Genomic DNA, 115,886 nt, shown 5'->3' on the forward strand with positions numbered 1-115,886 from the left:
TTGAGAAAAGTGGCAAGGAACAGGCCTCAACATAGTTAAGATTTTTCTCCTCTCTGTCTGATTTCACAGAAATGTTAGTCAGGGACTGTAATAATACTAATGTTTTCTGTCTGTGTCTTAATTGTAAGTCCTTACTAAAAAGCTTGTATATGTGATATGGACGTTATCCATAATTTGCTTGCTCATCTGTGGCAAATAAGCCTTTTGTAGACTAATGGAAATTAAGACACTGAATGCTACCTGATGAGGAATAATTTCAGAATTAGCTATATGGGTTTATTAGTACTGATAATTCAATAGTATTAGATCTAGTTGCATAAAAAGTCATTAGTACCAAGAATTAATTATTAGAACATGAAAGCCTGAATTAGATTCTCTAGGAGAGAAGCAGGATAATGTATCATTAGTGTAGATGTGGTTCGTACTTGTAGTGCAACTTTGTGCCTTTGCTGGATAAAGAGAGACAGTTTGTCTCTACGGATGGAAAACTCCCTAATAAATTGATTCTCTTACTTAGCACAGTTATGTGCAAGCTTAAAGAAGTTAAAGGATGGAGAATTTTCTTGCTACTCAGATGAAATAAAGCTCTTAATAAAATAAGTTCTTGATATACTACTGGCTGAAAAAATGTCCAGGAAATGTAGAGCTAGCTTCCTGTACATAGCAGAATTCAGTATCTTGTTCCCAAGTATTTTTTCTAATGTATTATTTCTTAAAAATTCTCCTCAAGAAAAAATTCAAATGATATTTGAACTTAAAATTGTATATAGTTTTTTTTATTATTATTATTATTTATTTTTTTTCCTGAAGACATAAGTACTACTTGTCTTAAGGAACTCAATAAATTCTCTAGGAAAATGGAAGTCTCTTTACAAACAAATGCTTAATGGTCTTAGCTAATTGTATATGCTTGAGTTTTGGGGAATACAATGAGTTATATGACATAAAAACAACTGAAAGGAAAATTTGAAATTAAGTAATAGAATTTTTATAGAATAGAATAATTAAGTAATAGAAGTAGGGCATTTCTCTTAAGCTAAGGAAATTTGTGCTTTAATATTTTCAGAAACCTAATTAGTTGACTATGTCCAACTATCGAAAGAACTGCCAGAATAAATGGAAGTAGTGATCTCTGTAAATGGCCTTAGAACTCTGAAGCCATAAAAAGACCATCAGTGACATTTCCAAAATATGACATGAAGATTCATTCTAGTTACATAGCATGCATGAGCTCCCAGAACTGGTTCAAACAGTGATTGTGTAGTTTTAGCCTCTGTGTACCACTTTGCCATGAGAACAGAATGGGAAGTGAGTTCTGTGTTTCTTCTGCTATAATGTCTTGATTAGATACTCATGAGGAATTTACTTCCTCCAGGAAAACACAAAATGTTGACTTAAACAAGTTATTATTTGGACTGCCAAGACTTCATATTTACACATTTCATATTTTCAGATAAAAACTCATAACATCTTTCAGAAGTCCCTGTCGAATTTCCTAAACTGCTGTATGGGAGAAAAATAAAAATGTTACTTCAGAGAACTGATAAAGCACTACTGTTGGGTTAACGTTTGAATCTTTCCATCTAGGAACAATAAAATTTGTTTGGTGAACAAGCAATTGGACTTTGTTCTGATAACAAACTGTACTTGGCAGGAAAATGCTACCATTATCCTAGAAATGTGTGGTACACAAATGCTGTCCCTTCTTACTGCTCTCTGAGGCAGTAAGTAGTAAATTGTTCTCACATCTGATGTTTTTGCTGCTAGGTCTACATAGACTCAGGCCAATGGCTATTTCCATGCCCTCTATATGACTTGCCCTAAAATGAGGAAGACACTGTATTATTTGCAATGGCTTCAGAAAATTTGAGGGACCTTCAACAAAAGATTACAAGGAAGGTAGTGTGTGAGTATCACATGAACAAGAATAGCAGAAAGTAAACAACTGAAACTACCCTTTCATTTGAGATTTGAAATTTGAGAAGGCAGCCTGCTTGAGAGGTATTTCAAGTGCAATCTAAAAATTTTAATGAAACCATATCAATTTTAATTTAGTGAGAATGGATTCTAGAAAGTGGATTTTGATATTTGAGTGAGAACTCCAAAAGAAAGAAATATTTCTTAGCTTTTGACAGAAAATATTTTGATCTCTGGCTAAAGAAAAGATTGTGGGAACTACAGAGAGTGTAATACTGACAACAGATCTGACTCTTTTCTGTCAAATGCATTTCTTCTGTTAGTTACTTGAATTACTGCACATGTTAAAATGATATGCTGGAATGGGAATTAATATTATCAAGGTAATCTTTTAACCTCATGGCAGAAAAATATGCTTCATATTGTTTTTTAGGAGGCTTGGCACTGCACAACTAATACTTGATGATAAAAATCTGATAGTACTTACTGCATCCAGAGATACGGGGAAGTTTCAGTTGCACATTTGATGTGCAGAGAAATTTGGGAAACATCAGTGATTCTGAATCAGTTAAGCTTATTAAAAGACTATAATACAGGTGGCAAATGACATTGTTTTGTAACTGGCATTTTTAGGATTGGCAGTCTTGAATAACGCTTTTGCTAATGAGTGTCAGTGTTGCAGCTTGATTAAGTGTATGCTTGCATTTGAAATGACCATATATACAGTTCATAATCTTAATATAGGTTTGTTTCAGAATTCTTGCTTATTAAAACTTTTTGCAATATATCTGTTGTTATGAAAACCAACAAAAGTGCAGGGATTTGGTGTCTAAATTCTTCAGAAAATATCAAAAGTTCTGGGAAACAAAGTATTGCAACTTATGTCCTTGATTTTCTATGGGAATGGGTACATGTTCCAAAGCAACTTGTTTCTTACATGTATCAAGTTCAACGCTAATACAGTAACTATTTTTCTTTCAAATATATTAACACAATTAATGATTTCTCTGCTCTAGGCATGTAAAATTAAGGACTTATTGGCAACTGTAAGTATGAACTGCCTCAGATCTTAATATAATTGTCATTTTGGATTTCAGGATCCAAAGTCTTGTTTCCTTATCAATACTGGCTGCGATCCCTCCCTTACAGCTTGTGTTGTGTCTATGTATGGAAATGCAATGTGTATCTTCAGAAACAACCCAATGAAGAAATAAGAACATACTTAGATGGCTTAAGTTGTACTCCACACTGTATATAGCTGCAGCAGTATGCTTTTATGCATCTGATTCTGACTCTGATTCCAACATCACCTGGTCTCCCTATATTAATGTGTCAATTCAAGTACTCTTTACTCTTGTCCTACATTTGATTAAAAAAAAAAAAAAAAAAAAAAGAAAGGAAAAAACAACTGGGCTATATAATTTTAGAATAGTCTCCATTAGGAATTATGACCTTGATTGACCTTATTTTTAGTTTGAGAAATGTGTATGCCACAGAATTGAGTAAGCTAGAGACCTATTTTTTAAGTGAATGTAGAAATGAGAACATAATGTTAAGAAAAGAGAGTGAGCATTATCTGAAATCAATTTGTAGCATTCAGTCACAGAAGACAGACACAGGAGAGGTATGTGTAATCTGACTGCCGTACCTAGAGACATGCCATATTCAGAAACATCTCTACAAGTAGAATAGATTATCCTCACTTTCCCATGTGTCCCCTTACCTTGGTATGTATTGCTAGCAGGAAGCAATGTACCCTTCAGCATAATGGTGAGACTGAATAGTGAAGAATTTGGATATGTGAAGTGATGCAGGAGTGTGAAGATAAGGTTTTCGCACTTGTGCACGGTGAAAACTGCATGCGTACAAAGAACCTTCTGCCTCTAAGCAAGGGTCTAGAGAGGATGGTCTCTGGCAGGAGGAAAGGTGATCCAAACCTGCACAACTGTGCTGTTCCATTGTGGGGAAACTTGCACTGCACCAGGCGGTATGCTCTGACTTTTTATAATTCCAAGATCAGATCCTTGAAACACAGAGCTTTCTATTTCAGGATAACAATGATCATGAACGGTATTTGGTAATCAAATACAAGCAATTGCTTTCCCGGTCCTTGGAAGATAATGCTAGATGCAAAAGTGAGAGGCACATCGTCAGAAGCTGTGAAAACATTTCTTCTGTGGATCATAGCATAATATTTGATGCTTTCCATCTTTCCCCCCAACTCCTTTTGAGGGAGGGAGACTTAGAAAATTTAGAAAAATGCAAAGAGAAAATCCCAAGTGAATGCTGAATCCAAACTTTTCTAAATCCTTAACATAGCTGTTGCTGTTCATTGTTGTTATTTGTGGGTGCTTCTAAAGAGTTTTGGTGACCTGCTGTCTTATTTCCTATTGTGTGGGAAGCTATCGTGCACTGAATTTTTTTCCTTTTCTAGGAACTTTAAACTTAGCAAGAAATTAGTTCATTAATAAATGAAAATAAGTGAGTTAATTATGAACTTAAAATTGAAAAAGATTGAGATTCCCTACAAAATATCATTATTGTATGTGCACATGCAAGTGAGAGAGAGGAAAGGTCGTACAGAAATAATGGTGGAAGGAAAGTATGGACTATGTGAGGGAAAAACTCGAAGCAGCAGAGCCCAAGACAAATGCCACCAAGGTTTCCTGTTGTGCAGTTTGAGGTGAAACAAATAACCAAATTCATGCATTTTGGGCTACGCCTCCTGTTGAACTCTCCTTTCTCTCTGTCCTTCACACCGGTATTTCTTGCAGCCTGCTGTGGGATGTTATGCCCCAAACCCACGGCCTCTCTGTGGCATATGAGTGTCAAAACATGGCAAAGGAAGTAGCTCTGCAGCCCAGATAAGATGCTGCAGGCCTGTCACTTGGCCAAAAATGAAAGAAAATGCATTTAGCTCAACTGTTTTGCATGCTGGTGATGAAAAGGAAGGGTGGGGAAAAGAAGTCATAGGAATTTCTTGTACTGAACTACTTCTATAAGTAGAATAGTAAGGAAAAATGCCTCTCTAAGGATAAAAAAAGGCTCCAAGCAAGAAGTATCATGATTTTTAGAGAAGTTATTTCTCAGCAGGGATTTTCCTATTGTTCTTTTATATTGCATGTGCAATAGGAAATCAGTAGCTGTAAAAACTGCTGCAAATGACATGTCTTAAGATTTCACTTCAGAGGTTTATCTCATCCTATAGATTCAGGTGCTCAAATTAATTCACATGTATTCAACAAAAGTAGTATGTATCAACTTTTCAAAAAAAAAAAAAGGGGGGGGTAGCAGAGAAGGAGTCTGACAAGACTATCACATTTTAAAATAACAATATGTCAAATGAGGTAGGAGAACATCTCATGATTTGTCAATGGAAAAGATAAGTGTATCCATGAATTTCAAGAAGATAATGCGACTGATAGATAAAATTTTGATTTAGAGTCAGAAGAGTAAGAAAAAATCCCACGAGGAAAGATTAAAATGAGTGAAATAATTCTGTGATTGCTTTAGACATGATGAAGTATAACTTACCCCTGTCAAGATTATTTCTGCAAGGGAATAAGTGCATAAGGGAATATTGCACAGAAGAAAACATGTCCAACAGTGAGTTTCTCTCTGTGCAATTTTGCCCTTAGGGAATGTGTTATTTATTATGCTAATTCCACAGGATTTAGAGGGCTTTTTCCTAGAAATTGAATGTTTTGGCAAAATGTCTGTAGGGGAAACTGAATTTCTCCTCCTCTGAACTATCTCGCCTACATTTTCATCATGGAATCTGTCCTTATGTGGTTACAGATGAATCAGGCTTTACTGGAGAGTGAACTAGGAGATACGTAATCAGCTTGCAGGTGAAGAAAAGCAACAGAAATAGAAGAAATGACATATGGAAAAAGATAAAATGGCATTAAAAATGCATATCTTGGCTTAAGAAATAACTTAGGATGTGACAGGCTTTGGTAGCTTGCAGCTATTGAAAAAGTGTGAAAGACAAAGGAGGAAAAGAAATTTTGTGATACTTGGAGTATTTTTGTTTACACCAAGTTTGAATTCAGCCATATGTTTTCAGTTGGGATGGCTGTATATTTTTTTCAGCCTATATCCATGACACTTTAAACCAGAGAACTTGCACTGTGGAAGTAAGGATATATTACAAATATTTTACTAGTTCTCTGGCATTATATCTTTCTTCTGTTCCCAGCTTTATAGCATAGAGAAGATCCTAATCTTCATTTCATAGATTGGAATGCTTTTATTGTGAGTGTATGAATGCACATGCATTGCGGAGGCTTGTGCATCACTGACAGAGCCCAGTGGAAATCCACTCCATGGTTCTCCAAAATATTGTCTTCCTGGGAGGAGTAGATTTGGTTAGTGTCTTACAAAAAACGGTTACTGCAGAAGCATGTGGCAATGCTGGGAACTGAACTTGGCTTCTCATACTAGAGAGATGCAGTTTTATCAGGGTGTAATGGGAAATGGTGCCAAGTGTGTGAATGGGACCCTGACCTATGAGCGGAAATATTTATTTCTGGATCTTTCCTTCAGAATTTCTCTCTTGCTTCTTTTTGCACTTTAATAATTCTGGTAGCTTAATTGGCATGAGCAACTGGCTGTTTTTTTTCCCCCACTGATATCAAGTGGTCATCTTTTCTTTTTGGTAATTTTATTCAATGCAATTGGCTTCCTGATATGTAGATATCTTTTCCACTTGTTGGCTGCCACTTGTTTACACAGCTCTCAGCTTGTTTCAGATGACGTATCAGTAGAGTCCCTGACATCAAGCCTCTACTTTGGTTACCTCTTCTCTCTTCCACTTCTGCTTTTTGCTGTGCTTGTTATTCTGCTCCTTGTTCAACAACGCTGCTATTTGTGATAAAGAATCAGCATTCCCTTGGTTTTATTTCTGAATGTTTACTGATTTTGTGTTTCTCATTGTATAGTTATCTCAAACTCTATTTAGAATTCTTATATTGCATATTTATTGTACCCACTGAGGCATCAGATAATTCTGAACAGGCTATGGTAGTTACCTTCTCTTCTGAAAGTACATTGTGCATTTGTACACTTTGTGCATATTTATAGTTCCTGTTTCTAACTATCTGTTAAACATAAGGTTTGTGGTGTTGACAAAGATTTAAATTTGAGATGAGGTTTTATCACTTACTCTAGAAATTAATATAGGTAACATAATTATGCTACTTGTTATGGAAACAAGATCTCCTTTTAATTGAAAGATATAGGTTAATTAGTGTAGAATGTGGATCAGGCAAACTGAACAGCAAGACTTGTTTTTCAAACTCTGGTCTTCAGAAGTCAGTAGATTTTTTTTTAACTATGTAGAAGGATGGATGGATGGGATATTTTACACAAGCAGACTTTAAAAAAGCTTGTTAATAATAACACTAAGTGCTGGACAATAAGAAACAATGTTGAGCCCAGAGTATTGATGTTAGTGTAGAGGATTGCTTATACATTAATGTACTTAAACATTTTGTGTCTGTGTCATGTGGTTACATTTTTGTTGAAAAGGGCTGAGACTGAGATACTGCCTACTGACTGCCTACTCTGCTTGTGAGAAAGATGTCACTAAATTGTGCCTGCTTTATCTTTGCTTATAAATATTTCTATTTAAAGAGGGATTTGATGAATGTTCTTAAGCCACTAAACAGCTTTTACCTTTATGTTTTGATCATGCTTGTGAAATACTAAATATTTTACCTTGTGCTTCTGTTCATAAATATTCTGGGATATAATGTAAGTAAAAATTAAAACAAACAAAAAAAGAATTTCACAAATATCATATACATACTTCCTTATATTGCCATTATTTATTGCAATGATATGCCAGCAATGGTTTATACTAAAAAATTACAAAACCCAGATCTGTGATGTGATCAGTGGTAGCAAATTGACATGGAAGACAGCTCATTCTCCATTGCCTTCCAGATCACCATGTATGTCACTAAAAGGATTAAGGGCATAAATCATGTGACATGAAATATTCATAACCAGTGCAGCTGGTCAGACCCAGATGACAGTCATCTTTGAACAGCTGAGCCTCAATTTTGAATTATCTGCAAAGCCAGGAAGAGTGTTAAAGCTTAGCTAGTAGCAATGTTTTCTAACTGGAGTCAGTGGGAACTGGATGGTTGTGTTCCTCTCGTACTTTTCCATCCCCTCTCACATTCCAGACAGCTTAGCTCTTCCAGTCCTATGAAAAATAAATTTTCAGATATCCTTCTGTATTGTTTCAGAGCTTTACCAGAATGCCGGAGCTGACAGAGCTGTCTGCAGTCATTCGTGTGGGAGGTGTGTGAGGGGATGTATGCATTCACTGTGCTGAGATAATTACTGCATTTGATTTGACTAATAATCAAGTAGTATTTGTTGAAAAAAAAAAAAAAATCCGGACAGAGGATAGAGGAATATTTTATTCATTAAGCTCTGTACTCAGTAATGCCACAAAGATGAAAATATAAAATGCTTTGTAAAGACGCAATTACTTTTAAAAGGTGTAGGAAGCACTGTTTATGAACTAGATACCATTTGTTATGATTTTTTTTGTTCAGGTTTAAACTTGGAATATCAAAATCACTGGGGAATAAAATGTTAAGTAATTCTGTGATCTTAATTTTTTTTTAGATGCTGCAGTTTCCCTTTGTTGTCATGGCAACACACTTCCTGTATAATTGCCAGGCTGCCTTACAGTGATGAAAATAAGTAAAGTTGTCATACACCATGACCCAGCCTTATACTCCGAGTGGAGATTTATTGCCCACTGTGCTGGCATACCACTAAGGATACCTGTCATCTGCACAGTAAGAATTGTATGTCACTGAGGTGCTGCAGGAACACACGGCAACGAATGCTGGACCTGGATGTTGTGCTGTTGGACAAAAAGACCTCCCCCAGGCCCAGAGAATCAGTGTTTCTCCAGTTACCATCAGCCCCAAGTGAATTATTTAGGAATTTCATTTGTCTTGGAGATGAAAGAAATGTAGAGCAAGAGATGGCTGTCTGTATGGCCATCAACCTCCTCTCTGCAAAGTATATTTGTGAACAGAGTTATAACCAACACAAGGAAAATTTGTCCTCTTCTCCAGAGGTATTACTACTGGGAGTGGGAGAAATCTATTAAAAAACAACAACAACAACAACAACAACAAAACAACAAAAACAGTATTAAAGTTTTCCATTATTTCTTGTTTGAAGAAGGCAGCTCTTATACCTTGCATGCTTCTTGAAGATATTTTTTTGTGTGAACTTAAGAAAACACGTTACAAAAATCCTGTCTACCATGTTTTGTCCCCCATATTCACTGTAGAGGTAGAGAAGAATGTGCCTTGGGTAATTTCCTCATGACAATTTCTGGGCACCTTCTGTGTAACATCTGGACACCTGAGAGTGCTCATCAGGCTGAAAAGGATAGAAATTCCCTGAATTATAAAGTTAAAAGCATAGAAACTAGACAAGTGGGGGGTGGGGGGGGAGGGGGAAATCAAGAGTTTCTGCCTCAGTCCTGTCACTGCAAGGATTATCCTTAGTTGTTCCAAATAACACAGTCTGGGGACACGACAGACAGCTCAGCTGTCATGTATACAACTTCCTCTTCTATATGTCATCTTTATTCTTTTATTAAAGATGGATCCTGCTAAAGCTCCGTCTACTACTGTTCCAGCATCTCAGATGGCATGGGTGTTCGGAGGTGACTATTTTTTCTCATAACACTTTCTTATTCTTTCTAGCAGTTTCTTCTATAAGATCTTTTTCTCTTGGTTAAAATGAGTGTCCCTGTTTCTCTCTTTGCTCTCAGTAGACTTTGCTTCATTGCTTTCTTAAGCATGGCTGTGAAGTTATTTCCTCTCTTCTGAGGATGCTTGGACACATGTAGTAACCAGGATGATGTTTCATCTATTCTTACATGGGGTTATTTCCCCCCTCTTTTTTTTCCTTCCTCTTCCTCTACAAATTCACTACAAATTAATTAGAATTAAAACAACCTGTCAGATTTACAAAAAAGGTTACTTGTTATCACTGAATTAAAATGAACTATATCCGTATTAATTCTTTACTACTCTTGCTTTAAAGGTCCTGTTGTTCTTCCTGCTATTTTAGGATTAGAACAAAAAGATTGTTTTTTAATGGTGACATATACAGTACTTTCAACTGCAAAAACCACTGCTGTTCAGAGTGGTTCTCATTATAAAATTTTATATATCCCATTAAAAAAAATGTGTACATTGTTTCCAGGAGCAGTGATTTTTGCTGTTGTCTGTATAATGGCATTTTGGTCTATTACTCCTACGCAATGCTAGTAATAAAAATAATAGACTATAATTGGGGTGTATAATAAAGTGCTTTTAAATTGGAGCACATGAAATTATTCTGTGAAGACAATAACCTTGATAAGGTAGATGAATGAGTCTTATGCGAGTCTGCTGGGATGAAAAGGGAAGGATGTAGGATATATGTGATACAGGAATGTTAAATTACAAAGCAATTTATTTTCCTTCTCTTTCTGATTATATTTTTCTCTGTTCTTTTTTACATTCCCTCCATCTTGTTTTCCATCCTCTGTTGCTCAAATGAACCACTGATACTTTAATAAAAAAATTTAAGAAGGAGAATCGGGCAGTTTCATCTCACGTCAACTCTTGTCTCACACTGAAAACATAAGGAAATATTCTTTTCTCCTCACTATTTCTGAAAACAAAAGAATTTGTTACTCTTTTTATTTTGTTAAATCAAGCTACATTTCAATAATAGCACTGAAAATCGTGCAGGAAAACTATGCACTATGAGCAGAACAGTTGAAAAATATATACCCTTTTAGATATAGTTTTATGGAACTAGTAGATCCACCTTACTAGGCTATAGAAGTCCTGCACAAAAGAACTATTTTGTGCTTATCTCTCACATAACTCTGGCTATGCCAATTTTGTTGATATGGATGCAGGTCAGAAATCCAGAACTTCAGGAGTCCTTGCCCTACTGCTGATTCCAGTTTTGGTTCGGGCACGTTACAAGTGTAGCCTGTTTGTGTTCCTATTATGCTTTCCGTAAACTGACTAGAAAACTATTTCTTATCAAGTTGTCTCCCTGGTGTGTCTTAAGGATTAAATTCTGTAAACACAGTTCCTGGAACGCATAAAGTTCCCAGTAAGTATCCATTATTAAGTGTTATAATCCCCTCAAGTACTTATTCACATTAGTTTTCTTTACTCAAGTAGCCCCAGTGACATCTGCTTCTATTGTTACTTTTACTATTTGCCAGTCTTCTTAAACACTAGCTGAATGGTTTGGCTATAGGAAAGCAAATTCACCGGACATCTGTCTTCTTCTGTATTTAATGTATACATCATACGACAGACATAGAATTTGTTTGTTCTGGAGCCCTTTAGAAGAGGGCTCAATTTCTTTCATTTTCCTCATTACTTAATAGCATCTCTGGTGGATATACAAAGCTTTCTAAACGTAATTAATAAAAATAGAGTTGACAAAAACAAGTCATCCTCTCTTCTCTACCACTTTTCCAGTGTACAGATGTAATAAGTCCTTCCATCAAGTAAATAGAATTTAAGCCACTCATTCAGTCTAATCTACAAGAACAAATATGTAGGGAGAACTAATGTGATGACCTAAATGATTTCTACACCAACTAGTAAGCTTTTTCCATGGTGCTACCTTAGATTTAACTTACTGACATGAATAACAAATGCTTTATAGGTGATCTTATTTACATGAGATATGTGTAAGGCAGAAGCGGTCTTTAATGCAGACAATCTTCAGTGTGCTTTCACCTTTAGAGAAACTGTCTAAGCAGAGCTTCTACTGTCTGTATCTCTAGTGTACAATGCATATCATAGAATCACAAGGTTGGAAGGGACCTATAGGACCATCTAGTCCAACCATCCTCCCATTACTACCATTGCTACCAGAAGCCACTAAACCATATCTCATAGCTCCTCATCCAGACATCTCTTGAACACTGCCAGGGATAGCGACTCCACCACCACCCTGGCACGCAGGCCATTCCAGTGCCAGACAACTGTCTGAGAGAAAAACTTTTCCTTATGTCTAATCTAAATCTCCTCTGGCAGGAGGACCTGTTTGTTGCCTGGGAGAAGAGGCCAAACTCCTCCTCATCACAACCTCCCTTCAAGAAGTTGTAGATTGCAATGAGGTCTCCCCTGAGCCTTCTCCAGACTAAACAATCCCAGCTCCCTCAGCTGATCCTCATAAGACTTGTGCTCCTGATCCCTCACCAGTTTTGTTGCCCTTCTCTAGACATGTTCCAGGGCCTCAATGTCTTTCTTGTAGTGCGGGGCCCCAAACTGAACACAATACTTGAGGTGCAGCCTCACCTGTGCTGAGTACAGGGGGATGATGACCTCCCTGCTCCTGCTGGCCACACTATTTCTAATGCAGGCCAGGATGCCGTTGGCCCTCTTAGGCACCTGGGCACACTGTCGGCTCATGTTCATCTGAGCATCAACCAATGCCTCCAGGTCCCTTCCCCCTTCACAGTTATCCAGCCACTCAGCCCCATGCCTGTAGCGCTGCATGGGGTTATTTTGGCCAAAGCGCAAGACTTATTGTACATGCAGCCCCTTCTCTGGAGAGCTCATCTGAGATGCTAGTATGTGGAATAAGGGAATGTTTGTACTTAATTCTTTTCTTTACAGGTTAAATGTGGATATGTGTTGGATCAATGCTGTTATCAATGATGTGTAGGCACAAAACCCAGAATTTTTGCCTAACAGAAAGCATGCTATGTCTGTATCACAGGTGCCTAATTAAAACATTCAAGCATTAAACTGTGGCTACACTTTTTCTTGCATCTATAACTGATCTCTGTGCCTATCCATTTTGCCTTCCTTCTATGCAGCCTTGAGGATCAGGTAAATACCTTGTAAATCATATACACTTTGAATGTATTTGAATATTCGCTTCTGCCAGAATTATTTCTGTAGCACGAAACCTGTGTAAGACTAGTAAATATGGCCTCTAAGGTTTATATTTTTTTCCTTGCTGGTAATCTCCTGACAGCCCCTTCTTTGTTGTCTCATCTTCAAGGATTTCAGATCACTTAACTCTTTCTCTGCCTCCCATTACTCTCAGCCCAACGATTACACTGATCTGGAAGCTGTCTCAGTGCATTTATTTTTCTTGGCTCTTTCACACATTTCTTGGCTTTGTTTTTCCTTACATGTAATGTTATAGTATTAATGGTATCTGGGACCCTCTAAAATAAGGAGTTGCATCTCCCTCCTCACTTAAAGTAGATATTTAACATCATGAACTTTCATCACGCTCAAACATGTTTTGTATTTGGGGAGCATACGTGGTACTACTGACTCAGTGCAGTTATTAGTGTGCTTGAACGTGATTACCTTGCTTAACTGGAACTTATTACAAAGATACTAAAAGTGGGGAAGAAAAAAAAAGAAAAAAAAAAAGGTTTATTTTCTCCAAATGAAAAAATATTAGAATATTTTAATTTAAGAAAAAATATGCAGTCCTCTCCCACTCTGCTGAAAAAAGCCCCTACATATTACACTTGCCATGTACCAAAGTAATATTAAGGTCTTCATACTTTCAAATTCAAATTCTACTTTTGATTTGTCTTAGTTCATAGCCCTGGAGCTGTAATAAATTTTTGAATGCTCTTATCTGGTCTCTAATATGACAATGATAAGGACAAGCGAAGTTCAAATCTCGGATTCTTTTAAGAAGCGCTCTTTTCTGTTGGAGATTCTCTTTTTGGAGAATCTTGTATGGACATTTAAACTGTCCTATACTCATCCATCAATCTGTTCATGTGCCAGATCTTACAATACATTTAGTACATGAAGCTGCCTGGGAACTAATAGTCTACGGATGTTTGTTACACTGGAGATCACAACTCACATTTTTTCTGATAAGCTATTAGGTCTAGAATCATATAATAGAATCATAGAATGGCCTGGGTTGAAAAGGACCATAACAATTCAACCCCCCTGCTATGTGCAGGATCGCCAACCACTAGACCAGGCTGCCCAGAGTCACATCCAGCCTGGCCTTGAATGCCTGCAGGGATGGGGCATCCACAACTTCCTTGGGCAACCTGTTTCAGTGTGTCAGCACCCTCTGTGTGAAAAATTTCCTCCTAATATCTAACCTAAACTTCCCCTGTCTCAGTATAAAACCATTCCCCCTTGTCCTATCACTATCCACCCTCGTAAACAGTCATTCCCCTTCCAGTTTATACACTCTCTTCAAGTACTGGAAGGTCGCAGTGAGGTCTCCCCAGAACCTTCTCTTCTCCAAGCTAAACAATCCCAGTTTTCTCAACCTTTCCTCATAGGAGAGGTGCTCCAGCCCTCTGATCATCTTAGTGGTCCTTCTCTGGACCTGCTCTAAGAGCTCCACGTCCTTCCTGTAGTGGGTCCTCCAGGCTTGAATACAGTACTCCGGATGCGGCCTCACAAGAGCTGAGTAGAGTGGGACAGTTGCCTCCCTCTCCCTGCTGGCCTTACTGAACCCCATTGGTTTTTCACGAGTCCACTTCTCCAGCCTGTCCAGGTCACTCTGGATGGCTTCCCTTCCTTCCATTGCATCAACTGCACTGCTGAGCTTGGTGTCATCTGCAAACTTACTGAGGGAGCACTGGATGCCATAGTCTATGTCACTAATGAAGATGCTGAAGAGTACTGGTCCCAAAACCAATCCCTGAGGAACACTGATTCTGACCAGCCTCCACCCTGACCCAGAAACATTAATCACACCCCTTTGGCTGCATCCATCCAGCCAATTCCTAATCCATCAAACAGTTCATCCTTCTAATCCACACTTCTCCAATTTAGAGACAGATGTGGTGAGGGACCATGTCAAAGGCTACACAGTTAGTGCCTGAGGTTCAGTATTCTAAAGCAAAAGTAGAGCCTCCCCACTCAAAATATCTTACAAAATTATCAGATATTTTCAAGAGTTTTCCCCACCCTTCATCTGCTGCATAGCACCATTATGCATAATGCCTGCATTCATTCCCTTTTCTCCATGTCCCATTCTGAGGCAAGGGCAGTCATTATCTGGCTCTCAGCAATAAAAAACACAAAGCAGATAGAAGCCAGCAAGTTATCATCGCCAACAAGCACTGACCTGGTTGAGAATAGGCATGGTGTTTCATTTACTATATGGTAAGACAACTCTGAAAAATGAAGAAAGCATTAATTACAGTTGTATAAGATGAAGAAAATCCTTGATGACAGTTGGAAATCTTGTGCTTTGCTTTGACCTAACCCTTGTCCTCCCCAGCCTAACAGGGACACAAGGCTGATGCAAGACCCTGAATTTTCTCTCTGAAATTCCCTCCTAGTTATTCCATGAAAATTTTAAAACAGCATTGTCCATGAAGTTTTACTGTTTTCAGGGTAACTTGTTTGGATGTAGACGTGATTCTTCTGTGGTAAGCTAGAGCTAAGTCAATTATTTACAAAGTTAAAAAAAAAAAAGTGGATGTCCTGGTACCTTTGGTGTTTATGTTTTTGGTAATGCTGGAAGACATTCTTTCCTGCAGCTTCTCTTGTGGCAATAGATAAAAGAAAGAAACACTGTTTGCCTTTTTTTTTTTTTTCCTTTTAGGTGAGTGAGAATGGGCATGCTGCCTGTATCTTGATGTACAGCTTTCCTCAATCTTGGACAGTATTCACAAATGCATTCTCTGATCCCAATAAATTCAACATAAGATAAACAAAGCCAGCAATGCACTCATTCAGATTATGAATGAATGCTATTCCTGCAAGATATGGAGCCCTTTCTTCAAGCTGTCAGAAGTAAACGTTGCCAGAATCAGTGGAAATATAGGATCTTCCTAGCTAAGACTGTCCTGATCCTAAGTTCATTTTTTTTTATCATTTGCAAGAGAAAGATCATTGCGGCTAACAGTCAGTTAAGAAGTAACACATTCTCCAGACAAAAAAAAGAAAAAAAAATTTGATTTGTATGTACTTGGAATATACTGGGTTGGTATGTTTCTTTTTAGACAAAAGTTTGTGAACACATAATTATACATTTATTCGACTATGGTCTTGATTTATGGTAGACCAACTCAAGGAAATATAATCAAATTGCAGTGTTGCCTGTTTAATTTATTGATAGGAAAGTAACTTGCTGGAATTTAATAAAACTGAAAGCATCAAAGGTTTCCAGCATTTTTAATTATCTTGGGAAACTGATCATAAAATATGCAAGGCCACCCTTAGTACTTGATGGTTCCATAGGTATGAACTGCTTTTTATGCTTTTTAATTTTTTTTTCCACTGCATATCTGAGGGCTTCGTCTTTTTTCATTCAGCACAGAGGTTTAACAGATTCATACCCAAAGTCTTATATATTGTGATAACTCAGGCTGTTTTAGTGTTGTTATTTTTTCAATTCACATTGCCTTCTCATGTTCCTCGAAGAAAATATGTATGTGCCTGCTCTATGTCTGAGAATCTGATTTTGGAGTCCCCCTATTCACTGATCCACATGTCTACCATTCTCAGCAATTTTTTAATCGGAAAAAAAAAAAGGATAAAACTGTTACTGTTCTTTATTTATTAAGACATTTGTAAACTTTAATCCTTTGTGAAAGCATTTGAAAATTTGTGTATGTAAAGTTATGACTAATGAAGTTATTCAGCCAAAAAAAGCCTCAGAATAGAAAGTATAGATCATCTTGTGGCACAAAAGTGAACACAGCACAGTATCATCAGGTCGCTATTGCCAAGTGTTACTGTATGTACAGAAGGAATGTGCATATTGCATCTTGAGAGAACTTCCTCATGGAAAAAGGTATGGAGAAGTAAGTTTTTCATTGTCATTGCCTTCTGAAAGGGACTTGGTGCTATGTTGTGTTCTTAGCTAATGCGTTCCTTAAAACATATTTTTTTGTTAAAAACCATGGTGATAGAGGGCAGTCCTCATGCTGACAGCTTTCTCAGATCAGAAGGATGATGTGCATTGCAGTTTCTGGTGGTGAGATTAGCCTGCAATATGGGCTAGTGCTTGACAGAAAATGATCATCAGTAGCAATTGTGGTGGGAGGCAGTAGAAGCGGGAGGACTTGAGTAGGAAGATTCAACAACCCAATTTCCAGACAAAGTTAAAAGTCTGTTTAGGGAAAGATCCAAACATGGATGACAATAACACCTTCTCCATGACAATAGTGAGGATTAGCATTGCCCAGCAGCTATTTTTTTTATATATTATGGAGATATGGGCATTATAGCTGTGTGGCAAACTGTGCAGAAAACAATTAGTGCTGAATGATAAAAATAACGTAAATCCAAGAAGGGTGGTTGGAATATAATTTTACTTTAAAACTGGTCTTCTTCTAACATGATAAACTAAATCAACTATTAATAACACAGTGACCTGCTGAACTATTCAGCCCATCTAAGGGATTTACTCTCAGAAAGCAATGTTCCAACAGAATAAGCAAACTTTTTGGACTGTGGTTTTTTGGCTGCTTATGAACTCTTCACAGGAGTGAAGCAGGAAAAAGATATATGCTGGGATCTTATTTTGATATGATGTAAGGGTAAGTTTGATTATACATCAGATGCTGGAAAGTAGAAATGACTCCACTTTAGAACTGGTTCATATGCCTGAGTTTATTTATTAATCATAGTCTCCTTATAATTTGTTCATAGAGCTGATCCAACAGAAATTAGTGTGCAGTTGTTTAGTACTCAGCACTCATTCACTGCATGTCAGCTAGCATGAGGACAGTGGTGGGAGTAGTTGGCTGCACATTAGGGCTAGATTTTCTTAGCTGAGCTATGAAACTGCATCTTAATTATTTTATGCACATGTACGCATATACATTGATACAAAACTACTAACAACTTTTAAGCAAACAGCAGTGTTGGTAGAACTGGACATTAGATGGTTATGGCTTCTCTGACTTTACAATCATCCTTGTCATTTCCATTTTGTTTTTTTCTTCCTTTTCTCCCCTGTGTCTGGCATATTTCCTGGTGATGTGGCTGAACCATTAATGTGATATTCCAAGACAAGTGTGGGGACAAAGAGATAGTTTTGTGCCATTGCCAGCAAGTGAAGTTGTTGAAGATAGGCAGGCATTTGAAGGCTGTATCTTTAAGAACAATGCTGTGCAGGTGATGGTACCAGGGAAACCCTAGCATGCCTCTGTATCTCTAAAAAAGAGGATGAGGTACAGAACTCAAACACCAACTAGTTGTATTTCCTAGCAGCTAGCTTGTTAACTGGTCTAATTTGGACCACTCCATCCCATTACTAATGCTATGTTAAAGTGTCCTCAGTTGTGCTGGTACAAGCCAATCCAGCATTTATTTAGCAGTATAAACATAGCTTGTGTGATTTAGAGAAAATCTGGGAAAAAATACTTGACATACCCCAAGGCATCAATTTAATCACCTCTCATGTTCTCCCTGGTGAGCCAGCCACACAGCTCAGCGTGGCATACTCTGGCATACAGACTCCCTTCCCAAAATCTGGGCACTGATGTGAATAAGTCTTGTCCTGCCCTGAGGGCATGAGATCTCAATTCTCCATCTAAGAGGAGGATTGGTTCTTGGTGAGGATCCAAGCACAGCCAGGCCCAATTTATGTATGTAGAGAAAGAGGTTGTTGCTCAGCAATTAGTTAATACTCTTGACATTCAAATGGCATTTGCAATCAAACGAATGAATCTAGCTGAAGTTTGGGATCAGACCATGGAATTTCTTTCAAAGATTTTCTTTCTTCAGTCAAATCAGCTACTGAAAAAAACTGGAATTTTACCAAGTCTGCCCTGAAGGTTGGGAGTCACAGTATGCATCCTTGCATACTAGCTACCTCTGTGCTTAACCAGCAATCCTGTCACACTTAGATCAGTAAGGAGGACATGACCCCAAGAAAACTAAAACATAAGAGTCCTCATTGGTCTTTGGAGACACAGATCTTTAAGATAAAGGCATCTCTAAACAGTGAAAGTGCTAAAAAAGGTTGAAACATTATTAAAGTTTGTCTATTGTTTTTTGTTTCTTTTGTAAACCACTTGTATAGCGTTGCATGAAGAAGCTGACTTTGGTTTAACTGATACATGGCAGAAGGCAATATTCCTCTGATGTTACTTTAATTACAGCAAAAGGAAAAAGAGCAACAGCAGAAAGAACTTGAGCACTAATTTCAGCAGGTGCATCAGTAGTAATACGAAATTTAATTCTTGCTTATCATTGTTAGCAGGGGGGAGATTGTTCCTTCAGTTCTTTGCAGTGAATCACCAGATTATCACAAATCAGTCTCATAAGTGGTAGCATGAATTAGGGAGACCAGCAATTTTCTTACGTGCTCTTTACCTCTTCTCTTAGAAATGGTTCTTTCCAGTGGATAGCTGGTGAAATTATCCTACACTCCCTTTGTCTTACCTAAGACATTATTTATAGGGAGCAATATTTCCCTACATGCACAGTGAGTGATGTTCAACCACTACATGTCATCAGAAAGACTATAATAGTGAAAGGGGAACAAGAAACTTGAGATGAATCTAGAGGTCAGAAATGTTAATTGGTTTTCCATGTTGAAAGGTTGTTCATCTAGAAGGGATAATAATTGTGTCTGATTGATAGATGCAAGAAAGACAGTATATTTTCAAAAGTCATTTGCTTATCCTTTTTCTTTAGAAGTCAAACACTTATCCCTGGTGAGAAAAAGCACAGAATGGTCACTAGAGCTGAGCATTAAATAATGATGGCATCTTACAGGTTGGTACGGGCTTTAATTAGTAATTTAAGGCTTGTAATGTTTTGATGGCTTTTCTGTTTCTTTTAAGATCTGGAATTAAAACTTCAGAAGTTTGAAGTGATTTTATTTTTCAAATTCTAGTAGTAAAAAAAAAAAAAAAAAGAAACACAAATCAAACTAAAATAGACCAACAACTCATCAAAATTCTCATGTGAGAAAAAGAAAAACTTTGCTGTCCTTTAGAGCATTCTGGCAAAACTTACAGGCTAGAAAATACTAAAGCCATAGGCCTATACTCTTGCATAGCATTTCCTATGTTAGAGCTGTCTAAAATCTAAAGTATTTTAGAATAAACAATGTAGGGAGTGTCTTTTTTTTTTTTTTTTTAATCATTTTGAAAACCTCAAGACTCTTGAAGGACCTCTAAGCACTGGGATCCACTAAAATCAAAAGTTTTATCAGAGATTTCTTTCTTTCTGAGATAAAGCAGTTTCTCTCAATGCAAGAAATGATAGCTAATGCCAACAATTCCTATGTTCCTGTCTTTTTTCTGGTGTTGAAGATAACATCATATTTTAGAGAAAAGGAAGTGGCTTCTGAGTAGGCCAAGGACAGTGAATGAGCTATTGAGGAATTTCATAGAACAACGGATATTGCAGAAAAAAGACAATCTCCTGATAATTCAAATGAATTTCCTCTTCTCCCTTCCTTTATTTCAGCACCCCAATATGTAGTGACTCACGTGTACTTACAGTGTCACATCACTCGAAGATATTAACATTAATTTATCGGAAATTTCCTTTTAGATCTCCAGAATATTGGGCAAAATAAACCAGACTATTCCTTAATAACATGATACAGTGTTAAAACTATTTTACCTGTAACTCATCTTTCTCTAACTTGTGTAATTAGTGTGATCTTTTCACCAAAAACAGTGATATATTATTTGGTGATACCTATGGGATGGAAATAAGATACATAAGAGGACTGAAATGTGCAGTCCATAACATATGAACTCACCGGCAAATTTACCGATTGGATGGAGTAACTGTCATCTCTATTGAATTCAAAGATATAAAAGTTTCCAGCTGGGACACAGTAGCTAAAGGACTTCTCACTCTACTTAAATGAATGACCTTTAAATTTTGATGAAACTAACAAAGTTTATCAACATACCTCCTCTGAAATAGAACCCAATATCCTTGTCTTGATGCAATTTAAGACTTGTCTTAATTCTAAGCTTGTTTAAGACTTTATCTGGTTGGAAACTCAAATGTAAAACTTATGAATTATGAAATTCTTATTTCTTTTTCTCCTTCCTTAAAAATTCTGTATAACAGATGCACCATTAAAAAAAAAAAAAAAGTTGATCAGGAAGTTATATATATAAGGCCAGAGCAACAGGAACACAGCATTAGCTTCTCTCATCTCCTCCCATTATGATTTTAAAGACTGGTTATTTAACTGTATGGGAACTGTTGTGACACAGCCTGAACCACTGATTGATCACCTGAGAAAAAGGACAAAGTCAGCCATGGGAACACAAGTGAAGGTGATTCAGCTATGTGACCGGAAGGGGTGGAGCCTGGCTCCTAGATCCCATTTAAAGGCTGACTGCTAGTGGGGAAGGATTTTTTTTTTCTGGAGGTCACTCCTCTGTGGAGTCCTTCCTGTGAATGTAGATCTTCAGATGCAGGTATGCATTCCTTCCATGTTTGTTTCTTTTTCCATTTTCACCATGATAATCTTTCTAGCTGTAACACTCACTGTAACCTTTAACACACCCATTCAACATCATTAGACATATTAAAACTTTGCATAAAATCATAGGTACAGAAGCTTAATTTAATATATTAAATTAACAGGGGATTAGATCTGCTTGAGTTGGCTGGGGAGACATTTGCTTTATGTTCTAAAATTAATGTTTGTGAAAGTCCTACTATGAAATGAGAAGTTGAGTTAATGGCGTTTTTAAGTACTATAGGGAACTAGTTCCAAGAACTAGTTGCTTACTTTGCAATCACCTCTGCATAGTGTAATTTGCTTTTTCAATCTACCATATCATGTTACATAAGACTTTAGATTTTGCAGTATTCTTCCAAAAATGTTTTGTGTGACTTGGGTACTACACTTTTTTTTTTAGTGATAGAGAATAATCTCTCCCCCTAGCATGAGAGATCCAGATATAAATGCCTCAATTTATACTGCATGTTAACTTGAAGTAATGCACTGAAAAGCTTTTGCAGCAAGGGAGAATGAAGTCTGTCATCTGTAGGCAGAAGTTTAGAGGTTAAGTTCAGTTAAGGTTTTTTTTAAGCAATTTTTTCAGGGATGTGAGCGAGATTTAAGGGAAATAAAAGATTTTTTCTTTTTTTTTTTTTTTCTCCAGATTACGTGTTTTGGAGATAACCTGTACAATTTTCTCTGAGCTGACTTACAAACTTGTCCTTATGGCAGTAGTCAGGAACTTTCTTCATCCTCATGTGGACATTCCTTCTATTTCTACGTACCAGGATGGGATTCTATAGCTGGTATGAGGTTTGTCCTCTTGTTATATAGTGACTGACAACTTTCTCTGGCATCAGATGTTAAAAGCATAGCAACTGATGTGACATCATGAAAGGGGTGGATCAGAATATATTTCGCAGATAAATATCTACCCTGTGGGTAGAATTCAAATGTCAAGGTGACAACAATAAATGCAGAGAAAACTGATCTCTTAGGTTTGTCCATAAGTATTTCCTTTCTTGATACGAATATAAGCTAAGACTGCAGATGACTGAAGGAAGAATTTCTGTATAGGCATAACCCTCTAAAATTGATAAAGCTCTGATGATGAAATAAACACTTCTGTGCAATGCATGTAACCTAGTTTCACCAATTTTAGTCTTTTTGAGTGGAAATTATGTCTTTCTGCCTCTGGGCATACCTGTGAAATTAAGCAGTGCAATTAGAGTTACAGGGTACATTCACTGGTGGGTTACAATCAAGATAAAGCTTGGATCCTATGGCAGTTTTCAGATTGTAAAGTCTGTGGATCACTTGCCTAAGGATTTGAGAAATGGAATCATAAGAAGTATTTTTTTTTTTTTAGTAGGTTTAAATTCACCTTGTATCTCCACTGGGAGATTTATAGAGGTCTGTAAATTTAAAAAATGGCTGAAACTAAACTGCACTAACTGCATTAGTTTCCTATATAAAAAGAGGGGAAAAAGGATGATAAAAGGATGTATTTCAAAGCATTAGTTTTAAAATTTGTCCCTTTATTGGAAACCAAAAAGTATGCAGTTTGGAAAGAGAATGGTTGTGTTTTCATGGGTATCAGAAGATTTTGTGGCCCAGCCTCCATTTTTTTTTTTGTTTTAATAAAATGCAGTCTTCAGAGAGAACACAATGCTGCCTGGAGGATAAGGGAAAGAAAGGCTGATCGCTGGCCATTGTAGGCCCAACTGAGGAATAACTGCTGAGATTCAATCTGGTACATGGTAGTTGCAGTATAATTAATTCATTCAAGCCTTGGATAAGTGCCTTTGTTATTTTTAATCTAAATGAATCCCTTCAACCATTAGGTTACAATGTGGTATTTTGGGAGTGTGTTTTTATTTTTTTTAATTTTATTCTTTAATATCTTGAGCACTTTCTTGAACCCCCAGTTGCATGGCTTCACTGCTGTGGTTTAGTGATGAATGAAACCTGTTAACCTGGCAGCAGTACTGCCTTGGAGGTGCCTGAACTAAGGTAGAGTTAAGGCTGCTCCTACCGGGCAGAGCAGGGCTCACTCAGCATCCTGCAGTCCCTCTTCTGGTGAGAGTATGAACAACTATTTCAGGGGCTGAGGTGATATTCCCTTTGTCTTGTCCTGATACTCTTTGCAAGTTGTTCTGTTTTCTGCATTTCGTCTTATTGCTGGGTGCTTTAGCGAATCAGGATTGAAAAGGCTCTTGATTTAATATCTCCTTTTAAGAGAAAAAGAGAAGTGGGAATCCCTGAATATTGGGAATAGCTTTGTCAGCTTATCACAACGTAGGAAATATTTAAATATTAAATGCAGTAGAACAACAGTATCCTACCAAGCTAGTAGACAAACTTTTTAAATGAATTAAATACTTCTGTTCTTCCATATATGTTCAACTGTTTTCTCTGTACTAGAAAACATTGTTCTACGTTTTCTTGTTTCAGTGACATAGAGCTCTATATCTGGGTATCTCTGAACCTCTGTTTTCTACTTTTAGCTTTAGATATCAACATTCCTAATTGAATTTCTGGGAGAATTTTCTAATCATATTATGGTCTTCTGTTAACCTTTCTCATTTCTCTGAGATGCATTATCTATTCTTTGCTTGCCAGTGGATGAAATATTTTTTCCCGCTCACTCTTGAGAGGTCTGAGTACGCAAGGGTATGGATTCCATTAACATTAATACTTCAATCACTTTATTAACTTTTTTCTTTCACTTTTTACTTTTTGATCCTTTTCCAGATGGAGGTAAACAATGCATATCTGCTTAATCAAAATAGGCTTAATCAATCATGGCTTTGTAGTGTCTATATATACACACAAAAAAGTATGTTTCACTTTCTGTGATGGAGAAAGAAAAATCTTATGGAGTAGCGTTTTAAACAGATTGCAGTGATGTAGGAACTGAAATTCATACTATACAGTAAAACTGTAATAAGATGTTGTACTATTAAAATATTGCCTTAAAAATTCTCTGGCACTAACAGTGCATCCTGCTTGGGAGAATATCTTGATCTTGACCCACGAAACTTGAGAATCTCAATTAAATTTGATTTATGTAAGCACTTAATTTATCCTTTCTGAGGCACTCAGAACACAATCATATATATTTAGATGATATAAACTGCAGTGTTACTGAATCCATATTGAATGCTAAGGTAAAAATCCTAAACTTATTTAATAAAGGACTGAGCTGTATTCTGTTCCCTGTGTCCTATGGAAGATAGAATTCATCTCAACCAACTAACAAATTCTGAAAATAAAAAGCCATTGTACATGTAAAAGCTGTAGAGTAGACAAGGTAAATGTTTAGCACAATAGAAATTCTTACCTAAGACATTTAAATATTTCTTAGCCTCAACTTGCCAGCTGGTTATGGTTGTAGGGTTTATATGTGAGTTGAAATCAATACACTGATATACAAATATGATAGTCTACCATGACAGCTGTGCTCAAAAAGTGGACACATGGTATTTAAGTCCTTGTGCAATAGAGGTTGTTATTGTTGGCAAAGACTGGCATCAAAATCGGCATCAAAAGATCTTGCCCTTCTGAGAAGACAAGGAAAGATCTTCCTTTTTCTTTCCTATCACTTTGTACTCCCCTTGCTTTTGATGTTTCATGCATTCAAAAAGAATGTAGTCATTCACAAGGTCTTAGCTATTGAAGGCCATAAACACTGCATTTTAAACTGTTACCCGTCAAGTCTTTGCACTACCTCCAACTCAATATTAATTTTTCTGGGTTACTTGCCTTGAGTTAATTAGTTCTCTCCACTGTCTGCCCACATTTTTTATTTGTTTTAGAGATTTCCTTACTTGTACAGAAAAAGATTTCTTCTTGCTGTATGCAAGAGAAGTGAAATAACGGCCTGCAATGTTCTGCAAGTTTATTAATTCAGGAAGTCGGAAATCATATTGTCATTTTCCACAGGGAAACCTATTATTATTATCACCATTAAGTACTGATTAAATATACATTGTCCTTGTACAAATATATTATGCTAATAATCTTCCATGATCTTATAATACTTCAGGACAATTCTAAAACCAACATATGTAGAAATTCTCGCTTTCTTTCAATTGATGGTGTACTGATTTTCCTCTATATAGGCCATCAGATCACAATTATAGGAAAGAGGTTGTGAAGCCAAGGCCAAGTTTTAGATTTGCAGTATGTTTCTTTAAAACCATATGAACATTAAGCAGTTTTTAGGGGTACTCACATCAATACAGCCGGTATGGTATAATCTGTAGACAAACATGAATTAATAGCACTAAAACTAGGGCTAACTGCTGTGATCTGCTGCCATACTTTCACCCAACCATCTAAAAACTGGCAATTTCATTGATCAATTTTTGTAGCTGATGTTGAAAAAGAATGTATTTTTTTCAAACAGATCCTGAGCTACTTGAAAGCTTTTTCATATTTCTCTGTACCTCCCAAATAACTGCAAGGTAGAGATGCTTTCACTCAGGTGTAATGTATTCAAATATGGTACAGGTATTTGTACTGAATAATGTCCATGTGTAACAAATCCAGAAGATTTGCCTTGAATTCAGTCTCTGGAAAGATAACAGTCTTGGAAAGAGTAATGAGTCTTGTGGGAGTCAAGAACACTAATTTTTAATGTAGTTATTGAGTTTTTAAGGCTACATCTGGATGACTGGAATTCAGTGATAAAAACAACTTGAGGAGGACATATTAACTATGTGCAATTAAGGCTAACATTTAAAATAGAGACAAAAGTGTTGTGCATTTTTATGAAAGTTGAAGTGAAAAACATTCATGAAAAACGCAGGCAAGCAAAGATTATTTAAATAGCATCAGGATCAATTTATATCTGCTCTTTTTCAGCAAAATAAAATGATGTTGTATCATTTGAGGGGAGTTAAACAACTTTGCACATATTATTCACTCCTTCTGAGATGTATGTTTTCAACACTGTTGATGTATTAGTGAAGTGCAAAATTCTTCCTTGCAAGAATATTTTTTCACTTTCTTTTCAGTGATAGAACACTGAAAACTCATTTTCCACTTAAAGTAATGTACACAGGATGTCATGAAAAGCATAGAGTAACATTTAATTTTGAAATATTCATTTTTCTGTAGTATTTCTGCTGTAACGGACAAGCACCTTGAGATCCATGCCGTTATTTTTAAGATGAAACAGATTGATAGAAAGATCAGGAAGCTGAGAATAAAATTGTTTTGAAGAATGAAGGCAGTTGTGTAAAATAAAGAAATAATTCTTTATGGTCCCTTTGTGCAACTTATCCAATTTGATTTTTATTTTTGCTAAGAAGGGATTTGAGGAAACCCTTCGTTTTCACCTGAATTAAGGGCAGACCTGCAGGAAGGCAAAATAAAATAATTAATATCCCATATTTCCTGAATGTGATGATGTGAACCTGTATTATGCAACACAAACCCAGGAAGACAAGTTGTTCTCTGCAATGGAAACTATTCCAGTGAAGCAGTGAGAATGCTACAGGTGTGACAAACTGGGCTGCAGGTATGCCTCTAATGGAGTTGTACAAACAGTGCACAAAGAGTACTATTTATATTTTCTCTTTTGTTGTTTGTTTGTTTTTCCTAATATTTGTTGGTATTTTTAGCAGTTGGAACTTTTGGTCCAATACTTATTATAATGCCATCTTTAGTCTTGGTGCAAATAGAACCCCATGCTAGTCCTTTAAAATTTCAAAAATTTCAAAAAGATTTCAGTGAGCTCTTTTTTTTTTTTTTTTTTCTTGAAGATAAGCTGTGATTGAGAATCATACCAACCTTCTTCACATCTCTATGGAAGAATTTCTGATGGACAAATACCTCATTTAAAAAAAAAAAATCAACAAAAACAAATAGTCAAGGATTTGTTAATTTCAAGTTTCTGTTAAACCACTGCTTGTAAGAAATGGGAAGTAAATGAAAGAAAGGAGGGCAATTCTGTGGAGAGTTAAAAATTGGAGCATGTGGCTTAAATTAAAAAAAATAAAAAGACAACATCAAAAACCAATGACCTCTGTCCCCCTGACATTAGGAGTTGAGCTGAGGCGAGGTCTTCAGCAGCAAGATCCACCAGCTGTGACTGCAGAGCACCCAAGCTCAATCTCAGTTAAGAAGAACACAAGTTCCCTCTTTTCAAATAGTCTTGATGCTTCATAAGATCTTGCCCATGTCACACATCTTATGTGGTGGGTTTGAATAACACTGCCCAGAGCTTTTGGGTAACACAGCACTTGCTCTGTAGGCAGCAGCCCAGGACTTGCTAGAAGCTGCTCAGCTGTTCTCTCCTGTCTGCTACCCAGATGCTCACAAGTACAATGCTGTGTTAACACAACCTAATTATCTGCCATGTGCAACTATTTATACATTCTTGCTGTGTTGGAAAGATATGAGGGCAGCTTCCCTTTCCTTAAAAATCCTTTTGCACTTACTGGCATTTTTGACTCCATGTTGAGGAAATTAATATTAAAATGTAGCCTTTGTTTCTCTGCATTTAGGGCATGGACTTGCATGTATTAAAGAAAGCATGATTTGGATTCCCTTAGTGAGTCATCTCTATTTCACTGGTGATTCATTTCTTGAAAAGAGAGGAACAAAAATCTGGCCTGCTGACACCAAGTACCGTCTATTTATCTTTCTATTTATTTTAGCCCAGGGTACTTTCAAACTGCAGAAATGTGGATGGGCTGAGGGCTGCTGAAGCTGCATTTTTCTGGAATTGTGCCTGTGCAGTATGGAACTGAGACAAAATGGAGAATCCTTATTCACACAAAGCTCTCTTCCACTGAAACGGGGGGGGGGGGGGGGGGGGGGGGGGGGAAAATCCATTCTGCCAGCTCGGGTGCATGCAAGGAGCATTTTGGATTTGTGCATCATTGGGTACTTGAACCTCCTCCCACAGGGATGACTGAGAACCCAACTAATCACCCCCCTCAAACGATGGGGTGAGTGTGAGTCTCAGTGGCCTAGGGAGCTTCCTCGTCCTTTCATCTGTTGGTGCAGTGAGTGGCACTCTAGGAAACTACAGTACCTGAACAGGTATTGAAATCAAGAAGTTTGTGCAGCTGCCTTTACTAACATTTAATTTTCATCCTAAGTAATGTTATCTGCAGCATAAAGAAAAGCTAAATTTTAATTTTATATGTATAAAAATACTATAATGGCAATTAGTGCTGTGCCCCATGTTTATAAATAACTCAATGTTTTTGCAGATTTTGAGCAAGCTGTCACAAGCTAGATCTACATCCATAAGAAATTGTGCTTTATGGCTTTTTTTCTTTAACAAACATGGGGCACAGCACTCTTTCTTCTTTCTGAATCCTATCTAAATCTTAACATCTAAACTCCACTGACTGAGAAACTACGTTTGTGTAGTATGGAACAATATTTTCTGTTGCTGAATCTGGACAATACATTTCATGTTAGAGTTGTCTTTGGATTATTTGTTGTTAGTGATAGAAGAACACCTTCATCAGTGTTTTAGCTAACTTTAGTCACAGACAGGAGGAAACTCTTTGAAGTTCTTGGAGGCAGAATCATTTTTAAAATGCAGATTTTTTTTTTTTTTTTTTTTTTTTTACCACCCAAGAGAAAGTAACCTCAGATCAGTGACAAATGAAAATATTGGGCTGCTGAATGAACTCTGGCCATTCTTTTACGTGCCAGAGAAATTAGGGCAAGGGCTGTATTCTATATCGGGATTCCAAAAAAGCATTTTTTTTTTCTCATTGAAAACTTCAATTCCATCTTAGTAGTTATAAGAAGAATGAGTGGTGTTTCATTTATTTACTGCTTTCACTTTTTCTGCTCAAGATCTTGTTTTATGGTGGGCAAAGAAGCCATGCAGATGAACATCCTCTTAGAGTTTGTCAGAGAACTTGAGATTTAGTCAAATCCATTGATCACTGATGAACTCATGCTCATATGTATTGAGCAGCATTTAGGATGCTCAGTTTTAGTCAGTGAAGAGGGGTTATGACAGCCATGTGATGGACAAATGTAGGGACTGAGTTGTTCAAAAACTAATTCCCCACTTTGATTTTATATTTTGTCATTATTCACATAAATAAAATTAAATAACTTATGTCTGAATTGCTAAGACATAAATTGGTTACATATGTCAAGCACTTGGACTTATACAGGATTGCTTTGCTACTTAAATTTATATAAATACATATTTAAGAAGGCTATAGAAAACAATCTTTCCAGTTATGGTTATCTAATTGATGGATGTGTATTATTCCTTCTTGGGGATTAAAACATTCACAAAAAGCATACTTCATACTAAAAATCAGCTGCTATATAGCACAAAAATTTTTGACGTTTCACTTCAAGTTTCAGATATCTCTGACTTCTATTGTATCTCAAGGATTATTGTTTTATCCTTACAGGTAAGACTGTTGCTGGCCTAGATCTAAAGGTGAAGATTATCCTTGTTCAACCAACACAAAAACACTTATGTGATGATTACCTCAATCTGCCATAAATTTTATCTGGAGCTGGTATACTCCCTAACAGCAGCCTATGTTAAGCTCTGCTTGGCATTACTTGATTTCATCCACATTGGAAGATGTTTACTGCCACCTTCCTAACAGCTACAAATGTGAGGTACTATTTTTTGTGAAATTCATTCTGCCCAAAGGATAAAGTATACACAGACATTCACTACAGGAATGTGAATATCATCAGCCTAAGAAAAAACAAAACAAATACATCTTTCATAGAATCATAGAATCACAGAAAGGCCCGGGTTGGAAGGGACCTCAAGGATCATGAAGCTCCAACCTCCCACCACACGCAGGGCCACCAACCTCCAAATTTAATACCAGCCCAGGCTGCCCAGGGCCCCATCCAACCTGGCCTTGTACACCTCCAGGGATGGACGGGGCATCCACAGCTTCTCTGGGCAGCCATTCCAGCACCTCACCACACTCACGGTTGTCATCTAAATGATTTTTTTCAAGCAAAACATGTGAGGAAATATTCAAGTTAGCATTTTGCAATCTAGAAAATGAAGCCTGGGCTTTGCCTCCTTTCTGCTTCTACTAGCTCCGAGCTGGAAGAAGTGCTTATGAAATGTCACATACCTGCTCGCTATTCAATCTGTCCTCACAGGGGAAGTCTTTGCAACCTTATGGAGGTATTGTGAAACACAATTTATCAGCATATGCAGCTTTGAAATACTTGGTGAGAGTGAATAATGGGATTGTAAGATCCTATTGTAAGATATTTTTGAACATCAAGATAGGGATTAAATTCTAGTTCTATGTTTCAGCAAATAAAGTAGAAAAAGTATTTTAGGTAAAATAATTAGCAGTATACAAATAATTAAAATTTTAAAGTAAACTCTGACAATAAATTTGTAGGCTGCTGGAAGACAGTTCTGATTTAGGTCTATTTAGGCCAGCGGTACTACTCCCAGCCCTGGGTATTTGCATCTTGGCTCAGAGGCATCTCGTCAATGCTGGGGATGTGCTGGTTGCTGCATATGAATCAGGAACTGAAATTCAGTAATGAGTGATAGTATTTAATACCACTCAACAAGTAATAAAGAGAATTCCCCTGTTGACTGTGGACCTGAGGAGGCTCAAGTGTACCATTTCTGACCTGTAAGTCCTAATATATCTGGTGGTTGTGAAACCCAAGCCGGGCATGCATGTAACCCAACAAAGTGCAAAAACTCAGCGGTACCACAATTTTTCTTCTCAAATACTTCCTAGTATTTTGGGTTGTATTGTGGGTTATAAGCATGTTATCACAAAGGTCTTTTTCTCTGGTAATGATTGTGTTGCCATCTGATATTTGCTGCTTCAACTGCCCCGTATTCAACTTCACTGCAATTGGGGATGCCCTGTTGATCTGCCCAAATTGTCTGAGAACAAGAATGAGCAGTTGTTTCAATTTGCTGATTCTTTTAAGATATACAGTTTACCTGGAGTGCAACTTCAATGCATGAAACCATGTTTAAATCTCAAGTAGTATCACTGGTAAATAACTGGTTAGAGACTAAACAATAGCACATGATTCTGAAGAAGGTTTTGAGCACAGCCTTGTTACAAATACATCTTACCCCACGCGGTTTTTGAAGAATGATAATATGCTATTGCAGCTACAAGAAGACGCGGCTTTCTCAATAAAGGTGTTTTTTTTTATTATGCATATCTCATACAAAAATTTCTAATCTAATTTCTGTATTACTGTTAATTAAAGTGATTTTTGAGAAGGAATGCCATGAATGCCTGTGGAAAAACAAATCTGCTGTTACTATGTATTTCAAATTGGAATAGATCAGAAAGTCCCTTCACTTCTAATAATGTTTTTTTATGCATGTTGACATTTGTGAAGCCACTCTATCGGAGGGAAAGTAATTAATGATATTTCTTGTTACAGCAAGGGCTGACACTGCCTTTAGCATCAGCTTCTAATTTTGCAGAAGGATTGCAGTCAGATTTTGCTGTTCTTTTTCCCAATACATGGGGACTTGCAGGCAGACCCAAGGAAATCTTGGGGTTGACTTGATGTTCAGCTGACCAGCTGATGAACATTTGTGAGTAGGGAAGCATTCCTCTACCAGGAAAGTTGAGGCTGTGGTATCTCAGGCACACCCAGGGTGAGATGGCTGCTGAACGAGCATTCTTCAGACTGCAACTTTTGCATTTGTGTCCTTATCATTGTCATTCTCCACAGTCTGGGCTGTCACTTTACTCATTATTTAGTAACAAGTAACCTGGCTTGTTCCCTCTCTTGTCCCAGTGAGGTTATGAAAAAGCTCAGAACTGGAAGAAGCAGATCAGTCTGACAGCCCAAGCATTCTCCTTCCTTCTTTTGCCTCACGTTCTGCTCTGGAGTCCTTAAGCCACGGGAGGAGAAGGAAAGCAGAGGGACCTCCAGCTGCAATCTGCAACAATTAGGAAGCGAGAAATCCAGAGAGAATAGCAGACAGCAAGAAAAGGACTCTCCCGATTGTTGTAGCTGATCAGGTCAGATTCTGAATCAAAATACCCTCAAACTGCAACAGACAGGTAGGCTGGGATGCTGAGGGAAGAACTGAGAGCTGCGTGTTCCGCGATTAACAGTTTGAAGGGAGATAGACATTGGTTTAAAACAAACAAACAAAAAAGGTACAATGTTACTAGTGCTGGTGCTGCTTGCTTTCAAGTTAACAATGCAAAATAAGGGTAGCCTACATAAAACCCTTCTCTGTGTCAGCACTGCCCTGATCCATTTGCACTGGAAAACCCGCAGTAATGGGGACGGATGCTTGCAGTGCGCCCATCGGGCTCAGACGAGGTCGGCGTCATGTGGACGAGAATCCAACAGAAGTGCTGCGATCTGAGCTAGAAAGCAGCTGGGATTGTTTCCTTGGCCGCCCGCACCCCCGGCTCGCTGGAACCGACAGACTTTTCTTCTCTCTGCATTTCAATGATTGTGCCAATGGGCAAGCGGGGAAAGGAATATTAATGGTACGGCCTGGGAGCGGCTCCGTACCTACCGCACACCAAGAGGAGCGCGGCCCCGTCCTCCTCCGGGGGTGCTTTCCGTCCGCAAGCCCCCCCAGCCTTCCCCCTCAGGGCACTGCCCGTCGGTTTTGGGGAGGGGTGCTGCGGGAAGCCCCCAGCACGGTGACTTGCATCTTCCCCGGCCCCGGGGGCAGCGCCCACAGCTCCGCGTCTCCACTCACACCCTCCGCACCCGCGCAGCCACCGCGCGCGCGCGCGTACGGGCACGCGCCCCGCCCGTCGCCCCTCCCGCCCCGCGCAGCGGCACGCGCACTGCCCGCCGCCCCCCGCACCCGCGCGCTCCCGCCGCTCCCGCAGCCGCCGCTCCGTCCCGGCTGCCCGGCGCTCGCCGCCGCCCTCCTTCCGCCTGCCCCCTCCCCTCCCCGCCTGCTCCCAGGTAGGGTCCCCGGGGGTCGCCGCCCGCCGCGGGGAGAGCGGGGCCCAGTGGCTCCCTAGCGGACGCGCCGTGGCCCCCAGCGGCCTGCGGTCCCCCTGGCGTGTCCCCCACTGAGACTAGCGATGGTTAAACCCCGCGCTCTGAGACACGCATCTTTCTCTCTTTCTCTCTCTTTTTTTTTTTTTTTTTTCCCCTCGTCTTGGGGCTTGCAGCTTACGGAAGAGGAAAGCATCTGATGCGTCTGCTCACATGCCACTTCTGATCATCCGTTGCCTCTTTGCACAGAGCACGATCGCCGGGGAAGATGGAGACGCACTAAGTTGCCCGTAGCGCGAAGTGCTGCAGGACCCGCCGCTCCGCGCCGCTCCCCGCGAAGTGACACCGCTCCCGGGTGAAGTTGGAGCGCGGCGGTGGCTGAGCGCGGCTCTCTGTTTCTCTCCGCGGCTGTAGGTCTTGCGGAGCGCGGCGATGAAGAGGCAGCCGGCACCCCGCGGGACGCGCCTGGTGCTCCTCGCCCTGCTGGCGTGGCTGCCCACAAGGTGAGGATGCTCGGCGTGTCTTTCTGTGCAGATATATATGCTGTGGACTCCTAAGGGTAGGCTTGCATAAAAGTAGAGTGCGGAGTAACGTAATAAAAGCCCTCTCTTAGCTGTTTGCATGCGATGTTACATAGTTTCCAGAGCTAATGCTGTGGGAGAAGGTGGCTCTAACGTCTTGTCCTGAAGCAGACTGTGAATGGGTGTTTGATTTCATTGTGCCAAGGAAGAACCGAGTTTTAAGTGCCTCGTTGTAAATTAAGAGCTTAAAGCTTTATTGGAGTTACCCTATCACAGCAATACTGTGCCATACAGAGCAGCTAAGATGGAGAACAGATGATTCTGAAATCAAATAGCAACTCGTAGTCTCTACAATAATGCCGATTCCTCCCAGCCACCCCCCCTCCCCCCCCCCTTTTTATTATTATTATTTTTAGTTCGGGCACGTCTATTTTTTGGTGTCTTTTTTTTGGTCAAAATAATAGAATTTCAGATGACACTTAAGCTTTACACCTCTAGGTGGAGGTAGCATACAACTTCACAATCGCTTACAATAAAACAATGCCTTCATTTAATAATCAACTTTTAAATTTTGTTTTAAGTTCCCATTTCTAGAGTGACAACACAGCAGAAGATAACTTTAATCAAATAATTAGTTTTGTGTTTCCCACGATCCCTAAACATACAGCTGATTGTAGTTTGTAACTTTGGTTTACTTGCTCTGGTTCTCACTGCAGCAGGTCTTGCCCTAGAATGGTACATGTCATAAATAATGCAGTTTCCCTCTGCTTCAAAATGCCTGCATTCGTTTTTTTTTTTTTTTTCCTACTTTCTAGAGAACAAAATTAATTCCTGAAGCTGTATTTCCTATTTCACTTTGTGCCTAACTATGGTGCAATATTAGTTGAGTCACAGTGGGCCAGATCCTGCAAACCCTACTCAAGTGAGTAATCGCACTGACGTCAGAGAGGCTGCATGCGTAATGAAGGAGTTTATGCCAAAGTAAAGTTTGCAGGATCCGACCCTAATTGGATATAATTGAATGAACCGGTTTTATGATGGCATCCTGACTTCAAAAAACAGTTACATCTCAAAAACAAGCTTAAAAATGGCAGATGCATAGAGCACAGAAATACAATTTAGAAACTAAACTATCCAGTAATTAGGAATAAACTCACAGAACAGTCATTTTACTGATATTTTGGTATTTATTTTTTAAGTTATCTGATTGTGGTTGCCTACGTGGTCTGTATAATGGAAAAACAGACTGCAATGATTTACATTTAAATACTTCCTCCATGCTGTTGAATTAGGGACCAGAATAATGCCATGTTTTTAATAATTTTATACTTTACTTGAAAGAAAAGGTCACATATACCCACTTCTTGTTTAGATAGGAAAACGTGCTTGTCTTTATGACATAATTACTCATCCAGAATGCCCTATTCAGTAGCTTGTTTAGAGATAACAAATATTCAAAATTTCAGCATAAACAAGTAGATAGCTGCAAAGAGTACAAATGTGGCATTATGCATGTAGCATATGATCCCCTGCTTCCTTGATATTAATACTCTGGTTTTAAATAGGTGAGACAGATGAGCTCAGCTCACGCATTTCACATCCACGGTACTTAAAATTTGCATGTCTAAGGGTTTCTGCCTGGACGGTTTCCCTAGTACTTAAACCCTCTTGTTTGGGTGCCCAGGTCTGGGAGGACTGCTTGGAACCACGTTGGGCTGAGCAGCAAGTTCCTGCTAGAACGCCTAGTGTTTTCCTTAAATACATGGTCCATAAAGGCTAGAATATCTATTTGCTGGGAAAGTTTGATCCAATTGGTGATCTGTAGAGTCTTCTTAATACTTCATTTCTGCTTTTTTTTCTATCGAAGTTGTATAAGATTTCCCTGCACCCAGTGGAATATCAGGTAGAACTTTCTGTATCAAGACAGCATTTTAAAAACAGGAAGGCTATCTGCAGCTATCCTGCAGCTTGCTAGTCAGCATCGTTGTTCCCACCCACCAAATACTGACATCAGAGGACTCCCTGAGCATGATTGCTGGAGTTTTCCCTCGTTAGTTCCTCTGGTCATGTACTTAACATGACCATAGGGTGGAGGCATATCCACAGGATTCATCCGAAGATAGGGTATGCTTAGGTGAAGACAGATAAGACTGAGCTGGAAGGAGACAGTTTTATGTGTGAGAACTGAGGTTATCAGTTAGTAGTGTGGAAGTGACATGCCGGGGGGACCTGAGGATGTCAGGCCTTTGTACCTGGCCAACCAAAATGTGTCAGTGGAGCTTGTAGTGGTCCTCTTTGCATTGCAGCATTGGCTGAAATTAGAGACTACTGGAAAATGACTAGCTGGAAATTTTAAGTGGTATGCCATGGACTATTATGTTTCTGAATGTGTTATAGCTAAATCGTGCATTTATAGATTTTTAATTACACCCTTCAGAAAGGTAAATATTTAAGGCCAGCCTGTAAAATGCATATTGAGTGTACATTAAAACTTACCTAGCATCTTCTAAATTGTAAAATGTCCATTTAGATCAGTTCTGGCTGACTCCCTGGAAGATGAAGCTAAGAATAACATCACCATCTTTACAAGAATTCTAGACAGACTTCTGGATGGTTATGATAATCGTCTTAGACCTGGATTAGGAGGTAATAAAAACAATTAAAGATTGATTTTGAAAAGTCGGTTTTAATGTTCAGATTTTATGCAGTGATTTTCTTCCTTTAGGATTTCTTTTTCCCCTAACCACTGCTATGTATTTCAATAAATTATTTATAACTCTATATTCACCCATGAATCATTTGAAGTTTGAGGAAGATAACATCTATGAATGGAAAGGAGGCACTTTCACACATATGTGTTAAGTAAAGAGGAAAAAAATCTGGAGATTTAACATAGTGAAATGGAATGAGAACAGAAATAACATCTAAATCTGTTATTCCAGTCAAGGAATTCTGGTTGAAGAAGAAATGCAGGCATGATTCCCTGCAGTGTGATGACTGTATGCTTTTAGAAATCTGAATAAGTGTTTGTTGTTATTTTTTTTAAAACAGTGTGTAAAATTCACATTTTAGATTAACTCCTTGTCCCAGTAAATCCAATGGGAATGATGTGTTTTTCACTTCCTAGAAATTAGGGTATGATAGACAATTTGCTTTTTTCCCCAGATACCTTGCATGCATTTGGTCATTGGAAGAAAAAAAGGGGATGTTTTTGTGTGGGGGGGAAGGAATGCTGGAGGACAAAGTTCGCTGTATTGTGCCATGGCTGTCAGTTTGGTTTTGTTTTTTTTTTTTCTCCTTTTCCAAAATGTCAGTTAAGCTGTATACCAGCTTGCGTAAGTATGCAAACAAGGAATTTAAATAATTTGTTTGGACTGGGAAGTGCTGCTGTGCAGAATGATCTACATGGCACAGGGACGGGCATAATGTTCTGATTTTGATACTATGTTGTCTACTATTATTATTTATATGTCATTTGTACCCAGTAACAGAAATATTTATGTATCAATAACAACACTACTGTTATTATTCATAACAGCTTTGATAATGGAAATTTTCATCCTGGAGACTGTTTCAGCTTGCTAAAACTAATTCTGGTACAAAATTCCTGGGAGCCATTTCTGCTCCCGTTCATTTCAGTAAGATCAGGATCAAAACTAGAGATCTGCTCTGACTTCCACGGAAATTACACAAACAATTCATCTTGGCCAAATTAGAGGTTAGTTAAAGCTCACAGTTTTTAACACACTTCCATCCTGACCCGTGGCTCTGCTGCTGTTCTGGAGAACCTTGGCTTGCATCTGGCACTGCATGAAGTGGCAGATAGCACTGGCTGGCAACTACTTCCTCATTATACATCTATACCTGAAGTATCTTCTCATTTTCATTTCTGGCCTCTGGTACAGTGGAAGCTTGTGAAATAGTCTACATTCAGGACTTTTTAATTTCCATAATCTGTAAAATGAGACATACAACACTAAAGGTATGGGAGTCTGTATAATGATATTTACATGGAGATTCAATTTATTTGCAGAATACTTGATTTTAAGAATTAGATGTAGTATGAACACACAATGCCTTGCAGGTAATTTACAGAAGCATTTAACAAAACAAAGTTTGAGTTTAATTTGTAGGGCTTTTAAAATTATAATTTTATTAAGAAGATATTGAAAAATTCTTTTAATGTTTACAGAAAATGATATGCCATTTTATGAGTGAAGTTGACAATTCGTTTGCATATCATTTATTCTTTTTAATATTAAAAATTAGATTATTGATAGCATGAAATCTAAAAACTACTTTTCTCACATTTTTATTTTATATTTTTTATTACATCAACTTCAAAATACCTCCCTCTTTTTCTTTGTCAGGCCTCCTTGTTAATTAAAATATGCTTTGGGAGCATAAAAATTAAAGAATTAACATCTGTTTGGTATTGGCATACACAGCAATCAACCCATGCAGAACATGTGTGAAATGAAACTGTGTAATGCATATTAAACCGTGATGATTCATGATGCATTAATGTTAATCTACAGGAATGCTTCAGTTGTGGATTGGTGGATTCTGATAGTTTAAAAGAACACTTGTGAAATTCAGTTCTGATAATCCATGATACTAAATATGCCAAACAATGTTGTTGGTAATGCTTACTAATTATGGAGTTACCTATTTCAGGAATTTTGTAGCATTTTATTACCTTTTCTTTATTAATTTGTCCTCCAAAAAGAAAAATGAATATTATTATTCCTTTTTTTTTGTTGTTGTTTTTAAAGACTATGTGCTTACTGAGTCCTAACAGTTTTTGATAAAGGGCTTCTGCATAAACAACAATATTTCGATCATGCTGTATGTCATTAATTTAATACAACTTAGGTTCAGTTCTGTTCCAATTGCATTCATATGAGTCTGGAATAATTTAGTTGAAACAGTAGAACATTTACATTGCCATAGCAGCTTCACTGCTAACACTGAAATCACAATGTAGTAAAACAAAACTGTTCAGGGTCTGAGATGGATTCTTTTAAAATCTTTTTGTGAAAGCAAGTGTTGTTCACCAGCCCACTTTCACTTGTTGTGAAGGACATTTTCAGACCTGTCTTACAGCAAAAATTTGGCTCGTTATAAAGAATTATTCAGCTCACAAATATTTTTAATAATAAGTGCTAGCTAATTATTTTAGCTAATTGTTGACATTAAAATAGAAATGTACAGGCTCTTTGAAAGGCTGTATAAAAACTCAACTCAGTAGTTTTTTGAGAATTTGTTCTTGATTAGGTTTATAGATGTTTACAGAGATAGGTTTATAAATGTTTTTACTGAGAGACTTTGTGTGGGTGTTTACAGTAGGTATCTTATGCTTTACTGATACACAGATACACCTCAGAACTGAATTATTCGGTATGTGCTATAAGGGCAGCTTTAACTTTCACTGTTGTCGCAGCACTCTTGTAAAAGCAAGTTATGTCTATTGGAAACTTCCTAGCAGCTGGGATTCTTAAGTGATGTACGATCACTATAGCGATGCAGTAACCTGCAAAATGGGTGTGGGCTGGGAAAAGTAGGCACTGCACTGTCCCCTAAGTCAGAGACATCTCATATTACTGAAGTAATACCCAGATGTACTGCATGGATGTATATATGTGGGGGTATTCAAGGGGCGATAAGATTTTCTCTGTACTCATATTATGCTAAGCACTGGATTGCATCTGGAGCAGCCTTGACAACCCTGATATTTTTGATACGATCTGTTTTACCTGAATATTCCATGTAATTTCTGTAATTTCTGAGATAGAACTGCATTCAAATCATCTTTCCTTTGTCACTTGAACAGCCATGATTAAAGTAAACAGGGCCATAGAAAAAGACAGTCCCCTCTTTGAATATTTTGATATGTGTATTAAGCATAGTAGCAATAACAGACTTTTTTGTTTAAACTATATTTTCTTGTAAGTATGAAAAGAGGAAGTAAAGGAGAGAGGATGGAAATGTTGATGGGATTTTGATACTGTGTTGGATACTTCAGTAATCTTACCATATCTAGTCAGACTGCTTTCCTTTCTGACATTTGAAGTTGCTCTATTGAAACAGCCATATAATTTTTGTTGACTCCCCCCTCCCAAACTATAAAATATGATTGAATACATGAATTAATTAAAAAATAAAATGTTTTAAAGTCATAAAATAGCATTTGGGTGATGAAAGAACAGAGAATTGAGCTTTGTAGCTTGGATACATGATTTTCAGCAGCTATCCGATCCCATGCATGCCAAACCTGCCCATGACAAGGGAGATGTAACTAAGTAAGGTTTAAGGTCCCTTTCAACCCAAGACATACTATGATAATATTGACATAGAAAGGAGCTACACAAATTTGTACCACTGGAGAATCTTTCCATGAACAAATCAGTTCCATCAACTTCAGGAACAACGTTCTCATTGTAACTAAGATCAATGTTGGTTAAAAAAAAAAAATTGAAGAAAATCAGACACTAGGTAGGTGAAAACTAAATGTCACTGTGATTCCATTTTGGATGATCCATCTTAGCTGTAAGATGACTTTCAGATGTTTGGATTGCTTTATCAAGAATCTCCATTACATTTCACTTATAAGCATACTGAAATCTTTTTCCACAACATTTTATAAATAAATTGAACAGGAAAAACAAAGAGAACTGAGAAGAACAAAGTGAACACATAAGGATATGATCATCCATTTTTGCAATACTAGATAGCTATTATTGCAGTGAAGTGTTGTAGTAGTGTAAGGAATGAAACTCATTGATTAAAAGTTGTGTAGTGTGCTCACTAAATGAACTAAAAGGGGATCTTTCTTTTTTTCCCCAAAGCAAGAAAGCTGTGTATATACATGTGTGTATAAAAGAGTTGTATGTCTTCAGTTGCCAGGAAACAAGGCCCTCATCATATGCTGATAATGTGGAACATGCTAAGTTTAGGTCAGTATATTTATATGTTGCTATGATTCAGAGTGCTTTGAATCAGTTTCAGAAACTTTTGTAGCTGCTTTAGCAGTCCTCCAGCTGGAGATTAAAATTTTAGAGATGTTTGACAAACTCATTGTGCTTCATACACATTCAGAGCTGTTTAAAAGAAGCCCTTGGACTCTTGGACTATTTTTACTGCAGAACACTACAGGAAAGCTTTCACTACTGGTTTTAAAGGAAAGCTTTTGCTACTGTTTGTAAAAGAAAAAGAGTACTGTTCACTTGCACAGTCTGGCTGCTACCTTAGACCCTCTGTGTATGCTTTTCTTTAAGGATTACATGGAATCTGACCATAATGCTTTCAGAGGAGTCCAAGAGAGACTCAGATTTATTTATGTTAGAGTTGCAGGTAATGTATATCAACAAAAAAAGATTCCTTTGTAAACAGATGGAAAAGCAATAAGGAGGAAGATAAGAAAATTGCGTTTAACTGGTTATCTAGGGCATGCAAGCAGTGCTAAAATCCAGAAACAGAACTAACTCAGTAGATGTAAGCATTCTAGGGAATGAATCATTATGGAAGTGGAATGACTGACACCCCCCCCCCCAAAAAAAAAAAAAAACAACCCTCAGCCTTACTAAAAAACAAATCAGTGAAAACATAGAATAGAGTACTGGCTGAGGAACTTTTCTTTAAGGTGAAGGTCGCTGGATAAATCAGCAGTGAAGATGTGAAAAATAAATTTATTACAACTGTGCAAAATATTGTGACTGTAGAAAGTGCTGCAGAGTGCAACATGGCAACTTTGTTATGCTTCGCAATGCTTAACAAAAATCTACGTATTTTACTGTGAAGTCTTTATGCCTAAACAAGGGATACAAGGGATCTTGTTTAGAGGATCTCCCAGTTCACTAACCATGTGTATTCTGTAATTTTTTTTCTTGGCAGAGTATCAGCATTTGCTTCTAATACTAGAAATTATGCTGATGATACCAAGACTGTATAAATGGTATTAAGAAGACATGAAAGAATGTGCTATGGTATTTGCAAACTCCTGCGGAGATCATTGTAACTCATTATAAATCAAATTGACAGGATTGTTTAGTTGTTCAGCCAGATTTTATAGGCTAAGACAAACAATAGTTTTCTTCAATGATACATTCATTTCAGGTTACTAAGAAACTTGTACAGTCCAGTGGCCTTGCAGATCTTCAAGGTGTTTACTGCTTGCCAGTAAGACTTCTTACCATATTGTAGAAATATTACAGACAGTTTGCTATCCATAATAAAGATTCATTTTTCACTCAGGTTGACTAGTGTTGGTAGACAAGGAGCAAATAACTGCAGTACTAGAGTTCCAAAATGTTTGTAATACTTCTGAAAATTACACCGTGTTTGGAAAGGCACCTGAATTAGAATCATCAGTATTGTCTCAATAATTGAACTCTGACATATTTTCAGGAATATTTAAGTATATTAGAAATTCATCCAGGATATGTTTGGTGGATATTAATGGATTTTTTGTATTTTTTAGTAGTGGATTTGATCTAAACGTAAAGTGAATTTAAAATGTATAAGTATGTTGCTTACAGTGGAAAAAAGTTGCTCTATAGCAACAAATAATAAATTTCGTAATAAAAAAGTAGTACTATGGTTTGCACTAAAACTGTACTTATAAAAAATATCAGGAAATTCTTTAGTGTTTATTGTTGAGATGAGCAGTCTTGGAGTATTCTGTTTTGTTTATTCTTCATATAGGACACATACAGAAGGTTCTATTTCAAATCTTATATTTTACACCAAAATAGAGTGCTAACTGAAGAAGAAGAATGTCCTTCCTGTCCTTCAGGAAGTTGGTAAGATGGACCTTACAACTCTGTTAAATTTCAGGAAAAATGATAGTTAAATTTTACTTTATATCAGTCAACATCATTGTTTTAGTTGTGTTAATTTATGCTCATGCAACAGTGACCAATCTTTAAGCAAGCAGTTGGCCATAACAATTTCTTTCAAGACATTTTTTTGGCAAAAGCATTGACATTTTATTTTCAATGAAAACAAAGTACATGGGATTAAATAGATATCAGAAGACCTTCAACTTCCTGCATGGAATGAATTTAGGTGTTTTTTGTTTTTGTTTTTGTTTTTTAAACCTAGTTCTTACAGCCTCTAATGGCAAATATCTATTTAATTCTATTTGCTGCATTTTAGCACCTCAGGAGTAAAAGGAGCCATGAAACGTACCTCTTACTGTGTGTTTGTATTCTGCATAATATAACAATCTTACTCCATACTAAGCCTGATCGTGATTTAAAATAATGTAAAAATACTATACTTTTGAGTCACAATATAAAATGTTATAAAAAAGAGAAGAAATATGACTTCTTTTCACCTTAGCTTTAATAAGTAAGCTCATAACTACTAGGCCAAAGATGGTAATTTTCATCACAGTCCCAGAAATGATGGTTGATGAGAGAAGTCTTAAAATCTCCCATCTTCAGAAACGCAGAAAAAAATAAATAGATAAAATATGACCTGGTCAACCTGACATATCCCCAGAGTTGGCTCTGCCTTGGATCTTCATATGTCCTTTTTGAACTGAGTTGTTCTAAGTTTCTGTAACTTATAGCCATCAAGACATTGAAAGAACGGCTGAAGCTTTTCATCTTAATTGGCAAGTGTGAAAAAACAAATTTTAGAACATGAGTTCTGGAAGACACAGTTGAATAAAAGTATATGCTTTGATGAGAGACTGAAAATATCCGTGTACAGATGAACGCACACTGTTGTACAACAGTTTATAATTCATAAACCATCTACTGTGATGGGCAGTTTTGGAGCAAACAGGAAGGCTCAGGAGAAATGCAGAGTACTTACATGTTTTGATTTCCCAAAATTCAGCAGAAACTGGGACTTGGCTAACAGTCTTAAAATGACTGTCCACCTGTTTTCCCACCATCACCATAATCTGGAGTTCTGAGGAGGTTTCAGTATGGGAAAGCATATCTCAAAGGAGAGACGCTGCATTTCATTGGATAATTTCGTACCTATTAAAGCCTGACGGAAAGGTTGATAATGGTAACTTTCTGGCTAAATAAGAAAAAGAAAGGTCCTTCTCTACCCACAAATTGTATGGCCTTCTTTTTGTGCCAGTACAATTTTGTTGACCTTGTCTAGTGATCTGTTATAGGTCTATTGCTCCTGGTAGTATTCCTGATTACATATTACTACTTCTGTTTTCCTGGAGAGCCACCATTTCATGACAACTTACAACAATAATCTTGGAATGCACAAACTAGTTCATCCAATTTCTAGAATTAGTAGCATGTAGAGAGAGAGGTATTTCATCAACAAGGATTATGCAGTAGAGTACTCAGATTGCCTATACATTAAGGCTGCAGCTACTTTGTTTTTTTTTTTGCAGTATCTCTTCATTAATTGTTGGTATCTCATGGTAGCTCATGTTAGTGGCTACTGTTAGGTTTTAATAGTAGCTTCAAAGTCTCTAGGAACAAACAGATATGAGACAGAACATAACACTGCTTTTTAACAAGCTAGTATTAGTTTAGTACATGACAAGATGAAAAAACACTGTGTGCAAGGAAGAGGGAAAAGGGCAGGATGTCAGGCCAAAAGAGATGGAGAGCGGAAGACAGAGAAAACAGTGACATTACATATTGGCCACTTCTAAACAACTGGCAGATTAAGATAGCTGAATGATATCTTTTTCAAATACCCATTGGAAAATTGGAAGTGGAATAAAATATTCAATTTCACCATTAAAGTGTATTCATGTATTTAAATTTCTGACATAAATATTTTTCAGTTATGAGTCATCTGTATCAAAAACAACTGTACAAGGTATTTCAGATACAGTTTTGGGCTGCTGTACAATTCAACAGCCTACTAAATTAAAGCATCAACAGCAGATTTTGAATTAATATTATCAAAAGTCTAATATATTTTAATGATAAGAATCAAAGCACTTTAATATGTCAAGATTAATCTTTAAGCACATTTTTATGTCTGTCCTTTCAGGTTAATGCATGAATTAAATTAATTACAGGCCGAAGCAAGTTTTGTTCATCACAATCATCCTAGTAATAATTTGCTTTATAATGCAGGACATGTTAGCACTAGTTTTCTGAAATGGTCTGTACATTAGGAAAGTATGATTCTGCTAATCTTCTGAAAGTGGTTTTGCTATTTGAGAACCATTTGTATGATTACTTTGTAGCATATAACTCTTGATTTAAATTCCATAATTCCTTGCCATATGTTGAGAGCTATTTAATAATTAGAGCACTTAACTCTGTGCAAGTAGCATAAATCAATTTCCCTCTTACCTGAGATTATTGTACACATCAAAGGACATAAAACATTTTAGTAAAGTTGAGGAGCTACAGTCAGAGATAGGATTTATTTTCATCTGACATTGATTTGTCTGTCTGTACGTACATGTATTGTCCTGGGCATGCATTTCTTATTGAATTATTAGAGATCCTGCACCAAAAGTCGTAATCTGCAATTCACTCAGGAAAAGCATGAATAAGCTGTCTGCTTACTCTGTTTTTTGTAGAAACTTTGTCTCACAATCTTATGATGTTATGATAATAGAATTGATTACAATTCAAATTCAGCGCTATCATTTTGTTCAAATATATAGTTCAGTAAGAATCAGTCAAAAACTGATGTATGCTATAAAATGTACATGTTCTTTATACATATAGTGGCTTTTCTCACAATGATGACACTGCAAATGCATTGGAAAACTCAGATTATTTTGTAGAATGTGTAAGCTTTATGGGATGAAGTAACTAGGAAGTATGAACTACCACTTAATGATGGAAAAAGTACATGTCTCTAAGCCCATGTAGCATACTGAGTACTTTGATGGGTCCCATAATTTCTAACACTGATTTGACTTGAAAGAATCATTGACCAATTGATTGATCAAATCTAGAATCAATTTGGTCACTTTGGATGGAGAGATTTATATGGAAAATATGTTCCAACAGGAAAGTTGACTTCTACATGCACTGCTTTTTGTTAGTGTATGGGAAATGCTGAATCACAGTCTGAACCTCTGATTGACCACCTGAGGTGAGCAATGAGTCAGCCCTGGGAGCACAGGTGAAGACTGTGCTTCCGGAAGGGGGGGAGCTTGGCTCCATCTCTCCTAGACCCCATTTAAGAGCTGACTACCAGTAGGCAAGGATCTCTTTTGGTGATTGCTCCTCTTGGACTCTTAGCAAGCCTAGGACAAGGGTAAGCTTTCCATCCATTCTTATTTGGTGTGATAACATGTTTAATCTAACTTTCCTGTATATTTCTTAACTATAACATCTATATATTCATTGATTATGCAGTCAGACAATTTTTCCTTGAAGTGTACTGAGTTGCTTGCATTTGGTATCTTTCCTGTGAACGTAGTTTCCTTGATTTTACCCACTTGTATTTTTCATGTCTTTCATTTTAATTTTGAAAATTATACCTTTTTGATCCCTTAAATACCTGACTGGCAGAAAAACAATATGTGTTGTGACTGAAAGATTGCACTGTAGTTAGGAGTACTTCATCTCCTTGTTAGTCTCCCGGTCTCCATTGCTTGGCCCTAATTCTCTCATCTAAGGGGATAATTGTCTACCAGCCCATTCCCCATTTTTTCTTTTTTGCATCCATTTTCAATTGTTCTGAGATGACAGAAGATATCTGAAGAATCTGTTAGGAGATTAGGCCCGTTTTAGTTAACCCTTTAGTCTGAGTCATTCAGCACATCAGAGAGCAAAAAGAGAGAGTCTATGTTTATCTTTGAGAATTTAGAGGTAGGCTGAATAGAAAATTCCTGCCCTGAATACATCAGCTTAATTGTCTAGATATTTCTTTCTGACTGACAATATAACATTTACTGTAGATGCCTTTTTATTCTTACTATTTGAAGTCACTGATATTTTTCCACAGTTTATAGGCTCACTGAATGAGCAATAAAATTCCTCTGGATGAGAAGAGGGTGAGGAACATAGTTTGGAATATATAATTAAGAGAAAACAGAAGTTTCAGCCTTACATTCAGTGCTGTGTGTTTGTAAAAACCCTTCTGTCATCCTGAAGGCATGCTGTGGCATTTCACTGAAGGTCCTTATCAGTGTCCACGATGTTAACTGAGTAAAAAAAACAATGAACTACTAGCTCTTTAAACATGAACTTGTTTACATATTGCTGCCATCAGTTTCTGAACAGCAGTTTTCCTCCAGGAAAAAAAAAATAAATAAAGATGAGAGGGAGAAATATAAATACCTGTTGTTTGAGATAAGGCAATGAATTCATTCTGAATAATACCTTTCAGTCTGTGGGGTGTTGCAAGCTATCATAGAATTCTGTGCCCTTTTTACCAGGTATTTTGTCTTTAGTTGATCAGAAGAGAAATGAATAGATAATCTCTTTTGCTACTGCATAACTAAACTTAAATTAACCTACTGTTTTAAGATAAAATAATTAAAAACAGGTCCATGCGTGTAAGCCTGAACAGGTTCTGAAAGTTTCATGGCCAGCCAGAGGGGGATTCTTTTGTCACGGCAACCATAAAAGACAAATTTGAGGCTGCTTAATACATACCCTGGGAGTATTGTGGGAGTATGTTTTAGAGGAGATTCTGGGAAATGCTGACATCTGTAAAGCAGCTTGGAGACATTCAAGTGATTCAGCTCTGGTAGTTTTGAGGCCTACAATACACTTCTTGTAGGCGTGCATTACACGATCTCCTAGTAAGAACATTTTTTGTTATTAACTAGGTACCAAAAGAGAAACTAACAATTCTGTAACATGTTGAAGTAGGATTTAAAAAAGATTGCCCTCATAACTGTGTTATTTTTAGTTCACTTATGGATTATTTGTTTAATTTAACTACTGATATGAATCTCTGTTGGATCAAAGCATGAACTTGTTGCTTCTCCTCTTTAGAAAAAGGCTTAATATCCATGGTCATTCCATGAATTTTCTTGCTAAACCAGATATGTTAAGAGTTTAAAAAAAAAAAAAAAAAAAAAAGACATCTTGCATCAGCAGCCAGTCTGATTAATGCTGTCTCTCAAAGACTGTATCTCTCTTCTTCCATTCCCTATATATCAGCAATTGCAGGGATCAAGAAAGTGTAAAGAATGTTTCTCTGTTCTCATGAAACCTGTGTGCTTTGAGGTGTTAACATACAAATTACATTCAGCTGACTTGAGAAAGTCCACACTAATTTTTTTGAGAATGTTAGAGTAGACTAGGTAAATATTAATCTCCTGTATTTTATTGTTATCTTCAGATAAGATAAAACAAGATCCCTTAAAAATAGGATCTGCTGACTAGATGATAGATGGGTTAGAGTGGTGTCCAGTATTTTTGACTGCATGCCACAGTCTTCTGAAATGGTATTATAACGTAGAGTCCTTTCTTCTCTTGCTCTCTGATGTCGTGCAGAAAGTTTCATACACTAGAGAGAATGGAAAGAGAAGGCCGTAATGGCTTCCAGTCTCCTGGCAGAAGTGGTCTGAAGAATGCTATTTCAAGACAGCTAAGAATGGATAAGAAAGAAAGAGCAATATTATCTATTAAAAATATGTTCAAAGCTCCTGCTGCACAGAAATGCACTGAGAGTACCTACTAATATACAGCTGCATTAAATAAAGGCAGTACCATTTTTTATCATTGATTCTTGTCATGCTTGAATGCAAAGCACAAATCTAGCAAATGAAAAAAGAACTGTAGATCTATTTTTAATGACTGTACATTTAAGTAACCATGTACTACTATACATGGATCTGAAAGGATCTTCCTTTTCAATGCTTTCTTAAGTCTGTTGATCCCCATAGGAGCACGTGAATTTCGTACCTTGTTCTGATAGCAGCAAGCCTTGGGAAGATGCTGATTACTGGTGACAATGAGTGCTTGCCACCAGAACAGATGACTTTTCTTAGATTTTTATCCCAATTTCTTTTATTTCCATGGTTCCAGCTCTTTTTGTTGTGGCTGACTATAGAAGTAGTTATCTCCCAGAGGCTTCGCCTATGGAGAATGCAATAATCATAGGAAGATTTTTTTTTAACTGACTTTGGTGAGCTGTGACATGCTACTCACATATTAATTATACAACTAAAAGCATGATAAACACTTGAATCAGTGTCTGCTTCAGCTTAGAAAAAATGGTGTGGTCCAAAGGGTGCAACCTTGTATGTAGTGTGTGTAATCCCAGTTTCTTGGTGACTCTCTCTTGTGTGTTGCTATGAGTTCTGCAGCCGTCTCACAACTTCTGCTACAGATGAGATTTGACCTCTTTCAGGGAATTATGAAAATTTACTTTTGCTGCAAGATAAGGGAGACCTGCCTCTTATAATTAATGCTTTTACTGTGAAGTTGACAAGTTAACAGCATAAACCAAAGCGATTCCTGAAATCTAACCTGCAGAAAATCTATATTGAGTGACCTTGTTTAGAAAAACAATTGGGCCTGTATATAATATGCTTTAATGTTTGATGTTTTATGTCTCATTTGAATTCTGCATAGCTTTGATTTGCAATTAACTAGCAACTAAAATCAAGCGAGTCAGGTCAGGAGTTGCTGTACAGTAAAGGCGTATTTTAAAAAGTCCACTCAGCCACTTCATAAGAGAGAGAAATTTGAGAGATGCTGCTGTTTTAAAATAATACTAGTTTTATGAGTAGATGTGATTTGGAGTACAGAAGAGGCTGGCAGTGTGAGTATGTCAAATGTGGTGATTTGGAAATGCTGTGACTTGGAATATAGCAGAGATTAAACCTGAAATCATCCTGAAAGGATTTGATAGGATGTCCACAACTTTAACTATCAAGGTCATCAAATTCAAGCATTTTAAGAAGAGAAAAAAATCTGAATATAAATTTCTAAAATCTGAAATAATTAACAAATTTGTTCTGCCTTACCTATGTGTTACAGTATCCTTTCCAATAAGACAGACTTCTATAAAAACATATTTCTATAGAAATAATAACTTTGCAATCCCTGCTTCTGAGACAACATAGATTCAACCTGGTCCAAATCGTTACTGCTTCAGTTTGTCAAAGTGTGTTCCTTTCCATTTCCATACTTGATCTTTTTGTCTTTCTTTCTCTATCTCATTCTTCACATAGCGTTGAGGTTTCATTTTCTTTGTCATGTTCATCCAGTTGATCTAAACAATGCAGTTGCCTCATTTATTACTCAACTTGGTTATTATATGCGATCTCTTTGCAGCGTAGTGGAAGCTGTACTGTCTAAAGGGATACAGCTTAATGCTGATATTTCTTCTTTCATATGAGTGCTGTGTACTTTTGATTTCCTGCCAAATGTCTTGTCTGTTAACTAAGTCCTTTTTACTTTTGTACTTCAGCCTTTCACTAACCTATCTCAGTAAGACCACATCTACTCCAGCCAGACTTCACTATATTTTCACTTTCATGTTTCTATTGAACTTTATTACTCAAACTAAAAATACCTCGTATTTCTTTTCTCTTAGAGCACGTTTCTTTTTTCTTTCGGATGTAATTAAAATGGAACAAATGAAAATTTAATGGATTTTGAGGAAGTCTGGATTTATGAGAACAGATTTCCTATTACCCATATGTTTAGACTGACCTTCCTTCATTCTTATCCATATTTTTAGCATATTGTTTCTCCCTTTGTAGTCAAGACTACAGTTTATAATTACCCAATTGTCTCATATTTTTATACGTAAAAATCATTCAAGTTATAATAATGTCTTTACAATGAACCTGTAGATTGTAGGAATACTCTGTTTAAAAGATGGGGGGGAAAGAATCCAGAAATATGTTGAGGCAATTAATTGCTATCTTAATCACTTGGCAATTCATACCTCTAGGACTGGAAAAATATTGATTGAGATGCCAAAAGTCTGTGAAATTCAGCAATAATGGCATTTGTTTTTGCACTTCTGAATTGCTTTGAACTGTCTCTTGTGTTTAAGTACCAGCAGAATTCAAGCTAGAGATTAATTGTCCCGATGTGATATGAGTTGCACCAGCCACAGTGGCCTTCTTGTCAGAAATGCATTGCATTCATGCTTAAACATTATTTATTCTCTACTTGGTTTGGGAAATTTATCTGAATCTATGCCTCCTGCTTTCCAACTAGACTCAGGACTGTTAGTCATTCTGGGACAGCTGCCTTTTCCATTGGGGATGTTTTAGTTTGTATTAAGCATCTACGTATGTATCAGAGTGTGGACTAAGACCTATATTTTGTACTACTGGACTGTAGAGCCATTCACAGTCTTTGCCAACTCATCCCATACGGACTTATATTTGGTAGTGTCTAGTTTTTATGGATGTCATGTCTCCTTTGTAGACCGTGGGGAAAAATAGGTGTGTTGATAAACCTTGGAAATTGTTTGGACGTCTCCTTAACTATTTGCATAAAGAGATCATAAAGCTAGTAAAGTAAGTGGGTTCTATCCAGCTAATTTAATATCGCTCAACAGAGGCATGAACAGAAGCTACTTCTTGCTCACACAGACAAAACATCCAGGTCTGGGTTGGAAAATATTACTAGTCTCCATGCTTTCTTTTCACAGTGGCTTTTCCCCTCCTCTTGCTATTCCTGGTCTCCCGAAACACGAGCGATAAGATGAGCTGATAGCCTGAGATGATGAAAACCTGTGAGAGAGATAGCACGATTTAAATTAGATGCATGAACTCGGGTTACTGTATATCTGGGTCTGGTGTGACCACAAAGGTGAACTTTCTAAGATAGGACATGTTCCCTCAGCCTTTGGGAGGAATTGTTCTGCCTTGTATAAATAATTAGATATTGAGCAGAGACTTCGATTTATGTCTGCCACATCCCATGAGTACTGCTAGGCTGTGGAATCAGTCTCTTGTTTTCTAGCTTTATCTCTCTGTGTCTTTTTGGCCTAGTAAATCTGTAATTTCATATAGTTTAAGGAACTCACTGGGACTTGGTTGAAAGCCAGTTCTTTAAGCTGCTTAGCATTATCAGGATATTTCTTCCTTAAGGTGGAAATACAAGCAGCCAGGGAATTTTAGGTACTGACAGTGCTAGACTGGACTTTGGGACTAAGGGAAATTCAAACAAATTTAAATGCAGAATTTAGTCATGATTTGGAACACAGGGACATTCAGATGAACTTTTATTGATTTCAGTGGAAACTGGTAGCTTAAATAACTTTGAAAAGCTTGTCCAATATGCTTAAAAAGATAAACAGGTGCCTAAGTTATGTCTTCAGCCCTATCCACAAGTGATTTTTTTTTTTTTTTTGTAAAACTTGAGTAGGAAGCCTATAATGTTAAAAGTTAATACTGTAGAGGAAGTTAAAACTTTGCCTCAAATGTTTTAGATCTAAGTTTTTTATTCATAGGAGAAGTTTTTATTTTGGTAGGTAGAAAGAGTGCTGATGTAATTTACACTGGTATTTTACAGAAAGGACAAATCTGACAAGTTACCTAACTGTGGAGATAATAGCTCATTATGTGAGTTGCAGATATGCCTTTTCATTCCATGCGCATTTTGTGAGTAACTTATATGTAACTGTTATAACAGTAGCTTTTAGAGGTATTATTTGGTCTTGCTGGTAAGCACTGTTAACGATGAGATTTGAAAGAGAAGTTTATTTCAGGTTAAGAAATTGTCTTTCCAGTAAATCAAGGATAGAGTGAGGCTCTTGGAAGTGAAGTGGTCATATCAAAGAGAGAAGTGAAGTTGCTTCTTTTACAAAATCTACTTCAGTTTTCAAACTGCAGCTGTATTTATGTATGTCTGTGCAGCTTTGAAACAGTAATTTAACATTGGATAATGAATGGAGATGCTGAGTAGTGGGATAGAAAAAACTGCCATAGAAAGCACCCCCCCCCAAAAAAAAAAAAAAACAAACCCAAAAACCACCCACAAAAGCAAGAACTGGCAGAACAGTGTTTTAAAATATCTACTTCTCAGAGGAATTTGCTGCTGCTCTCATGGCTCCATGTTGTATGACCTTCTCTGACCCCCCCTTATTCTCTACCAGCCAGAGAGTGACTTCAGCTGTCAACAGACACACTAAAGAGCTTGTCAGATAACGACAATTCATTGAGTTCAAGCAGAGTTTGATGAATTAAGACTCTAGCTGTTTCACCTGTACAATTCCTGATTTGTATTATGAATGACAATTTCAAAGCCTTTGGGCAACACTGCCAACCATGTCCTTGGAGACCATATTACAATGTCAGAATAATGTCAATTCTAGTTTAATTATTTTGCTATTAAAAATATTTAAGTAATATCAACCTTTTGACAGCATTTCCACTAAAACTCAGAAATCCTCAGTTAAGGTTCCCACAGCACTCCAACTTGACCTTTTTTTTTTTTTTTGTTGACGTAGTTAAAGAACAGTGCTGCTCTTCTTTACGTGCTGTCGCAGCCCTTCAATTACTGTCTTGCAGTGTTCTCCTGGGTACTACTTATTCTAAATTTAAAATCTTTTAAAGAGAAAGAGAAATGGTTTCATGCTACGCATTAGAACTGCATATGCATATTATAAAAGATGAGTCCACCAAGAAGAACTTTGGATAATTTTTGATTACCATGAGCAGTTTGGCTTTTATCTGTCCAAACCTTGGACTTAAGGTTTTAGTTCTACTGACTAAAAGTTTGAATACATAAAAAAATTCCAGCTGAATCTACTAGCCTGGTTTCCTGTGAAGATAACCTCTACATATTAATAGATAGTGCAGTTTCTTGCAAAGGAACACTGGGACCTTGCTGATGATTCAGTCTGAAGGCTTCAAGATGAACACACTCTTATTTTAAACATACCTAGAGCCAGCCAAACGTATTTTAATCTTACTCTCTGTGAAGATTATTTTGGTGTCTAAGAGAAGATAAATGAGAAAAGCACAGATTATTCTCAAATGTGAGAAATATTTAGAAAATTTGTTTCAAGAAAAGTAATTCTATCTTTAGAGTTTTTCAGGAATGGGAGAGCTCTGAGGTCTATCTAATTCTAAATATCTAACTACCCCACATCACACTGTTTATCTCTTCAGTGATGAAAGCAAGCTGAGAGGGAATGTTGGAAAGAAAGCAGAAAAGTTTTGAGAATTGCCTGGTAAGTGGTTCTCCAAAGGAACTAATTCAAAACAGATTTGCCTCTGTGGAAATTTCTAATTTTTAGAAATCAGTAAATGCTGGTAAGGAATCTTTTCATATGACTTTTCTGACCATCTCCATTACTCAACCTGTGGTTGGTTTACACTTCAACCATGGCAAATTTGGTGCCAGGTGGTCTACCTCAGTTGATCTAGCTCAGACTGCTGAGTAAAAAAATCATTACATGGGAAAGGTATCCCAACAGATGGAGAGCTGACAAAGTGGAGTGGACAAAGGCACTGATACCAACTCCAGCTAAGCTCTGAACTCCTCTTATAATTTTTGACAAGTCAATGATGCTAGTTTTTTCCAGGGTGGATATTTAATGTGGAACAACTGACTTCAGATTTGGCAAAATCCTCTATGTTGTATTATTTATGCATTTCTTAATTTTTCTGCTTCAATTTCCAAAGCATAAAGAAAATGCAGAGAATAGAATTACCATCTTCAGAAAGAGGTTATGATAATTAAATATTTATAAAATACTAAATGTCATTCAAACACACAATAAACCTACTAGCTAAATAGAGACAAGGATCTATAAATCTGTAGTCTGGTGCATTTAAGACTTCTCTTATTCTTTCTTTCTTTTTTTTTTTTTTTTTCTCCAATATTGGTAGCAAACCAGATCAAGTAAGTAAAGAGAATCAGTCAAAATCAGTTATTGAGAACCATCTGAAACAGCTTGCTTATTTTTGGCTTTTATCTTCTGAGAAACTGGCCTAAACTAAGCTATATTTATTTCTCTTTCAACAGTTACAACTGCTAAAGATAAAATAATGATAATAATAATAATAATAAATAAAAATCAGTATATAGCCAAGCTATATTTTCTGAATTTCAGAGCACTCCATGTGACAAAAGTATGTATATGTCTTATTCTGTGCTTGATAGTTTTTTCCTTAATGGAAAAATCAGATGTGAAAACTGTTCTTACCCATTCCTGTTCCTTGTTCTTTGTTTAGTCTTCAAAGGAAACAATTCAGAATAACTTAAGAGATCACAAATATAAATGAGTTATCCACCCCTTCTTCCAAAAACAACAACAACAACAACAACAACAAACCTTTGTCTTCAAAAACTGGACTGTTTTTCAAAAACACTAAGATTCCATTGATTTACAAGCTCTTGAAAATCAAGATTTTACTGAGGTGTTAACATATCGATTAAAGAAAAAAAAAAAATTATTGTGAATGACCTTGTCCTTAATTTTTTCTCACAAAAATAGACTTGTTCACAAATGCATGTTGCACTGAACAATTGTTAGTTTACTAATTCCTTTGACTTTTGCAGGAATAATCTTGATCCAGAACTGTTTGATCTCTAGGGACTGTGATGACTTTAATTGTTAACAGAATATGAGTTATAAAAAGCCTGTAGCTGTGTTGCCTGCTGGATGAATTCTGAACCAAAAGTCCTTCTGAAACTGTGCTTTGTTTCTGGGAATTATTTTCAGTAAGTTACTGATGGGACAGAATGGTATTTTTTAGTACAGACTTCATTTCTTTTCAAAGTGAAAACTAGATTATCAGTTGCAAAAAAGATTCACTTTTTTTTCTTCATAGATAATGATTATGAAACACTGAGTTTGTGTTTATAATTCAAATGAATCTTTATTATAATAGTAAAGAAATGAACAATGAAGAAACAAGGCTCAGACTGATAATATTAACAAATTGTAAATGGAGTTATTCATTAACTGTTATACTTCTGTTTATTCCGTCTTTAAGAAACAATTTCCTTGTATGTGGAAGATATGAATAGAAACATGAAATATGCAGAATCTGAAGAGAGAAAAAAGGAAGAAGAAATAAAAATCAGCCAGTTCCTCTTTTCTGTTCTTCAATCTCAATCTTTTTTTTTTTCTTTTTTTTTTCTTGTGCCTTCCTTTGTTCTGTTTCCTTATATCCTTTGTTTCCCATCTTCCCACCTGTTCTAATTTTTCAGCTTCTCTTGCCCCTGACAAAAGGTGGCATGGTGGAGTACCTGCAGTTAGGATAAATATTCACTTCAGGGGAGAACAGTTGGTTGCACTAGAACTTAGTGCTGTCACCACTACCCGGAACTATGCTGACTTAAGGCAGTTACTGGGGACAGGGAAAAAAAGGCTATGATTAATTTGCATTAATTCTAATTTCTGAGGCTATCGTGGATGAATTTGCCCCAGTTCTTTTTATATGCATTGAAGTGCTTATCTTAATTATGATAACCCAAAATGAAGTTCTTATAGCTAAGAATCTCTGGATAATGTCTCCTCTTTCCCCCATCCATTTCTCTTCCACTCCCCCAGTCGTATATGTCCTCAAATCCAAGGATAATTAGAATCTCTGATTTGAAGTGGTTAATGCATACCAACAAGAGGAATCTACAGACTGTTGTAATAGTAATTCAACAACTGCAGTCAATTTGTTTGTCCTTAACTCTGTCATCTTTGCTCATTTCTGATGGGAGGATTGATCCGGAAGTGTTTAGAAGTAATGTGTGTAATGTGTGAGAATATGGAATGCTGATGTTCTGCTGTTGTTTTTTTTTTTTTTTTTAATTAAAACTTAAAATGTAGGGCCAACATGAAGATTCTATGTCCTTTAATTTGCTGTATGCCAATTGTAAAGACAAATAATATGCCAGATGCAAACAACAGCATCTTGCATTAGAGCAGAATTGCAAGTGGACCATGCTTCTAGCCATAACTCTTTTTTTGGGATGGAAGGAGAGGCAGATTCAGATTTGCCAAGTGCATTTAAAGCCTTTGGTAAAGTTCCTTACTATTTTATCAGTATAATTGAAATTAGTCTAGGTTATTTACTGCTGGGATACTTGTTCATTGGTGATATATTTATAACATAAGTGGTTTTTGTGGAACTGTAATTAGGATTCTGTTGTCATTACAGTACAGGCCAAATTTCGCAGCAGTGTCTACAGCACTGGTTTACCACCTGAAGAGTAGTTTATCTTGTCACTTTTCCATTTTGTGTCAGCCTGTGCCAAGTAACCATTTGGAGAGAATGATCCTTTTTCTGGAGAGTGTCCCACAGGCATCATATGGTCACTTGTGTTTTGAACTATACCTGTGGTTTTGGTGTTATATTTCAGATGTTTTCCTTGTTGAACATTAAAAACAATGCAGTCCCAGCACTTTCTGTTATCCATTGACTTAAAATTAGCTTTTAAGTTTTTTGGAATAGAAATCAACTCAACTTGTGTATGAATGCCACGTATGGGATTACTGAGGTCTCTGTCACACAAATAAACATCTTGCAGGTGTGCAAGAGAACTGCACATTTTGAACTTTCAGAGTATGTGAATTACACATAGTAAGAGTCAGCATTTACTTAGGTGCTTAAAAAGCAGAAGGGATCCTGCAAAATAGGTTATTTTGGGAAGGAAAGGATTCATTAAGTTCTGTATTCTAATAAGTGTGTTTCTAGCGTTGGGTTGATGAAGTTTCTCTAAAAGTGAGAAAGTAGGAATATTTCTTCTCTATGCTCCAGAAGCTAGCTGAAAGCACTGCATCACGCCCATCTCTGCACTGGCAGTGACTACATTCCTTTGACTATACACTGCTGTTTATGCACACACACAGCAGTTTTGCCTTTGCCTTCGGGGCTGGTAGAACCTCTCCAGTGTTGGGTGAGTACTGCTGACTTCTTCCCTTCTTCCAATAGAGGGCACCGATTATTGACCTCAGTACAACTACATATAAAGTCTCTCTATGCCACATTTGTCAGAAGGTAGTATTTTACAATGTAGGAACTATTAACTATCCATATTTAATGGTGCTTAAGTAAAGAAATAATATAATAGCAAGATCACTCAGATAGCGTGCAGCTACACTGTTTTTAGGAATGGGAAATTCTCATTTGAGTCTAAGTGCAGACTAATTCAAATATTCGTTATCCAACTAGTAACTGGCTTTAAGGCAGAGAATTTCTTGTGTTGACCCTCTTGAATACAGACAGTAGCTGGCAATGGCTGTGAGAAATTTCCTGCAAGTGTGTGCTGTCCCTCTTAGTGAATACCATTCAGTTTTGAGTCTAATTGAAAACTGAAGACAGAAAGCTCAGCAATTATTTTTTCCCTGCAGTACAATATTTAATATTCTGATTTCATGGCTGTCTGGCTCCAATGATTGGGAAGCACTTTTATTTATTTATTTATAGTATGTAGAGTATCATAACAATGTCTCAGGAGCATAATGTATTAAGGGAAATAATTACTATGTTAAAACATACCAGTTAAACATGGACCCAATTAAAATGTAGGACGCTGCTGAGTTTTACACTTCAGGATGAAGAAAACAACTCTGAATCAGAAAGATTTTAATATGAATGATATGCAACAAGAGAGATAATACTTCTGCAACAAAGGAGTTTTCTGTTTAGAACTGTACTACCTTGTTAAGTCCAAGACAGTGCAGTTTCTTTTTCTGCTAGAAAAATGGGAAATGTGTGTGGTTTCTGATAGTTATATAGTTTATATTTCAATTTAATTGAAATATACTGCTCAGGTGGATGAACTCTTTTCTGATAACCTCTTTGTAACTGCAGTATAATTTCATGGGGTAGAGACCCCCAGTGTTTGCCACAAGATACTGGCTAAAAGAAGAAAATAAGGACAGAAACTTTCTCAATGTCTGAAAACTTTGTATAGAGAGTTTGAATTACTATAGATTAAAAGCGATTGAATTGTTTTTTCTTTTTATATCAGATAGTATTACTGAAGTCTTCACCAACATATATGTCACCAGTTTTGGACCTGTTTCAGACACAGACATGGTGAGTTTCTGAATCTTTTGTGTCCGTGGTAAAAGTAAATATACTATAAAATTACTTTCAAACTTACATTTGACTTTCACTAATTGTGGGCAAATTGGGAATATTTTTTTCTGAAGCCAGGAAGTGCCAGATTCCAGAAGATCCAAAGTTGAAACTTGGTTTATAGACCTTATATGATACATTATTATTAACTGTTTAGTTTTGGATCAATGAATTTTCCAATTGGCTGTACTTTGGTTCATGTTCTGGAACAGTTTTGATGCAGTTGAAATAAATTCCTCTTGGATGAAACTAAATTGCACGCTTACTGCATGACCTGACTGAAGTTAGTCTATAATAAGTTTTCTCGAAATATAGCTTGAAAGGTGGCTCATCAACTCCAGTTTTACAGATCTGATCTGCAACATTATTGTTATTTAGTAACCTAGCAATATGAAAAAAAAAATCAACCAAAACAGTGGAATTCATATAAATTTAGTTATCAGTGTTTCACCTTGTGAATCCAGAATCTAAGCAGAAATTTTTGTGATGACAATACATGAGAAGATATTTCAGGAAAGCAAGTTTATCTGGCCTGGTATTCTCAAGAGCCTCTAACCAAGTGTGTAGTATTTTTTGTTGAGAATTTAGGCTTTTCATAGTCACTTAAGTCTACTAGTGTCAGCAGGGCCAATGAAATGAAGTTTGTGACATTATAAAGGAATAAACTGTCAAAATATTTTTCTGGATCAAAATTTCTCAAGAAAACAGCAATAGAGAAAAAGCTCTGAGGCAAGGGGTCTGTTGTAACTCACTGCAAATCATACATAGATTAGGGAAAATGTGTTGCGCTAGTGAGGAAGATCTTCATGGATATAACACATCTCATAGAAAAGAAGGGAGGGATAGCATAATCAGAAAGTTCACTTATCTGCTCTCGCCTTTCTTCTTGATAGGTAAGAGCAGTTTAATATCTACTACTAAAAGTTTCAGAGTTAGTTTAACTTTTTAAGTAGATAATTATTAAACCATTTTGAAATGTATGGGCAGTCAAGTTTTGAAATAACTTCCAAACTAATACATACTCTGTCAGATGTGAAGGTAATGTTGGTACAATGATTGCTCTTTAAGTTAGATATTGTTTTACTGAATTGATAATGTTAACTACTATAGAGAATGTTTATAGATATTTGCTTCTGTAAATGTTGGAAGGCTATTTTAATTTAAGGGTTCCTCCTAAATTGTTTCCTAAATTGGAAAAATAAGTAGGATTTCATTCAAATTATCTGTATTTTTCCAGTCCATTAAGTAGTTAAGTCTAGACAAATTTGACCTCTGACTTTTTTTAGATTAGCTGATGTTGTGGTTGATAAATTCAGGAGGTAAAATCTGAAACTGAGATTATTCCGCAAATGCGTTTAGAGGTTTTTTTTTTAAAAAAAATGTTTCTTTTTTTTTAAAAAAAAAAAAAAAAAGGGAAAAAAAGATCCTCATCTTGGATTAACATGTTGTCTAAAGGGAAAAAAATATGCTACGTTCTGTTCTTCCCAAGCTACTCAGCCACCAAATCTGTTGAGTCTTGGCCAGGACTCTTTTGCAAACTGTACTTCAAATGAGCTGCTACAACTAAAATATGGCTGTACCCACACTGTATTAGAGAAATGCTATCGTCTATTAATTACAGTATGTGATGTGAAGGAAATACCAATATACATCAGGAGTTTTCAACTTCATTTTGAGGAGTAAAGGGAATTAAGGAAGGCAAAGAAATTAAGCATGATGAAGCAAGTTTAATTTTCACTGTTCTGTCTCTTTGAGTTGTTATTTCTCTGAAATGTTTCAGTACTATGATGCTATGTCTTATAGGCTTCCAACCAGATCAGTGATACAAATTTACTTTGACATTAGCCTGAGAGAAGGAAAGCTGTGTTATTTAAAAACGCAAACAAAAAAATGAACATATAAAAAAGAAGCTTCTCTGAATTTTCTAAGAAGAGTTATAAGGTTAAATTATGATTGAAGTGGCTAATTAAAACATCTGCAATTCCATTAAAATCTTTAATTTTTGAAAATTCTGAACTGAAGGATAATTTTGGTTGGAATATGGTTTTCAGGATGACAATATGTTAATGATTTAATTTAAGACATTAAAATTATTAGTTTCTCTGTTTTTTCCCCAAAATTAGTAAATAATTTTAGATGCCAATCTGGTAGGTTGGCATAGCTTTATAGTTAGGATTTTAGCACTGCAATCATGTTACTTCTACAGCTTTTTCTTAGAATTACTTTCCTTGCAGACTCCTCAAATTTTAGCTTCTAAAATTTCCAATATAGCTGTACAAGTGCTGATCTCTTAGAGAGAGCAAAATATAAATAATAAATGAAAAATATTTTTACTCCTCAAACCATACTTGCTGTAAGACAGCATACAGCCACTGAGAGCCTTTACATGAGATCTGCAGAATGCTGTGTAAGCTTTTGTAAAGTACTGTCACATGGCAGCCTTTCTAATTGTCATTGGGAAATGTCTTTCCTACTTCCATATGATACACAGTTAGTAGATGACAGGACCTAAGTCAGTTTTGTCTGACTATTAAAATTAACAGGCTTTCTTACAGTACTATGTTTCAATTCTTAACCTCAGCTTTTTGATGTATTAGGAAAGCTTTGTTTATTGTGGTTACGTCTGTATTTTTTCCTTTTTCATAGAATCATAGAATATCCTAAGTTGGAAGGGGACCCATAAGGATCATTAATTGTATTTCTACACAGTATTTTTTCCTAAATGTCTTGCTAATAGAAATCTAATTTTTCATTTTAGAATTTTTGTTCAGTTTTCACTCCACTCGTAGAGATGGTTCTATTCGGTACACAATTGTCTGCTTGCAATTAAACTTTCAGTGAATGTTTTTTGCTTTTCAAATATAGTCAGCACATCAATTTTAATGAAGGCTGAAGATCAAAGCCATAAATGATCAGGTTTGTTATAGTATCTCTCACTACTATTGAGGACAGTACTTCAGAGAAGCAGTTGAACTCCAGACCACATTTTCCTGTTTTTTAGATTTCCTTATTTTGTTTTGTTTTTTTAGATCTGTTTTTCTATAGAACTTGAAGTTTTAGCTGTTTCTAAGTGAAATATTTTCCCAAAGGTTAAAAAATAAAATAAAATACAGCAATCATTTTTACTGTAGCTATTATGTTAGTTCAGTATCAGAAGAAAAAAAAAAACAAGACTAAACAAAAAGCCACAACAGGAAATACCTTTGGTTTTCTGTGCTATGAAGAGCCTTTAAGTTGTCTTTTAATTAGTCAATAAATGGATTGCTCTATTCCTTTTTATTATAGACTAAGACTGTGGCTTTTGCAAGTTAAAGACATAGGTAATTTTGAGGAGCATATCTCATATGATGGCTTACATAATTTCTATCCCTTCTTTTTTTCTGTTGGGAAAGACAGTTTTTTTTTCTGCAGTATTCTGTCAAGTAGATTGGTATTGGAGATTTATTTGTCTGAGACTGTGCCCAACCAGTGATATTAGTTCCTAGAGTAACTCCAGTTTGAATTCCTGCCCCTTGCACCAGGCATCCATTGTGTTTCAGGGTTGCCCTTTCTCCGTTGTCTGAACAACAAAAATAGTGTAATACGAGATCTTTGTATTTTCAGTACTGTGAATAGTAAGTTACAGACTTTAAGTTATCTCAATTTGTATCTTTCCTATTAATCTCTTATCCCTCCACAGTGCTTATTTTATACTCAGAGTTCTGTATCGGGTCAATGGAAACTGAGAGCAAGCCGTTCAGAGAAGCACGTTTTCATAAATGGATTTGAATAGGAAGACATTATCTTCCCTCAACGTTATGATTTAAACTGGTTAAAAGTGTTTTTTTTACAGAATTTCTAATACTTCATTTATTCTAAATGCTTAGACATAAATGACTGAAGTTGGCAGAAAGAGCAGAAATAAAAGGCATGAAATAAGTTCTTCAAGTTGAGGAAGATCATGCTACAATTCCCTAGAAATATGGCACTTTTTATTTATAGTATTAAAGGTTGTATATATCTGGCAGATATATTTATATATTTAAAAATGAATACTGATATCTTTGAAATGCAGTGTCAGTTAGGACATCAATTATGTTTTAACAGGGCTGTTATGGGTTAAAAAGGAAAAAAAAAAAAAACTACCAAAAAACTCATCTAGTTTTAAATGCTGCATAATGCAGTATTTACCACAAAGAGATACATAGGTGGAAAAGGAGAGGGTTACAAAACCTTTATCTTCTGGTAAATGTTGATATTTATATTGGTTAGATTAAAAATATTCTGAAAGAGTTTTTTTTCTTTCTTTCTTTTTTTTTTTTTTCATCGTAATCATCATAGGGTTATTTAAGAGCATAAGTAGAACAGAATAGGAATCAGTCAATATAGCACCAGGATGCAAAATGTATGGGTTGTATTTTGTTTTTTGTAATCGTAGTGTAAATGGACAGGGACAAGTTAACTTCATTTCATTGCCTTGATTTCTCTTCCTATTTGCAACTTTCTTGTCAAAATGCTTTGAGATCTAAAAATGAGCCTTTATTGCTGTTGTGATGAATGGAAGGAGATGATGTTTGTGATGATTCGCAGCAAACATTGGATAACGCTCTTTTTCCATCATCTCAAAACAACATGTGTTCTGTCAAATAATGTTTTCCAGCATGAATAAGAACGAAATTTCCCAGTAGAGAGAGCAGAATTACCTGTAGATGAGCTAGGATTTATAATTGGGACCTTCCAAGGCCACAGAACATGTTTTCTCCCGTTTGTTCTGCTTTTTAAGCTTGGCTATACATCAGATGTGCTTTCTTGAAATGTTGCTGTTTTGATTTAGTGGCGTTTCAGGTCTGCTTTTTTCTCTTTTATATCTTGAGTGATTCTTTTTATATATGATGGAAGATAGTGAAGAAGTGTAACCTTTGAAATTCTTTATTGGAGACATTATAAAAACTTAAGATTTATATTCTAAACATTTATGTGCAGGGGCTATTTTTCAAAGGATCTTGTAGGACTTATCACTCAATTCTCTTGAATTTTAGTGGAATTTCAAAGCTTTGCTCCCTCAGGCTCTTCTTTCCTCTTTTGTATACCTCCAACGTCAATCTTCTCATGCATAGCAATGATTTATTGGTAAGGCCTCTCAGACAGATGATAAAGAAGGTTTTAGGGAATTTTTTTTAATTAAATTAACTGTTATTTCTAGCCAGATTCCATATATTCTGTCTGTTGCTTCAAGTTTGCAGTTTCTGCTGCTCCCTATCCTCCAAGATTTCAGATGATTAGTAACATTCCTTGATTTGTAACTGAACTGTTAGATTACTTGGAATCTGTAAATGGGATTTTATGTCACAGGATAGTTAGTAAATAACACAACAAATTAGCAAATAGTACAGGACAATTAAATATTACAGTGGAGAAGTAGGGAGATTATTTGTCATGAAATAATGCCTGTTTACATATGTTTACTAGAATACTACTGTAGATAACAACTGTCATTTATGTTAATCCAAAGAAATTAATTTTTGGTGTATTGTAGTGTTAGATTAGTTCAATATCTGAGTAACAATAATTTAAATAAGAAAAATGCAAAATTGTATTACAGTAATGTATGGCCTCTTGATATAGATATAAATTGTGTGTGAATTTTGTCAGGTGACTTTATAAGCATCCCATTATATTGTTCTAAAAGGATCTTTCCATGAACCTAATACAGTTTTTAACTACAACTACTTTCTCTCCTTCCTTTGCTATGCTCTTTCAGATAGCTGAATTTTCTTTCCTTTATTCCACATGCTCTTCTTAGCTTCTGTCTCTGTCTTGGAAAAGGTCCTTGTACTTCCTGGGCTCACAGAGGAAAAGAAAATGAGAAAAGCTTTTGCTTCTTGCTCTCTGCTTAGCATTTGTTTCCAAAACAATATGATTGATTGAGGAAAAAATTTAAGCTTTGTTAATCAGCACACAAGGGAGACAGAAAAAGGTGGTAGGAACTTGATAAGTTCATAGAAAACATTTCTGCATTGAAGTAACTTGAATATCTGATATTGATGGAAATTTGTCAGAACTTGACTCATTGCAGTGGTACAGTGGTTTTGAAAACGTGTCCATTTTGCACTTGTCCAATAAAATTGAAATTGTTCCAAAGTGACATTTGCCAGAACCCAGAATACAGTTTAATTTCAACAAAACTTATGATCTTTGAATTCCAATTTATATGCTGTGCAGACATTAACAAACAAATAAAGCCATTTACAGTTCCAATTTAAAGTTTGTGAACCTATATCATCAGTGTGATGTCTCTTTTTTTTTTTTTTTTTTTTTTTTTTTTTTTAGAAGAGCAAGAAAAAACAGCAAATGGAATATCTAAGTGCAATCATTTGATCCAGGTCATCAGTCTGTTTTGCTTGCATCCTTTTCTCTTTCCTTCTCAAGATTAGGCACTAGAGTTCAGCAGACAGAGTGTAGGCCACCTGTAACTCATTTGCTCCTTATCTGTGTACTTTTGCTAATAAAAGGTATACATTTACAGACCTTGCTCTTCTTTTTGGAACGCTCCTTCTTTATATCAATCTACCAGCGTATATTGTGCCATATATTAATAACCTTGTTTTTCTTCCTTTTAGTTTTGGGTATTTTCCATGCTCTTAAAATGCTCAATCACCTTCCTGCACGTGCATCTGCTGCATGAACATCATATCCTCCTATTTTTTCTTATTTCTTACTTTAAATTAACTTCATTGAAATTACCTTTGTGTGTGCAATATGTTTCAAGTACAGAAATCTAAGTACTGAAAAGGTTTGACACAGACATACAATTTTGTGTGATAGTTATTCTGCCCTGACAAAATTTTGCCAAAGGAATTTTACAACCAGTGTTTCTCTGACTTTTTCCTCAAATGCAGATTAATTTTTCATAGTAAAAAAAAAAAAAGCATATCTTTATTCCATTATAGGAATACACAATAGATGTCTTCTTCCGTCAGAGATGGAAGGATGAGCGGTTAAAGTTTAAGGGCCCAATGAATATTCTTCGATTGAACAACTTAATGGCCAGCAAAATCTGGACCCCAGATACATTTTTTCACAACGGGAAGAAGTCAGTTGCTCACAACATGACAATGCCTAACAAACTTCTACGAATCCAAGATGATGGAACTCTTTTGTACACCATGAGGTATGTATTTTTATTTTTTCTCTGCTAATGCTATTTCTTGACACAATTTTTCCAGTTATCAATTATGTAAGGTTCCAGGAAGACTCTTATTTTTTTTCATTTGTAACCCAACAGAAAAAAAACACCAAGAAAACTTCCGATTCTGTGACAAATCTATTCAAATAGATCAGTTTTTCTGTGTTTGTCAGTTCTCATAAACACGTAACATTAAAAGATATAGACAGTCTGCATTACACACTTTGAAGTCCATGGATGGAAATTGTTTTAGAACTACTAAGGATACTCAAGAGTTTACGCTCTGTCTCAGAACAATTAAAGTTGCAGACCACTAGAATCATTAGGCAGATTTATTACTGAGATCACTGGAAACAAGAAAATAAATCATAGAATCACAGAATGTCTTAGGTTGGAAGGAACCTCAAAGGTCACCTTGTTCCATCCCTCCTGCCATGGTTTGGGTTACCAAAATCAGACTGCCCCAGACCTCCATCCAACCTGGCCTCGAAAACTTCCAGGGAGGGGACATTTAACATCTCTGAGCAGCCTGTGCAGGTACCTCGTCACTCTGAGTAAAGAATTTCTTCCTAGCCTACATCCTAAATCTCCCCACTTTAAACTAAAAGCTCCTTCTTGTTCTTCTAAAGTTCTTCCTTGTCCTATCACTACCAGATCACAGAAAAAGTTGATACTTTTCCTTCTAATAAACTCTCTTCAGGTACTGGAAGACCACAGTGAGGTCAAGCTGAAGCAAGGCTTCGTAAAACAGGCTAAATGGAACAGGCAGTCTTTAGGAGAGTCTGACCACCAGATGTCCTTAATTGGTCTTGTCCTGAATATTAACCCACAAACTCTCAACCTAGTCATGGCTCTCTTTCAGAGACATATCTCTGGAATCTATCCACTCCTTAACACAAAAGACAACTCCTCAACCCCAGCTGCCCTGCCTAGATCTTCTAAAATATTGCAGCCCATTTTTTTAATTATTTTTTAATTGTAACTTGATACATTGCAACTGATTTTTATCAATTCTATTGTATCTTTTACTGTATTTTAAAACTCATAATTAAAGTCCATAATTATAGTATTCCAGTTGTGTGATTTGTCCTGCCAGGTTTCTGGTATCAGTTAAGTCATAGTTTTCTAACTGCTCCATGATTTCCAATTCTTTCTTCTTATTTCCCATGCTTGTGCATTGGTGCAGTGGTATTCCAGCTGGATTATTGGCCTCATTATCTTTATGAATGAACCCTACCAAATTCCTGTGGGAAAAATTTGAGGATTTCTAGTCACTTCCTAAAGTGACATTAAAAAAAAAAAAGTGAATTTTTCTCTTCCCTATCACTCAGCACTATGTCCTTAAATTCTTCCTAACAAGAACTATGCAGAAAATGTACCTTACGCTTTAATAACTATTTTTTTAAATATATCTAATGACAGGATTTTATTTAAAGTTTTCATTTTTGCTTCTGGAAATGGCCAGCACTCATGACTAGTAAAGTATATTAAATTTGGTCAGAAAAATAATTTTTAAGTGTTATAAATGGCACGTATGTATAGGCGTAACCAACAAGCCCTTCTTGTACTGAATGCTGAAGGGTAGGCTGCTAATCATAACATATGATATTCAGAATAGTGTACTGGAAATAAACTGAGACCTCCATTTGTACAACTGATCTCAAATATTTCTAATTGTTTCTCTAAGAAATGACTAAAATTCTCTTCCTTCCGAATATACTCTAGTTACATTCTATAAAAATAAACAACAGTGTTTGAAACTGTTCTTCTCTTCAATAACAAGAAAGTAGATCAAATAAAATCACTGAACATTTTCTGTTTGTTTTAAGTTCATGATTTCTAATTATGTTTCTTCTGTGATGGTGAGTTACATGTGTAAGCTGCTTCTGTAACAGAGATTTTTAGCAGCCATTTTAATCTGTCTGCTTAAAATGACTGTGATTTAAAGTAATGAACTCATGAAGCACTCTCCTGTGTCTTTTGCTGACTCTTTTCTATTTCTTCCTCCTGACTTCAGAAGCTTTTTCCTGAGGAGTGAGGAAATAGAATATTTTGGGATGAAAAACTGGAAAATCTGATTGGGAATACAATGACTGTGAACCACTAGGAGTGCAGGAAAATGTAGTTGATATTTGAGGCTGGATGAAGAGCAACATAAAGCGCAGGAAAAATTTCAACCCAAAGGAAACCTACAAGATAGGAAGGAGAAGCAGAGCTTTAATTCTTTAATTCACCGAGTTAAAGATAGTGGGAAATAAAAATATGTCAAAACTTGTTCAAATTGTTTGAAATCATGTTTTACTGTATTAATCTGCATATTTAATACTGCAATATTACTGGGAATTTTTCACCAGATAAGCGAAGGTAACATCTCGTAACACCAGATGAATATTGTTAACATGTTGTCATGCCTATAAACAAACACAAATGCTAATTACAAGAGGATGAATAGCAGCAGTTTTTTAAAACAATGTACTTTTTCCCCTACAATTTCACATTCAGACTCTTAAAAAGAATTAAAAAAAAAAAAAAAAAACCATGGAACATAGTCTTTTGCTAAGTCAACTGCATTTTATGTGCTTTTGTAATGAGATTTTCAGAGCCATATAATCAGAATATTATGAGAAGAAAATGACAGTTCTTAAAAATCTTACATAATTTATATTTTCATTTAAATGGCCAGTCCTCATAGTTTTGAGGTTGGCTGTTTTAATTTTTTGATGTAGTATGTCAGTGCTTTCCAAAGGAACACATAAAAGGGAGGAAGCAAGAGCTGATCTAAATCTTAATTAGTTTAATATAACATTTCATTTTCATCTCCTAAATACATATGAACTGCTCATTTTTGTGGAATTGATTTTCTTGTCCTGCTAACTGACTTAAATGCATAGTGGTCTTCTTGCCTTTTAGGCTTACAGTGCAAGCCGAATGTCCAATGCACTTGGAAGATTTTCCTATGGATGCTCATTCATGCCCACTGAAATTTGGCAGCTGTAAGTGTATAACTAGAAATATGGTCTTTGGTTAGTGAAAACCTAACGTTGCTCAACCTTCATTTTATTTCAAAAAAGTTGTTACAAGTGAGGTTTAAAACACAAGATTGTACTTTTTTTTTTAAATAAAATTGTAATTTGACATATTGCAATTGATTTAATCTATTCTATCGTATCTTTTAGTGTATTTTAAAACTTTCTTGACACAGTTTAACAGTAAATACAGTACACCTAATTCAGCACTGCACTGATCTGTTTTTATTCCACAATACTAATCATACTGATGAATACAAACCTAGGTGCCCATAGACTGTGTAGAATGTACATATTTTATTAATGAAGAGCAAGTAAAGACTTTGAAGAATGTCGTCTTCTATTGAAACCTTTTCTTCCTCTTTATTTTTAATCATGTTTTCTTTTCTTTAGTTAAGGCAAAAACATATGGCTTCTTGTGATTAAAAAAAAAAATAATAATAATTCGTTATCATATTGGCTAGTTAGGTGGACTTTGATATCAATATTATTATTTTAACAGCAGTATAAATTCATTCACCTGTATACCAGTCCTTCTTCTCTGTGAATTAGGACTGTGCTATATGTATTTCATGTTTTTGTTTTGTTTTGTTTTCACTGCAATTATTATTTTTTTTTCTGCAGTCTATATTCTGTTTCAGGCCCAGGAAGTGGCATCCTTTTTTCAAGGAAACTATATGATACCAATAAATTCTGGCTATTTTAATTTTTACTGTAGCCACCACAGTTTGCAAAACAGGTGATAGGTCACCGCTAAGAAGATATTGACAAGCTGAATGCTGTCAGAGAACTATGCACGCTCTTTCCATAACACTGATGTGTACCATTTCCCTGGAGTTTGTTGGGGGGGGAAAAAAAGAGCAAATTTAATCAAGTCTATGTTTCTGATTATGCTGCCACACCAAAGGGAGGCTTACCTGTTGACATAAGAGATGGCTAATAATAGTTTTGCCATGGAGCCTTTTTTCCACTAAATACTTTATTACATTTATAGTGCATAACACAACTTAACTAAATAACATAAGAAACTTTGGCCAAAACCAGCTACTGATGAATAATATTTATATACATATGCACAGTAAGATACATGTATGAGGGAAAGAGTCTCAATGTAGCCTCAAAACAATTGATATAAAACAAAAATACCTATAATAATGAAACTGATATTCAGGGTATGCAGTTACTTCATAGTATGACTTGATATGCATTGCTAAGGTGAAAACCCTTCTGAGTAGGTATATTGGAACTTTGTGTGAGATTTGCTGTTTGTTTTTCTATTTGTAAGAGTGGGATTTGGTGTTTGTTTTTCTTTTTTATTTGTTTTCACTACTAATATGTTCTTTGTTCTCTTCCTGTGGTTTCTGCATTTCCAGTAAAAAAACAGGATTAAAACTGTAACTGTGAGAAAATGATTTTAGGAAAGCTGTCTGTCTTTTCTCCTTGTAGTCACCTGTGCTCCAGCCAGTTGGCACGCACTGAAGGCTTATTTCTGTTCATTTTGAAAGGCTTCCCACTCATTTCTTTAACTAGAACTCATTTCTATGCTTTCATTTTTCATCTTTCATTCTGGGACTGAATTTAAATGATAAATAGTGGTGAAAATAAGCCAAAATCCTGAGGATTTGGTTTAGCTGAAGCAAGTCTGCCAATGGTATATGTTTGTCGTATCTCCTCATATATGCTGCTAATCTTACATTGCTAAGAGGATCATCAGCCTGCAAGATTGTCTCAGTTTCTTTGTTGTGCTCAAGAGAAAAGCCAAGCTGGATGTACTGAAGAAGCTGTAGCTTAATAAATTGCCATTCTTCATCTTTATCAAAAAGTCTAACCAACAGTGGAGAGTGTAGGGGCAAATCAGAAATTGGCAAGGTTACCATTTGAATTAAAGCAGACGGCTTCTTGTGGGAATATGGGTAGTTCAGAGGGAAGTGTTAAACATCTCTGCATGCTGCCTGCCTGCTATGTTAGTCCTACAGTTTATGACAAGCTGAATGAATAAGCATCTTTCAAGGCCTGCAGAGATTTCTCAAGTGAAAATGTTTACAGTCCAGCAAAAATGTTGCTTTTTTTCATTTTCTCCTCACTGCAGATATGGATAAGATTTCAAATGTACTTGTCTCAGTCAATCAAAGTGAGCACACTATTTCTTCCATTAGTGTTTTACCCTTTTTCTTTCATACTCCATTTGCTTATGAGGGTATTAGATTGATAAAACTTGAGGGATATATTCTTTTTTTTTTTTTTTTTTTTTACTCATTGGAGAGACATTAATGCTACTAAAATACAGTGTTGATTTGCTTCCTTTTTAGTTTATTTTATCTGACTAGGATAAATATACGTTTTCTGATGAATGCAATGAGAAAACAGATTGCTTAATGATACTATGCTCCAAAGATAGATCTAATATTTAGGACTGAGATTTAAGAGGCTAAGGCAATGAGCTTCTGCAAGTATTTTAAGAGCATTGTCACAGAACCTGTTTCCCCATACTCAGGTATGAATAACAAAATGTTTGTGATACACTACCAAATGGAGTGTAGGGAAATAGAAGGTGAGAACAGTATAGAAATGAATTTTGAAAAATTTTGCGTACTCTAAATGTTACAAATCACTGTTCTTTTCATCTGAATTTTTATGAGTTTTAGGATTCATACATAGCAGATCTGTGACAAATTCTTTTAACAGTATGGAAGAATTATTTTTTGCAGTTTATACCAATAAATCGTGATTAATAAAAACACAAATGCATGCCCTGATCCCATGCAGCCATAAGCATTTACCCTACAGTAAAGTTGCTTAAAATATACAAGTGTTTTTGCTAATCATTTTAGTTTTCTGAGGTTTCCTTTTGAAAGGTAATTAAGTAGCTCTTAATTAGATAATTTTGGATGTAACTTGTTTGGTTAAAATTACTGATAAAATATCATATCTTATTTCCACAGATGCATACACAACATCAGAAGTGACATATATTTGGACTTATAATGCTTCAGATTCTGTACAGGTGGCACCAGATGGTTCAAGATTGAATCAGTATGATCTTTTGGGCCAAACAATTGGAAAAGAGACAGTTAAATCAAGTACAGGTTAGTAAAAAACATGTTTTAAGAAAAAGCGCTCACTTTGCTATAATGAGCGTAGGCTTACAGTAGTGGTAAGCTACTGAAAAAAGTTATATGTAACATAAAATATGGCTAATAACTCATAGCAGCCAGTTCTTTCAAGTCAATAAGTAGCAAATAATAGTAGAAGTGAACTTCTCCTCAGTGACTTTTTTTTTATACTCAATCTTGAATACTAACAATTGTAATACAAGGCTTGGATGGTTGTTTAATTTCATATGGTAAATAATGCCTTTTGTCTACTGAATGGTAAAGTAGGCTGCTTTTAACCATTTTTACCTGTCAGCATATTTTTTTATTAAAAACATAATAATATAATATTTAACAAGATATATATATAATATTTAATAACAATTGGATTATTCTACTTGGCTCTAAACTAACCTTTTTTTTTTTTCTGTGGCACATTAGGTGAATATACAGTAATGACAGCTCATTTTCACTTGAAGAGAAAAATTGGTTATTTTGTCATTCAGACTTATCTCCCATGTATCATGACTGTCATTCTCTCTCAAGTCTCATTCTGGCTGAACAGAGAATCTGTACCGGCTAGGACAGTTTTTGGTGAGTACATTGAGTGGCATGTGTTATTTGCAATAGCTGAAGCTGTTAGGAAGTGTTTTTGAAGTGTTCTTGGTAAAGCCCCTTTTTTGTTTAATTTACTTTGTAGAACATGGCATTATTTTTAGTTGAAACAACTTTCAGCAGCATCTTACACAACTCCAGAGAATACCAAATCTTTCAGAAATCAGCACAAGCGAGAACTGTTTCTATATTCTTGCCTCTTTTCTGTGAAAACGTTTTCCATTAAATAGAAGATAATTTAAAATTCCCATTTAAAATTTAATTTACGTTGTTTTCTGAAACATATTTCTTCCACTGATGTTACTCAATCATTTTGATGCGTAGTAGATATGTACATTTCTAAATATGCTTGTAAATTAAGCAAATTAAGGACCCGAATTATCTGAATACGTTAAAACCTGCAAACTGCAGTTCTTTAAAAGAAATCTTTTTCTGGGAGCCTAGCGAATCTTTCTCGCTAATTTAAACTGGAATGTACTTTAAGACAGTGAACAGCTTTAGTAGTGAAATATGGTAGTGTTTTTCTTAAGATTTTTTTCTCTTCTTTAGTAAAACAAAGCAACAAATGTCTTTTTAAATACATATAACTTAGAATTCTTCTAATCTGTTTGATTTTAAAGAATAAGATAAAAGTGCAACAAAAATAATGTCTATTTGGAATCAACTATCCAACATACTGTATAAAATCTTATGGTTAGTCATTAGTAAACACCACACAGTCTTCAAAAAAATATGCCAAACGCAAATATTAAGTCATGCACAATGAAACACTTACAGTCTTTCTTGGTAGAGGAAATGCCACAAAACATATCATGAAAATTGCAGGTTTGAATATGAGCCTTATTGAAGTCAGATGAAATGGGTCAGCAGTTTTAGAGGCACTGGAATTCTACCATGTTTTCCTAGTCATTTAACAGAAAGTTACAATATTTTTTCCTTCTTCAAATTCTTCTGTCCATTTGTACATTTCTGTTTATCAAAATACATTTTTAATGAATTTTTTCCAACGCTTTCCTTGCCAGCCTTGCAAGCGTCAAATATAGTGTCAAATACTATACCTCCATCCTTGTCCTTTTCTGTGCCACTTCCTATACCTTTAGGACACTGTAGCTGGTTTGTCTATAAACAACTTCGATCTCCTTTCCCTAAAATGTAGTGTTATAGTATCACCAGCAACAAGTCACTAGGATAATTTTCCTGCAGTTTTACTTCCCTTCCTGCATATATCTTTCTTGTTCTTTCTTTATTTTTTATTTAATTTTTATTTTGGGGAAAGAAATATCTGCATAACAGCCTACAACTTTAATAGGATGAGACTTAAGTGTATTCTGGATAATGAACAATATGTACTAATAAACAGTGTGATGTGATCATATTGCCTGTATCAGGATGTCTTGAAGAAACTAAGTGGAGTGTCCACAAGAGCAGAACCATGCCACCCAGTAACATAAAATCCAAAATATATTGACTAGCACAATGGGAGTGGATAGCAATTTCTATTCTAGTATTTTATTTGTTAAACATGCATACATCTGAACACCAGTTATGGCCTCACCCCTCCAGACCAGCCTGGACTGGCACCATGAACCCTGGACATTTGCACTGAGCATCTGAAGAGTCTAGTCTCTGCCTAATGGAGCAGCAGTTGTATCACATGCTTAGCCTTCTGCACAGGGTTGGATGTCGCTGCAGGAGCTATTTTTTAGTTTTTTTAAAATGAGATTATCAGCATAAGCTGCCAATGGTTGCTCTAATTATGTAGCCCCAGGCGAATCTCCCAGTCTTTCTCCATACCTACTGGCAGCAGTTGTCACGGGGATTTCTATTACCCTCTTGTCTCCAGCCTAAATATGTTACAAAAATGTGAAGTTATCCACACTTGTATAACAAAGTTCCTCTATTGCTTCTTAAAGCTTTCTGGTTCATTGAATTAATCCTGACAGAGCTGCACAGATTCCTTCAGGGTGTTTGTTTGGGTGTTGCTTTCAGGTAGACGCTACCCAGGGATACAGAAATCCTGCTAAGATAGTAAAAATCAGGTGCTTCCTGCGTGAAGTGTAAACTTGCAAGAGAGCTTACTGTATATTTGTACTGATCATATTTAATATTTTTATATGATGTGGTTCCTTGCAAGATACTCATCTTTGTATTGTATAGTGACTATGACTATGAAGATAATAAAAATATGATTAAGAAGAAAGTATTAGTTTTGATAAAGCATTTATAAGAATGGATAAGATTTTTTTTCAAGTGTCTTCTTAAGAGTTGAGTATTTTCTTTCAAAGAAACATAACCTCTAGTTATTCAAACCACCACATATCATTTGGTATTTTATGTTTGAGAGAAGATACTATTCTTTCTCTTCTATGATGTACTTTCAAGCTGTAGGTTAACATTGTGAACTTGATATAATGAGTATTCTTTTATAGTTGAGCTCCTTAATCACAGAATCACAGAATCGTAGGAGTTGGAAGGGACCTCCAGAGATCGAGTCCAACCCCCCTGCCAAAGCAGATTCCCTACACCAGGTCACACAAATAGGTGCCCAGGTGGGTCTTGAATATCTCCAGAGAAGGAGACTCCACAACCTCCCTGGGCAGCCTGTTCCAGTGCTCTGTCACCCTTACTGTAAAGAAGTTCTTGCATGTATTTGTGCAGAACTTCCTATGCTGCAGTTTCTGGCCATTTCCCCTTGTCCTGTCTCCACACACTGCTGAAAACAGTCTGCCCCCCACACTTCAGATATTTATAGACCTAGATCAGGTCCCCTCTCAGTCTTCTTTTCTCAAGGCTAAGCAGAACCCAGTTCACTTAGCCTTTCTTCACAGGAGAAATGCTTCAGGCCCTTCACCATCTTTGTGGCCCTCCACTGGACAAAAATCAGTTTTACAGTGGAGGAACAAGTGCACATCATGCTCTGAATATTCATAAGAAGATGCTTTTTGGGAATGGTGTCTGTGGTGCTTTAACATTATAAATATCACAATCCTGCTAACTAGACCAAAGTAAATCAATTCTGGCTTCCACTAAAATGCTGATAGCTATTTTTAAAAGCGAGGGGCAGTATCGTAATCTAATTTCTAAGTGGAGTTTTCAAAGACCAGAGAACAGTCCTGAGGTGGTTATTGTTTTACTTTAAGCAGTAAGCTTCTGTGTATGCCATAGGTTTATATGGTCTTTTTTATAGAATTGTGGTGTTACTTCTTGATCTGTAGAATTTAAAGTACTTTTATTGGACGCAGTTTAGTGGAGCTGTGTGGCTGAGGCAATGAATTCTGAAGTGCATGTATGGAAAGGGCTGCTGAGTTTGCTGGTTACTTTCTTTTACTTAGCTGCATGTAACTGCAGAAGTTTTTGCACAAACTAAAAAGCATTTGTACTCTGAAGTATTCATAATGTTTTGATGTGTATCAGAGCTAAGGTTCTCTCAGAGCTAACCAGTACACAAGCATTTGATGCCCTCAGCACTCATTAATTTCAGAAGAAAGCATGAGAAGATTATTATCATGTGTTCTCTGTCTCCTGTAAAATGTACAAATAATAGCAACAGCAGTGGGTGAAGGAGAGAGATGAGATCACTTTAAATTATAATAGGGACTGGACAGATTTGCAGACAAGACACTACTGATATGGAAATCTCTCAAGGCAAGTTAAAATGTGATCAGTTTTTCTTTTTTTTTCTTTCTTTCTTTTTTTTTTTTTTAAAAGGTTTCTTCTTCTGTAAGCCTACTTCCTGAAAAATCAGCTCATTGAAACACAATCTTAGGTCCCACTTTGTATAACTGCTGGTATTCATGCACACCAAAGAGCTGGGGAATTGCCATTTGCTCCTTAGAGTCAACTTTGCCTAAATCAGGCATGTAAGTAGGACGCACGTATGAGGCAGTACACAAATCTTTCTTGTTTGGATGGTGGCTGACACATGCTTAGGATAGTCTTTTATCTGAAGTTTCTAAACGCTGGCTTCTATTGTAGGAGCTGGACACAGAACATGGGAAGCTATTAACATTGTATGTTCATGTCCCTTTTTTCAAAACCTTTGGATTTTTGCACAATCTGTGGATTCCAAGAGCACAAAGCCCCCTAGGCCTTAATTCATATGGCACTGCAGGGTTCTTGGAACCTTGCTGTAAGAGGCAGTAGTGCCTTTCTGCTGAGCAGTCATCTCCACCAAGTTTGAGATGGAGTAAAATCAGCAGCAAGAAATAAAATGAGGCCAGTGTGTTTAGGCAGAAATAACTGGTTTATTTCAAACTGGGAACTCATGTTTAGAAAAATAAACAACCGTATGTCTAAGTACTGCTAAATGATCTTTCTTTAGAATACCTTCTTAAAAATCATTTATTATTATTTTTTATTCAAGATACTTTATTGTTCATCTTCATGAACACAGCCCCTCAGCCAGACTAAGGTGTGTTTTGAGGCTGCTTAGTCACCCCTCTTAATTTCAAAGAAAGTCAACAATGAACTGAATGCAGCATGTTCATTCTCTCTATTCTCTCCTTTTCAAAAAAGTCCCCAAAATAAAGCCAATATCCTGTGCACATCACAAACATTTCAGTGTTGCTCAATCCACAGTTCCCCTTGGTGCCCTTTCCTTTATGGCATCTATTTAATATTGTTGACCTAATCTATCCAAAAAGATCTGTGGCTTAATGCTCTATTGTTTCAACTTTGCTTTAAATCATTGGAAGAAGAAAATTTTATCACTGTTAAGTAAATAAGTATTGAATGTGTTTTCTCTAACAGACAAATTTGAAAAGTATATGTGTTTTTAAGGAAAGTGAATAAGCCTGGTTTATAATGTCTTCATTTAGTGCAAGATTACGATCTGTTTCATTTAGCAATGTTTTTATTGTTCTGCATTTAGTGTCAAGTATATTAGCAAAGCTAATCTTGTGCAGGTTATTGAATTTTCACTTCATTTTTAATGGATCATAACATTTAAAAACATGATGTGTATTTGAATAGCACAATTCAAGGCAAGCCACAGAAAAATTGGAAATCATCTTTCTTAGAACTGTAGTTAGTGTTTTAACTCCTTCAGGATAGAAATGAGGATATTAGAATAGATATAGTAAGATGTGTATTCTGTGATTCCCAAAGCGAGCAAGGCAAGAACTGAAATAACAGCTGTGTTATTTTGTTAGTACATTTCCAATATACAGAATTTTAAACTTAGAACTCTATTCTCATTTCATTCTTAAGCTACGTCCCTTTCCCTGTACTTTGTTTGTTCTTGGTTTCACTTTTCTGAATCTGTATTAATTAATATACATTTTAAAACAAAAAGCTATTTAGACCTTAAATAGACAGGCTTTTTAATTCTGCAAATACAGAAATAGGATCTTAGACAAGTTCAGATTTTTTTATGTGGTTATTTTTACAAGAGAATTGAATGAGGTAGCTTTTGAACAGTGCTGTATATACGTGTATCTTTGTCCTATTTTGTTAAAAAAAAAAAAAAGAAACCTCAACTATCTTTATTTCTTTCAGAGGCAGCAGTTTATCTTCTGTGCCCTTAGAGATAACCTTCCACTCAGAATTTTCACTCTATAGAGTCTTAATAGGGGAGTTCTGTTAACATAGACATAACACTCAAGTGATATTCAATGGGCAAGCACATATGATAAACAGTAGCACTTGGTTAGAGACAGAGCTGCCAACAAAATAATGCCTTTCCAACTCCAACTATCCCAAGACTGTAGCTTGTGCGTCAATGGAAGCATAACCATATGAGATTTGTGTGGGAGCTGGAGTAGATTGCACTTGCCATTCAGCTTTGGGAATTAGCTTGTAGGTTGTCGGTGGTTTTGTATTGTATTCTCATGCAATGTATATGCACAAAACCAGCATGGTGTGTAGTCAAATGACATACACCATTACTCTAATATCATGCTATTTCCAGAGCTTATCTGCATTTGTTTAGTGCTCCAACTTTTTTAACTGAAGTAGTAAAATTTAGTAGCAGTAGGTGTTTTCATAAAAGAGAGATCAGACATTACTTTCTTCTGTATTTATTAACTTATTCACTATTTTTTACTAGGTTAAGTGATCTAATTAACCTTAAAAAAAAATCAATTTTTTTTGGTGATATGTTGTGTATAACTTCGCCAAGTGTTGTGATAAAAGATGAAGTTGTGAAAAGAGCGGCATGTTCTAAGATCTGAAACACAATTTAAGGATTTTGTGCGGATTATTTGAAAATATGAAGTACTTATTTTGTTACAGAATGTCTTTTTTGTGATTTGTTGGATTCATTTTCAAAGGAGATGTTTACGTTCCAACACAATACAGATAGGATATAATTTAGACAACTAAGCCTGTACAATTTAGAAAATGAATTTGTTACACAAGAAGTAGAATTAGGATCTGAAAGAACTTGTCCTTGCTAGGGAATAGGCTGAATTTGTGCACACCACATTGGCATGAGCCTAGTCATCATCACTGAATTTAACTTCAATATGTATGTGCCAGCTCCTTCAATTTCACTGTATGTTTTCAGTTAGATATTTTAGGTTTCCTTTTTTAGTCATTGTCTGGCTGTTACCTATACTGTCTAGCAACAGATATTGTTTGCTGAAAGGAAGCTGCCTACTTTTAAACAGTTCTTGAATAATATCCGTGCATTCAGAATATGTCAACGCCAGTATTTTTCACAGATGCAAATTTTATGTCAGTGAAAGACGTTCAATTTTACAGTCCTGTAGATGTATATCTTGTATTCAGTGCGCAGATGCAGTTTCAAAAGCTCCACTGTAAATCCTAGGCAATCAGATAGCTCCATTCTTAGCTTGAATGGATAAATCTGAAGTGCTAAAAGACTTTTAGCATTCATAGGCATATACTGTTGAGAAGGGAAGTTTTAGCAATATGAAGGTATATTTACCATCAAGTACAGAACGATTGATCTTAAGAGAAGGGAAATGTTATCAAAATGATCTATTAAAAGTTTCATTTCTTGATCTCTTTTAAAAACAAACTGATGAGTATTTGTTGCATCTTATAAGATAATGCTTGCCCCTGTTTTTCTGACACAGTGCCATCATATGATGGCCGTGTGGCTTCATCATATGATGGCAGAGTGGATGATGAGCTATAGAAGATAGTTCTCGACCTGTACATAAACTGTAGTCTTTCTTCACCATAGTGAGGTAAGATTCTGTCACTACATAGCCTTTGAAATTATTTAGACTGTTCAGAGTAATATATGATTTAGTGTAGGAGATTGTTTCCCTCTAATATTTTGACTGCCTCTTATTGTAGAGAGAATGCTTTGTATTAAAACTTTAGTTCATAAATGTTATTGGCTAAGCAGTGATAGGGAAGAAGGTTATTTTCATTTATTCCTTTTTCTTAGCGATGGCTTGAAAGTACGTTTTTTCAAGTTACCTAGTATGCAAAATCATCTGTTGCTTGAAGAATAGAAAACAAAAATTGCTGGAGTTTCCTAAGATCAGAGTATCACAGACTAAACTTTCCATATTTTTTTTCCCACTCAATTCAGGTTAAATGAATGTGATAGCTTGGATTTATAGAATGAAGGAATAAATCAAAATGCACTGGCAACTGTCTGACAATATACTGTGTGATTAGCATTTGAGTCACAAAGTTGCATGATTTGTTGAACTTTGCAGTGAAATTGTCAATTGGTAGCAAGATGCAAATGTAAATTCACGTTGTTTTAACTGAGACTAGAAAAGGTCAATAGTTAATCTTAAATAAGATTTCTGAAGAAGACAATGGATCTTCAAGAAGCTTAGTTTATTCTAAAATGTAGGTATTAAACAGGACACTACCTTAACAACTGCATATATTTGCATATGGATAAGGTCATTGTATCTCTGAGAAACAATCACTTCACTGATACTTCTGTGTAATTAAAATTATTTCCCTCTAGCTCAAGACCTGTGTTAAAATTTGCATGTGATAATTTTGAATATAAGATAGACTACATTTTCCCTGAGGTGCGGAAAATAATTAAGCCATATGTTGTGTGTCAAAGGAGAAAATTCTTCACAAAATACATTGTCTACCCATTTTCATACAACAAAATGTGCTTCCTTGTCATTGTACAGGCTTTAGATCACACCACCACAACTGACTCCAGATTAAATCCCCTTCTTTAATATGTGCAGGCCAAAAAATAGTAATTAGTGAATTATGTCTGCTTAGATTTGTGGATACTGAGTGAATCAGCAGATGTTTCTGTGTCTTGTCTTCCTTTTGGAATCATGACCTCTGGAAGCACTTCATGAGAGAGCAGCACAGGCTGAGTCCACTTAGCTTTGCTCTGTCATCCTCTGTAACAACCACAGAGGTGAAAATTCTTCACAGAAGATATAGAAATTGCAAAGCCTGAAAAGGTCTGAGTAGGTGTAGCTGCTGCTTCTCTTCCTTTTTCCATGGAGGTTAAAAATGTTTCTCTTCTAGCAGAAGAAAAGTCTCATCTAGGTTGATCCTGCAGAACCTAGGTGAAAGATTGCTAACAGTATAGGATCTGACTTAGGGAGTATAAATTTTCTCTAGGGATTCCTGTGACAACAATTTTATGAGTTTGCAGTTGTTGAAGCTGTTACTAATTTCACTGCTGTGGAAGCTCCTTAGCCTGTCAATATAGTGTAGGTTTGCTAAGTATTTCACTTGGTATTACTTTTTCTTCTGGAAAATATGTGATGGTGTGCCACAAAGGGAATAGTTTAGTTTGTTTAAGCGTGATTCAGCCTTGGATGTAAGAACTGACTTGCTTAAGGAATGGAGATTTCATTTCTGGTTGTGAGTTTCTTTTTGCTAAAATATTCAGAATAATGATCTAATCTTTCCTTCTGAAGTATCCTTTTTCCTGAATTTTTTGTAGAATTTCTGGCTTCCTACTGGGTTTTCATTAAGCATTGCAAAGTGTTTTTAACAACTGTCACAGTGAAGAACAGCACTCGTGGATCAAGTCTTATTTTCTCACATATATACAGTTGTAATAAACAAAATTTTAAAATAATTTTAAAAACTGACATTTAAATAATGATCTTGGACTTAAATTCTTCAAAAGAACTCCAGATGCAGCCTTTAATACGACATGACCTTAGATAAGCAAATTTCCACTTTGTTTTTTGTTTGGTATTTTAACATTCAAAATATAAGTAAAATTGTTGGTGTTTGTTTTTTTTATCCCCCTACAGGAGTTACTACTGTGTTGACAATGACTACACTGAGCATCAGTGCTCGAAATTCACTCCCCAAAGTAGCATATGCAACAGCTATGGATTGGTTTATCGCTGTTTGTTATGCATTTGTATTCTCTGCATTAATTGAATTTGCAACTGTAAATTATTTCACAAAACGAGGATGGGCCTGGGATGGAAAAAGTGTAGTGAATGATAAGGTAAGTCCTAAGGAAATAGCCCTATTTCCAATCAAGAGTAGTAAGCAACTATAATACTTTAAGTTGGCTATTACTAGAAAACACATGATCTTTAAATCATAAGAAAGGACACTGATTAGTGAGGGAAAATAAAGGGTGAATAAAGTAGGACTGAGAATACTATTTAGAACTTCTAGAAGTAATTTTCTTCGTCTTATTAGAGCTTAACTAGCACCTTTAACTTTGAATCACTTTGAAACGTAAATCATGTATAAATTCTTAGAAGTTACTAATCAAAAATATCCAGCCATACTGTGCAGTCAGATCATTCACTAATCGTTGCGTTTGAGGTGAGTAGTGTCATTTGGTGAAAAAAAGCTTTATGTGGGCTTCCTGAATATATGCAATATATACACACTCATGTATGTATCTGCATCACTTTCATGTCATAGTTATCAAGTGGCCGTTTCTTTAATCCATATTATTTAATATGTGAGGAAAAGCTATATAAGAATTTTTATTTCTTAAAATGAGGCTGCTTCAATTTTTAGCAGTGTTTAATGTATTATTTTCTTCCCCATTTTCAGCTTATAATAGCTGATTCTTGTGACAGTAACCTTTTGATAACGTTTCTGAGGAAAGTGGAGGATGTTCACAGCAGTTAACAAGAAAGCCTGGTGAGGTGACAGGATTATTATCCTGTAGCTTGTGACCACACTGTGTCACAAGGTCCTAGCCATCTAGCTGTACACAATACAAATACAGAATGAATTTCATTAAATGACTGGCCCTTGTCTGGGTTGCCTGCTAATTTCTTTCAGGGCAAGTCTTAAATGCATGCTTTAAACCAGAGTAAAGGAAATCATTACAAACAAAACAAACAAAGAAAACCCAAACAAACAACAAAACAAAACAAAAATCAACCCTATGAACTCTATATTCCTTGCTTATATTTATTTAATTTTATAAATATTTTGTAATATCTGATGGTGTTATGAAGCATCTGGGCTAAAGCTTGTTCAGTTGTGTTTTCACTTTGAGACAAACTTCCCTGCGCTGTACCAAGCATTGTCTGCTAAGAATCTAAATTTAACATACAAGGCTTGCTCTGAAATAGTGCCTCCTATTTTATTATTTTGGCCCATGACATCATGTTGGCAGAATGGCAGTAGAAGTTCAACCTTCCCATCAATATCCTGTTAAATTTTTTTGCCATGTGAAAATGGCAGCAGAGGGGCAGCCTGACAAAATGGCGTCTGACATGGAAGTATGCATGAAGCAAAGGTATGTCACTGAATTCCTCCATATGGAAAAAAAATGACACCCACTGGCATTCATGGACGCTTGCTAAATGTTTACACAGATCAAACAAGGTGAGTTCAGTGAGGTGGTGAGTGGTGCAATTCAGCAGTGGCAACAGCAACAGTGAATCATCTCCACTGGTCCAGATTCGTATGAGTGCAGCACAAAAGTTTTTGTTCAGTGCAGGTGAAAATGCATAGTTAATGGTGGTTGCTATGTTGAAAAATAGTGTTTTGTAGCTGAGAATTTGCTCTATCAAACAGTGCTATTATGCTCTTTGTATCTGTTGTAGTTTCCATAGGTATAAATAGGAACATTACTTTCAGAGCAACCTATTTATTTTGTATTCCTTATTTTTTCAGGAAATAAGTTATGGGAGTATAATTTTATTTCACAGAAAATGAAGAGTGTTATTGATCTCTATTAATTGTGGCTACTATCTCAACTACTATCTCTGCTTTTAGAGATATTTGTGTTCAACATTTTCTGGAGATGCAAGTTTCAGCAATATATGAACCTTAGTATATTAAAGTCCAGAAGAACTCCTTGGAAGCAACATTTTATGATTAAGAAATAGTCTATTCCTATTTTATGTAGTAAGAGCAAGTGTTTGGACAAGCCAGTGAAAAGGTATATACTTGGATGTGCAAGCCAGGGATCTCAAACTACATTTGAGCTGCAAGATAAATTATAACTGTTGTGGGTTGTTGTTTGTTTGTTTGTTTGTTTTGTGAAAACTTAAGCCTCAATTTTTCCTTTTATACCTTGGAACAACTTTCAAGAATTGGCTTTGAAGGTGCATGCAGAAAATCAAAGTATGGCTAGCCCCCTATGCGTAGAAGGAAAAAGACATGCTTTGTGTGCCTACCTGCTTTGCGTACTCACTGTTGGAAAAATTAATCTTATGCTCCTGTATCTCCGCTATGCTGAAATGTGCTGCAGATCTTTTAACCTTCAACAGTGAAAACCAGTTTGGAGACTCTAGCTGACTTTGAGATGCATACTTTATTGTTACGCTTCACAAAGAAATTGACTAGAGCATTTTATTATTACTATTATCAACAAAGTAAATCTGCAAAAATAAAAGATATTTAGCAAAAATAAAAGATATTTATACTACATCAAGAACATAAAGTTGAAACTGAGAACCATTAAACCATAAAAGTACTTTCTTGGGAGACAGTTAAACTCTATCATCTTTTATTTAAGAGATATATACATGATCATTTTTGTCTTTGAACTATGACTTTATATCACATTAAGCCTGAAAAATCTTTACTAGTGAGCAAAACTCCTGTTGAAAGCAACAGGATTTTTTTGTCCTCTTACAAATTTAAGACTTAGCCCATACCTGCACTAAGTAGAGCTAATGTTGTTTGGTGTCAATAATCCAAATTTAGTTATCTAATACATATTTTTTTTTATATTGAGAACTGTCTAATTTATTTAATGACTCCTCAGATAAAACTCTTTTTTCAGTCATTTAGAAAATTTAATCCAGATCATATTAGTTGACAACTTTATTATTATTTAATCCAGTTGATTTCAAAAAGAGAAGAATATTAGAGGAAGACTTTATATATATTAATTTTCCTTGTCAGTATGGATCAGAAAAACAGCTGAATATACCTACACAAAAACTAATAACATCTAATTTATCTAGAAGATTGGAAGTTTTTCAGAATTCTGAAATTTATCCCTAATGTTATATAAACATTAGCTTCTAATTTAAACAGCTGTTCTACAAAATTTTGAGCACTTCTTCACTACGAAGAGTGCACGGAAGCACAGATATGCCTTAATTTTCTGGTATTGATAGTAATGTAGATGTGACAACATGAAGAAATTTTAAACAAACAGAACTTCTTACTTGCTGAATAAAATTAACTGGTAATATTCCTAAATTTGTGTCAAAATTTATAGTTTATCACTTTAATGTCACAGAAAAAAGAAAAGTTAAAGCAGATTGTTCTGATTGATTAAATAATTTTGTTCTATCCCAATCCCTAATCCTACTAAAGGAAAAGCAATTCTTTTGACAAAGAGTACTCATGTGGTTCTCCTAAAATTAGGATATTCTAATTTTTTCTTCCCAGATGATAGTAGAAGATGTGAAGTTTAATTTACTGATGGTTTCTCATTATTTTGAATGCATGAAGAACAATACATAATAGCTTAAAAATGTAGACTGTCACTGAAATTTTTTGGGGTGATATATGCCTTCTTTTTGGGTAGGATATGTTTTTCTATAAATTTGAATTTGCCACTTTTATTCCTGACGCTTATTTTAATATTCTTATTGTTTGTTTTGCATTTGCATTTTTATTATGCTAAGTCTGATATGACAAATACACATTAACTATTTGACTTCATGCTGTCTCTAATAGAAAAAAGAAAAAGCATCTGTCATTAAGAAAAACAATGCCTATGCAGTGGCTGTTGCCAACTATGCTCCAAATATTACCAAGGACTCAGTTCTACCAACCATCTCCAAGAGCGCTACAACTGCAGAACCCAACAAGGCAAAACCAGAAGCGAAGCCGCAGGAAGCAAAGAAGACATTCAACAGTGTTAGTAAAATTGACAGAATGTCTAGAATAGTGTTTCCAGTCCTATTTGGTACTTTCAATTTAGTGTATTGGGCTACATATTTAAACAGGGAGCCTGTCTTACTTGGCTTTGCACCATCAACCTAAAACCTGAATTTCACTAAGGACTTAAAACATCATTCTAATCAGATAGGCTGTCTGCTATGTACAGTACGACTAATAACTGCTAATATGTGAACCATTATGTACAGAGTGTATATAGATGTCTAATCTGTGTATCTCCAAAGGAGGGACACAGTGTTAATTCATGGGTTTGTAAACAGCACCCATGGCAAACATAGCCAACTCTCTAAAAGTTATACCCAGGGGAGCTCTGTTAAACTAGGATTCAAATATACAGAATTATATTCTCTCCGTACAAAGAAATAAAGATATGATCCTACATAATTATTTAGGAACAGTATTTTTTTAATTTAAAGTTAAAATATTTTTCTATAAAGTAACTAATTCTACTTTAATGAAAGGAATTGTCATTTAAAAATGATTTTTTTAAAAGAGTGTAATTGTTTCATATAATAGCAGTACCCATGTACATAAGAGTACGGAGGTCATACAGTTCTGTTCACAATAATTCTGGATACTAGTTAGGCTGAGGAGGTAGTAAAGGCTACTATATTGCAAAAGCCACAAGTTTCTTACTTCTGTCCTGTTTGAAGTTGTTAATAAACTACTACAGTTAATTTCGGAGAAAAGTGTTGACTAGATTTCTAATATTTAATTAACTTTCACTCTTCACTGTTTTCTTAATTTGATGTTGCTAAGCCAGGTTGTCTGGCTCAACAAAGTTGGATTTTTGTTTCTTGATTTTTTTTCTGCTTTTTGATTTTATTCTTAATCAGATTATTGTCAGGTTCATAAAAGCACTCAAATTTTTCAAGGTTAAGTATATCAGTAACAATACATTCTTTTTCCTTGCTCAGTGTTATTATAAAATCTGCCGTTAAAGGATTTGCCTGCATTTTTCCCAGAAAGCAATGTTTTCACAGGAAACAAGAATTCATGATTTAAGTTCAGGAAATTGTCCATATGAATAAAATTTACTGCTGCTTTTGTAAATTGCAAATTTACATTTCGCTGACATAAATTTACAACAACTTTGTATACTAGAAATGGTTTTGCTAAGATTTGAATGTTATTTTTCTAATAAAAGGTCATGCATCATCAGTAGGTATCAACTGTATTTCATATATACGAATATAACAGAATTGGATCTGCCATTTGCAATTTTATATGAACATTTAATACTGATCAGTAAATTGTTTTTCATCTGAGCCTTTGCAAAGATTCTTTATGCCCCTAAAGGCCTGGTAAATCATGACGTAAGTAGTAATTGTGTACTCCATTTAGAATTTAGTATATGTAGCCAATCAAAAATATTTTGATTCACACATACATTAGCAGTTATTAGTTGACCGTTAGAAAAAGATACACCTTTATGATGATGTCTTCTAGTAGACATATGTAGTCGTATAGTGTCATTTATTGCAGTTTTGTACAGTACTTGAGTATAGTGCATTAAATAGGTATGTTCAGAGTTTAATAAAGTTGTAAAAAAAAATATTTCTAAAATCAAATAAAAGAGTATCTTAAGATATGGAAATGTGCTAAAAAACAACAAAAGGAAACACTGCTCTTATTTGTTGTTTTATTTTCTTGCATTTTCTTTGCTTTTAATGTGATTCTGTTTTGTACTTTGTGTGACTGTATAGATGCCAAGGTCACAAATGCATTTTATGAATAGAATGAATAGTTAAGACAGAGTTAACATCAGCAAAATAAAGGGAGAAGTATGGACAAGGTGTGTATCCCTTTAACTCCCTCTGATTAAACTTTCAGATTAAGCCTTTCTCATCAACAGTAGTTAAAAAAGAGCACTTTACTCATAAAATTAAAATAAAAATATCCTTATTTTCATATATATCTATATATATAAATGTAGATCTCCCAAGTAATATGGAGATGTGTGCAATAGTGTGATTATGAGCATAAGGCTGGAAGGCAAGCAATAAAAGAGACTTGTTCATGGTATAGTTATACATTTTTAAAATGTTTTATTTATAATTCTTAATTATTCCTTTATTGTCACATTGTCCAGGTATGAATAAATATATAAGTATGTATATATGTACAAATAATTGTAAATAATAGAACTGTAGAAAATCCCCTTCACTTTTAACTCTGTTTTTGGCAAAGGGCTCTGACTATATAGTTTAATGGAGGCCCATGCTTAACTGCTCTTGGACTTGAGTAGCTTGATTATGTTTTCTGTAGCTGAGGTCTTTCTGTGACCTAGTGAGAGTTCTTACCTTCAGTTCATGCCAGCAAGATGTAGGGACTCTCTGAACCTCACTGACTGGGCTTTGAGAAAGAGAAGTTTGTGTTTCACCCTTGGCCATATCCCAGGTACTCCAAACTCTTCACAGTGTTCAAATAATGTGCATTTTTCTACGGGTGATACTGTGCATTCAAAACTCTCCCTACTGCAAACATGCCTGTACTCAGACACGTGTTGGATTACCTAATAAGGAAGGATTATGGAAGGATTTTACATTCTTATACCAGAACGGATACCCTCAGGTAAATGCTTTTACCTGTACAAGTCCTCTTTTTTTTTTTTTCTAGTAGATATCATCTGTGTAATTTTCAGCTGCATGCAAAAAGCATTTCTTCAGTTTGCACAAGAAGCCTGGTGCTGTCTCATATTAGCCAGCTCTGTTGCTACTGCTTCTACTGGGTGCAATTGTTTTTTCATTCACTGACTGTTTTCTCTCTGTCTTATATCTAGAGACAATCAAGTAAAAGGAGAGGCATATATCATATGCTGAAAATACTTTTATCACATACGAATATAGAAAAATAGGCTGACTATATAAATTAACTCTGTTAACCATGTTAAATAGCCACATGTAGTTCCTGTGGGCTTCAGCATGGTTTTCGAGTTTGTACACTATATAAAAGGTTCACTTTTACATTTAGTTTGGGTGGTTTGCATTCAAGCAATGTCATGTGGGAGAAGAGTCTGCTTTGTTATTTCACTACTGAAATACTGAAAATAAATTGATTACACATAAATTTCAGTCTTGTAGCACTAACAGCCGGATAAGTGAACGCAGGCATCATGCAGGGAACAGTGAAATAGGCCTTCTTTCCATTTAATGGTATAACTTCTGTGTATGTGAGTTTAAAGCTTGTTTCAGAAATGCATGTGCCAAACACATGAAATCTTCTTTTATTTCAAGTAAGACTTACTGATATTAAATACTTAGAGGGCATGAGTAAATGCAGGTCACCACTACCCGAGACTTGCACATGGAATCTACCTATGAAATTCTGATTAACATGCTAGTTTAAATTATTTTTCCTGTTGTTCTTGGATCAGGGTGTCATATCATTATTTTTTTTAATGTAACTTAAGGAACAAATAGAAAAAACACAAGGATACAAAACTGCAGTAAACATGGATTGGAATTATCTTAAGTCTGGACAAGGTTAATAGAATAAGTTTCCAGTGTAGTACTGGAACATGTAATTCTGGATGCATGCGGTCAGTAATTTAACAGTAATTTATATATCAGCATGAAGAATATAGAGATCAGCGGGGTTTATCACCCAGGGTTGTCTGCTGGAGGCTTCCTAAAAGATTGCTTTTGAAACAGGAGTTCCCAGAATTTTTGATCATGTTGTAGCCAATGAAATTAACTTTACTTTCTATATCTGGGCAAATCAACTCATACCTGCTGCATTACTGAACATGTTAAAAAAAAAAAAAAAAAAAAGTTACAGTAGGTGCTGTGAGATAGCTTTAACTTGGGAGACTACTCATACTGCTGAATATTATACTAAATTAAGGAGCTGGTCTGCCTTTATAGTCATGGGAGAGAGAACAAAAGATCTTCAATAGTCACCAGATAGGAACATTATCAAATCACCTTCTCTTCCCTGTGGTTATAGATAACATGGGGTGGTAAGACTTTAAAGTGGGCTGACTTTTACCTGTGTGAAAGCAACCAGCAACAGCTGGAGGAAGGTATGGATATGTTGACGAGGAAAGAAAATGGCAGTGTTACTGTGTCTCTGGATTGTAAGGTATTTGAAGAAATTATTGAAGAAGGTAATGTATATTTCTATTCTGGTTCAGTTCTCAGGTTTCGTTGCTATATGTGAGTTGAGGGAAAGTAACTTTTAGAGCATAAAATTGAAACACTTCATGTATAATTCTGCTGAACTTGAGGGAAATCATTTGTGCCTTTGAAATGGAGAGGTTTCTACGGACTACTTAAAAAAACATGCAACACAACTTGTGTGTTTCCTGCAGTTTGTGAGAACTAAGGCAGAAGGAGGAAAGAAGCTTCTGGAGTAAAGTAGAAATTTGTTAATACCAGGCTTTATTTGCTTGAGCGGAGTGACTCTCACTTATGCACAGATAGGCAGTATTTATTCTCCATGCTTCTCATTCCTATTCTGAAAAGTCAGTAAAGCACAAGTTCTTGTTTTGGCTTTTTATAAAACAAGTAAAGTTTATACTTCTGTCTATTCCTAGTAGATTTAACTGAAAGAGAACTTCGGTATGGACATGAAGAGGTCAGCTCGTTAAGTGCAGACACAGAATGCTAAAGTAGGGAGGTAATACAGTGAGTTTTGAAACAGAGTAAGATAACATTCAAAAAAATGAACCACGAAAATTACATGACTTCATTAAAACAAAAATCAAAACAAAACAGAAGCAGAGTATGATAAAAATGCAATTGTCTGAACAAATCTAAATAGAATCTCTGAATGTGGTAAAAATTTATCTTGAAACATTAAAATAAGGAAAAAAAAAAAAAGGCATGTCACGCTATGGCCTCCAATAAAATGGGTAGTTTTTTAGAAAGTAGATTTTCGAAATTCCTACCACCCCTTCAAAATGACAATATATCTTTAGCTAGAATGCTGTCAATTTGCAGTTTAATGTTTCCTTCTGTTATAATTTTTTCTAGTCCTGGGGATCCTTCCTTACTTCATTTCTGTAGGTAACCCAAACTCCCTACCAACCAGAACTATTAATTCTGCTATTATAAATTCTAATATTATTTCCAGCCTTCTGAAAATCCATGTAGTCTTCACTTAAATAACTTCAGTAGTTAAATTCTAGTTGAAGTCTCAAAAGGTTGTTTCAGTGAATGGCATACATTAAATATAGAAGAGGTTGTTTTCCTCTATTTCATTTAATTTTCCTTCTTCTAGATTTAGATCTCTCTAGGTGAATCTAAGACCTAATCAGGTCTTACTGGGATAGGCTAAGCTTTGAGGGCTTGATCTCTTTGGATGAGATCAGGGTAAAACTTGGGCTGAATTTAAAGGAAACTGATTAGGATCCTAAGCATATTCCTTTATATCACTGCAGTTGCTAAGTTGTTTTTCCAGAAGGGCGATATGCCTTGGAGTACACTTGGGCCCTTCTTTGGATAGAAAGTTTTTTAACCCAAGAAAAATTTTAAAGAGGAACCAACCATACTAAAATATGAGCATTGATGTCAGTTTAAACTGGCACATTTTAATGCCTTTTAAGAGTATTTTGAAAGTGCTGTGAGTTAGGAGTGGGTGCTAACACTCTCAAAAATGAATTTGGAGAATGTTTTAAAATATGCAAGATTATGTACACACTTCGTCTAGTGTTGGTGTCTACATAAATATATATGAATATATTTATATTGTTGTATGATTTAAAAGTCATATTCTGTTTTCAAATTTATAATCCTTATATATGAATTCTTCACTTGATCAAGTTGCCTGGAGCACGTGTTTATGCATTCAAGATGTTTAATGATTGCACTGACTATTTTCATTCATCTGATGCACAAAGAGGTAAGATTCAACAAGTTGAAGTGTATTTATTTTCCAGTATTTCATCCATCTATTTATTCTGTTGGGGATGGAGAGTATGGAACAAGGGAAAGCTTTGATCAACTGCTTTTGATATTCTTTAATAGATATTCATTTTTGCTGAATTTATCAGTTTATAGGCTAATATAGCTTAGCATTAGCATGGAATGCAATGTAGTATTTTACATCTATTAGAATACACACATACAATATTCACCATATCTATAAACTGTTAAAAAATGAGTTCATAAGCATTCCTTCACCCTCTATCTTCCAGCATAGTCACTTTATTAGGAAAATTTTAAAGGCACTTTAATTTTAATGGAAGTGATTAGAACAAATCTTGATTAAAGAAAAATAATAAAAATATTGTGGAGTCTGATTCAGATGTTCTCAATTTCTCAGCTGGACTGCGGTCAGAAAACACTTATATATTGAATAACAAATTTATTTTAGTGAGTCACTTAGATGTGAAAACGTATGGGAGTATGAAAATACATGTTTCTAGTGTATTAACAAGAAATACTGAAAAAGGAAGAATGGAACAAATAATTCTAAAGAAAACTGAACACCAAATACACACAGTAAGAAACTGCACGATAAATGTAAGTATTCTTAACCTTGAACATCAATGTCATATAAAAACTTCTGGGTGAAAGTTCACTTACTTAGTAGGTTTCATAGTTACAAATAATTAAAGAGGATGATAATATTCTGTAATTTGTGACCTTGTTTTAACTGGAAAAACTTGTTACTTTTCTAAAATGTAAAAGAAATAACTGGATTTATGTTTGAATGTGTCACTTTGCTTGCTATTGAAGAATATTTATTAATCACATGCAAAATATTGCTTAACATTATCTTTTTGTACTTCTTATTAAAGTTAATTTAAATATAGCACACTTTGTATTTTTGTTTTTAATGCCTTGATGGCACAAACATTTAATTCTTCTTGTGGCTTTTCTCTCAGGATTTGTGTGGGGGGTTTTCTTGTTTGCTTGTTTTTCTTGTTTTTAAACAACCCATTACAGCCTCCGCAAAGGTGCTTTTTTATTACAGATAAAATTTCCCAGGGGAAGAAAACAGTAATTTGGAAATAAAATGCTCCTTGGCTTCATTAGCATTTAATAGGCTTCTCTATTTATAAAATGAGAATGTCCTCATGTATTCGCATTACACGTAACAATGTTTCATGATTTCAAAATGTTATAAAACTTAATGCTGTAGTGTATGCACTTCCTTACACAGAACTTAGTTCATCAATGGGACTAGATAGGGGGTAATCAAGCCTACCTGGAGACAGCTCAGTTTGCCTGCTACCACAGGCTATTAGCCTGTTGCTCTGCTCTAATGTGAGATTGCCGTATATATTTCACTCAAAATCTATACCTTCCTTTTTATTCTTTTTAATAAGCAATATACACGTAGCTCAATATAGACTATATATATATGTTCATGAATATAAATAGTATATATGTAGAAAATTAAAAAAATACAACAAAATATGTGCTCCACGCAGTTATCTGGTTGCATATTGTAAGATCATCTGTGATAGCCTCGAGTGCAGCAGGGTGTTCTGTTGTGTTTTTAAATCTTCTGCATTCTAAGTCTTTCAGTAGAATGGGTAAGTATTTCAGGATAGCCTGAATACTTTTCCTGAACGGCTGCAGTATCAGATGACAGGCGCATAAATGGTCTTCATGGAAGATGGAGTGCCTTGGCTGATAAGCAGGGATGGGGGACTCTCTTGTATCAGGGCTGGACTTATGCAGTGCTCTCATGGAATACCTGGGAATGCCAGATCAGTGTGTGAGCAATCTACACTGAAAATACATAAATGTAGTAGTTTTAGTACCTTACACTGGAAAGAATCTCTTCAGGTTATCCTGTAAAATTTCCTGCTGGAAATCCAGATAGTCTGTGTCAAATTTTATGGGACCTCATTCATTCATGCGTTGAGTATCTCCAAGGATGGAGATCCTACAACATCTCTGGTCTATGTTCCTCTGTCACCACCCTCATATCAACAAAACAAACAAACAAACCAATAAACCAAATTTATTCTTTTTATATTTATTGCAATTTCCCAGGTTGCAATTTGTATGAGTTGCCACTCACTCTATCACTTTGGACTTCTGAGACAAGTGTCTATATGTATATAGTCAAAGTTATAGCCATTACATTGCATTGCAACTTAGTACAATACCCTCTGTGTGTATCTGATGGATGATCAATCAAAGTGATTGAGTGGAAGAGACTTCCTACCACATATTCCTGGATAGTCATACTAGGTGATTTTGCACTTGCTTTATAACAGTCACTTTTTATGTACTTAGGTGCTAAGAAATACACATTATATCAGGTGAGGAAAAATCTCCCTTTTTTGTGCTGACTTCCATTCATGAGGTAGAGGTTATAACTATTTTTTTAATTTCAAATGCATGTAGGTACTTGACAATGGAAAGCTGCGTTCCCAATACAGCCCATGGAAGACAAAAAGATACCACTACATGGTGGCTGGTGAGTGGGAAATTTACCAACAAATACATGCAATTGTAGGTGTCTGTCAGAGAATACAGTCTACTTCTAACTGTCTTCTCAGTCTGCCAGATTTGTAAGGAGAAACAAAATGTGAAGAGTAAACAAATGTCGGTGAAAGTAACTAGTCTTTCAGATCAAAATATTATTTGCAGCACATCTTTAACTGTATTTTGCACTGAAATGTATGCTCCATCTGTTGATAGGTGCATGCTGAGTGAGGGCGTTGCCTTTTTGTTAATAGAATAGCCTTCTGCTAGATTGCTTTGGGATTGCTCAAAAGTGATTTTGTTTGTTTATTTGTTTCTGGAATGTGTTCCTTTTGACATGTTGGTTGGTTGGTTGGTTTGGTAGTGCACTTTGCATAGGTTGCAAAGAACATGTTTTTAGAAACTGAAGTAGAAGTACAGGATTGTGGAGAGACGATATGTGATTCTCCATCATTTCTCAGCCACGTGACAGCCATTCACAGGGGTTACTTCTCCAAATAGAGTAGCACTCAGTCATGGGCATGGCCAATAAAATCACCAAATGCTTGTGGTAGGGCAGGCATTTCTCTGCTGGGTCAGCTAGTGACTCCAGTATGTTTTCACTCCTAAATGGTACATTAGTTAACTTTATTCTTATGCTTATTCAATTTTGCTGATAAACTGAGTTTGTTATTCCTTGCTTCCTTCCATCCATGTGTACTGGTGTTTGGATAACCTGGTGTCCTGAGAATAGCCTTTATGATCTCAGTGAGTTTCAGTCCTTGCGCAACACTGCCAAAACAAATTTCATGGAAAAGTCTGTGAGTAGAACGTATATTAGGCAATACACAGGGCAATGTGTGAGGTTCATACTTGATCACTTCTTAGACTGGCATTTCTTCCAGTGCTCCAAAACTGGAATCGTGCTGAGAGTTTTGCTGACCCCAGGAAACATCAGATTCACAATAGGGTGAAGCCAAAAAAAGGCTGATAAAACACACTGGTAGATGGGTATCTCTGCCATTTCTGCACTGTTCCCTGTTTTTCCATAGATCTGTAAAGCCCTTTGTGTCTGCACAGACAGGGACCAATCTGAGTTGCACGACTAGTGCATTTCTTACGTATCTATTCATGACATTTTCTTATTAAGAGATTTACTGATTTATTAGGACACTACAGATAACACCTCCTGGACCCACAGGATGAATCTGACTTCCTCTTCATTTCTTCCCCTGCAGAGACAATACCATAACATAAAGCAAGGCAACATCCTAATGCCGAGATAAAAATAAGGATGAAGTTATTGGTGAAGATATGTTTGGTTCTGCTTGTCTATTCATACATTTACTTATTTGTGGTTGCAAAAATGTATGCAGACAAAATATGCTTGGAGGGCAAAATATACTTGTAATACTTTCTTATTAGCAGCTGCCCAAAATAGCTGTTGTTCCATTGGAAAGTGTTTTTCTTTAGTTAGATTTTTTTATTCCCTGAACATTTTATAGAAATGAAAGAGTATTTTAATGTTCTTATTAAATGCTGAGAGATAAATAAGAAAGCTTTCTATTACACAGGCTGTTGTTTTTTCAGAAAATTTTTATATCAAAAATCAGATTCTGATTAGTAAGGATTTTTTAAACAGTATGGCTTATGTACTTATGTACTTACGGCTTATATAAAAAGTAAACAGTAGGCCTGAGTAAGATTTGCAGATTTTGCAAATCATGTGGGAAAAGTGATTAACTAGATATAGTATTTAAAATATTTTGAAGAGTTGTCCTTTTTATTTGTAGCAGATAGGAGCAATAGTGAAAGTGATAGATGAATATCCATAGCATTCTAAATACTGAAAGCAAATCTGCCTTTTTCTTGCAGATCTTTTGAGACTATATAAATCACTAAGAGGAAGGAATTTGATGTCTTTTCTACTTTCCAATGACTAGCATAATTTATTTTTTTTTTTATAATATAGTACCTATGTGGCAAATGAAAATATATGGCTGAGTTTGAAGATAACTGGTTTGTGCTGAACAACTTGTTTAAGTGCTACTCTCCAATATTCATTGTTAATATTTCAAGACAGTCAGAACTGGCAATGAAAATTCTCCTCAGTTTGTCCTTACATGTTGCTGTTCAATGTTTTTAATGAAACACACTTTCCTTCAAGATCCTTTTCTCCTCTTCCTTTCTATTACAGCCACCTCGCACCAGTCTATCGTTTGCAGTAATGACAGTGATTTTAAACAAGAGTTTAAAGTAAAACAATGCTTCATACTGGATTACAGTTAGAGTTTAACTGATTGTGGGCTGTGCACAGCAGTCAATGTTTCTGTTTTTTAAAAACAAGTTCTGACAGAATTAAACAAGTGACTAGGGATGAGCCAGTAGTCAGGTGGTATTTACCAAAGATGAGCATATTTCACACTTCTCACCAAGAGACACCTTAAAACAAAACTGCAAAAAACCAAAGCAATGCAGGAGAATTCTGTAATGCCTTGATGAGAACTTCCTCAAACAGGTGATGGAGTGGCCAGAGAGGGAAGATGTACTGCTGGACTTATTTCTTTTGGCTTCATTAAGGCCTTTGACACTGTCTCCCAAAGCATCATTGTAGACAAACTGGTGAAATACAGGCCAGGTGGACTGAAATCTGACTGAACTGCTGGGCTCAGAGGACTGTGATCAGTAGCTCTATGTCCAGTTGGAGGCAAATAACTAGGGGTTGATACTGGGGCCAATACTGTATACAATCTTGAAAAATGACTTGTTTGAAGGGACAGAGTGTGCCCTCAATTAATTCTTAGACAATACAGAACCAGAGGGAGTGGCTGATACACTTGAGGGCTGTGTTGCTGTTTAAGGGGAATCTCAACGTGTTGGAGACCTAGGAATTTTGAAATCTGAGAGGTCAGTAGAACTGGAACAGATAAGCATGCAAGAGGCGCAGGGGGCACCTTATCAAGGTAGATAGGCATCTGATGGGAGGAAATAAAGTAGATCAAGCTGGATTGTTCTCAGTGATATCCAGTGAAAGGGCTAGTGGAAGTAATTGAAATACAGAATATTCTGCTTATACATAGAAAATCCCTGTTTTACTGAATGAGTGACTAAGCACCGACTGGCACGTTGCTTATTCCAGAGAGGTTATGAATATCTCCTCAGAAACACTGGAAACTTGATGGGGCATGACTGTGAGCAGCCTGTGCTGGCTGTCCCTGTACGGAGAAGGAGAGTTGAAACGGGTCAATTTCAGAAGTTCTGTTCACCTTCAGTCTGTGCAGAAACTGTCAAAGATAATGCTGGTAAGAAAGCTGAATTTGTAAGCCTTAATTATCTTTTGGAAGAGCCAAGTAAATCACTTTGTCTCTTATGGCACAAAATTAAACAAGCCCTAGGTTCAATCTTATTTCCTCTTCTGAGTGCATTTTTAACTTTCCCAGCTTTCTGCCTTGGAATTCACCAACTCCAAATTCTGTTAAATCTGAGCAGTACAAGTCCATGAGATGAGTGATTTCCAGCTCTGCAGATCTTTTCTCTTGGCCAGAAGAAATAACTTCAGTCTCTCAGATCATGCATCTCCACTGAAGGCTGTTTGCTGGGGTGAATATTGGGACCAACAATGGCATTCCCCATAACTCATGGCTGCAAATTTATGTGTTCTTCCCTTCTTCACTTTCAAAATCTGTAGGAATTGCAAGCAGGTTTTCTTCAGATCCGACTACAAACACAAATTATATAATGAAAGAGTGAATAAGCAGGAAGACACAGTGATAACTCACGAAGTAGATTGACTTGAATATAAATCTATTGCAAAAAGAAAGGAATACCTGCCTTTTTAAAAGCCACACCAAGAGCTTAATTCACTATATTTCTGGAGATATATCAAGACTTACAACTAAGCCTGAGGCAGCATATGATTCATCTTGCTTTCTGTCACCCTCCAAGTGACCTAGCCAATCTGAAACAATCAGGATTTTCTTGTTGGGAATTTTATCATCATAAATAAGTGAATAAATATATTTATATATTGTCACATATACATAGTAAGCTAAAAATAGCATTGATTAAAATAAACAAAACAAATGAACAAAATTAAAACTAAATTAAAAAAGAAAAAGCAACACAGTTAAAAGTAGGAAGGTGTACTGATTATATATAAATGCATATATTCCCATCTTTGAATTCTAAAGCACTGAATAAAATTATTGTACACATCAGTGGAAATACATTCATGTATGGGAATAAACACAGATTGTTATAGTCCAGAGAGTGATTTACTTTCTCCTTTAGGTCATGAGGAGCCTGACATGAAGGGAGTGCTGAGTGTGAATGAAGGGAAAGGATACAGCACATCTTGAGCTAACATGCACATTTCCATTTTGCTCAACCTGATCAAATTACAAGCCTTTCCACATCCTTTTGGTTAGTGCCTGCTTTCAGATCACACATCCCACTGAAAGCAAATGTATGTAATGTCAACTGGCACAAAACCAAGAATTTAATATACTTTGCCACACTGTAATTCAGTATTGATCCACGTGTGTTTTATCAGAAGCAATACTCATATTTTATAAATATGATACAGCTTAAATTTTGTTACTCAAGTTTATGCTTTTATGCAAGTCATGAGTATAATCATGGCAAAATGAACTGCAACAACAAAAAACCTGGTGCACCCCAAAAATTACAAGTTATACTTGATTTTAATGCACCATGCATTATTAGAGAAATATTCTGCATAAGCAACAGACCAAAGACATTGCTTAATGGAAAGTATATTTGTATTATAAGTTGAGAATGTCTAAACCTGTTTCTTGGTTCACATTTACGAAAACCAGGAGTAGAACAATTAATGCCAACTGAACCAAACAGTTATATCAGTAAGGAAGTTTCCTAATCTGGCTTGATATAACATTTCATAAAGTTAAAATATTAGTACAATTACAAATCTATGCTGACATGCATCCCTCTCAGGCTGTGGTTTCATGTTATGTACAAGATGATACCAAACCAAGAAAACGGCAGAAACTTTGCCTTTGCTTCACCTATAAGCTATGCATTATAATGCCTGGTGACAGACTGGTGGTGAGTCGGGAACTGATTTGGCCTAAAATCAGTCTGTGAAAATAAATGCTGATTTTATTTATATATTTATTTAGGCTGGATTAGCTCCTTGATTTGGTCAGTTGAACTACAATAGAGGGCAAGCGTTGGCCAAAATGAAGCAGGGGAAATGAGCAACCAAAGTTGAGGTAAGGGCTTAGTACCCATATCTTCCAGCTTTCCTTGCTCTATTGCAGTTGAAATTCTTGAATCAAATCCTTGCTTGATTCCTGTATGTTGTGAAGTTCCCTTTGTCTCCAGTGTTGACCCCCACTATATTACTAGCATATTCTTTTGTCTGTAGTTTAGCCTTTTGACAAGTATTTTAGACTCGTATAATAGTTTCCACAGAAGGCACCTCTTCTGTCTGTCAGCAGCTTCTTTATTGACCCGAGTTTTCTTTGTATTCACCAGTACGCTTCCAGAGTCTGGGTCATTAGGTAGCCAGAAAAGCAGAGTCTGCTCTCTATTACCTTAATCCATACAGAGATGAGAAAATTCTCTCTCTTGGATTTGCCCAGCTCCTAGAACAATGTAGGTGGGACGTTACTCATTCAAGAGCTGCATCAAGGACCGCAACTTTTTCAGGGTTAGGGGCATGCAGCAGAACAATATCATTGGGGTTGCTAGGATTTTTTTTACTAATTCTGTAGAAAACTTCTCCTCCATTAAAGGAATTTAGGAAATATTAGCTGGATGCCTTGCACTCACATGGCAGTCAACACAGTAAGTGACCCACTGCCGCTGCCTATTTCTTCTTACCTAATGTGCTGATGTTCAAATTTTCCTTAGAACAATAGTTGGAATTCCTAATAGTTGTAAAGAAAGTCTCTGAGCTGTAAGTACAGCTTGAAAGTGACAACAGCCAGTACCTGCAGACAGTCTGACTCAATGGATCACTTCTGAGAAGTATCCTTCTAGTGTGCTGTGGACTAATCAATTAATCATTTAATTGGTGCTCCAATTAGGATAATTTAAGTAATTTGGGTAAGGAAGAGTTTTGTTTCCTCTGTTAGGCTATAAATTCATACTTTTCACTCTCTATGGTGCTTAGGAGATGGAAAGGAGGAAATTATAAAAGAAGAAAGAAAAGAAATTATGCATTGCAACAATATAATGAATCAAACAACTAAAAAGTGCAGATTGTAAGGTAAAAGAAGAACTTATTTAAAAGTTACTACAAAAGCAATAGATCTTACCAACAATGCAAACACTCTAATAAGGACTATTTCCCATGGTGGGACACGTACTAAAACTGCATCTCCACTGTGTTTTTGTGGTGGTGTAGAGCATTCTTTTGTCCAGTGCAGAAAAGTCAGTGTGTGAGGAAGTTTTTCATGACATGTTTCAGGTTGTCAGCAGTTTCTTTTTCATTATGTGGCTAGATCTCTTACCCCACTTGTAACTTGGAATAGATTTTTATGTTACAGTCTTATAGCTGACTCCAGGTTGTGATCTCATTCTCTCGTTCGTGATCATTATTCGTTCTCCAAATTCACAATGAATGTTTGTAAATTATTTTTTTGTGTTGCAGAGCATTAATGATCAGATCAAATTATTTCTATATTGTGAACTCTTCGCAATGTCATAAATGTCTACTTGAAATAGTTCCCTTTCTCACTGCTCACACATAACAGTGGTTGCTATGGCCTAAGTATTTATGCCCGAAAAGCGGTTGCTTTGTTGACAAGTTATACTAATGATAACATGTTAACCTTCAAGTCCAGTGAGTATAATGTACATATCAGTATTATTTTAATTATTAAAGTATTGATGAGATGGTAATCATCATTGCTAGAGAAAAAATCATAATCTAATGAAAATAAACTGTAATAATTTGTTAATTTCAGCAATGTGTTTAGGTTGTGACAGAAAGTTCCAAAACTATTGATTTCACCTGACTCCTACTGAATACCCTGATCTTTCTGTTGTTCAGAGTTTCCACCTGTTTTTATTAACTGGATTTTTTTTTTTTTTTTTTTTTTGAAGACGTGTAAACCTATTCCCTTACCACATATGAGAACTGTTTCTGACATTTATTTTTTATGGATGTTGGCATTTGAATTCTCATGGTAGTAATTATACTTGAGTCCCTTACACCTGCTCGAGTACGAATTGCAAATTATTACCTTGCATTCAATTACACTTTCCACTAACAATAATTTTTTTTCTCATCCTATGGTATGTGTTGCAATATAACAATGAATACTGCTGTTCAGAATATTCATAAGCCTCCTGCATCAGAATTAATTTTTATCAGTATTGAATAACTAAAAAGGGACCCAAAGATGGTCAAGAAGTGACTGGAGCATCTCTCCTGTGAGGAGAGACTGAGAGCGGCACCTGCTCATCCTGGAGAAGAGGAGGCTCAGAGGGATCTTATAACTGTGTAAAAATACTTGAAGAGTGCAAAGGGTGCAAAGAGGTTAGAGTCAGACTCTCTGCAGTGGTGCCCAAGGACAGAAAAAGAGGCAACAGACCCAAATTGGAAGACAAGCGGTTCCATCTAAACATTAAGAATCACTTCACTGTGCAGATGATGTGCAACGAGTTTGGAGCCACTCTCCTCCCTCTGCAGTTGTCCATAGTGCAATCGTGTTGCAGGAAAGACAGTGAATTTTTTCATAGGAATTTTACCAAGATTTGTGTTCTATCTACCTAATCAAGGAACAATGCTAACAGTGGAACCTGAAAGCTTTATCTAGTGTTCAGGAGCCATTCTTGTTCGTATTTAGTAATTTTACATAAAAGCTTTTAAAATAAAATGTAGTGTTGAAGGTATGAAATTATGTCTAATCCCATTTGGTATTTCAGTTAAGTGCCTACAAAGAAAAAAAAAAGGTGAAACAGGAAAACTATGAAATTCACATTTGTTGTACTGTATAGTACTGTAGGGAATTAAAGAAAAGGAAAACCATGCAAAGCTAAGAAAATAATTACTTCTATAAGAAAATAAATTGAGAGGGAGAATTATCCAACAAGAATACTTCAGAATATGGCTCGCACTACTTTCACAGCAAGTTATAAATTGCTTAGAAATGCAATATGTTATTTGGATGTTATTTGGAATGGATTTTAAACTAAAATTTTTAGAAGATCTTATTTCTCACCCTGTCTCCCAGATTGATGTATCTTTAAATAACTCAGTCTTTTATGTTTTTTGCACTTCACAAAATCTGACTAGATGAAGTAACGTGATATATTGATACAGTGGTTTTCACATGTCAGTAAAAAGCATAATAGATATTTTCTTCCTAAGCCAGAAATATGACTATTTCAGTACATCGCTAAATTAGGGTTAAAAATGGGCTTTGCACAAATCACATCTGATCTGTAAGCATGAAAGTAATGTTTGTCATTTGTGGGATGCATCTATAACAAAAGTAAGTGAGAAAAGTATGCTGTAACAGAGATCACTGATGCTTTAAGGATTATTTCAAAAGTAATAGTCACTGGTATTTACAAAAATAAGAGACTGTAACTTTTACATCCTCCAGCACATGCAGTTGTATAAAACTCCTTAAAGCATAAAAGTATTTAGCAGGCTCCTGAATTTCAGTAAATTTAATGTGGGATGAAAATTGTTTTTTTCATTTCATGGTATATTTCCCTCATTCTGAATCATAGACACATTCTAGGCAATTGTTATTAGTTTGATAATTAGGGAGTGTCTCATATACATCTCACACCCAATGCAGCAGAATATGGATGTCAGAATCTACATAGTTTTTGAATAATTCGAAGTAAGTATCCAAGTGTTTGGAAAATTGTCTTGCTATCTGCTGTGATGGACTTGCGTCCTGTTAAAATCTCTGAGTAATTGGATCTTTGATTCCTTCTCTCCCCCAGGAGAGTAATGAAGCTCACTTTCAGTAAAGAGACAGCTGGAGGCTGGGCCTAGGTAGTACCCTGAACAGATCTACTCTTCCCGCTATCTAGAACTGCATGGCCTAGACCTTAAGATGCCATGGAGGAAAGGATCAGATTGTGTTCCAGGTGAAGCTTCTAACATTCCTTACCTTCTCTTATGGCAGGTGACAAAGCGTGTATCTTGTGATGCTCACAATAGGTTCTATAGGTGCTTTGTTAGAGATGGGAGAACAGTGACATCCCAGTGACAGCTGGGATGGAGGCAGCTGATAAGAATGATTAACCTCGTAAACTACACCTCAGCCAAGTCTTGCTCTGGCAAATTTCCTAGCAATACAGGCGCATGTGAGAGAAGAGAAATACTCTTTTCTAATTTTTATTTTTTAATGCACGCAATAATGATTTTTTTTTTTTCTGATTTTGTGAAATGTTCTTTCTTCTCCTATATATTTTTCTTCCAAAAAAGATTAGTACTCAGATGTGTCTTTAATTTGGAAGCCATGACATAGATGTTTCAGAGGAATGGGCTGGACTGAATGGGACATTGTACATAACAGAGAGCTCACATTTCACTCAACTTCTAGTGAACCTTCCTCTGCACAGAGTGCCTCCCTTTTTGCTCTTACAGCCTTCTATCAGGTTATAAGAGGCTATATAAGAAAGGGGAGGTTATGTAATATTGTACTGCTTCAAGTAAAATGTATTTCATATTCATTCTTCAGTACTATATCTCCCTTTCATAGTTATATTTGATAGTCACCATTAATAAATTCAGGGTTAGACTGCACTTCTCAAGGTGACTTGTGCAGGATAAAGGCAGTTGTTATTGTGTTTCAGTTCTTTGTAATATATGTAGAAGGCAAGGAGGGTATTATCAAAAGAAAAAAAAAAATTCTATTTCCTGCTTTTCCTTTCTTTTTTTCTTCTCTCTCTCTCTCTCTCTTTTTTTTTTTTTTTTTTTTTTTTTTTTTTTTACAGCAGAAGGTCAGAAAAAAGAATATTATTGAACTTAGACTTTCTCAAAGAAAACTTGCAGAGCAATTGAGGGGGAATATCTTTCTCCAAAATTGGTTTGTTTAAATTCTGTTTGTGTGACGGATATTTTTTCTATTCTTAGCATATTTCATTCTTATGATATTTTCCCATAGCTTTGTGAAAAAAAATTCTTCCTTATCATCAGTCTTCTCCAATCTTTTCCAGCTTCAATCATTTCCAAAATTAATTTGCTTAAATTTTGTTTGTTTGGGGATTCATTTTAGCTTGGATTTTGATTGTTTTCCCAACATGTTGCATTCTGGTGAATTCTTTATTAGCTGTTGTAATAGGATTTTTTTCCTTAGCGGCAGTACTTAACATCACATTTCCTTTTCTAAAAGGGCAGGAGCTTACAAGGCCATTTCTGAGATCCTTTCTCCTAAAGGTTTCTCCTAAAACCCAGGGGAAGTCAAATGCTATGCACCTCTTCTCAGGCACAGAATTCTAAGGAAGAAATAGTTTTATTTTCAAAAATTTCTGCATGCATGGCAGAGAAGTCAATATCAGGCAAACCTCAGCTGCATAGTATCCTCCGTAGTTAGTTTGAAAATATGAGGATGTAAAGGATTTTAGTGCATGGAAAGCTTTCCTGAGTCACCTGAGAAATTCTCCCTGTTGCCTTGCAGTGGAGTGGGGATGAGACAGACCTAGAGCTGCAGACAGGTGCACAAAGCAGGGTGATACGCAGTTCCTGTATGGCACCCAGGGCAGGGAGTGACTGCCACCACTTCTGCATGGTCCTGAAGGAAGTGGCAGGCAGCTCCCAACAGCCATGTAAGCGGGGAAAAAAAAAAAAAGAAAAAAAAAAGGAGAATATGAGTGAAGCAGTCCCAAGCAAATGGGTAACATTTTTTTCTCCTTTTCTTAGTCTGTGAGTAGTCAAGCTGTTTGCTGTATCCCCTTTCTTTTTCACCCATATAAATGAGCAAACTGAGATCAGGCCATGCAAGATGGGATGCACATGAATGTGTCCCATCCTTCTGCAGAAGGAGAGAAGTGAGGATCCTGGAGAGCATAGGGTAACCTACCAAGATGGAAAAAGAATGTACTTAGGCAACTGGAGGATTCAGATCATTAGATGTTTTTCAATAGAAACAAAGTTTGCCCAGAAGGAAAAATTGTGCCTAGAAATGATTCAAGCCAATACTAATTCCCAGCAAGTCCCATGCTAGTTCTCTAAAATAAAACTAATTGAGAACATTTGTTCTGGTAGCAAGATACTAGGTGTCCCATAAAATTTCCTCTACCGTGTATCAGATCTTAAAAATCATTTTACTTGATGTATTTTGGCAAACAAGCTTGAGTTTTTTGTTTGTTTGTTTGTCTGTTTTGTTTTCCCATTTATGAATAACTGAGATGGCTTAAGTGTTTGAATAACGTGGGAGACAATTAGAAATTGTAACAAGTATTAAACAGCCCTAAAGGAGCTTCTTGGCTCATAAAACACAATATTCTGACAAGGGATATTTAACTTAGGTTTACTTAAGGTATTTTCTATCTCTTCCAACTTGCCTGGTGCCTCAAATTATTTCTGAAAAGGTGAGAGTATATTAATTCTTGCACTTGAATGATTTGGACCAATCTCCAGAGAATTCTCTTAAAGCAGATCACATTGTAGTTTTTGATAAAATGCAGCTTGGGCTTTTACAGTTTCCTTTCCTTCAGCTTTTCCATTCCCAGTTGAGTTAGGCTGAGTTACGTGAAAAATAGTTGTATTTTGCTTCTCCTTTAAGTTACTTCACAAAAATTCTACTCCCTCACTTTGCATGCATAGGACACCCAACTGTACTTTCCTTTTGCTTGTCTAGAAGGAGTGAAATGGTCCTGTCATTTTCTTCTCTAGAATTTATAATTCTGGTTCCTGTAACAAACACAGGTACATCAAGATGTTAGAGATGCTACACGATATCCAGGTACCATGGTGTCTTCAGGATGCTATATTTAAAGGTCATACTGTGAATTTGCAGTGAATTCTAAGTGGGATTTGTTTGTTTTCCAGTAGCACAGCTCCTACATAGCAACAAGTACAGTGGAGAGATGATTATGCAATAGCCATGTTCAACTCTGTCGTGTAAATGATGAGGGAGCACACACAGCCTTCTCTTATCCTAAGTACTTCCATTCAGAGTGTATAAAAAATTGTTGTGAGACAAACATTAATATCTGGATAGCTATTGTGCTCTGCAAGAGCTGTCTTTTAGTAGCTTGTTTGTCTACTATCGTATCCAACAGTTTTGTTTTTCTTTGGTTTTTTGTTTGTTTGTTTGTTTGTTTGTTTTCTCTAAAATGTTTCCACACTTAGATGTCATTTCAGTCTTGAAGAACTGCTACTTTAATCTGCTGAATGCTGGATGGCCCCTAAGGGATTTTAGGACACCACTTAAAGTCAGCTATTATAGCTCTTTTATGCTTTATGATTCACAGTTATTTTGAAGGGGAAAGAATGCCTACAATGTAGATAAAGGACAAAAAATAATTATACTTAGGCAATTCATAATAGGAAAAGAAACAAGGAAACACATTAATAATTTGTTATATTTAATCACAAGCTACTGTGTTATTCCCATAGAGGGAGATTTCCTGAAGATATTCTGCTCAAAAATGATTGAATTATGTTAGGATGAGAGATTATTTAAGAAATTATGTGAACTGAGAGAATCAGACACATCAGGGAGGTAAAAAGACATTGATTGCCTAGAAAGGACCTTTGGGGATTTATGTATTTATGGGGCTGAAAGATTTCAGGATACATTATAAAAATGTGCTGTGGCATTCCAAGAAATAATCTTCACTAATTTCATGTGATGGGCTGTGATTTTTATCAAGGACTCCAGAAGTTCATCTCATAAGTATTTACCACTATTTTATAAACATTTGTTTTCCCCAGACTGCCTCTACTAGTGAAAAACCATCAGAGATAAAGGAACTGTCTCTCTGATTTTCTCACTTAGGTCTCAGAAACTATATAAGTTAGACAGAAGGCTTCTTTTGCTGAGTGGAAATAGGGCTTTCTGTGTAAGGGGAAGTTGTACCTATACAAGTGCTCTTTGGGACCATCAGGAGATGAACTGTGTCTGGACAAGGCTTATGCAAACAAAACTTCAAGCAAGTCTGTATTGGGATGGGATTATGTGGCCATCAGCAACTGCAGCAATGAGAGTATGAAGACAATTCAGAGGTGAACAGGAGGTCAAATGGAGTCTGTATGGATGAACTGAGGGCACCATTAACTAAGGCATGTGTGACATAACTCCTAATTTGGGAAATTCAAGGACTACTGCTCCGTGACTGCATTCAGCTGCTGCTGTGAAGGCTTGTGTTTTAAAGTAGGATTCCTTCCTCTTTATTTCTAATTTTGTTTGTGATTATTTTTATATGTTTGTTAGTGAACTTGTGTGATTCTTTTTGCAGTGGTTTACAAATTCAGCATTACCATTGGGTTTTAGTATGTATGCCATGTTTTTCATGTATATGGGAACTGTTGAGTCACGGCCTGAAACACTGACTGATCACTCGGGAAAGGACTGGGAGCACAGGTAAAGGCAATTCACCTGTGTGATTGGAAGGGGTGGAGCCTGGCTCCACTTCTCTAAGACCCCATTTAAGGGCTGACTGCCACTAGACAAGGATCCCTTTCTGAAGATCCCTCCCTGGGGAGTTTTTCTCTGTGAACTTGGAATCTTCTGATACAGGTAAGCAATCTTTTTCCCTTCCCTTATAGCACCTTTCTATTGTGCTGATCTATGTATTAAACATTTTATTGTCTTTGTTATCCCTTAGCGCAGTACTATCTTAGTCTCAAGATTTCATTTCTTTAGTAACCAGTAACTGGCTATGAGTTAACCCCTGTTGTTTTTGGTGTCAACGTACACCTGATACCTCCAAGGCATGTGCTATTGAAATTCTGAGATACGCTGTATTTTCTTTGAGAGCCTCGAAAGTATTAATTCCTGACAAAGCACAACCTAGCAAACATATAGCCTTATTCAAGACTTATTAAAGAGTTCACTCTACTGAAAGTATGCTCCACAGATGCATCTATTTCTATATAGATATGCTCTGGTGACTAATTGAAAATAATATATATTAGTTATGGCAATATCACTATAATCAAAATTCCTTTAAGTACGAAGCATACAAGTCACTAAAACTTTAGTAGCTATTTTTGAAAGCTTATAGCATGTTAGTTTTGGTCACCACCCTAGTATATGTATGTAACTTAATGCAGTGTTTTGGCATCAGGAACTAGGAGAAGATTTGTGGAACTGAACTCAAATCATTGGTGAACATCATGTATTATTGAAAACTGCGTAAGAATAACACTGAAATAATTCTGTATGAATGCAATGAATATGTAAAATTTGTTGGTAGGTAGCACTGGGATGCAATTCCTAAATCACTGATTCCAACTCATTGTTATTACCAGCCTGAATTAATTCTCTTTGCAAACATAACAGATGTGTTTAAAATCCATTTATGCTTCCCACAAATAATGATATCACCTTTAGCAGGCAGCCTAAAATGCCTTCTAGCAAGACTTCTCCCATTCAAGACCCAATATTTTAACGATTATATATTCCAAATACGATTTGGAATCCTTTATTGAAAACAGTGGACTTACTTTCTTATGACAAAGGGCAGGACTAGAAAATAAAACATTCTAGCTACTGGGAAAAGTTCTGGGCAGAAGTAAGTTTTGTTGCAGGTAGGAGATCAGGAAATCAAGCTCCTAGTGGCTGAATTAGTGGTAGTTCTTCAGGGAAAAGAAGTTCCAACTGATTTATGAAAAGAATATTTGAGTAATTTCTGCAAGTTGAGGGAAATTTACTGAAGAACTTAAAAACATAAGGAGGCACTAAAATTTACGACATCTGTTTGAAAAATAGTGCCTGAAGAGTCAGCCGAATATACCTCTAGAGTTTATACCTCACTTAGCAGGTGCTAAGTGCTTTTTGCTTTCAACTTTTTTGTTTGACAGATAAAACTATGTTATACTGAAAGTAACTGTATCTAACCTCTACTTTGCTTGGAAACTTCCCCAATTTTTTTTTCAGGTCGGTAAAGACCTTGTTTATGTGAAAGTTTGTCTCCTTTCTCCAACTATTTCAGCTAAGATATTATCTTACCTTTTGTTTCCCTAAGAAAGACTAACATTATTACAACAGATTTGATTCTTGTATCCTAGGTGGTAGAGAGATACCACGATAAAGACCCCATTATGTTCAGTGGGCCAATGCAGAATTGAAAGTCAGAGATCTTGATACACTTACATTGCACCAAGATTTCTAAGAACAATCACTTATTTAGTTTTCACCAGAGTAAGAGCAAGAATTCATTCCTGCTGTTGTGAAATGTCAGTTCTTCAGTATGAAAAATGACTCCAAGTTTATGTATTGTTCAAATTCAGAGAGAGCATAAATTTCTAGGCTAAAGGAACAAGCTAGGCTTTCACTCTTACATGCCACAGATGGTAAGACATCGTGCAGTAGGATTATATGTATTATATTTATTTTGCACATAAATAGGGAAATTAAATCCAGGTTTTCATGTGAGGTGCTACTGTGATTTGTACATCCAAACCAGAACCAAAAATGTTGAAACTGTGTCTACAGCAGCACACTAATTGCTTCTTGTCTTTTCCTTCCTTAAAACCTCTACTAAAGGTAAATGAAGGAGTAACTACGTCAACTGGTTAATCTTCATAAAATATCAGAAAGATAGGCAACCTGATTTTTCTTGTACCATGATAAGAAAATGTGATTTTCTTTTCTTATGACCACTGAAATTTAAAATATGGGAGTGGTTCTCATCAGTATAAGAGAACCACTTCAACCTTTCTGACCTGTTCATCCCAGAGTTATTAAAGCGATAGAGTCATCCTGCCATACTTACGGTTGAGAAGACAGAACCACTGCAGTGCAATAGTCCTGAAATATATGTGCTAATAAAATGTTGTAGCTTAAATAATTTAAGCCAACAAATCAGTTTAGTTTTATCTTAGCACTTTGCTACTGACATATTTTTCCTTACTGTCAGCATCTTTCTACTTGTAGACCCTGATATTAACGAGATTATGTTGTGTCAACATAAGACAAGAATAACAAAATACAGAGATGACTTCTAAAAGTCTTTTTTTTTTTTTTTTTCTTTTCCTATGGATAGATGAAACAAAAAACACTATTTCAGCACATTATTTTACCTAAATTACTCCTCTGAGAAAATTTGACAGTATTTCAAGGAGTATGCTTGCAGAATAAAATCATATCCTGCTGTCTTGAAATGCCTCTAAATAAGAAAAAAAATGCAATCCCAGCTGCATACATTATGTAAGATTACATTAGGTTCATCTAGTAAGATGTCTCACCATTTTATGCTATCAAAAAACTCTGTTGCAATTTAGTCTATAGATTTATTTTCAACATATTATCAATCATCAGAAACTTGAATAGGATTAATGAAGTCATCTGTCCTCAACAGAAGGAGTGTGTAGGGTCATCTGTTTGTCACAAATCATTATAGATGCTATGCCTATGGAAAAAGCAGCTTAGTCTGAGCTTGAACAAGAAATATGTGCTTCTGGCTAGGACATTCACATAAGATTCCAGCAGGAATACTTGCTGCAAGTGAGAATCTCCATCATCTCAAGAAGGCAAGTGGCTTTACTTTTTAAAGACAGTTTTTACCGTTTAGTCACCAGGAGAAAAATGTTTTGTGATATCTATTTGGCAGGGGACTACACCAGTGCTATTCAAGAGTATTTTGCAATTTCTGTTTTTTCCTCCATTCCCTGGTATTTGTGCAGCTCTGACTCACCTTATCTGGGGCTCATGCAGGGAATAGGAACAGCTGGGCATAATGTGTCAGTGCATCACAGACGAGATAGCAAGAAAGTGTGCTTTTCAACTGTGATACATTTTTTTTCAAGGGGCGGATTTCATTCTGCTATGGACACAGTCAGCAAAGTCTTCACTGAAAGTGAAGTCTCTCATTCTTGACTCAATTCAACAAGAGAGTGTAGATGGACTTCAGGTCCAGCTGACAACCCAGATGGTAAATGTCAAAATCTGGAGGGAGGACTTTATCAGATCATAATATTTTATAGTAACAAATCTGTAGAATTAGAAAGACAAGCTGTGTTCATGATGGACAGAAGGCTCTGCAGAAAGACAAGGGTGGTGAGTCAGTGGCACGGGCTGCCCAGAGAAGCTGTGGATTCCCTATCCTGGAGGCTTTCAAGGTCAGGTTGGATGGGGCCCTGGGCAGCCTGATCTGGTGGGTGGCAGACCTGTCCCCGGCAGGGGACTGGAACGAGGTGGATTTTAAGGTCCCTTCCAACCCAAACCATTCTATGATAAGACTGAAGAGTCATTATCTTTCTATCTTTCTGTCTTTCCAGAAGGATTTTATGCTCAAGGCATATGCTTTCAATTAACTGGAGTACTGAAAAAATTATACAAAACCACTGATATTGTGGTAGGTAATTTGAAGAAATTATGTGGAGAGAAAGACAAGTTTGAAAAATGGAAGTGGGACACAGCCCTCTTAAAATAAACTTTCTCAGAAGAAACACTGTTACCCAGGAGGAGTGTCATACTACTTGTAAGTGGACATCTGAGTCCTAGTTTTGATCTGGAGAGAAATGAGAATTATGATAAAGAGCTGCATATAGAGTGTATGATGGATATTCCTCGGCTATGGCATACACTGTCAAATTTTGCATGAATGCCATCTTTTACTCAACAGCTATTGTAGACCTGTGATCTGCAGCTAATAACAGATTGTGATATTTGCAACACTTCCTAAGGAAAAGGGTTAGCCTCTGGGTGTATGGATAATATTTTGCCAGGAGTTAATGAGTACTTAATGGTGAAAAAGGATTAGCAATTTAGAGGAAATATTTTAAAGCAAAGAAATGAAACAAAATTGTATTTTATTTTATGAAATCAGATTAAGTTGAACTTATATTTTTTCATACTAAATAACAAAACTCTTCTACGTGGCTAATACAGCTTGGTAATGGAGGTGAACCTTCTCAAAACACGCCGTGCTCTTAACTGCTATCAGGGAAATCAAAGCCTATAACATCAAGAGTACTAGCTGAAGCATAAGATAATGTGAATATCACTAGTCTTATCAGTGGAATCATTTCAGGAGAATGGTTGAATTACCCTGGGGAAAGATCCTACTCAAAAATAATAGAGTCATCAATGATACAAACTGAAACATCTGTTCCCTCACTTTCCAATCAAAAGAATGAACTGGTATTGATAATCACAGCTGATAATGACCTTCCTGAGAGCACATGATAAACTATAATTGTTTCACATTTTAAAATAGCTGATTTCTACGTCATTCATTAGAACTATCTTGGCATAGCAGCATATTTTTGTCATGTTAAAATGATGAATTTTTATCTCATGCAGGTACTTGAATATGTAAGTCAGTGTAAAGGATGATTTACAACCAAGAGGAACAAAAATCCTGAAATTAAGGGTAGTCTAGTTCTACCCCTCCAGTATTTTTGAAAGAGAAAAATACTCTTTGGGACATGTTAAGAAATAATCAATGCAAAAGTGCTTTGATTTTATGTGATTAAGTAGTTTTGAAAAGATACCATGAAATATATCTCCTAAAACACAGGCAAATTTGATACAATGGAATATATGTTATCATATTCTTTACTCTTTAAGTGTTACTTTGACTAAACACCACTTAATGCTGACTCGTTTGATACCATCAGCAAATTGTTACTGGTAATTAATAGTATTATCCCTAGACAATCCTGTGATGAGTTGCCATGACACATTACTTAGGAAGGTTATTTTTACTGTTTTGGTTTCAGTAATTAAGCTTGGAATCACAGCTGGTTTTACATTATATATTTTGACCTATTCTCAGCACAGAAAATAAATCTATTTATCTGACAGTTAAGTTTACAGCAAGCTACATTTCTGTTTGGTGATGTAGTGAATACTCTGTAGCGAATAACAAAATAATTTAAAGCTCAGACAGAGCTCTCCTTATTATCCTAGAAAATGTGGGAGATACTGATCATTGTGATGGACTCAAAATGGGAATTGAATATTTTTTGATGTTTCTTACTATAACTCGCAAAGGGAAGATGGAAAAAGAACCCTAAGAAGAAAAATGGAGATGCAAGAGAAAAAAGGAAAAATTACTGCACCCTCAAAGAATGTATGCCCTCAGCAGTGTGCAGGGAAATGCAATCTAATACACCAAAATGCAATCTCCTAAATACCTTGGGCTTTTGTTACGACTGAAAGATCCAGAGTTGAATTAATAACAATTATAGAAGAAGTTCAGCAAATGACATAATATATTGCAGAGATAGAGAGCTAATGTTCTGGACAGCAATTATATTACCCTTCATTTAGATTTACTATGGAATTCTGTTATTGAGATTTTAAATAGGCATTCTGGAGAGAGTTTTTCAATTAAGTGACAGACCAGACTTATGAATAGGATTCACCTTTTTATGTGTAATGCTTTGCTGATTAAAAAAACTTCTTATACTCTAAGGCGAATTAGTCAGGATAGAGTATACTGAAAAGCCACTTTTAACTTTCAGCAGAGGCTGAACCAAGTATCAACCAGATCTTTCTCAAACTGGGAAAAGTGCAGACCACAGTCTTTTGCCTGCCCCATTATTTTTCATTTTCACATGTCTTTGTCCTCCTGATCTGGCTGGAACAGCAAGTGCTCACAGTAGTCAGATAGGACAGCTGCCCTGTTAGCCTTTAACAAAATAAAACCAGACAGATAATCAAATGTTAGTCTCCTGAGAGCATCCTGTAAGCCACGAAAAAAAAATTCTTGTTCTTATCATTCTCACAGAATTTCCATCCTGCCTGGAGAAAAAGGGAAATGGCAAAAAGTGCTCTTTGCTATATGATTTGAAAATATGGGAGCACCTACATTAGCAGGCTGATTTGCAGTGATTCATGCCAGGTTCTTGTCCTCTAATCATGAAATATGGCTTTGGCAACACTGGCAAACAGAATGGTGTTGCAGAAGAAAGTCTTCTGAGATAATACGTGGGTGCTGAGGATCAAACACCAATATTGAATGTTTTTATTTTAGAGTAATGCTAATCCTGTCTCCCAGGCTGAAGACCCATTAGCATCAGAGCAGAGGAGGTTCCAATTCACTTTCTTTTAGCTGCCCCCTAAAGATGCTGCAAATTATCTCATACGCTCCAAGGCCTCTCTGTCTCACACACTCACAACTATGCAGCCCTCCTCCTGTTGGTCACCATATTCCATAACAAAGCTCACTGTCTTGAAAGATGGGAAATCCATGGGCCTGAGAAATCCAGTGCCTGTGGCCTTCATTTTCTGTGATATTTCCTGAAGTGTGGGGGGGGAGGCTGAGAAAAAAATTGTACTTTCAAACAGCAGAAGAGGTAGAGTGTTGATTTATAACCTGAGAAAGAGAACAGGGCAAGGAAGTATTTACCTTCTGTTTTTTGACTCTCACTGAAATGCTTCAAGGTCTCTTGAAATGTAGTAGGAAGGCCAAGGAAATTTGTGCAATTTGAAGTGACCTTTCTGCACCTAAGCACTTCAGCCTTGCTACTCTGTATCTGCCCACACTTCAACGTGTTTCATTTCATGGAGGCATAAAAGGAGAAGGGAAACAAATGCTAATTGTAAAGGATGTAGTTTTAAGTGATCCAACCCTCCTGCTCTTCCGTTTTTTTCCCGAGTTTTCTCCCCACATTCGTGGTTCTCTACTTGAAATTATTTCTCCCATTTAATTTTTAAGTGCTGTTAAAGTCATACTGTTAGTAATCATTTTAATGAATAACATAAGTGAGTGAGCAGTTAAATCAATGTATTAAAGATGAAATTTTAATTAAAATGGTATTTAGCTATGAGAAGTGAGAGTTTTATAATTTATTTTCTATTAAGATGTTGACCGTTTCACTGAATGCAATTATTGTGTGTTTTTAATCATGATATGAAAGCTACACTGAAGTGATGTTTATATGTCTCTCTGTTTTTCTTGCTTGGAAATTTACCACGTTTATCTTTAAAGGTACATTTTAAAAGGTCAATGCTAAAATGTTTGTATTCATTTTCTTTGTTCTTGAGATGCTTTTTATAGCGATACAACAGCAGGCTACTGTGCTATTTGTCATACCATTCTTGAATTTTATTACACAGTAAATATTCAGGTGGAATTAAATGTGAAAGTTTATTGCATATTTAAAGCCGCTTTTTCTGATTTGTCCTATGAAAAATGTAATTCTTTTCACTTATGCTGATTTCAAAATACAGTGCATCTTGTTGCACTTGCATTTGTGAATGCTCATCTACATGCACGTAAATTATAGGGGCAAAGTAGACACAAGTGCACTTTGTGCATCCACAGTTAGGGTCTGCATGTGTAACTTCACCAAAAATGTACCAAATACTACTACTCTCTTGAGGAATGGCTGCAATAGTTCTTCAGCTCTTGCTGAATGAAGATGTATGAACTTTTATTTCTATGGAGGACAGAATGATGTAATCATTTTCTCTTTCCTCTTCATGTATGGGATATCTTTGTT

At 36.0% G+C, this 115,886-nt stretch overlaps 1 protein-coding gene across 2 annotated transcripts; it reads left to right on the plus strand.

The window, feature by feature from the left end:
• The first annotated feature begins 32,885 nt into the window (after window positions 1-32,885).
• On the plus strand, window positions 32,886-92,696 carry GABRA2 (gamma-aminobutyric acid type A receptor subunit alpha2). Of its 2 annotated transcripts, XM_085223222.1 has the most exons (10): window positions 32,886-33,291; window positions 33,742-33,830; window positions 36,379-36,494; window positions 58,658-58,725; window positions 65,697-65,917; window positions 68,843-68,925; window positions 71,901-72,044; window positions 72,492-72,644; window positions 81,842-82,044; window positions 85,713-92,696. In XM_085223222.1, exons 2-10 carry the CDS (start codon window positions 33,760-33,762, stop codon window positions 86,019-86,021), a joined length of 1,368 nt encoding a protein of 455 aa, XP_085079348.1. In that variant the 5' UTR covers window positions 32,886-33,291; window positions 33,742-33,759; the 3' UTR covers window positions 86,022-92,696. The 2 variants fall into 2 exon arrangements, with proteins under 2 accessions (XP_085079348.1, XP_010708520.1); XM_010710218.4 differs by lacking the exon at window positions 32,886-33,291 and having other exon boundaries at window positions 33,307-33,830.
• Window positions 92,697-115,886: the final 23,190 nt, after the last annotated feature.

The sequence above is a fragment of the Meleagris gallopavo genome, chromosome 4, assembly GCF_905368555.1.
Source record: "Meleagris gallopavo chromosome 4, MGAL_WU_HG_1.1, whole genome shotgun sequence".
Classification (NCBI taxonomy): domain Eukaryota; kingdom Metazoa; phylum Chordata; class Aves; order Galliformes; family Phasianidae; genus Meleagris; species Meleagris gallopavo.

Coding starts and splice junctions, on each gene's coding strand:
- GABRA2 (XM_085223222.1), top strand. CDS start 33,760: ATGAAGAGGCAGCCGGCACCCCGCGGGACGCGCCTGGTGCTCCTCGCC. Junction 68,926..71,900: donor CCCACTGAAATTTGGCAGCT/GTAAGTGTATAA, acceptor TTATTTCCACAG/ATGCATACACAACATCAGAA. Junction 72,045..72,491: donor GACAGTTAAATCAAGTACAG/GTTAGTAAAAAA, acceptor GTGGCACATTAG/GTGAATATACAGTAATGACA.